The following is a 118,578-nucleotide window of genomic DNA, read 5'->3' as shown; positions in this document are numbered from 1 at the left end:
CAGGGTAGTAAATTGATCTAATTGAAAACACTTCTTGGGCTACTGATGTTGCTCTATGGCAAACCACTTACCTGACATTACTGAGGCCCTGGGTTCAATCCCTGGTAGGACAATCCCCCCCCCCAAAAAAAGAGGAAACCAATGCAATTTCACATGGAAAGATAAGAATCCATGTTTTATGTCTAAAGGTGTTTGGAGAGGCTGATCTGATCTGAGACTTCCTACATAGCTGAGAATGACTTTGAACTTGTGAGCACGCCTCTCTGCACCATCTCCACAGTGTTGAGATTGCAGACTTGAAAACAGATTTATGTGCTCCCAGGGATGGAACTCATGACCTCACCTTATGCACAGTAAGTACTTTCTATCAATTGCAGAGCCAAGGCGGCCTCAGGGCCCCGGAGGCTCAGCTTCTAGGATATACTTCTTGTGGCCAAGAAGATAGCAAAGGCTGATGGTCTGAAAGATGGTCTGTCTTTAACTATACAGCCCTTGCTAATTGCTTCCTCATCTGCTTAAGGTATCCACCTTCTTAAAATATATAGAGTAAAAATGAGCTTTAATGACTCAACTTTTTCCCCCTAATTATTTGAAGTGCTAGGGCGTATATGCCAGTCAAGTGCTCTAACGCTAAGCCAAATCAATTCAATGCCCCTACCCCCCCTTTTTGGTTTTTCAAGACAGGGTTTCTCTGTGTAGCTTTGGATCCTATCCTGGCACTCACTCTGTAGACCAGGATGGACTCAAACTCACAGAGATCTGCCAGCCTAAGCCTCCTGAGTGCTGGGATTAAAGGCGTGGGCCACCAACGCCCAGCCAAGTGTCCTTTTGTTTTTAGTAGATTTTTGTTTTGGAGACAGGGTTTCTCTATGTAGCTCTCTGGCTGTCATGGAACTCAAAGGATCCACCTGCTTCTGCTTCCCAAGTGCTGGGATGACCACAGGTGTGCACCATCACCTCCTGGCAACAAATAGTTCTAAGAGGAGCTGACAAATTACCAGTTCAGCTTGTAGCTATGGCACATACCGAGGTAAAACACTGTGCTCAAACATGTCCATCTTTCACATTGGATTCTTCCTCCTCTAGTTCTTTCATTCTCAGCATTCTTATCCCCAAATCTTTAATAATGCTAAAGCAACTGAGATGTCACATGTCCGTAATCCAGCTGCTCAGGAAGCTGAAGCTAGAAGACCCAACTGTGAGGTGAACACAGAACATAGATTCTGTCTCAGAGTGAAGAGCCAGTGAAATGCTTTAGTGGGTAAAGATGCCACACAACCTGAGCTCAATCCTGAAAACCTGCAAAATGGAAGGAAAACACCAACTCCCACAGGTTGTTCTTTGACCTCCAAGGGCATGTTATGGCATTTACACAACAGGAAAATAAATACCGTAAAAAGTTTTATAATTATATTAGAAGCATTTTAGGCTAGGAACAGTAGCTTATACTGTAATCCCAACACATGAGAGATGAGGGAAGACTGTTGCAAATTTAGGGCAAGCTTGGACTACACAGTAGTATGTTCTAGGCCAGTCTGGCCTGGGCTACAGAATAAGACCTAGTGCCCCCCACGAAAAAGAAAGAAAGAAAGAAAGAAAGAAAGAAAGAAAGAAAGAAAGAAAGAAAGAAAGAAAGAAAGAAAGAAAGGAAGAAAGAAAGAAAGAAGGAAGGAAATACATATTTAAAAGCCAGTAAGAGTCCAACAAAACACAGAAACATTCTAAGCCACAGCGTGAGAGTTGTTACATGGTGATGTATGCCTGTAATCTCAGTACTTGGGAAATAGACACAGTAAAGATCAGCAGTTAGAAGCCAGTCTCTGCTACAAAGAGTCTGAGCACAATCTAGGCTACACAAGTCTCTCAAAAGCAAACAGCAACAGCAAAATCTTAGTTTGTGAAGCCCAGAAAGAAACAGGGATGTACAAAAGATAGCCAGCTACACAAGATTGAGAAACTGGGTGTCAGCACTCCCTCCTAGTGATCAGTTTGGATCTAAATAATACAGACTACTCAGCCATTGGGGGTGTGTGGGTGGGGTGGGTAGAGAGAGAGAGAAAGAGAGGATAAGACAGAGCTGAGTGGTTAGAAGCACTTGCTAACCCAGTAGTTTTCAACCTTCCTGATGCTTCAACCCTTTAATAAAGTTCCTCATGTTGTGGTGATACCTAACCATAAAATCATTTTCATTGCTACTTCGTAACTAATTTTGCTAGCTATGAATCATGCAAATATCTTTGTTTTCCAATGGTCTTAGGTAACCTCTGTGAAAGGGTCATCCAATCCCCAAGAGTTGTAACTCACAGGCTGAGAACCCATGTGCTACCTGGAGTTTGGATCCCAGCACGTAATAGGTAGCTCACAACTCCAGTTCCAGGGAATCCAAGCCATCCTCTGGCTTCTTTGAGCACTTGTACACATGGGATATGCATACACATAAATAAAAATAAACTTTTGAAAAAGGGAAACAGAGAAGTCCTCACCCTCCCCCCCATTTTTAAAAGGCTGAAATTATAAATATATGGAGTCAACTCATTTCCAGAATGGGAAACAAGGATTTCAAAGACAGGCCATACTACACACCAAAGGTAAAACAAATACTTTTATTGCACATTTATAAAATCTGCATAGTTGTATTGTTCTTCCCTCCCATGATTTCTCCAATAATCCTTAAAATTTGGTTAAGACATGAGTTTCCAATTAGAAGTTCTTTAAAAATGGATTTCTCTCTACATATACATACAGATAAATGTTCTTTTCTTTATACAAATTCACATCCCTTATTTTCTAAAAGGGGGGAAAAAGAAGAAAATCAGAATGTTTTATTAGGCCAGGGCAGCCTTAGACACCTGCTTCTGATAATTTTCAAAATTTTACTTAAATGATTAGTAACTATTAAAATGTTCCTGTGCAGCTTCATAATATCACTGGGCCGAAAGCTGCTTTCTTTTCTTTCACTCAGTACTGAATGTGAGGTTTTCTGGTGTATCTAAAATATGAACAGACCAAAAGGTGAGGCAGCCTTCCCTGGCTTTTCAGTGCAGCCTCAGGTTCCACCCACATGTGGAAGGGAGGGCTCATCAGTACCCCCTTTTCATCATTCTCAAGAGCCACGCAAGACTTTATTACCAATCTCTGGTAGTTAAGGATTTTTAAATGTCATCTGAACTTGACAAAACAACTAATAACTAACTGCTCCTCCAGTTCAGTTCTGATGAGTCACCCTTCTGCTGTCAGAAATACTGGTGCCTGAAGGGCAATTTAAAAGTGGCATGAGGATTATACAAAACCAAGTATTATGGGAGATTAAAAAGGCAATTCAGGTCTTCTGGATAATTCAAAACTATAATGCACTGACCTTCTTCAGGGAGATAGCTCTCATGATTCTGTACCTAAAATGTGCAACTTTATCCTTAATCCTTTTAAACACACATCATGAGAGGGGTGAGGGTCTGAATCTTGCTCAGCCACCCAGTCCTCCTCTAGGGGAATCTGCAACAACAGACTGCTGTGTAGCAGGCAGGTGACCAGAGACCAGGCTGAGTCTGGACTGTGTGGGGCTTATTTCACTGTTACTGTTGAGACTCCTTGAATGGACTCCATGACAGCTGCAAATCGGCTGCAAAGGTCATAGGGAGAATTTGGTCGAATAGTTGGAGGCTCTTTCAAGACGATGATTTCCGCAGAAGGATCTAGAAGCCTGGGTAAGAATTCCCCTAAACACAGCTGCAGATTTTCTGTAGAGGGAAAATGGATGGTTACAAACACAGCTAAAAAGATCTTTGTGGAAACTAAGAAGCCTGCAGCCATACAGGAGGGCCTTCAAGCAGCCTACATACTAGCTCCAACAGAATGTATCCTGCTGCAGCTAACAGATGAGGATGCCTTTGGGATTCAGCCCACACAGGGCTGCATAACTGAGTTCATGTCCATGTCTGTTTATGTTGGGTAGGGGAGGTTGTCATGAAAAATCTGGCAGCAGTAAAAGGTATCTGAACACAAGAGTGAAAAATAAGCTCAAAAGCAAACATGCAATCATGACTTCACTGCAGCCTTAGTTCTAACACACTTATAGAAGCATTAATACTTTAACCACAGAAAAGACTTTTTAAACATTTTCCTACCATTATTTGACACACATGCAAGCATCAAATTAGGATTATCTGGATTGTATGGAATAAAGTATTTGATTTTTAAAAACTGCTTTGAGTTGCTGGCTTGCTTCATTACAAAAAAAGGCATTAAGTGAAATTTGTCTTGGGATTAGATCAGAATTTCCATCATTTTTAAAATGGCCCTCAATGTACCTCTGCCATTTTATACTACATAGTTATGTAAAGTGATATGTTCGGTATTGACATTCATAGAATTAAAATCAACTCTGAAAAATTGTTTTTCACGTGTTCTAAATCCTAAAGTATCAAATATTCAAGATTTAACCCTTTATGTAAAAATAAAGCAACGTTGCATGAGCATGCAATTTTTTTTTTTTTTTTTTTTTTGGTTTTTCGAGACAGGGTTTCTCTGTGTAGCTTTGGAGCCTATCCTGGCCTCGAACTCAGAGATCCGCCTGCCTCTGCCTCCCGAGTGCTGGGATTAAAGGCATGCGCCACCAACACCCGGCTTTATCTTTAATAAATGGTAAAGGTTTGATTTGTGCACCTATTTTGATATGCCTATATACATGGGCTGCATAAAAGCTTCCTGGGTGAGACCAGCGAGATGGCTAAAGAGAGTAAAGCACTTACTGCACAAGCCTAGACACTTAAATTTATTACCTAGAACCCAGGTAAAGATGGTAAGAGAAGACAAACTCCACAAAGTTGTCCTCTGAGTTACACACATGTGCTATGGTATATGTATCCCCCTATGCACCCAATAATAATAAGTAAAACAATATTTTTAAAGTAGCTTGGTGTGGTAGAGCATGCCTTTAATCTTTAATCCCAGGTTTCAGGAGGCAGAGGTATGCAGATCTCTTTTGAGGCCAGTCTGGTTTACGAGTGAGTTTCAGGCCAGCCAGAACAACACAGTGAGTAGGTAGCTCAAAATAAAACAAACAAAAACAGTTCCATGGGTAAAAAGAAGGTGTAAGTGGGAACAATGTTAAAAGCCCTGCTTTATGTCAGGCCAGTCAGGAGCAAAGACCTGCTGGCCAAGCAGCAATGTTATTTTGCCATCATGGCTGTGTTTTCTTAGTAACCATCCTCTTAAAACCTGAGAAATTGAATGTGATATTCTAAACCCCAGACACAGTGGTGCTATTGTTGTTCAAGTGCTGGTCTCTATAGAGCAATGACTGTTTTCAAACAGGGATTGCTGGGGCTGAGGTACAGCAAGGCAGCAGGTTGCTTGCTCATCATAGCCCTAGGTTTAGTTCCCACTACTACAAAAAACTAAAAAGTGTCAAAGTCACAACTCTCTAGAACTTTGCAGGCTGACCTTGGAGTGGCTTCAGCAGCTGGCTGAGACAAGGAGTTTGGAAAGGAGTAGAGACCAAACTCCCAGACCCCTTTCCATGGTGCATACCCAGGCATCTTACTCAAGGTGTGAGGGGATGCCAGTCCTCCTAAAAGGGTTCAACAACCAGTGACACGAGAGAGTGCGACCACTGTGAGTTCTCAGATACACAAAACCACAGACACTATCTGCAGTGTCAGTGACATACCTGCGATATCCTTCCCCAGGTAAGAGCACCAATGGTTCCTCATGACCTCAATGGCATCCAAGTCATCCTTGGAGATGTCATTATTAATGATCAGGTGGATACAGGGAATGATCAATTCATTCATCACATTAATGCCTTCTGTTACAGAGTGGTCATCATTCGTTTCAAACAGGGAAGCAGCCTTGGCATTCAGCTCCTACAGAAAAAGGGCAGAGAAGGGGAGAATATTTGGAAAAATAAATACCAACTTAGTAGGAATCTAAGCCAAAGGTCACACCAAAATCACCTAACTACAGGGAGGAGGGAAGTATTGGTTCCCACCCCAGATGAGCTGACATAATTAGGATTAGGATGTAGGTGACCTGGGCCCTGGGATTTCAAAGCAACTCCGGTAATAATTGGAATGCACCCAAACTTGTGACTCACTGGACTAAACTTACACGTCAAGGTCATATTTGACATCTGTTTGTACCCAAAGACCTATTTAGTGATTCTCAAATTTCACTGACCACTAGACCCACACACAGAGACACTGAAACCCAGGCTGCTCCCCAGACTGGTCAGCTGTCACCAATGTCTAAAGGACCCCCCTAGGATATACACTAAAGGATGAGAGCCAGTGATGGGAAGCCTAAAGCATCCTTAGTACGGCAGCATCAAGGAAGGGTTGAGAGCACTCAAGGTGATGATCTGTATCTGGTGACTTTAGAAGCCAACACACAAAGCCTTTTAGTTCTCCTCTTCTCATCAAAGTAGCCAGCCCAGCCACACTTGTAACTGACACAGCAATCCAAGAATTATCAGAAAATGAGGATGTCAAGGGAAGGACAAATCCACAGGACATCTGAGGAAATGAACATATATGGATGATCTGCAAGCAGGCCATCTCTTGACAGACACTTCCATGAAGAACTAGCATGGCACAGACTCCTGGGCAGGCTGACAGGATTACACCTGCTTTCCCTATGGCTGCCCAGTGCAAAGGAGGGAAGGCGACAAGGCAAGACTAACTCTTACACTCTGTAACCCTTTATAAGACCAAAGTATCTGTCGAAGATACCTGAAAACTGTTATCTGCTAGGCAACCCTGGGACACATCCCATTCTTTCTACATATTCACTGTGGCTCAGTATGTGGTAGGCTCAGAGGAAACAGCTGACCAGTGCTTAATAAACTTGTACCTAGTGGAGCAATATGCTAAAAGCTTTAATGCAGGCAAACGAGAAGGACAGATGGTCATGGCTGGCTTAACTTGTTAGGGGTTGGAAAGTGAGAGGGCAAGGCAGAGCAGGAGGGAAGCAGGGAGGGAGGAGAAAAGATTAAGGTTTCTCAGGCGGTACAAACCAGAAGGCATTTTCTGCGGTATAGTGCGATCACAGACTCCTTCACCCCCCTTCGGGGCCCCTTCATCAGTAGGGCAGCATTACTCTGGTAGGCATACACCAGATAAGAAAGTGCTTCCTGGTACCTAGGAAGTAGGAGACAATCCATAGCTGAGCTCTCTTTCACCAAAACCTAGGGCTTAGCTCTCACACTTCTCTGCAATGCGAACATATCCGGCTACAATATGGTGTAGTGGAAAAAGCTTGGGGGCCAAGACCACAAAGCGCCTCAGCTCTCTGCACACTGGCCAAGAAGGAAGGTAAACCAGGAAACATCTCCAGGCCTCAGGTTTTCTCCACCTCTAAGACAAAGAAGGGGACTAGCTATTCATTATGGCTTATACCAAGCAAAACTTCATTTTCTGGTCACTAAGGAGCCCAGCATAACATTAGCTAGCTCCTCAATAATAAACCCATTATTACATGAATGACTCCCCCGCAAAAATGTGATGGATATGCACATCAAGGCTGAGCATGGAGGTGGGGTGGGGTAGAGGCCACAGTGTATATGACAAAGGAGGGGACTTAGGGTGGTAGTATCCCTGGGTAGGTGTCAGTGTTCTTACTAGCAACATCAGCAAAAGAAAGGTCCACATACTTTCCTTTTTGAAAGAGTTCCAGGCCTGTCAGGAGGTACACAGACACCTTTCGGAACAAACTGTAATCTTCATGCCACCTCTGGAAAGGAAAGACCACTATTAATGACTGATCTCAGTAAACTGTGTTTCATTTTCACTCCCACACACTCAGTACAAGCATTTACTCAGCAAATCTGGCAAACTATAAAAACACACAAATTTTTGGGTTAAAAAAAAAAAGTTTAAAGCTGAGCATGGAGGCACATGCCTGTAAACCACCAAGAAAAGGTGGAGGCAGAAAAATCAAGAAGGCCAGAGTCATCCTCAGTTACATGACAATTCAGAGCCTCGCCTAGACTATAGAATATAAAGTTTACACCACTGACCTAACTTGCAGTGTTCTGATGGGGATCAATAAATAATCATTTTACTTCACTTAAGTGGTTTGTAAACTCTCCTAATCCTAACACAACACTCAGTCATTCAGCCCTGACTTATACAAATGACACTTTTGAGTGTAGACATGACACTCAGACATGGGGAAGGGGGGCACAAGACTACTCAAGCCATACAAAGCTAGCTCAGCCAGTGTGATAACACAATTGGCACAGCATGCTTTTGCACACAAAAGAGGTTTTTATGTTTGTTTGTTTGTTTTGTTTTTCGAGACAGGGTTTCTCTTTGTAGCCCTGGCTGTCCTGGAACTCATTTTGTAGACCAGGCTGGCCTCAAATTCAGAGATCTTCCTGCCTCTGCCTCCCGAGTGCTGAGATTAAAGGTGTGAGTCACCACCACCCGGCTGGTTTTGTTTTTTAATTTAATCTGTAGTTGCACATATTTTACAGCATACTAGAAAATGACACCCTTACATACCCATATCAGCACACAAACATGATGACTAGAATAGCACTGTCTAGGACAAGGCTCAATAGGGCCTTTAGGAGATGAGTGCAGACATAACCTAGCAGAAGACTGACAACAGACAGATCTGTGATTCTGAGGCTAAGACAAGATCTCCATTCATATTCTGTCTCTCAATCTGTAACCCTGGCTGTCCTAGAGCTCCCTATGTATAACAGGCCTCCCTATGCAGAACCACTGCCTCTGCCTCCTAAGTGCTAGAATTAAAGGTGTGCCCTACCACACCCAGCTTCTCCCTTGCCCCTTTTCAAGTTTTAGTTGTTATTAAGGAACTAGACAGTCTGGTAACATAAACTGTTCATTTTGTCTCCAGTACCACTTGCCTCCACAATTAATGTTTTGAGAAGAATTAAAAGGAACAAAACAAGCAAACTTACCTTATACTCTTCCATGTTCATATCATCTGGACCAATTTCCATCAGCTTGGCCTGGGCCACCTTCATGATACTGATAGATCTGAGTGGAAAAGAATTAAGAAAGCAATGGCAGGGAGCAGGGCAGCACCTCCGAACTGGAGGGACTTGCCTAATGAGACCCAACCCATGCAGGAACAGGCCTGGCATTCTCACCTCTCGTCATAGCTAAGGTTTCTATCTGCAAACTGTTCCAGAAGGGTCCGTTCTACTACCCTTTTGGGTGCTTCATTTTGGAAGAAGTAGACAAGGACATGCTGAAGGCGAGGGTCACTGTGAGAGGTGGGGGTCTCTTTGGCAAGCTGATAGAGCCTGGAGTACTCTTCATGAAATGCCTGTTAGAAACATAATTGAGGAGTGGAGAAGGGACCACTGTGGACTTGAGCACACACAGAAACTGACACCAAAATGCCAGAGGGCCTCTCATTAATCCACAATAGGCTAAGAAATTCTTGTTGATAAATTACAAAAGCAACTATGCATGTGCGAATTGTTGGCATATCACAACTCCCTCAAATCCTGGCACTAGAGAAATACTATACTCAAAAAAAAAAAATAAACTTTTTCCTTATCATGTTTTGGTTGATTTTGTGGAGACATCTCAATCTGTAGTCCAGGCTACCATAAACTTCATTATATAGACCAAGCTGGCCTTAAACTTGTAGCCAACCTCTTGGCTGTACCTCCCAAGTGCTAGGATTACAGGTATATGCCACCATGCCTGGCTCTCATCAAGTTCTTAAAAATACAAATATTTAGTTTAAATTGTTTAAAAATCCACCCAAATGTAATTTCATTCAAACACTTTAAGCTTAAAATACTTTAAATAGTATGACTTTTTTTTTTTTTAAATGAAGGTTCCCAAGTTAAAAGGTGCAGTCTCTCAGAGTTTGTGACATCATGAACATTTAACAACCTCATCATCCCTGTAGGCTGAATGTGATACACAGTGGCACTGCTAACTGCTAGGCTAGTGCCAGGTGAAGATGAGCCATCAGCCTTGTGGGACGGCCTGCTCACCAGCTGGACAGAAAAGACAGTATCTTGTTTCACTTTAACACAGGATACTGCATGTCTGTGTGCTAGCCTGCACGTGTGTAGACCAAAGGGCAATCTTGAGTATTGTTCTTCAGATTCTATCCAACAGACATTTTTGGGGGGTGGAGGTTGAAACAGGTCTCTCTGTGTAGCCCTGGCTGAGTAGTTGAAACAGCCTGGGCTGGATAGTAACTCACTATATAACCAGGTCAATCTTGAACTCAGAGAGATTCACCTGCCTTTGCCTCCAAATGCTGGTATTGAAGGCACATGCCACCATGCTTTTTTCTTTTGTTGGGGGGGGGGCATTTTGAGGCAGGGTTTCTCTATGACTTTGGAGGCTGTCCTGGAACTAGGTCTTGTAGACCAGGCTGGTCTCGAACTCACAGAGATCCGCCTGCCTCTGCCTCTCGAGTGCTGGGATTAAAGGTGTGCGCCACCACCACCCAGCTGCCACCATGCTTTTTTCGGAACAAAGTCTTACTGGCCTCAGACTGACCAAGTAGGCTGCTATGCTGGCTGGCCAGCAAGCCTCAGGGATCCCCCTGCCTCCACCTCTGCAGCACTGGGATTATAAACATGCACTGTACCATGCCTAGTTACATGGATATATGTATGGAGCAGGGAGCATATGTGTCTAGTTCCCATAGAAGCCAGAAGACTGTCAGATCCTCTTAAAGCTAGATCGATGAAGAAGCATAGGCTGCTCATTGTGGGATAATGGGAATCAAACTCAGGTTTTCTGCAAGAGCAGTATATGCTGGGACATTTCTCGAGCCCTGTAGAATTTTTTGTTAATGTAGGTTCTGGAGATCAAATGTAGATCCTCCCCACAGAGCAATCTCTTAACAGAGCACAGGCCATCTTAACACCATTTCCTACTGTCTTATGGAAATATCCCTGGGTCATGAGGGTTAAAATGTTAAAACAAGAGTACCTTAATAAGCCCTGCTTCAGACCCGTCTCGGTCAAAGGTCTGGCGTGCTTTAGCTATGGCCAGGATGACCCCTTGCATGGCAGGGCTCAGCATCACCTACCACAGAGGGCACAAACAGGGAGAAAAAGGAGAGCAGACAGGTTCAGAAGGAGACTGCATGAAGAGAGTTGAGCAAGGTACTGATGAGAGGCAGAGCACTGTCTCCTTGGCCAGCACAGGCTGCGGGCCAAGGTTCCCCAGCTATTTTAAATGCATGCGCAGCCTTGGCTGTCCTTGTGATGAAGCCTATGACAAGCTGTCCCTCTACATGCACATTCTAATTCTGCAAGACAAAAATGTCCAAAAATGTTTTTGCTGGGGCACTGCTGAAGAGTAAGTTCAACTATATGGTCAGCACTCCAATTAGCTCCCTAAATGAACGTGTAAGAGTATATATTAAATAGCTGCAAATTTCCAATTTAAAAACAAAACATATCCACAGCAAAAGACAGAAACCTGAGACAGGGTTAATGACTATTTGTGTGTAATGCTACAGAAAAGGAGACAGACCATGAGAAACAGCTGCTTGCTGAACTTCAGAACTTTAAAAACTAAAGTTTTTAAAGAACTAAAAAAACATTTGTTTTACTCACTGAGTAATTGGAAAAATTCTGCTTAGAAGACAAAATAATGGATTACCATCAAAACAAACTCTGTCTAGAAAGTAAACATATTTTTGTCCACAATACCAAATGGAGCTAATCCTGCCTTCTCCAGGCCATCTAGGCTTTGTAGCAGTCCCTCCTAAACACAAGCTTTCATGTACACACACACATGCACACACGCATGCCAACAGTGCACAGCAGGAATGGGTCTTGGGTGCCTTTTCAAAAATGGCAACAAAGGTCAAAAGCAGACAGGCCTCCATGTCCATTACTTGTGTTAGTGAGAAAACATTAGCGCATGATAGAGACCTTCTGAAAGACAATGCACAGCTAGCCTGCACTGGTCTCTGTACCTCCTCATCATATCCATCTGCATCAGATCTAACCAGAATCCTTCCCACACTGGGAATCTCGACTTCAGAGACCTCAGGGTTAGGCGGGGCAGCAGCCTCTGTGTCACTGGCCTCTGGGGTCTGCTCTGACTGCTCTGCCAGGATTGTTTCCTGGGATTTGGGCTTCTCAGGTTCAGCTTCCTTAAGCTGTGGCAGCAGAATGGAGAGAAAGTAAGAACAACGATAATGGGAGAGAAAAAAAAACAAAAACAGGAAGAAATAAAGAGGGATGGTTAAATTCAGCACAGACACGGAACAATAGAAACGACAGAAAGCTGGCAGGTGGTATTAAAAGCCAGATCCTCTTGCAGGAGGGCCACGCACTCTGTCTCACCTCACTCAAGGCTGCTTCCACCCCACTCTTCTCGTAGGCATGGGCCGTGTTTGCAATAGCTTGGGCAGTCTGCTCCTTTGCAATCACAGCATGTTCAGAGGACAAGCATCGGACACCATGAGAGGAGGCTGCTGGAGACTCTGACCAAACAAACAAACAAACAAACAAATCACACAGGTGTCACATTTGATGAGTAATGTTCTGAACACTCTGAAAATAGGCAAGCAGAAGGAACACACAGTTCAATATACAGTCCCAGAACACTTTTTTCAAAGCCCGTGTAAATGTCCCTAGCAACTTTGACAAGAAACAGCCACTCCACATCAAGGACCCTTGAAGGTCTGTTAAAATTACCATGCTCAAATTTCCTTATTTTTGCACATCACAGATGTTCCTTCCATCAACTATTTCTTAGGAAGATCTCCTATGCAGAAGAGTTTTCACAAACTCTAACTTTTAATCCTGCCATAATTTCTCCTATAACCTGGGGAATAAGCCTTTCTTGCATTATATCTGCTCATCAGAAAGCACCTTCTAAAGGCACAATGATTCTACCATAGTGTGTGGTAACAACTTTAAATGAAACCCACTGTTGGGCCAGAAATGGCAGTGGGTAAAGGTACTTGTTGTCAAGCCTGATGATCTGAATTTGAGCCCTGTGACCCAGATGGTAGAAAGAGAGAACTGGCTCCCACAAGTTGTCCCCTGATTTTAACTCATATGCTATGGCATGTGCTCTCCCTCCTACCCTCTCCATTAAAGAAAAATTAAAAATAAAAGAAACCCACTGTAAAACAAGGCATCGCCACATCCCTAAGTATATGGGGTTGGCTGGGGAGTGCAACAAGAACCTGACTAGACCTGGCAGAGCACCTTCCTTGGATACCTTGAGATGTGGAGAAATCCTGTGATGAGGAGTTTGGGGAGGACTCCATCTGTGGGATCTTACAGGACTGCTCTTCTTCCCATTCCTCCACCTCCTGCTCAAATCTCCAATTATCTTCCTGGATGTACTGCCTGAGCTCCACAGACAGCGCTTCCACTTCTCCCGCCATTTGATCAGATTCGTTAGCAGCTGCCTCTGAGGAAAGCAGTTAAAATGGAGTGCCACCCAGAAAAAGAGAAACCAAAAATAAACCAGACAGCCTTTCCCAAAAGGAAGGGCAGCACATCTCAGTGTTTCTCATATCCCTAAGTAGATAAGCATACAAACATGTGTACTCATACATGTATAATTCTGTCCAAAGCTCTGACAACAAGGCTAACAGGCACAACACAACAGGAACCCTGCCAGGAAGCACTAGCAGGCGGGTGTTCAGTATGTATCTGCTGGGCCTGGAGACATAGCTCAACAGCTAACAGTACTGGCTACTCCTGCACAGGACCCAGGTCTGGTTCTCAGGACCAACATGGTAGCTTATAACCATCTATAACTCCAGTTCTAGGAGATCTGACACCCTCTTCTGGCCTCTGCAGGCATCGGGCATGCATATGGTACACATACATACATGGAGCCAATTCTACATCAGCCTAAAATAAAAATAAACCCTTAAAAAATTCACTGTCTGTTGGCTGAGTGAATGAATTGAGATAGAATAAGGATTTAATCATGGCCAGTCACTGGATGAAGTCAGAATTTCTTTAAAATTTGAACATCAATAGATGTGATAGAATCTTAAGCTAGGGGGTTGGAGAGATGGTTCAGTGATTCAGAGTGTGTGCTACTCTTGTGGAAGAACCAAGTTCAGTTCTCAGCATCCACATAGGATGGTTCATAAGCACCCGTAACTCTAGCTCCAGGGTATCCTACATCTTTTGGCCTCTGGAGGTACCTTCATGCACAAGTGCACAAATACACATAAGCACAGGGACATACATAGAAATACTTTTTTTTTAATTTTAAAAAACAAAAAACAAAGAGAAAAGGAAATTTTAAAGTAACAGTTGTATCAATTTAACTACTGCATCTAAGACTGGTAACAATGTTCTAGCTGGGCATGGTGGCTCAGTATAGCACCAGAGAGGGAAGGCAGGAAGCTCAGGAAATCAGGGAGGCTGAATAGGCTAGATGAGATACTATCTCAGAAGGACAAAAGAATGTTCACCTATTTTAATACAGCTGAGTAAGAATTTCAAGGTACTGATCTGAGTGTACTTTGGAGGCAGAGGCAGGCAGAGTGTGTATGTGAGACTCTGTCTCAGTAGAAAAAAAAATGAAGAAAAGAAAAGAGCCAAGTACTTATACTTCCTCAAATTCTACACAATTATGTGCTATCAGAAACCAAGATGGAATATTTGGTAAATGGTTCATAATCAAGAATCATTAAGAGCATTAATAAAAAAACGGCAAAAATATCAAGGACACATTAAAGTATAATTCTAACCATGTCATCAAAGCCAACAAAGAGTCTACAACAGAAGAGCAAAATCTTTGTTAGCTGCCACTAATTAGCCTTTTCATGAAGCAAGTGAAAATCTACTTGTTCCTTCTGAGTCAGGGTGTTATACAGCCTCCCACCTCTGAGGGCTAGAATTACAAGCCTGCACAACCACACTTGGTTTACACAGTGCAGGGGATCAAACCCAGGGCTTCGTGCACACCAGGCAAGTACTCTACAAACAAATCTAAATCCCAGCCCTCCATGTACTCTATAAAAAAGAGAAATGTAGGCAGTAACAAGGATCTCACACATAACCAAGAGCTATTACAGTCCTCTATAATTCCCACAGCCACTATTCATGGCTTTACACCATAAATATATGGCGGTTGCTTTCTGACTTTTTGAGGCAGGTCCTACTTTAAAGCCCAGGCTGGCCCCATAACTCTTCTGCCTTACCTCTTGGATGCTGAGATTACAGGTCTGAGCCAGGATACCCACTCAAGGAAGTTCTTGTATTTATGAAAAAGTAGGTTTGCTAAATTCTCAATTAATAAAAAGTGGGTAGGAGTGAATAGAAAAATACCTCACTGTGAGTAAAATGGGGAAGGAAAATAGAGAATAAAATCTACATACACACAGATTATGTCTTGAGAATGACACAGAAATATCACAGTGTGGACTTGCTGAGGAGTAGGGCTGACTGTCAAAGACAGAAGTAGGAAAAAGTAAACCTATTTCCTTTTTATTCTCTTACAATTTTTATGTTTTAAAAACACTTTACAGAATAATAAATTGTAGTTTAAATGTTTTCAGCATAAATATGAGACTGTTTTTCTCCCAGGGACTACATTCCCCTGCAACTCTGGATACTATTCAGCCATTTTTACCTGCATTGAAATGGGGTAGTTTGTCATTGATATACATCAAGCAGTAGGCACTGACATTTCTCAGGCCCCCATAAGAATCTCTTTCAAGTTCCTCCCAGGAAGACTCAGTGACAGAGATATCATTGTATTTGAGCCAGATCTGCCGAGGTTGGTTATAGATGTAAGCCCAGTAGTGTCCAGCATTGGCTTGTCCTTCATGAACAAGAACTGCGTGTAAACGATAAGGCACCTGCAAAATAGAAAGGAAGGATCTCAGACCAAGCAAAGAGACCTGATGACGTTTGTGCTACTAGAATTCAAAACATTCTCAGTTAGCAGGCAGAAGGGAAATGGCTAACACACGCTAGATAATAGTGTTTACATTAAGCAGTTTATTACTTTAGGATAGACCAATGAAAATATAACTTTGGAAGCTATCAATCCCAGGGCTCCTAAATTGAAAGGGTTAAACCAGACCCTTCTAGAGGCTCTTTCATTTCTGCCCCAAGTTCTGCTCAGTACCTTACCATGCTTTCATTCAGGTGTAGATTTTTTCTGAAACAGCACAAGAGACCAGAGGGAAAGCCAAGAGTCACATAACCTGTTCTCATTCCACATTGCAACCATGCTTACTGCCCTGCTAGGAGCAGAACTGTATCCCGCAGGTCACTCTGCCATGAGCCGGTCACAGAGGTGCCTCTGCACTGCCATGTCCATGACAATGAGTGTAGACAGTTAAGCATTTCTGCCCTGATTCACTCCCTTTTGGAGTCTTCAGTTACTAGAGAAATATAGCATTAGGACACTGCTAAGGACCCTGGAACTTTTTAAAAAATATTTAACGGGAAACCTGTTTTTAAAATTTGTCTTTTTTTTTTTTAAAGTATGTGTGTTTGCATGCATGTGAGCATGTACATGTAAGTTCAGGTGCCCACCGAGGTCAGAGGTATTGGATCTCCATAAAACCGGAGTTACAGGTAAGTGGTCTTGGTCTTGGGAAATGAACTTGGGTCCTCTGCAAGAACAGCATGCACTTCTAAGCACCAAGCCATCTCTCCAGCCACTCACAGCAAATCATTCCATCATTCCATTATATGGAAAAACACCACATGGCAGAACCCAAAAAAGACTGTTTTAGGTTTCAATGCACATAGAAGACACTCTGAATCCTTCAACATGATATAAGAACACAATATACTTCTGTTTTAGGGAGATATCCATGTAGCTGTTTCCTTGCGATATTGCATTCTCTGCCATTAGCACCAGCCTATTTCCCATGACTTTTAACTCTACCTGATGAAGAAGAGGATCACAGTACATCTGCTCGATAGCCTGGGTGGTGCTCTCAATACAATTCTTTAAATCTGTTAAGACAGAAAAAAATCCATTAGCGCATCTGTGTGTCGGCCCACCAGCCGCAACCTTCCATGCACACACAAACGGCACTGCTTCTCTGCGCCTGTCCCATCCTAACAACCTCTACTTCCTGCCAGGAAGCACAAAGCAGACATGGTGCTGAAGTGGCAAGGCTTCAGGTTAGAAAGGCTTTTAATTCAATGTAATTACATTGAGGGCTGGCACTGACATTTCTTAAAGAAATTGTCTCAGTTTAACAAGAAGTTGCATGAACTGAAGCAAGAGTTCAGAAAAAGTACTACAGCAATCAGAGGAGAAACCTGGGCTCAGTGGCAGAGGACATGTTTATCTTATCTGAGAGCCCTGGAGGGAGGCAAGCAAGAGTAGAGCATGGGCAGTTATTGTTTGGGAAGCAATCATTTTGTCAAGATGCTCACAGCTGTGGGCACTGTCCCCACAATGGTGAAGCTGAGGCAGGAGGATCATGAGTTACAGACTAGCTGGGCAATAAAGAGCAATCTTATTTTAAAAATAACAAGAAAGATAATAAAACAAACTTTCATTTAACAAGGCCTGGTTATGAGGCAAACACTGTTACTATCCCTTTTACTATCAATTACAAACTTTACATTTAACAAAATAAGCCAGCATGGAAGCACATGTCGATTATTCCACCATTCCAGAGCTCAAAGGGGCAGGAAGGGAGGGAGGAACACACACTGATTGAGATCTGGAAATTGTAGCAACATCTACAATTGCCAGAAATCTGCAGAAGCAATCTGAGAGGGGTAATTCCACAGGACCAAGCCAACAAGGAAAGAGAAGTGCAAAAGTCACAGTCGCTAGGCCTGACCAAATAGTGAGTGGCAATGACAGCATGAATACCCAGGGTGCCTTGCTTCCAAACAGTCAAACGGACAGGAAAGACAGGGAGTAGCTGACAAGTTTTCAGAGCACTAACCTTGTATATCCTGTTCAATCTCACTCCGCCACCTCTGAAGACAGGTCTTAACAGAGTTCATCTCCTCATCTGTGACTGTCCGAGGAGCTGGGGGTGCAGACACTCCCAGGGAGGAGTGGGGAGAGGAACATGGCCCATTCATTACATCAGACTTGGGCAGAGCGTCTTCAGGAGAGGAAAAGGTGCCTTCAGCATCCTGAGAACAGCTTTCTGGACTTGAATCAGAAGAACACAAAAGACAACCCTCATTTTGTAATACCTAAAATGCAAGTTGGGCTGGGCATGGTGACAGAAACCTGTAATCTCATCCCTTGGGAGGCTAACACAGAACTGCTGTGACTGTGAGGCTACCCTGTATAGTTAAAGACCTTGCTCAAAAAAGAAAAAAGAAAATTCAGCTTGACCTAAACTAATGCACTTCAGAAAACCAGCCACTATATGAAAAGGGACAGTTATTATTTAGTGAAATCATACAAAGATGTGACTCCTAGCAACAGTGAGGCTGAGGCAGGAGGATCTCAACTGCAAGGCCAACCAACATAAGCTACACGGTGAGGCCCTGTCTAAAATTTATATATAGAAAAGGAAACTTTTTTTATATGAACCATCTTATTTAACATAGCTTGGTTATGAGGCTGACATTAGTGCTATCCCCATTTAACCAATTATAAAAGTAGCATTTAACAGAACTAAGCTGGAACAGTGATTCATGCTTATGACTCCAGCACCCAAGAAATGAAACCGGGGGCAGGAAAGCCTCTAACTCAGTAGTTCTTAATCTTCCTAATGCTGTGAACCCTAATGCCGTAAAATTATTTTCATTGCTACTTCATAAGTATAACTCTCCTAGTATTATAACTCGTAATATAAATATCTGTGTTTTCCAATGGTCTTAGGCAACCCCTGTTAAAGGGTCATTTGACCCCCAAGGGTCGCAACCCACAGGTTGAGTGAGAACCACTGTTCAAGCTCAAAGCCTGTAAGGGCTATGCAGTAAGATCCTGTTCTCAAAGAAACAACAACAAAAAACCCTAAGAGCACTATGATGTTCAGCTGGCATAGGCTTGCCTAGCATGCACAAGACATTGGATTTGATTCCCTACAACAAATAAACCAGGTCCAATAGCAAGAATAGAGAAATAAATGCAAATTTATCTACTAATATCACCAGAGTAAAGCTGCCTGATGTGGTGCTGGAAACTGCAAAAGCAGTATGCATTCTTCATGGCTGAGCATTCTCTAGCCTCAACAACTCACTTTTTTTTTCTTCTTTTTGCTGCTGTTTTTTGAGAAAGGGTTTCTCTGTGTGGCTCTGGCTGCCCTGGAACTCTATGTAAACCAGGCTGGCCTTGAACTCATAGATCCACCTGCCTCTGCCTCCTAAATGCTGGGATTAAAGGTGTGCACCATTACTCCCTGGCTAACAATGGGGTTTTTAATATAAGCTTTTCTCTGTGGGGAACCCTAGTATTTTTATTAGCTAAGATGTGCACTGTACCTGCTGGCACCTTCAGGCTATAAAGACTGCTAGCTATAGTCAGAGGGTCCTGGCTTGGCCTCCTTATGCCTCACAAGCCCAGCTCCTCTATGCTTGTCCTCAGAATCCTAGCCAGTCCCTCCTTGGGTAAGTCTGCTCATGAGTAGGTTTTTTTTCTTATTTATTTAAGCCATACCTCCTTCACCACAGATGAAGCACAGAACGAGACACCTGGAAGACCAGGTCCTGACAGGGCTCAGAGCAAAGCAGTCCTGAAGAGTCTGTTCCAGGCAGTGGACAGTGACAAGCCTCTGCACGCTTCCTGGAGACAAGTACTCAGGACATAGACAGTCGAGGTGGTGACAAAACCCTTCCCTGAAGACAAAACTCACTCCTGGGGTGAGCACTCAGCAGGTGGGAAAGATGGGAAATGGCTCAAATAAAAATGGAAAACAATACAAACCATTTAAGCAATCTGTTTCCATTACCTTTCCTTGGATGTGAGGTCAGAAACCGGGCAGTGCACTGAAGGAAGTGGTAATGTCATGTGCTCAGCACTTCGAGACAGACAGCTTTCAGAGGCAGGTTTTGTACTGGCAAATTCAATAACATATTTCAACATGTCGGGGAGTGGGAACCGAGCTGGGCCGGAGCCATACTTCACATACCTAAGAGACAAAGACACTGCAACAGTACTGCACAAGTCTGCTGGGCATGGTAAGAACTGCTAACAAAAACCTTATCGTGTAGAGTCAATGGGAAGACTCAGGTGTGCTAATATCCATCTATAATTCTAGCACTCAGGAGGCTGAGGCAGAAGGGTCACCAAGAGTTTGAGAACCACCTAGGTTACAGAGTGGAGCAACTTAGTGGAAGTGTATCTCAATATTACATCAAGAAAATCTACATTACTTCTAAGATATATAGTATTTAATTGGTTACTCCATCTATAAGGTTAAAAAAGGCTCTAACAATAAAAACTGCTAGAAGTCTGATATCTCACACCAAATGGGGCCATTTCAGACAGTCCCTGCTCTGTTCTGTTGTCAGCCTCAGCCAGGCTCTGCTCATTAACTTAGTTCTTTCTTAAAGAAAAATACATGTTCCATACCATGACTGGAAAAGCATCTGGTGGTTAGTACTCAAGGGTATTTTCTCTGGCCTTTTAGACCAACTGCTTCATAACTGAGAGTGAGAGAAATTCAGAAATCAAAATTAGATAATAAAGAAGTCCAGGGCCTAGGAAAACTGCTCAATCTTCCTTTAGCAGAGTCTCATATACTCTATTGTTCATGAATGTGATCGAAGGCATCAGCCAGGCATAAATTATTTGTGATTTCTCCAGGAAGAGTAAATAATATTCTCAAATATGGGATTGAAATAGCAAACCACTTTTTAAAGTTATTTTTATATTATTTTATGTGTGTGGGTATTCTGCTTGCATGTATGTCTGTACACATGAATGCCTGATGCCCTAGGTGGCCATGAAAAGGTATTGGACCCCTTAGACCTGGAGTTATAAACTGTTATGTAGATCTGGGGAACTGAACCTGTATCTTTTGCAAGAGTGGCAAGGGCTCTTAAATGGTGAGCCATATCTCCAGCTCCTGAAGATTTTCTTTTTAATTACATTTTCTTGTGTGTGTGTGTGTGTGTGTGTGTGTGAGTGTGTGTGTGTGTGTGTGTGTGTGTGTGTGTGTACATGCACATCTGTGCGTGCAGGTGCTCAGAGTCCAGAAGAGGGCAATGGATTCCCTGAATCTTGAGTTACAGGTGGTTGAGTCATAATGACAGGAGTGCCAGGAATTGAACCCTGGTCTTTTGCAAGCACAGAATACACTGTTGACTTCTGATCCATCTTTCTAGCCTCTAAACAAACTATTTTAATAATACCTCATATGCTGCCATTACTAGCACATTATTTTAAACTCACTATGGAGATTTAGTTCAATGGAGTCTACAGTTCATGAAAGTAAAATTTAAAGGTAGGATAATCAACCTAACTAGTTCACACAGGTAAGTTCATTATTCTGGATTTCCATCTTACAAAAGAAAACATCCACTTCACCATTTTTCTTCCCTAAATACAGTAGAAATTCATTTAAACATGAAATTAAGAAAACCATTTATTTCTGTAGCAAAAAAGGGTATCGATATCACAAAACAAAAATACTAGGGCTCTGTCTCTGGCTAGACTGCTTGCCTTGCATGCAGGAAACCCTAGTTTGCACCCCAGCACTACAAAAACCAGGCAAGGTAATGGTCAATTCTAGAACTCAGGAAGTGCAGGCAGGAGGACAGGAAATCAAGGTCCTCCTCAGCTATATACTGTTTGAGGACACCCTGGGATACAGAGATCCTATCTTAACAACAACAATAGTAATAGTATTGTTAGATGAGCAGGGTATGGTAGCACACACCTGTAATCCCAGCACTTGAGAGGCAGAGGCAAGCAAATCATTATGATTTTAAGACCAGCCCAGTCTACCTAGCAAGTTCCAGCTTATATAGTGATATGCTGCCTCAAAAACCCAAACTAACAACAACAACAAAAAGAGTACAGAAAATAAGAGTAGAAAATAAAAAGTACTGCAACTCAGCATCAAACAAATGACAGAGGTGGACAGCAAAGGCTGCTTTAGACAGGGCAGAGGCTTGCTTACTAACTACTGTGTCCTCTCAAGGTCACTAATGGAGACGGCATGTGCCTGCTGGGGTGGGAAAACCTTAGCTAGCTGTTCAATCACAGGCATGCACTTTGAGGTGCTCTTCCATTACAAGCTTATCACACACTCTACTCAACCCACATTTCACAGAGAGCAGAACTGATAACCTGGCACAGGAACACAAGGCACCGACTTACACCTAACTTGTCCCAGGTTGTTATATTTTAATAAAATAATACTTAATATAAAATCCCAGAGAAGGTTTTCCTCTAAGAAACTTGTGTTTATTTGTGGCAATCACTTCTGAACTCCAGCTCTTACAGCCAACTACGCCATACAAAGTAGTACCTGCTCTGACAAATAGGATCAGAGCAGTAGATGGGATGGGATGTAGTCCAGGAGCAGAGCATTTGCCTACTGTGCACAAGGCACTCAAGTCTCAGCATGGAGAAAAACAAAACAAAAACACAGCAAAGGTGGTTTTAAAAGTATTGACTGTCTATTGTATATAGAAGAAATCTTATTTGTCAAAATCCTATCATAGTTATTTTAGAGAAGAAATAATAAACATTTTGTTTGTTTTCTGAGACAAAGTCACTTACAATCCAAGTTGGCCTGGAACTCTCAATCCTGTCTCTACTTCCTAAATCCTGGGATCATATGTATGCACTACCATGCCCCACCTTTTTGTTTTTCTGAGGCAGAGTTTATGCTGTAGTCTATCCAGGCTGGCCAGATGAGCCTCAAAATCATTCAATTCTCTTGCCTCAGCCTCCCAAATACAGAGATGACGGGTCACCAGTGTTATGCTAAACCACAAGGGGAACCTTGGCAGATCCCATGGCAGGCAAGGGTGATGGAGGCAGAGGGACAAACACACCAGGCAGACAGAGCTTAAGTGAGAAGTTTTATTAGAAAGAGGAGGGAAGGGAGAAGGAAACAGAAAAAGAGACACAGAGACAGAGAGAGGACAGATGAGAAGAGGGAGACAGGAAAAGCCAGGGGAACAGCAGGAAAGAAAGAGCAGAATGAGAGCAGGGAAGAGAGAGGGAAAGAGAGAAGAGCAAGAAAGAAGAGAGGAGCAGGAAAGAGATCTTACATGTGTGTAGGGGGTTTTTCTTTTAAAGGGGTCCTTTGCACCTGGGCTGACCAGGGTACCGCCTGAGTGCATTCTGCCAGGTGACAGGGGCAAGTGAGCATAAAGCCTGAATCCTTACAATGAGGCCTTGAATTATTTTTAGACTAACACACTGAAAGTGATGGGTGTGTTAAGAAAATTCAAATACAAAATTGTATTAAAAAACCATGAAAGTTATCTACCCCCACCTCAGTTCTGTATCTCACAGTATATTTACAAGTTTTTGGATATTTTCCTTGGAAATATGTCACATACATACATACATATAACCATGTTTGTGTAGGTTAAAAAAATCTATTCATTTACTTTATGTGTATGAGTGTTTTGCCTGCATATTTGTATGTATCACGTATGTACAGGAACCTCCAGATGTCAGAGAGAGCATCAGATTCCTTGGAAGTGAAGCCATAGGTGGTTGTGAGCTGCCACATGGGTGCTAGGAACCAAAGCCAGGTCCTCTGAAAGAGCAGTAAATGCTCTTGACTGCTGAGCCATCTTTCCCTCCCTAGTCTTGAAATCATATCTAGAAAGTTAAATTTTGGCTAGTGAGATGGCTTAGTGGAAAAAGATGCTTGCTGCCAAGCCTGATGCTCTGAATTTTGTCCCCAGGACCCAAATGGCAGAAGGAGAATCAACTCCAGAAGTGTCCTCTGACTTCCACATGTGCTCACACATGTACACACAAAATAAGCCAATAAATGTAAAACCAAAAAAATTTTAAGTGATCCAAAACAGAACCATTTGAGTTTAAAGCCAGAATAGGGGGCTCAGTAGTTAAGACCATACTGTTACAGAGAACCCCAATTCCACTCCCAGCACTGTGGGTAGATCAGTCTGTAGGTCTAGCTCCAGATCTGAGGTTCTCTTCTGGCCTCCATAGGTATGAGCACTCATAGGTGCACATAATCACACACACACACACACACACACACACACACACACACACACACACACACACACCACATAAATAAAAATAAATCTTAAAAAATTAAAAGTAATATTATACTAAGTAAAGTACTCCCACAGTCTCACTGATTCTTGGTTTCTTTATGTTCTCTAAAGACAAACTGGGCCAGTGACATGGCTCAGCAGATGAAGGCACTTGTCACGCAAGCCTGGTGACCTGAATGTGATCCCCAGAATCCACATAATAGTGGAAGAAGAGAATTGATTTTGCAAGCTGTCATCTGACACATGTTCATTCTAACTTGTTCTCTCATCCTCTCACCCCCACATCCCACACAGAATAAATAATGTTAAATGCTAATCTTGGATCTGGTTGGAACTTGTGTCTCTTGGAGAAATTAATGGGTAAGATTGGATGGAGAGAGGAGGGAGACTGTTAATAGATGAAGCGGGGAGGGGAAGCCACCAATAGTGTATGGATTTCCTTTTAAATGTTAAACCAATGGATTTACCTAAACTATGAAAAAAATCAAGCTGAGATAAGTGAGATTGGGATACATGATGTGAAATCTACAAAGAATCAATAAGATTGCTTACCGAGAAAAAAGAAAAAAGAAATCAAGCTGACCTTGCTAAGGAGATTCTGTAAAACCAAGAAAGCAGAGTCTTACAGAAGAACTCAGCTCACATCAGAAGCTTTAGCACACATACTCAGTCAGCACCACACTATCAACACTTCCCAAGCCCACTTTTCACAGATGACCAGACATGGTGGCAGTGCAATCCCAACCCTGGGGAAGCAGAGGCAGGAAAAACAAAAGTTCAAAGTCATTCTCTTTGAGTTTAGACTGTCTCAAGAAAAAAAAAAAAAAGAGGACAAATGACTGGAATACTGACAGCACTGCCTCTCAAGTTTGTTTAGTCAAGAGAGCAGGAGGGACAGAGAAGATAAAAATGCTAGGGCTTCCCTTCATTCACTTGCCAGTGGTGATACACCTGAGTCCCTGAAGGCCTTGGGAGCACCTATATACACAGATCATATTAGCTGGCCTCGACTCCTTTACCCTTAAAATGAAGGTCTTGATGCAACACTAGTTATTAGCTATGAACTTTTAGATATAAACACAATCTCTGATCTTACTATTTTATTTGCTTTATGTTTCCTTCTAAGCATAAAAATGCCCACAGACTCACCTTTCCAATTTTTGCTGCAGAATCTGTATTTCCTCCTTCAACTTTCGAATGCTCTCTCTCTTACTTCGAATAAGCTCTTTGCTCTTATACATGTACCTAAGCAAATGATAACCCATGGACAGAAATATTAGCAAATATTAATGACAAAATCTCAGTGAAGAAGACTTCCTCAAAACAGGCAATTATAGAATAACCAATATTATATATTGTTTTTACTTTGGTTTTTGGCTTGAGACAGAATCTCTTGGCTCTGATTGGGCTCCAACTAACTGTCTCTGTAGCTGAGGATGACCTTGAATTTCTGGTCTTTCATGGTCTAGTACTAAGTTACAGGGATATGCCACCAAATCCAGTTTAGTGCATTGTTGTAGAACAAACCCAGGGCTACAGCCCCAGCCCCAAGTTCAGCAATGAGGCAAGAATGCCCACTCTCACCACTGTTACTGAAATAAGGTGAGACAAAGAAACAAAAGGTATAGAGACAGTACAGGAAGCAGAGCTGTTCTCCAGCTGTGGACCACAGCATCCTTAAAACCACAGCGAGTCAGTGAGCTTTAGCACAGCCAGACGGTACAGTGTTAATCTAGTAACTAATACAACCTATTTTATTTGTCTCTCAGAGAGAACAGAAAGTAAAATTTCAAAAACTCATAATATCAAAAGTACAATTTAAGTAATGATGAATTTAATTATACATACAGAAAGGCTATACACCATTAAGATATCACTGACTTACATGTGCAGCACAATCCAACCAAATGAGAATCCTTATCTGGCAGAAACTGGCAAGTCAGTAAAATTTCTATGGAAATGCAAGGAGCCAAAAAGCCAAAACAATTCTGAAGTTGAAGCCACTGACAATGTATGGATTCTCTTTCATGCTAAACCAATAAAAAAACACCTAAAGATTTTTTTAGATTGTGGGAATGAGATCTTAGATCAATCTGCTTCCTTGTTAATATTGGGGTCTCAGTCTCCCTCCCTCCCTCTCTCTCCCTTTCTATCTCTCTTTCTCAACATAGATGGGCCCTTATTAGAAAAAGCTTCAGAAAATCCATTTTCTACTTGGTGGCTGAGAACGATGGCTTTTTTTTATGTCAAAGCTTAAGGATGTTATGTTCCCCAATTTGGATGTGAAACAGAAACATAAGTATAATTAGAAACTTAGTTGAGCTGGGGCAGTGGTGGCAAAAGCATTTTATCTCTGTGAGTTCAAGGCTAGCCTGGTTTACAGATCAAGTTTCGGGACAGCCAGGGTTACACAAGAAACCCTGTGGGGGCGGGGGGGGGGGGGGGAAGGGGGGCGACAACACAAAAACAAACAAAACACTAAAACTTAGTAGACATTCCTGTGGGTTTGTCTATATACAGTTTTACCTTGATAATATAAACTAGCACCTGCTTTGCATTCTTTACTGGTTTACAGCATCCAAGGAAACAAGATACATGTTTTGAACCCAGAATTATGCCTAGCTACTCAATCACATTACTCTTAGAGATTCTCAGAAATACAAACTCAAACCCAGATTCATAGAATGTAAATGTGTAATTATCCAGATATCCAGGTGATCTCCATACACAAATATGTAGCAGCCTACAGTCATTTCAACTGTTGCATTTAACATCACAAAGTCAATTGAACCAAGACTCACCTATCCATATAAATAATCTGAGGAAATTCCAGCTTATTATGAATTTTCTCTGGCTGCCCAAGAGATTGATTAAACTCAAATCTGGAGAGTTCGAAGGTCAACACTGGAGGTAGTTTGGTAAACCAACGCTATGTCCACGGTAGAAGTATGGGGAAAAGAAAAATTAATTTCAGGAAATAACAGCCAAATTTAAAATATCCTTCACCAAACTTCTTTTGATATGGAATTTATTTTCAAGTCAAATTAATATACAGCATTTTATCTCACATACTAACCTTAAATACTTAGACCCACACATGGAGCATATGGATAAACATTTCTTGGCCTCCAAATTTACTACCTAGCCAACCGGTATTGCATTCAACCATCATCCTTAGAAATAACCACTGTGGAATAGAAGAACTGACCAAGTACCAACACAAATCATTCCATAAATGTCAGTGTTCACGACATTCAGATCTTACAGGAAACAGTCTAACCAAAGAACTAGAAACTACAATCGCAACCATACATAATTAGGAGATAACTGCATCCAATGATCATCTAAAAAGACAAGTACTGTAAATATATACCATTTATTTACAGCTAACCACAGCTTAAATCCTGTTTATGTACAAAAGGGAAATCTGAAATAGTCTCAAGATGTTGTAATTCCCCATGTTTCTGAGAGATTTCTGAGGAGAAAGCCAGTCAAGTGAACCTACAATAGGACCCAGAGTTTCAGAGTAGCAAACGACTGGCTTCCTACAATGAAAAGAGCCCATTTAACACACTGAGCACAGCCGAGAACCAGCTGCACCAGCAGAGGAAGCTCGCTCAGTTCACCCACGTGCCAGAGGTTCCTAGGGTGGCTCTAAACATCCTTCACCAAGGGTTCAGGGCTGCTCCCTTCAGGGACCCGTTGGCACCAGGTGAGTAGACTGACTACCTCACAGCTCAATCTTTTAACTTCCTTCTTTGCTTCTCAAGACAGAGTCTCCCTCTGTAGCTTGGGTGACCTGAAACTCGTTAAGCAGCCAAAGCTGGCCCTGAACTTGCAACAATCCTCCTGACCAGTCTCTTAAGTGATGGAATTACAAGCATGAACTACCTTGCCCAGCTCTTCTAGGTTAAATCTAATTAAACAAGCATAATGACTTCTACTATGGTTTTATTTTTTATAGAATTCCCATCCTTGGATACTGCCTAAGTAGTAAACATTCATTTGTAAGAGAAAGCATCAACTGGTATACATGGTATCGCTCCTGCTAGGAACTACCAGGAATCCATTCTTTCCTGGAGGAGCTGAGGAAGAAGCTTTCCACATCCCAGCACCTTCTAGAGCTAACACACCTCCACAGGCCCATGTCACGTACCCTACTTTAGTTCAAGTCAATTTCTCCTACCATAATTCTTGAACTGGACAGTTCCACAAGCCACATGAGGTGATGCTGACAATTATGCTACAATGCTGTTGACTATTTCCGGCCTAACTGAATTAATTACTATCGTAACTGGATACTAATTACCCATGTGTTAACCACACTTTCCAACCCATCGAAAAACAAGAATCCCACACAAATAAATGAAAATTATGTTTTAAAAATGTAAAAGCAAAGGCAGAATTTACAACTGAGAATAAATACTATAATAGGGAAAATATTCTAAATGGCATACCATAGGAGTTAATCACTTTTACCCTCCGAAAATATGGAGGCAGTGCGTTCTCCCTACTCAGGTACAGGTAGGCTTCAACAGAAAGAGAGAAACTTGATCATACTGAAAACATCAGAAGCAGCAAAAACCTTTACATGAGTAACTCAAATTCAGTTTCAGCAAAGAACTTTATTGAAACATGAAGACTCACTGATTCCCATCAACTGGTGAGAGACAGGAGATATATTCAAGTCTCTGTTCAGTGTGTGGTTACCTATATCATAATTCAAACCTGTTTGCCTAAAAGTTCAATCCTACTTAAGTGGCTTTGTCACTGGCAGAACAAGCAAAAATATACACCTTACCTCTTGTCCATACTTCACTGAATGATCGGAAGGAAGCAGCGCAATGTCACCTTCCACCATGGCCCCTTCCAAACATTCGTCTAAGTTGCGATAACCGTTTACCTGGAGAGGATACTGGCCGAAGGTCTCGTTGTTACAAAAGGGCTTTCCTAGGCAAAGAAGTGGGGTGTTAACATCACCACACCATTTAAAGTCTACTTCTCTGGCTCCACTGAGACAGCACCTTCTAGAATTCAGTAGAAATATGCTTAAGCCAGGGTCATGGTAACCTTCAATGACCCAGTAGACCCAATGAACAACAAGCAAACACTGATTCTGCAAAAAGTAAAGCCATCCAATGCACACACCTCCCAATCAAGAGTCTTGGCTGGACTGCAAGAAGACTAGAAGATTCAACCACTTTACAAGAGGGACAGAGAGGACTATATCAAATGTTAAGTATGTAAGCTAGGAATGTAAACAGTAAACTTCAGACCGGGTTAGCTAGGGGATATCACAAACAAATCAGTTTTTTTTTTTTGGTTTTTCGAGACAGGGTTTCTCTGTGGCTTTGGAAGCTGTCCTGGAACTAGCTCTTGTAGACCAGGCTGGTCTCAAACTCAACAGAGATCTGCCTGCCTCTGCCTCCAGAGTGATGGGATTAAAGGCGTGTGAAACAAATTAGTTGTTTTTTTTGTTTTGTTTTTTTTTTTTTTAAATGTATTCCTGCGGCGGCGGTGGTGGTACACGCCTTTAATCCCAGCACTCGGGAGGCAGAGGCAGGCAGATCTCTGTTGAGTTTAAGACCAGCCTGGTCTACAAGAGGTAGTTCCAGGACAGCTTCCAAAGCCACAGAGAAACCCTGTCTCCAAAAGTGCCCCACCCCCAAAAAAGTATTTCAATATGGACAAGGTGGTATACATCTGCAATCCTGGCATTTGAAAGACTTCAAGTACATCCTCAACTACATAGCAAATCTCTGCCTCAAAGACACAATAACACATTATTTCAAGTAAAAAAAGAAGGGGAGGGGGTGGATGGAGCTGGAGTGATGGTTCAGTGGTTAAGAACACTCACTGCTCTTCTGAAGGTCCTGAGTTCAATTCCCAGCACCCGCATGGTAGCTCACAACTGTCTGATGACATCTTCTGGTGTGCAGATGTACATACAAAGTACCCATATACATAAAATGCATAAATAAAAGAGGGTTGAAATGGAGGTGCCGATACTGAAGTAACACTTGCCAACCAGTCATACATGAATCACACCTGGGTACTTGAGTATGTAGTTGAGTGAACCCTACTGACTCAATATGGTCAGTCCTGGGTTGAATTTCCAAAGGAAGGGGATTTCAATACTGATTAAAACAAAATCAGAAGCTTAGATGGGAGCTTCAGATCAGCCCTTGCTCCTTTGAGTAGGGGGATGAGAGGTGGTGGTGGGAGGATTTACTAACCCATGCAGGCACATGTGGACTCAAGTTGATTTGGGGCATCTTCCTCAATTGGGGGCAGGCTCACAAATAAACAAACAAACAAATAAATAAATAAACAAATAAATAAAAATATGACTGTGCTAACTAGTTTTATGTCAACTTGATACAAGCTAGAGTTATCAGAAACCTCAATTGAGGCAAGGTCTCTGTAAGATCCAGATGCCCTCTTCTGATCTGCAGGTGTACACACAGATACAGCACCATATACATAAAAATAAATAAGCCCCCCCTTTTTTTTAAAGGTATTTTATTTTTACGTGCATTGGTGTTTTGCCATAGGTGTTGGGTCCTCTGAAACTGGAGTTATAGTCAGATATGAGCTGCCATGTGGGTTCTAGGAATTGAACCCAGGTCCCCTGAGGAGCAACTGGTGAGTGCTCTTAACTGCTGAGCCATCTCTCCAGCCCCCAAATAAATAAAACTAAAAAAAGGAAGCAAGCAAACAAGCAAGCAAGCAAGTAGGTAAGCAAGCAGACTGACCAACTGTGAGAAGTAAGCCAGTAAGCAGCATCCTTCCATGACCTCTGCATCAGTACCTGCCTCCAGGTTCCAGCCCTGCTTGAGTTCCTGTCCTGACTTCTTTCAATGATGCACTCCCAGTGTAGAAGTGTAAAGCCAAATAAACCCTTTCCTTTCCAATGTTTTGCTTTTGGTCATGGTGCTTTTTTTCCACAGCAATAGCAACCCTAACTAAGACAAGGACTTTATTTTATTTTATTTTTTTAAGATTTATTTATCTATATAGTGTTCTGCCTGCATGTATGCTTGCACGACAGAAGAAGGAACCAGATCTTATTATAAAAGGTTGTGAGCCAACATGTGGGTGCTGGGAATTGAACTCAGAACATTTACAAGAACAGCCTGTGCTCTTAAACTCTGAGCCATCTCTCCAGCCCAACAAGGTCATTTTAAAATTATGTATATAAATTGAGAATTTGAGTAATAACTGGATATTTAACATTTAAAATGCTCACTTTTGCAGAAGTACTATGTGGAGATTTAACAAGGAACACCCCTTACAGGCTCAGGAATTTGAACTCCCTGCCCAGTTTGTGCTCTACTTACAGTATGTAGCTTACTCAGGCCTTAATGGAGGAAGTATATCCCTGGAGGTAGCCTTACAGAGTTCATAGCCTCACCTTACTCCCAGTCTGGTTTCTCTGCTTTAAGCCTGCAGCTAAAAATATCTCTCAGCTTCTTGCTTCTGTCACCCTACCTGCTGATTGTTGTCATGCCTTCCCACCATGATGGAGACTTATCCTTCTGGAATAGCAGCCAAAATTAAACTCCATAATTTGCTTTTGGTCATGGTGTTTTATCACAACAGAGAAGTAACTAATACAGAACTTGGTACCAGAGAATTGCTGTCTCATTGGCTTGTAGCTATCAAGAACCTTATCATGCTGGTTTTGGAGGACTATGGAAGACTTTGGAACTCTGGACTAAAAAGTGTTGAATGTTATAGGCAGAGCTTAAAGGACTGTTCTAGTAGGAGCCTAGAAGACAACAGCACTGAGAGCAATGAGGCCTGGCTCCAGAGGTTTCAGAGGAAGTCCTGACTAACAGCACCCAGAGACCAGATCTGTAATATTCTGGCAAAGAATCTACGGTGCCTTTTGCCCTTGTCCTAGGAACTTGCCTGAGGCAAAATTTAAAAGTAATGGACTCATTTCTTCAGTAGAGGAAATTTCAAGACTGCATAATATTCAATTTATGGCATGCTTATTATTGTCAATGCTTACACAGGTCTACTGTGAAAAAGAACAAGCAGGGCAGAAAGAAATACAAAATGTATAGTTTGGAGAATTGTAGCCAAGGCACCTACTGGAAAGAAAGACTGTAACTTTTAGGAGATCAGTGCCTTTTAAGGAGAGGCCTGCTCAGTGCTGGAACAAAAAGGAAGGGCTACCTCAGGGCAAGCCTCTACCTTGTAACACAAAGCTCCTAGAAACAACAAGAATAAAAGCTTCTGCTAAGGGGATTCAAGGAGGCAAGGACGCATCCCAAGCTGGCAGCCCAACTTGACAATGTCTGTTGTCCATGTGGTGCTGACTCAAGAGACATTTAGCCCTTTAAAGCTGATGTTTCAGACATCAGACATTGAGCTATAGGATTTGGGATTTGTCCTGATGGTTTCTGGTCTTATTTTGGTCCAGTATTTCCTCACTATGCCCCCATCCCTCCCTTTTGGTATGAGAATGTTTATTTTGTGCCATTATATGTTGAAAGTACATAATATGTCCTTTGATTTTCACAAGGGGTTATAATTAAAAGAGTGTCTTAAGTCCCAAAAGAGAGTCTGGACTTTTAAATACACTTTTCACAGTGTTGAAGACTGTGAAAGACTTTTAAAGTTAGACTAAATATATTTTGCATTATGATACGGCCATGAGCCTCTGGGGGCCAGGGAGCAGAATGTAGTTTAAATCAGAGATGTCTTCCATTGGTTAAGGCATTTGAAGACTTGGTCTCCAGTTAGTAGTGCTGTTTGGGGAGGTAGCCTTGTTAGAGGAAGTACGTCACTGGAGGCTGACTTTAAGAGTTCATTCCCTTTTCCTTGCTTCCAGTTTGCTTTGGCTGCTTTATCCTTGCAATTAAAAATGTAATCTCTTAGCTTCCTGCTACTATGTTGTCCCCACTATTATGGATTCTAATCCTCTCAAACCATAAGCCCGAATGCTAACACATGTTGGTACTGGGCTACATTTCTAATATTATCAGGGGTCATGGATGTAGCAGTAAGAATGCAACATGAATTCTGGGTTCAAGTCCAGTACCAAAAACAAACACAAACAATGCAGTGGAAAAAAAAATAATCCCTAGTGGTGGTGTATGCCAGTAATCATATGGAAGGCTGATGTAAGTGGATCTGAAATCTCACCCTAGGCTGCAAGTAAATTTCAGGCTAGCCTACATTTTGTATGAGACCTTGTCTCAAGAAACAAAAACAGTAACAACAACAAAACCTCATAGACTCTTAACAAACCACCCAAAACACCAAACATTAAAGATGAATAAAAATGAGGGAGAAGAGCAGACAAAGACTCTGCAGGGACTAGGTGGCAGTAGTTTCACAAGCTGCTGAATTCACAAAGGTGTTGATACCATTTTATTTGTACATAGTTCTTGGACAAAGATTGTGTCCAATGCACAGATGATGAGACTCGGGATGCTGGAGCTCACAGACTCTGTGTCCATAGTCACTCAGGCAAAAGCCAGAGCCAGTGTTCAGTCCAGGGTTTTTTGGGCTTTCAAGTCTATCCTGTCTCCCTGAAAGGACACAGCAGTAAGGATCAGTCACACCTAAGAATCAACACACAAGACAGACTTTACCTTCTCGAATCCCTTCTGTCAGGAAAGTACCATAGAACAGCTGCACCATGGGATTTTCAGATTTATTCCTGGGATTGCTGCTATTTTAAAAGAGAGAGAGACAATTTTGTGTCAGTTGGATCAAATACATGCTCTCAAAACCCAAGTACAGTTAGAAACAACAGTAGTCCATTTTCATTAACTACATGCCATCTAAAGAAGCAAGGGCTTCCTTAGTTCAGCCCAGACACTAACAAGAAGATGCCTGGCACTGTGTGAACCCTGACCTTGGAAGTATTAGTCTTTAGGATGTTAGGGAGTCACACATGGTGACAAATGTATATATACAAGTGTGTATATACATTTGATATAGACACCTATGCCTGATGACATGTATGTACAAGGTAGAGAATAGCAGAGTAGTAAAGAATGGACTCCCCCAGAGTTTTATAAATAAATACTTAAAATTTTCTCAGTGGCACAACAGAATTTGGATGCAAAGTTTCTTTTCCTAAAGCCTGTCTTATATTGTACTTAAGTTCCCAGTTCCAAACTGTTTCATAGCACTTTTCTCAAATCTTAGACTTAATACTATTTAGAGAAGCAGGTTCTGAGCAGCCACATGAGGATGATACATGTTCTTGTGGCCCTGGCTGGGGTGACTGACTCCCATCCTCTGTGAATACTAAGCAGATGCCACATGTGAGTGACATTAAACATAAGGGCTCCATATCATACACCACATCCAAATCTAGGACTCATTTCCCTGCTTTTAATCACATTTTACAACCAAGCAGTTAGTTGGGGTTCTTTCACAAGACAGAAAAAAAAAGGCTGTAGATTAAGGGAACAACCTAGATCCCTAGAGGGAAAGCCAAAACAGGACTACACAATGAGGAACAGCTCAGTGGCCACCAAGAGGTTTGGCAAACACCAGCAATTTCTACTTGACAAGACTGACTTTCCCCCACCATAATTCTCAGTGGTCACTGTGAGTTGGAAGGATGTGCAGACAAACCCTCAACACTCACTTAACATTAACAGCTAGCTGGAACGCATCCTCCAGCCAATCCAGGAGCTTGTGTGTGAATTCACTCACATCTTGCTATAAGAGAGGCACAAATTGCAGTAAGTTAGATGCAATACTGTACTCAGGGAAATGAAGGTTTGCCCTTAAGCCCACAAATAAAGATTCTACTCCTATGACATAATCTTTTTAGAAGACAAACTTGCATGAGACACAGGAACAGGGGAGCCCAGTGACTAGAGACAACTGCAGAGCACTAGTGAGATCTGACACTAAGCTAGGCCAGGAAGGAAGTGGAACTCTGCAGGGCTGGCCACATTTGTGTGTGACAGAAAAACAAACACCATCTCCAATTAGGCATTTTTTAAAAGGCCCAAAGAACAGACTAGAGTCCACTAAAATACTATGAAAACCGATAGAGAAAGGCAGCTTTATAAACTGTTTTGAGAATGCTGGTTAGCTATGTGGCCATTTAATATAGATAGCAGGTTTAACACTGTATGCAGAAAGAAGCTGGCACAACAGCAACAGCTCTGAGTTTAGTGGCAGGTGGAGAAAGCAAAGATTCCATGACTAACAGAGAAAGATTGCTCAGAAAAACTGCTGAATTCAGCTTTAGGTAGTTTGAAAAAGAGGATTTCTATCCTGAAGTGATGTTGCAAGCCTGCAATCCCATATTTAGGAGGCCAAGGCAGGAGGATCAGGAGTTCAAAGTCTACCTGGGTTCAGTACTCAGATTTGTCTCAAAATCTAAACCAAATTAAGATTTCTACCGAGGCCATCAAAGGACTTGACTTTTCTCAACTGTCCTTTGCTATGGCTCTATGGCTCACTGAATTACTTTTGAAATTCCTTCCTGCTTCAACAGCCTCTGTTAATTCTTTTTTTTTTTTTTTTAAATCCCCCTGGTTATTGGAAACATCTTACTAAGTAGCCCTAGAAGGCTTGGAGCCAGTATGTAGATCAGGTTAGCTGCCTATGTGCAGTAATCTCCTGCCTCTGATGCCTGTGTACTGGGATTACGGCATGAGCCATCATGCCCAGAGAGGCTGCTACTCTTTCTACCACCATGTCTTCCTCCTTTGGTAGAGCCAACATCCTGTGTAATTCTCATTCATGCGCATGGACTGCCAGAACCCTGCGTTACCTCTCACTCAGGCACACGGACACACAATATACACTCTCTCACTCCACTTTCTGAGAGCAAAATAAAGGGCAAGTGACTCACAGCATCCTGTCTAGCTGTGTTGAGAGCTTGTCACACAATAACAACAAAAACAGCAGTATCACATTAACAAAGGGTGACTTCAGATACTCAAGCTTGAAATAAAACAAAAGAACAGAGCTCCCATGTACCTGCTGTTCCTCTGATGACCGGAAGGCTCCCTTCAGTAGATCCAGAGCTGCGGAAGGATCTACAAACTTTCGATTTGATCCCAACAACAGAGCAAACAAATACTGAAGCTCTTGCATAAACATGATATTTCTCTTTTCCTACAGAAAACAAAGCCATCTTGTAAGATCTTATTTGGAAAGTTTGAACAAATAAAAAGTTATCAGTAATCACTCTCTAATTGACATTTACCAAGTTCTAGATCAGTCAGATTAACAAAGAGGGACAGGATATGGACAGAAGGTGTTACTCTAGAGCAGAGAGTAAGAAGCCAGGGAGCACCCTGTGGAGAGGACAGAATGCTGTTGTGTAAGTTGTCCACCACCTTAAGAGAATACACTACAGCAAGGTGACAAGAGGAATGCAGTCAGAGAGCACACTGAAACTTCCTCTGCCTCAGGGATCTGCTCTGCATCCCTTGATTTCAGCAGCCAATGGCAGAAGAGAGAGGACACCACCTGGAGCACCTCCACCACCTGGAGCATTGTGATTCTCAGTGTCCCCACCCAGCACAGTACTAAGAGCAGAATAGTGCCTCACAGCACTTTTTTGGGACTGCTGTCCTAATCTTATTCCTATGTAACTGTACATCTTCATAAACCCTTGCTTCTTATCCAAAGGAAGGAGGAGAATGACTAACAATGAATCGAGTATCAACACAAGCCAAAGCCTATCACAGTTAGAACATTCAGTCTGGCAACATAGAAGCCTTGCCTCAGGGCCAACTTACAGTGTGACTTCGACAGTTTTCAAGTATGTTCTGTGGTAGACTATAGCTCAGAACAAGTCTTCGGAATTCAGGTAACTGAAAGAGAGACTGAAAGAAAGAAATTCATTCTCAGTTACTTTCAAAACAATTATAGTTATTTTTGGTTTGTTTTCTGTTTTTAAATTATCTAACAGGGTCTTAGCAGATAATATAGGCTGGCCTTACACACCCTACATAGCAAAGGCTGGCCTTTAACTCCTAATCCTCCCGCCTCAGCCTTCTAACAGCTAGGACTACAGCATGTATAATTATAGGTGTAGATTTCAAAGCCAAGCATGGTAGCTTGGCCCGTAACCCTAGTACTCAGAAAGCTGAGGCAAAAGGAGTACAGTGAGGTCAAGGCCATCCTGGGATACATAGTAAATTTCAGGCCAATCACCATACTGTGAAATCCTGTCTCTAAATAAGTAAACATTTTCTTTCATTTTTAAGAGTATGCATAACTGTCAACCTAGCAATTCTTCTAAGAGAATCATTATACACAAAAAATAATATAAAATTAATTCTTTTAGGTAAGAAACAAAACAAAGCCAAAAGAATAAACAATACTAGATTACTACATATGGATATAAACATTGAAATGGAAAATGATGTGTCATTAAAACGATACTGTAGGTGGGCAATGGTGGCACATGCCTTTAATCCTAGCTCTCAGGAGACACAGATAGGAGGAAATCTGTGAGTTCCACACCAGCCTGGTCTATACCATGAGTTCTAGGACAGCCAGGGCAGTTACACAGAGAAAGCCTGTCTCAAACAAAACAAAACAAAACAAACAAAAAACCAAAACAGATATTGTTAAAGCTAAAGAGGTTGTTAGGACTACTTGCTGCTGCTGCAGAGGACTGGAGTTTGGTTCCTGGCACCCACAAAGGATATCTCATCATCACCTGTAACTATGGCTATATGCGTATGCAGATATCTTTTAAATGATGTTGAAATGCTTCCATAATTTACCTACTAAGCAGTAGGAAAGAAAATAAATTGACAAGAATATGTGCATCAACATGAATAATATTAGAAATACACTTTTTGTATGTGATAGAAGCTGGGCATAGAAGCTCAGGCCTATCATCTTAGCACCCAGGAGACTAAATCAGAAGGACCGCCTCATGTTCAAAGCTAGCCTGGACTATACAGTGAGTTTTGGGGCCAGCCTGTGCTGCATAGCAAGACTCTGCCTCAACCAACCAATCAATCAATAAATGTTACGGAAAAGTATAATTCCATTTGTTAAGTTTAAGAACACAAAACTAATACCTTGTTTAAGGCTATACACATGTGGGGGCAGAAGGTAATGACAGACAGGACTGAACAGCACAAGGATTTCATAATATTCATTTTTAAAAGAGATGTGCACGTGTGTCCCAGTACATACTCAGAGGCCGTAACAAGTGCTAGGTGTTCTCCTCCACATTCTCTACATATTCTCCAAAATGGTTTCTAAGCTCAGTTGGAAGCCAGCTGCCCACAATCTCCTATCTCCACACACTTGAAGTTGGGGTTACAGGCATGTGCTGGATGTCTGGCCTGGTACAAGGGACCCAAATTTTGGTGCTCCTAATTGTTCAGTAAAGTGTATTTAGCTGCTGAGTCATTTCTCTAGTCCTTGTAATACTCACTTATCTGAATTGTAAGTACAGCAGTTTTATTCTGTGTGTGTGTGTGTGTGTGTGTGTGTGTGTGTGTGTTCATTTCAAAAAGGATCATTATGTAGTCCAGGCTGGTCTCAAACTCTTGAGCCTTCTGCTTTAGCTCCCTGAGTCCTGGAATTGCAGGTGTGTACCACCATGCATGGCTCTCAGTCACCCACCTTAAACCTTAAACAGCCCTCTATTCTTTCATTTTATACCCCAGTAATAGGGGTCAGGACCATATTGCAGCCTTTCCAACTTTAGAATGTTGACATAAAATTTGTCAGTTGAATGTCCTTAATTCCAAAGTCTGAAACAATCAATATGCTTTTTGGGGTTTTGTATACGGTATCCTATTGTCAATTGGTTTTCCCATAACCTCAACAACTATTCCAAAACTCCATCCATCATTTCACCAACTTCTCAAAAGAAAAAAAAAGGTTGAAAACAGTTCATAAAGAAAACATACGAAGTCGAGCAGTAGTGGCACACATTTTTAATCCCACTACTCAGGAAACAGAGGCAGGTGGATCTCTGTGAGTTCAAGGCCAGCCTGATCTACAGAGCTAGTTCCAGGACAAGCTCCAAAGCTACACAGGAAAATTCTGTCTCGAGAAACAAACAAAAAAAATTGGGGGAGGGAAGAAGAAGTTGGGGAGGGAGGGAGAGAAGGAGGGAGGGAGGGAGGGAGAGAGAGAGGGAGGGTGGGAGAGAAGGAAGGAAGGAAGGAAGGAAGGAAGGAAGGAAGGAAGGAAGGAAGGAACATAAGCTTTTTCAACATCTCTCACAGAGTAAAAGTTAAAGGCATTATGAATCCAGAGTGTTTGTCTCCACACATACATAAGACAGATGCAGGAAGTAACTGACTGATAGAACCCTAATTCTACCTTTCTACATTTTTTTTTTTTAATGACAGGGTCTCACAGGTCTTGGCTGATATGCAAGAATGCACTACAAAGCCCAGGCTGCCCTTAGACTTGCAGCAATACTCTTGCTCTGCAAGTGCTGATTACAGATCTGTGCCATCTCATATGCTTTGCTCCTGCTACATATGCTTTGCTTTTTAAGTATGTATTTACTGGGGGCTAGGGAAGGAACACACACACACATCAGGTAACGTGGGGGGAAGTTAGAGGATAACTTGCAGGAGTCAGTACTCCCCAACACCCACCCCCACTCTCCACTGTTAAGCAGCCACTTCTAGCAGGCTTGTTCTCTCACATGGGTTATTTATTTTCGACTTTTTATTCATAAATGTTCTGTGTGTAACTATAAATGACTCAAACCCTAGCCACCTTCACACCTCTGCTTAAAAGCCTCCTTATCGGTCAAGCCGTCTACCAATCCCCCGAAGCAGCAGCCCCTTCACTCCAGCTGAGCCACCCTTACCCTCCTTCCCAATGCCTTTGTGGCACTTATCACTACCTGATTCTGTTGACTGACCATCCCACTGTTTTGAGGTAAACTCCAGGACAGTATGGGTTTTGTTTTAGTCACTGTTGTTTCCCAGATCCTAATCAGAGTCAGGCACATAGTAAACTGAATGCATCTTGAAGTATTTTGGCATTTGAGCAGTGGGTTGGATGCCACAGAACCATTTAATGAACGAGCTTGCAGGCAGGGCGAGGTAACAACACTGTGGCCACATGAAAGCTCATGATGCCTGGGATATACTTTAAGTGTATTTTGCTTTATGTGCATTAATGTCCTGCTTGCATATAATATGTGTGTATGCGTAGTGCCCATGGAGTTCAGTTGTATTTCCTGCAACTGGAGTTAGGGATGGTTATGAGCCACCATGAGGGTACTGGGAACTGAACCCAAGGTCCTCTGAAAGACTAAGAAGTGCTCTTAACTGCGGAGCCATCTTTCCAGCTATGTTTACAAGGATGTAAAACATAGGCATCTTGAGCTCAGCACATCTACAGCCTTACTGACAATTTCCAGCACACACAAAGCACTCCTCTTGTGTCAAACAGCACTCAATCACTTGGTTACTCTTGCCAGACCTTGCAGTCTTTCTCATTCCTTTCTTGCAGGTATCATTCAAGTCCAATAGATTCCATTCCCCACAAGAGTTTTCACAGGGCTGAAGATGTGGCTCCATGATAGAGTGCTTGTGTAGCACACACAATACCCTGGAGCAGATGGATGGATGTGTATACACACCTGTATTTATACTGAATTCATGTATATAGCTGGCATAGTGGTACATTCCTATAATGGTAGTGCATACCTATAATCCCAGCACTTGGGAGGTACAGGCAAAAAAAATCACAAATTTGAGGCCAGCCTGGGCTATATAATGCAAAAGTGTATTTTTACTTCTCTCTTTCCAGGATACCTATCTGCCATGCTTCTACTCCAGGCTACCCTGAACAGAACTCATTAACTGCTGATCCTAAACACTTAATATATTTCAGTACTGCCCAGATAGACATCATAAATTCTCAATCCAAAACACACAAAAGTAACTAAAGCACAGTAAGGCTACAACAAAGACCAGCCAGTTTTATATAATTTAAAAATTCTGCCCTTTGCATCTTCTTTGCTCTCCCTCTGTCCCTCTTCTCTTCCCTCTGCCTCTTCTCTTACGTGCACGCTCTCTCTCTCTCTATGGCGACCGGCCATGGTGGTCAGCCATTAACCCTGTTCCTCTTCTCTCTCAGTCTCTCTACTCTGTCGGGCCTATAATAAACTGGTTAATGTAAAAAAAATAAAATAAAAATTCTATTACATTTTTATTTACTGCCAAGAAGTGATCAGACAACTTGCAGGAATCAGTTCTTTTTTCCCACCATGTGGGGTCTTGATCAAACTCATATCACCAGGCTTAACAGCGAGCACCTTTAACCACCAAACCATCTGGCCAGCCTTGTTTTAATTTTTTAAAGTCATAATTTTAGCAAATTATTAAATTATACCCAGAAGAAAGCAGCTATCTCTTAAGAACACCATACCTGGATAACAGCACTGAACCAACATGTGTTGCCAACATTTTTCAGCCCAACTGGCCAACCATCCACTCTCCTCCAGTTATTGGGATTGTGGTTTTCTCCCCAAACTTCACAGCGTTTTCGCTTTGACCGTTTAGTTTCTGCAGAGTTTGCCTCGTGCATTCTGTAGCATGCCAACACCACACATCAAAAGAAAAAAACAAAACAAAACACATTTTAAAGAATGATTTACTATGCAGAGGATGTTTGGTAATTTTGCACAGATGATTCAAATGCCAGAATAACCATCTGAAAGAGAAACTCAAGAGGTGTAAGGAAATAAGTCCAGAAATCAACAAAGACCACAGTTGGAAATGGATGTCTGTGGGGCACACGAGACAAGTACCATATTAGTGCCAATTCCAACACCATATCCTCTCCTCACCTGAGACAACAGTATAGCCCTTAGCCTGTCAGAGGCTATATTTAGCAGATACTTAGGCTAGGTTGTTGTTTCTCCATAGTAACTGGGAAAAACAAAATTTTGTAGGCTTCTATTCAAAGACTATGTTAAAATCCTCTGTGCTCGGCTTTTCAAAGTGAACTAAAAGCCAGAATGGTGGCATACACCTGGAATCCCAGCACTCTGGAGGATGAGTTCCAGGTCACTCTGAGACCCAAAATCAAAACAAACAAAACCAACACACACACACACACACACACACAAAAAAAAAAAAAAAAAAAAAAAAAAAAAAAAAAAAAAAAGGAAAGAAGGAGAAAGAAGGGGGAGGGGGGAGAGAAGAGGAAGGGAAGGGAGAGAAAAGGAGGGGACTGAATAATCTAAAATTGTTCCTTAAAAAAACTTCATTTTGCTGCAATAAGGAACAGAATGACCCCAAGTAGCTATCCCAGAACACAATACAACAAAGCAACCACAGGGAACAAAGACCATAAATTAAAGCAATAACCTATTAAGATCTCTGCCATCAGTTTGAATCTTAGGAGACTCCAGTAGACTCAAGGCAATGGCTGCCTGAAGGTCATCTTTGTTGTCATGCGTAAGGTCTATCACTTCTGTTAGGAAATAGAAATGTGGTTAGTTTGTGTGCAGGGAGTAAAAAAAAGTATAAACATTTTCTAAACCATATGCATACCCAATTCTCACCACAGTGGCTCTGTACACAATTCTGTAACTATCTCAAAGTCAAATGAACAACATATCGCTATACTGTAGTCTTATTCTCCCCAACAGTTCAGAAGTAAGCTGCTAAAATACAATGCATCAGTGGCTGGGGAGAAGGACCAGTGCATAGAGTGCTTGCTGCTTACGCATGAAGACCTGAGTTCAGACCCAGCATCCACATCAAAGGATAGGTATGCTAAATACATGCCTACAATTTCAGCCCTGCGAGGCAAAGAAAGAGAGATGCCACAAGGGCTTGATGCCCTGCTGTCTACCAATTGGTGAACCCAGGTTTAGTGAGCAGCCCTGTCTCAAAAAATAAGTAAGGTGGAGGGGCTGGAGCTCAGCAATTAAAAGCACCTATTGCTCTTGCACAGGACCAAACACCCATATGGTGGTTCACAAACATCCGTCATTTCAGTTCCAGGGATCCAACGCCCTCTTTTGGCCTCTGAGGAGCACTAGACATGCATGCGGTGCACTTACATACACATGTGCAAAACACTCATATACATAGAAATAAATTAAGGTGGAACAAAGACACCTGAAGTAAACCTCTGTCCTACATGCACAGACACACATATACACTCATACATACATACACTAAATAAAATTCATTAATATTCCACAAATTCAAAATACATTCCATTCCTGGTAGTTAGTAACTGTTTTCATTGTAACATATCAGCTACATAAAAAATTCCATAGCAAAGGATAGCCAACTTTTCTATAGTGAATGGAGGACACACTTTATGAAGTTGGCCTATGACCTAGTACAGACATACTAAAACAGAAGAAGAAGAAGAAGAAGAAAAAGAAGAAGAAGAAGAAGAAGAAGAAGAAGAAGAAGAAGAAGAAGAAGAAGAAGAAGAAGAAGAAGAAGAAGAAGACGATGACGACCACCACCACCACCTAAAGCTACCCTGGGCTATACAATGAAGTAACAAGAAAGAAACCATTTAAGCTTGATCTAAGGCCTGGCTCTCAGCAATGGCTCAGTGACTAGTCAAAGTGTCAATGTGATAAATGAGGAACCACAGTCACTGTCTTCTGCTAGTACAGACAAGAACTAAGATAGGCGAGACCTACTTGCTAATAGTTCTTTGTTGGCAGCACTCCCTTCATCTTCAGATGGTTCTGTAGCTGTTGTGTCATAACTGGGCTCCTTAACTCTTTGGTCAGTGAGAAGGCTGACAGCTTGAGTGATGTCACCATTACTGGCCTAAGAGGAAGAAAACAATAACAAATTCTAAAAGAAAGTATCCAAAATTGACAATAAGCAGTATTTTTGGTGTTACTCTTTTACTACCATGGTGACACAATGAGTAAAAGCCTAAGCAAAGCTCTGGGGCAGAAAGTAGAGTAAGAAACTCCAGTGAAGGCAGGAAGCCTGATGCACCTGGAGATTTATCAAGCCCTAAAGACAGGACAGGACTCAGGTGCTCAGATTTTCACATGAGAAGCAAACCACATCCTTGTTGGATGTGCAGTCACTGCTCCAGGAGCCTAACTCCATAGACCAGTTATGGCACAATGAGTCACAAAATGGGACTGGGAGCCAACACAGGTGCGAAGTCAGCCTGGACAGTAAAGTCATGAGCAGTCACCGTATTTTATACAAGTGACGTATTGTTTTGAACTTATCAAGAAAACAGTCTAAAAGGTACAAGAGAATGAAAAACCAAACCTCTTATACCCATTGCTTGCCTTCAACATCCATCCAGCCACAGCCAGTCATTCTTTATCTACACTGCTAACACATGCAGGCTATTTTGAAGCTAGTGTGTTACCATTTCCTTGGGTAACATTCATAATGTATCTTTTCAAGTTCTATCAACAATGATTAAGAATAACAACATCACACCTGAAAAATAGCCAACTTCTCTGCTGGAATATCTTTTGGTTTGTTGGTTGTACTCAGGATCCACATAAGGTCCATACAAAGCACATGGATGATGGGATTCCCACTGGCTTCCCCAACTGTAAATTACCAATCTTCTTAAGAGTTTCTCTGTTGAGGAAACTAACCATCTGACCTGTAGGGTTTCTGTTCCTGTATTTTGGCCTGGTATAAAAATAGCTTGAACTGACACCCTGTGAGGTGGAGAACTGCTTCAGAGACTGTTGGGTAAACCGGGACTGGAAACCAACCTTTAATGCTTCATGAAGGAAGGATGGATCCTGGATGCCTGTGATTTCTCGCAGCTGATTTAACAGCATCTGGCAGCTCTGTTTTGAGAAACAAATACAATCAGATACAATCAGCCCAAAAGCAGACCTAGGTACCTCTTGGACAGACAACCCCAAGATTTGCATTTTTTCACTTTAAAGTGCTGACAAGCTCCACGTAGCAAGTTACTGATGGTCAGTCACTTTATAAAATGCTGAATCTTATCATTCTGTCATAGAAAATACTTTAGGCAGTTAAAAGAGAAATATGACTCAACAGAAAACTCCAAATACCTACGACAGTTGTAATCGGTCAGCCTTAAGGAGCCTTGGGCTTTCCTCTCTGGGACAGTGCATCAGTAGGTCATATAAGGAGTCCAGGGAAATCTGCATGGATGTGAGGATGAGCTATTTTAAGCTTTACTGTGCATGCCATTTGTATGTGTGTCATTTTTCACTGACAATAAGCTTCTAACCACATAATTATCAAATAGCTGGCACCACTAACTTAAAAAGCTAGCACTTTCTGAATTATCAAATAAGACATATAGATCCAAAAGAATGAGCCATGGAATGAATGCTTCTATTAATCTGAACCACAGAGAAACCTAACTAACATCCAGCTACATAGATCATCTTAAAACCCTTTCTCGGCCTTAGCTGTTCACCCAACTATTCTGTTTGACAGTCAGAGCCAATATGAAACACCTATGGACAAAGACAGATCAACTGAAACAACTGGCTGGCCAACAGGAGACACCATGGTCTTTTAGTCAATCCTGAAACAAAACAGTTATAGATCATTCCAGTAAGCAGCAATCTAATTTATACCATACGAAGGCTGTGCCAGGGTTAAGTCCTGCCTTAACAATGCAGGCTTCACCGTTAAGTTCAGTCAGTAATGTCTCAGAGAGACAGCCTCCATTTACTGCACTGCCAGCTGTAACCGAAACAGTATCCTATGGTCTTCAACAGCTGAGAGCCTGCTGGCAAAGCATAAGTACCACAACTAGAAATAACTGACTGGGCAGTCATCACCAGGTCTGGAAAAGGAATCAGAGTTTTCTCTTGTCACAAACTCTCTGGTCAGGAGTTAAAAATGAATCTTCCCCCCTGAGACAGCAGTCTTCAATATTATGGGTCTTGACAATCCCAGTCACCAGAAATGGGCTGATTATCGGGCCAGAGGGGCTGAGATTTAGGCTTGGTAAAAACAGAAAATGTATGTTTTTTTGTTTTTTTTTTAATAAGGCATTGATTTCCTTCCAGGTGATTTCTAATTCCATTTGATCTCACAGTACAAAAAAGTATGTGATTCTATGAATCTAGAGTCTACAAAATATTCTGGAAAACCAAAATCAACACACCCCCAAAGTTGTGGAAGAATGGGAAGGGACATGGGGAACCTGATACTATCAAACTAGAACAAAGGTGGAAATGGCAGACAGACACCAATAACCAGGACTTTATCTGGAATTACTGTCACCAGCCATCACAATACATAGAGACAGTAACAGTCCCAGCAAGAAACATTTGCTAATATACACTACCTACCTATAGCCCCGTGCAAGCACTAAATGATGCTGATCTTACACGCTTAACCCTCATAACAAACCCATGACCATAGAAAAATAACTTACACAAAGTTATTTGCTGGGTGGGTGTGCTCACCCCCAGCACCTCCAAGGAGACAAAGACACTGAGCAAATACCCTTTAAAGCAAACTTTTCCCCTGAAGTTTAACCTTGACCTTTACATGGTAATAAACTTCTATTTTTAAAATTTTGCCAGCCTTTATGCTATCAGGAGCTGACTGCTTAGTACAATGTGTTCTAAAAAGCTATCATTGGGAAGCAGGAGGGCCAATACTTCGGGGTTTGACTGACTCAAAGGTGCCATCAGTTACTCCAATAAAAAACCTCCTATCACGGGAACTATGCCAGAGCCTAGTGACAGTCCCATTCGCTTACTTTAGCTTCTTGCAGCAACAAAACTAAGCATGGCCGAATACACTCCTGGCACCTTTCTATTTTCCTGAACATAAAGCATTTGCTTGTAGTGTTGCATGAGAATTTCACATGGCAGGTCGCTCCTCCAGTGATAAGCGCTTTGTCTTACAGGAAGTTGAACACGCACCCCCTGGGCCCGATTCCCACTCACTCCTTCACACACACGTTTTGTTTGTTTTTACCTTTTGCTTTTATGCTAAGTCAGTGCAATGTTTTAAAAGACATTTTAAACAGCTGGCAAATAATGTGGGGAATAACAGTGGGTGCAACTTGACTGTTATTCATAACATGACAGTAGGATTGAGTCCAGAGCTTCAAGAAAACTAGACAAGCATTCTACCAAGCAAGGTTCCTTTCCGGCCCCTATTAAAGTGTTAATTTCGTAAATATTTTACTTTACATGTACAGGTGTCTTGCCTACATTACATGTCTTTATGTACATGCCTGGCGCCTGGGGAGGTCAAAAGAAGGATTAGATCACTTGGAACTGGAGTTACAGTGTGAGCTGCTATTTGGGTTCTGGGGCTTGAACCTGGGTCCTCTGAAAGAGAAGTCAATATTCTTAACCACTGAACCATCTCTCCAGGCCCTTGAATGTTAATTTTACAAGGCCAGATGTGATGATGGCTCATAACTGAGTCCCAGCACTTGGGAGACAGAGGTAAAAGAGTTCTGCAACTTGGAGGTCAGCAAAGCCTGTCTCAAAAAACAAACAACAAAAATAATTACAAAAGTAAGTTTACTGATCTATTTGTTTTTCGAGACAGGGTTTCTCTGTGTAAAAGTCCTGGCTGTCCTGGAACTCACTTTGTAGATCACGCTGGCCTCCAGAGATCCAAAAGCCTCTGCCTCCTGAGTGCTGGAGGTGTGTTCCAGCACAAAAGTTTATTTTTACCATGGCAAACCAAAATCATCATGCTCCCACAGTATCCCCAACTCACTGTCTCTCTGGCACCTCACAGAAAGTGGATTTAAATATTAACTCACTAACTACAGCACTCCACAGATAGTACACACTCTAGCACAGACAAGACAAAGCCTGATGAAGTCAAATGACGGCAAGAACCAACAGGCCTGCATTTTCTTGGCTAAATTCACACTGTTTTCACAAAAACAAACCTCTTTTCCTGCCTAGAGGCAATAAAGAAAGACAGACCCACCTACCTCCAAGCAAGGCTAGATGCACACCTCCGCCACACAGTGACTTAAGAGCCAACCAGAGAGACAGTTCTCTTACCCTTTTTTTTTTTCTTGGTTTTTTGAGACAGGGTTTCTCGGTGGCTTTGGAGGCTGTCCTGGAACTAGCTCTTGTAGACCAGGTTGGTCTTGAACTCACAGAGATCCTCTACCTCTGCCTCTCAAGTGCTGGGATTAAAGGCGTGTGCCTGGCCTCTTACTCATTTTTAAAAATTTTTTCATACAATATACTTTGATCATATTCTTTGCCCTCCCAAGTCTCCCCAGTTCCTCCCCACTTCCCTACTCACTCACCCAACTTCATATTCCCTCTGTCTCAAAAAAGAAAACAAACAAACAAAACCACCAAACTACAACAAAAGCAAGCACACATGCAAAAACAAACAAACATAGAGTCCAGTTTGTGTTGGTCAACTACTCCTTAGCAAGGGGCCTACCCTGGAGTGTGGTTGATAGATCCAGTGTCACTACCTTGGAGAAAACTGATTTCCCTCTCCCAGAAGGTATCAATTACAAATAGCTTCCTGGATAGGGTGGGACTTTGTGTCCTCCTCCCCATCTCCAAGCTGGGATTTTGCTGTCTTTTTGCCTCCTCTCCGGCTTAGATCCCCTGACCCTTGGGGATACAGGGAAAACGGTGGATTTCTCTTAATGCAAAAAGTACTGACTTACATAACAAACAGGATTTCGGGGACTAAAAAAACAAAACAAAACCCTAAGTTATCAGTTCAGTAACAAACAGTAATCAGCTCAATCAGACTATAATTTAAAACCCCCCCTCACCAAAAAAGGCAATTCCCAACTCTTATGTGTTTGTGTGTCTAGCACACATATGCATGCCACAGGAGTGGTGCCAACCCTGTTTGAGACAGAGTCTCCTTCTGGTTACCTGCCTTGCAACCTTTCAGGAACACTGGAATAACACAAACACTGTGTGTGGATCCTAAGTGGACTCAAACTCAGATGCTCACACTTGAATAGAAAGTGCTCTACCCACTGAGAATCTCTCCAATCCCTATCACACCCACTGTTCAAACACCAATGCTCCTTTCCCTGCCAGATCTTGTCTGGTCTTCAGACCTCTAATTAACAACTAGGTAGCTTCCCCCCCCCTCTTCCCATGCTCTCAATTTGCTCAGGGGATCGTGACCCTTTCCCCTTCTCCAGGGGACAATGTTTGTCTCTTTTAGGGTCCTCCTTGTTTACTAGTTTCTCTGGCAGTGTGGATTGTAGGCTGGTAATCCTTTACTCTATGTCTAAAATCCACATATGAGTGAGTACATATCATGTTTGTCTTTTTGTGATTGGGTTACCTCGCTCAGAATGGTTTCTTCTAGTTCCATCCATTTTCCTGCAAATTTCAAGATTCCATTGTTTTTTTTCCGCTGAATGAAAAGGGAAGAGGAAGGATGCAGAGGTCATGAGGGAGCAGAAAGGTTGAGTCAGGTGAAGAATAGAAGAAAGGGTATGTGATAGTGAAGGGACCAGCTCCCCATTTCGGCAGCCATGACAGTAACATGTGCTCTATGACCTTGTCTTAGTCACATAGAAGGGACCTAATCTTAAAAAACAAGGGGGCTCAAGGCCTACCTCCCCCAAAACCTATGGAGAGATAACTGTTGCTAAGAGAGGAAGACATTTTCTTCAGTTGTGTAACCACTGGTAAGTTGTCCACACACCTGCAAATAATCCCTTGGTCATGCTCCTGTAACTGTAATTAAACCCACTGGGTCCCCAAAAAGACATTAAAGTAGGACTAGTTGCCAAGAAGAAGGGGATCAGGAGGAGTCAGAAGGAAACAAGGGGAAGGGGATAACGGGATTGAATATGATCAAACATGAATATGAAAAGTCACAATGAAACCCACTGTTGCATACAATTAATATACAGTAATGGAAATTTTGTAAGTTGGGGCAAGAGATATAGCTTAGCAGGTAAGAACACTGACTGCTCTTCCAAAGGATCTGAGAATCAATTCCCAGTAGCTACATAGCAGCTTTGGACTGTTAGTTTCAGGAAATCTAATGCCCTCTTCTGGACACCTCAGGGACTACACACATGTGGTATACAAACATGTATATAGACAAAACAGCCATAAACATAAAATTTTAAAATGGTGTGTAGAGAAACCTATGTGTAACAGCAATACTTAAAGCTGAGGGAAGAGGATTAGGCACTCAAGACTAGCTTTAGCTACAGTCAAAGCCAGCCTGGGCTATAAATCACTGTCTCAAAAAATAAAATGAAAATTTCAGCTGAGCAGTGGTAGCGGAGGCAGAGAAAGACACATCTCCGTGAGTTCAAGGCCAGCCTGGACTACAGCGTGAATTTCACGACAGCCAGGCCTACACAGAGAAACCCTGTCTTGAAAACAACAAACAGAAGAAATAAAGAAAAAAAAATTCAGCTAGGTCATACAGGGATAACAAAAAAACAAAAATGGGATGAAATATACCTGTTTCAGTAATTATCTGGTTTTTATATAAAAAAAAAAAAAGGAAGAAAGAAATAAGAAAGAAACTGGAAGATTTTACAGGGCCCAGGATGTCAACTGGTAAAAAGCATCTGCCTTGCAAATCTGGTAAGTTTGGGTTTGGTCCCAGAACATACGTAGCAACTGGAAGGAAGAACTTACCACACAAAACTATCCGCTGATCTCCACCACACATTTATCACCTCCCCACGTTAATAAATTAAAATTTAAAGCATTTATAATTAAGTTTTTAAAAATAATTTAGCTTACAGCCCAAAACAAAGAGAACTTAGTACTTTTTCACTTTTCTTTTCCATAACCCTAGAGTACAAAGTCCCAAAAGTACAAAAGGACCTAAAATGAAAAAGAGCTGCCTCTCCTTCTCCTCCTATCCACACCCCTGGGGGTTGCCACTATTCAGAGTTCCTGGTTTATCTCTATGGAACCTGTGAGCATGAGTATTTATCATACTACATACCTTGCTTCTTTCTTATTTTAGAAGACCCAAGAGAAATGCTCCATTTCTTTCAGTACATGCCCAACCAAATATGATAAAGAAAACCACAAAGTCACCACTCAGCTGTGTGGAACACACCTACAAAACCTAAGAAAACACCATCCAACAACATACTATGAGGGCTAAATAACAGAGGAAGATGAGATACAGGTTTATATGCCATTTTAGAAATCTAGGCACATCCTTGTAGATCTCTGCAAGTCTCCCTAGTGCCAGATCTCTCCTTGGACCTATAATGCCTCCCTCTGACACAAACTGACAATCTAGGCAATGGTGGAGAGGATACCCTAAATGCCCTTCCCCTATAATGAGACCGATGATTACTTTATATGCCATTCTAAAGCCCTCATCCAGTGGCTGATGGAAACAGAGGCAGACACCCACAGATATACACTGCACAGATATACACACTCAGTTGCAGAGAGGAAGGAATGAAGATCAAAGGGGTTGGTACCAGACTGGTGAAACCCACAGAAACAGCTGGCCTGAATAAGGGGGAGCACATCGACCCCAGACTGCTGTCTGGGAGGCCAGTACAGGACTGATCCAGACCCCTGAACATGGATGTCAATGAGGAGGCCTCCGCACTCTATGGGGCCTCTGGTAGTGGATCAATATTTTTCCTTGGTGTGAGAAGGGACTTTGAGAGCCCATCCCACGTGAAGGGATGCTATCTCAGCCTGGACACATGGGGAGGGCCTAGGCCTGGCCCAGGATGATGTGGTGGACTTTGGGGAGACCCTGTGGAGGGCCCTACCCTGCCTGGGGAGTGGAGAGGGGATGGAGTGGGGGGCAAGTGGAGGTTAGGGGGTAGGGTTGCAGGGGGAGGGAGAAGGGATTAACATGCGAAGCAAGCTTGTTCCTAATTTGAACAAAAAAAAAAAAAAAGAAAAAGAAAAGAAATCTAGGCACGGTAAAATGTTATTAGGAGTCTCTTGGTATAGCACTGGGCTATAAAGGTTTTTAAAGTCAGGATGAGTTCAGACTTGATATGATGAAAAAAGGGTAGGAGGCTCTACAGCAGGGAACAGATGGGGTAACGATATTGTGTGTGCAGAAGTGTGTGTGTGTGTGTGTGTGATATATTGCTTATGATCTAATAAAGCCACTGAAGACCAGAATGCAAAAGCCAGTCACACTAGACAGCCATAGAAGTGGTGGCACACACCTTTAATTCCAGGACTCAGGAAACAGAGGCAGATTGATTTCTCTTGAGTTCAAGGCCACCCAGGGTTACACCCCAGCACTAGAGAGGTATACAACGAACAAGCAAAGGGTCTCATGTGAGATTCAGTTTCCAGTCACAGGAGCTCCATTTCAGCCTTGGTAGAGGGAAGAGCTACTGGCTGGCTGGCTGAATTGCTTTTCTGATCTTTAGCTTGAAGCCCAATATCTGTCTCTGAGTTTTTATTATTCATGCTACAAATTGGCTTTATTAGATCATAAACAATGTATCACCACAATTCCCCCGTTTTATCCAATACAAAAGGAAGCTATAACTAAAATAAGAAAAGCCATGTACAATAAGTACAATAACTATATACAATATATACAGATAATAAGTACATCAACAATGTCTAGTCCATTTGATTTGACAAATTCAGAGAAAATACTCCATTATCTATCCTATCTTGGTGAGTTCAAAGTCTCGTACCTAATCTATTTTCTGTTCTAATTTGCATTGTCAAATTATCTTTTAATGTCTCTCAGCCTTTTACATTTTACACCTCTTTAGTGAGTTTCTTTACTGAGTCTGGTAAACAAGGAAAACTATAACTATGCTATCTAGTCTTCAACTCCCCCAGAGACACAAGAAGGAAATATTAATTGAGTAAGCAGGAAGTGCAAGCAAGTGACTTCCAAAAAATGTGAGAAATGACAAAAGCATCTGGCTGCCTGGACAGTCAACCAAAGTTTTTCTGCAATGCTGGGGCATCCATCTTCAGCCTACAGGCCTAGCATATCTAACAGACATTTCTGTGAAGCAGGATTTTTGAAGGACTGTTCCGCTTTGTCTTGGCAAAGTTGGACGTCACTCTCTTTTGTTGTTCTGTTTGTTCAATCTGGACAGCATAGTATCAGAAGGTGAGGCAAGGGCACTTTCTTGCCCAGTGGCTTACTTTTGCCACAAAGAAAGTAAACTCCATGTGGAGTTTCTTCAATGTCCCTCATCTTTTCTGAAGTAGATGGGTACTGCTAGGAGTAAACATGTCTTATCTCATATATATATATATATATATGTATATATATATATATATGATTATATATAGAGATATATGAGATATATATATGATATATGAGATATATATATATGATATATATAATCTTTTTTTTCTCCCCCAAGACAGGGTTTCTCTGTATTGCTTTGGAGGTTGTCCTGGAACTCACTCTGTAGACCAGGCTGGCCTCGAACTCACAGAGATCTGCCTGCCTCTGCCTCCCAAGTGCTGGGATTAAAAGCATGTACCACCAATTCCCAGCTTTATTAAAACATCTTAAGTGCCATATTCTGCAGATGTCTGAAATGTTTAAAGATGACCTATCTAAAATATATCTGTTTGACCTTGTAAACATATTTAATATAACTACAAATTCAATTGTAATAGATGACTAATTACTAACCTGCATTTTCTTACTATCCTATATAGTTGGTAATAACTATAATGTGTATTACATTGGACTAGAAATGTGTATTTCATTGTTAAATGAGCTGTATAGGTACCTGAATAAGGTTAGAAACATGTACAGTGCGTCTTAGCAAATTAATCACAAATTTGTATCAAATATACAAAATTTGTATAAAAAGTCCAATTCAATTCAATGTAAAATATTTAAAACTAGTAGCTGCTTTTTAAAAGTAGATTCAATAATCTACCTTTTAATCTCACCACATATGCACGAAGGCAGAAGCACAAACTGTGGGAGTTGGTTCTCTTCTTCTACTCTGTGGGTCGCAGGGATGAAACTCAGGTCAGGTTGTTCGGTGTGGCAGCAAGCACCTGTATTCACTGTGCTATCTCACTGCCTCAGGTAAGGTATTTAAATTTTTAAAAACATTTTGATATTTATTATTTTTATGTGTATTTGTGTTTTTCTGCATGTATGTCCATGCCTACAGAGCACTGAAGAAGACATAAGATCCTCTGGAACCGGAGTCAAAGATGGCTGTAAACTGTCTTGTGAGTGCTGGGAATTGAAAGTAGGTTCTTGGGAAGAGCACCATCTTTCCAGCCCTTGAGAAAGGTATTTAAATAGATGAATCTAGCACATGTCAACAACTGGTTCAAAGTGTATGAGACTAAGGAAAGAGGGCCTTACAGCTGAGTCACAGGGCTTCTGAGCAAACCAGAGGTAATGACAGGGACAGGATGCTGGTAGGACCAATGTGGAGGTAGAACACACCCTGAATATCTCAGAGAATAGGGACAAAGCTTGCAGACGGAATCCACAAAGCTGTCCTCTGACCTTCACAGGCGCACTGTGGTGCAGAATACCCCCCTACACACACAATAATACTAACAGGAAAAAATAAGAGTGTGACCAAGGAAACACCCACCCTGAGCTTCCACATGCACACACACACACAACAACTGTAAGCATACACACAAATGCATCACCCAACATACACAGTGCCATACACAAAATGTTAAATGCTGCTCGAGTCCACTGACATGAAACACCCAGAATAGACAAATTAGAGACAGAAAGCAGAGGTCATTGCCAAACATTAAAGGCAGGAGAAACGAAGTAATAGCATAATGGATATGCATTTTTCTTTTAGGGTAATCAAAATTTGGAGACTTTAAAAAAATGAAAATAAATAAGACAGAGTCCTGTTCTGGGGTACAGGGTGGTCTTGCCTGAATTCTGGGACAACCAGTGTGCCCCACCATTACTTGGCAGACTCAACTTTAAATTGCCTACTTTAGTAGTCAATGCAGCATGCTGTTGGTGCCACTCCTAAAGACCTTTAGGTTGGCTTGACTGATACCCTGACCTTCCTTTCCATGTAGAAAGCCAGGCCAGACTGCAATGGATTCACCTCTTACCAATCTCAAGCTTCCCAAGCATTGGAATTTTTCACCTGGAAAATGAGGTCCAGAGCATCCACTTTAATAGCACTGGCAGGATATCAATAAAGAAACACCTACAGTCATGGTCAGTAAAATGGACACCTGCCACATGACCTCTTTGTCCAATTAAAGTCTGCTTCTGTGTGTAGTAAAAACACCGATAATCACCCTAGAAAAAGGGCCCACTAAGCCTCAGCATTTTGACTTACTAGATGCATCACTCTGAAAACTATTTTCTAGACATACTAAACTTGACTTCAGAGGTATGAAGCAGATTCAGTGAGAATTTAAGTTCAAGTGTTTTACAGCCAAGTGGGCATCAAGAAGTTTGTTTTAGGGTTGGAGAGATGGCTCAGAGGCTAAGAGCATTGACTGCTCTTCCAGAGGTCCTGAGTTCAATTCCCAGCAACCACATGGTGGCTCACAACCATCCATTATGAGATCTGGTGCCCTCTTCTGGTGTGCAGATATACATGGAAACAGAATGTTGTATACATAATAAGTAAATAAAATCTTAAAAAAAAGAAAGAAAAAGAAGTTTGTTTTAGAGGTGCTTATGGTACAGAGGGAGAATACTTTGACATTAGAGCTCTGCAACTCAGAACTCAGGCCAGGCTATATTAGTCATGTGCAGTACATAGGGAAAGGAATCAGCTTAAAGTTTCACAGGATGTGTGGTGGTTTGAAAGAAAATGCCCCCCAAAGGGAGTGGCACTATTAGGAGGTGTGGACAGGTGTGGTCTTGTTGGAGGAAGTATGTCACTGTGGAGGCAGGTTTTGAGGTCTCATGTATGTTCAAGCCACGTCCAGTGAGACAGACCACTTCCTACTGCCTGTGAGTCAAGATGTAAAAACTCTCAGCTATTTCTCTAGCACCACATCTGCCTCCATGCTTCCTTGCTTCCTGCCCTAATAATTATGGACTAAACCTCTGAACTGCAAATAAGCCACTCCATTAAATATTTTCCTTTGTAAGAGTTGCCATGGTCATGGTATCTCTTAACAGCAATAGATACCCTAACTAACACAATCCTAAATTGATTAGCACAGAAACATGGGGCTATGGAGATAGTCTGGTGGTAGAGCTTGCTGTAAAGCCTGAAGACCAGTGTTGGTGGTTATGGCTGCAGTTACTCAGAAGGCAGAGATGGGATCTCTAGAACAAGTTGGCTAGTCAGTCTAGTCATTTCAGTCAATTTAGAGACCCTGCCTAATGAATAAGATGGAAAAAGTTTAAGGAAGATCTCCAACATTGCTCTGGCCTCCGTGTGCACCCATACACAGGTGAGAATGCATACACACAGGCACACTCACCTCACCACCACCTATAGAAACATGCTTACAGTAGTAAGTGGAAGGTGACATACACTAGTAAGCACTCCATGCCTACTGTAATAACCCTCACGAGAAGAGTACACAGTAAATGTTAGAGGTTGGTATTTCAGATCTGAAAATAGAGTAGAGCTAACTGCATCTAAGGACTAGAAACACACAGATTTAGACTCAGTTAATAAATAGTCCCTAGAAAAGTGTCAACCAAAAGAATAAAAGGCAGGGCCCAATGATCCAAGGGAGCAGGCAAAAAGTAAGCTTGCTAAGACCATGCACAAGCATAGGTAGAAGGCTCAGGCCTCTTTCTGTCCCATTGTGCAATAGAAACCAATCAACTCCCTGATTGAGGCACTGTATTTTTCAAGGGGAAAAGACTGAGAATGTAGTTCACTGGACCAGTGCTTGCCTAGCATGCAGGAGGCCTTGGGATCAACTCCCAGTAAGAAACAACCTTAGGTAGGCAGGCCTGGTAGGAGAACTCCTGCAATCCCAGCACTTGGCAGTGGAAACAGAAGGACTATTCCAAGTTTGAGGCCAGCCTGGACTAAAAAGATAGTTTAAAAAACAAAACAAAACAAAAAAACCTCCCAAGATAAGATAATGTGTTGAATACAAATTTTCTTTTTCAGATCTAATATTTTTTTTCAAAGTTCTGTCGATGAAGAGACTAGGGCGAGTAATTTAAATATATAGTGGGAGTTCTTGGGGGGGGTAAGATAACTCATGTAAACAAACTTGAACTCCAAAACAAGTTATTAGCTTAAAACATGGTAATGAGGGATAATAATGACAGACCAAGTGTGGTGGCACATGCATGCAATCCCAGCACTAGGAAGTTGAGGCAGAAGGACTGCTGTGAAGTCAAGGCTAACCTGGGATACAGAGAGCCCCTGCCTCAAAAGAAATAGCAAATAAAATTCTTCTTAAAAGCCTCACTTGGGCCAGCAAGAGGGCTTGGCAGGGAAAGGGCTTGCTGAGCAGCCTGATGCTGAGTTCAATCCCTGGAACCCACATAAAGGTGGAAGGAGAGAAACAACCCCACAAAGCTGCCTTCTGACCTCCACTCCCACCCACACCCACCAAGTGTGCACACAATAATAAAAATTTCTTTTTGAAAAGTCATTTTGGCAATCCTCAACATCAGGCACCAGCAGCTGCTGATTAGGTAAAACTACGAACTGCCTACAAACTGCTGCTCCTAGGTCAGGCTCTCTGCAAGCCACTAGCCAAACAGCTCTGGGCTTGCTGGAGCTCAGACCCACCCACATGGCTACCTCATGATCGGAGTTTACAGAAGCTGCTCTTGCCATCTCTATCCTTGTTTAGAATCTAGCCTGCCTGTTTCCCTCACCTGTATTTCCCAACATTTTCACATTCTTAATCATACTGCCATGGGGGGGGGGGGGGAGGCTTGGTTTTTTGAAACAGGGTCTCATTTTGTCAATCAAATTCACAGCAATCCTCCTGCATCAGCAAAACTTTCAGAAGAGTTTTCAGTGTTGGTATTACTTATTTCTAAAACTCCCCCAACTTTCTCTAAGAATGTGGCAAGAGCCACAGTACTTCTCTGTGTGACCCAGGAAAGTGGCATGATGACAGGAAGTGGGCAGACTAAGCCTAGAAAGAATAAGGGTGTAAGAAGACTGTGCAGAGGCACGAGTGTTCCGAGTCTGTGTCGGCAGAGTTAAGGCAGACAGAGACCTGGCTAGGAAGAGAATGGGGAGAGGAGGAATGGCCACATGATCTAGTTCTATGCTGGTTGTGTTCTAAGGCTGATAAAAGAACACAATAAAATCATGAAGTTCTATTGATTTGAAAATAAAAAACAACAACAACAGGTGCATCTGGAAACAGATGACGAAGACTATACCTGCATGAGGGCAGCAGACAAGGCTGCTGACATGCTGTCTGGAGGGTTTGTTGTGGCTGCTGTTCTCAGAGTTAAGGGTTCCTATGCACAGCAGAATGGGACTTCTTAAACTTCTAAAAGTTTAATGTATAAATGAGTCCCCTAGGGATGGAATCAAAAGGCAAAATTTGGGCTAAGTACGTAGCTCAGAAGGTAGAGTGGTGGTCTTGCATGAAGCCTTGGATTTGATCTCTAGCACTATATAAACCAGATTCGGTAGCCCATCACTTGGGAGAGGAAGCAGGAGGATTACTGTGAGTTTGAGGGCAGCCTGGGATAAGAATGAACCCCTTTCTAAATAAAACAAAACACAGCTTTGATTTAGCAGGTCTAAGATGGAGGTCCAGGTGCCAGTTCTGACCTGCAACACACCTGATTCCACTGTATCAATAATACTCCATCCTGGTGTTCTGACCTATCAACAAAGGCCACTGGACAAAGCTGGGCAGAAATGAACAGACAACACCTGGAAAGCAGGACTAGCCAGTTCACACACCCAACTTCTACATGTTTAAATTCCTAGTGAGCAGAAGCTACTGATCCTGGGGTAAGGGGAAGACAGGAAAGGTTTGTGGGGGGTCATCCAGGGCAAATGGCTAAGGTGCCTATTTAACATATCAAAGCTGGATCTGGCCACCAGGTTCTCCCAGCATCTAAGTCTTTACCTGTCACAGGCTTGCATAACCCCCCCACCCTCTCTCTAACCTGAACTCTCCAGTCCAGGGGCTGGGCTCCCCTTCCCCCAGAAGCTCTTCTCTGTATAATCCAGACATTTTGGTTACCCTTCCCTTTTGGACCTTTGTCCTGGCTGCAGCGCCTGGTTCCCTTCTCTCCCCTCTCCCCCACGGCCCTTCTCAGTCTGATCATGTCCACTCTGGACTCTTCTAGATATCCCTGCCTCTATGCTTTCCCAAATATATTTATAATAAACGTTCTCCTTCACCATATCTAAGAGCAGTCATGCCCTTTTCTTTCCTTTTTATTTTTTTCATTCAGAGGTTGAGCTAAAAAGGTAGACATTGCTTAGACTAGGGTTTCTATGCTATTCACATATAACAGGCCACTCTTTTGGGGCCTAAACTGTACCAGGTAAGATACTGTACCCAGTACACTCCAGCAGCACCCTTCCCTACAGTCACAGTCAAAAAACATCTCCAGGGGCTGGAGAGATGGCTCAGAAGAGGTTAAGAGCACTGGCTACTCTTGCAGAGCAACAAGTTTGGTTCCCAGCACCCACAATGCAGCTTACAACTGTCTACAACTCCAGTTCCAGAGGATCTGATGCCCTCTTCCAGCTTCTGTGGACATTCCATGCACATGGAACACAGACATCAATATAGGCAAACACCCATGTACATAAAATAAAAATAAACTCATTAAAAAGAAAACCCTCAGACGGGCATTGGTGGTGAATGCCTTTAATCCCAGCACTCGGGAGGCAGAGGCAGGCGGATCTCTGTGAGTTCCAGGCCAGCCTGGTCTCCAGAGCGAGTGCCAGGATAGGCTCCAAAGCTACACAGAGAAACCCTGTCTCAAAAAGCCAAAACATAAAAAAAAAAAAGAAAACCCTGGAGTGCACACTATCCTTGGTGAGACCCACTAGTGAAGGTTTACCTCTAACAAACAAGGGGGATGAAAGAAAGTATAATCTTCCATGGAAATAAGAGATGCTGAGGAATGGAATGAACAAAACATCAGACAGCTCTTAGACATCAGCAAGCTCTGAGGATTAGAAAAAACTAAATACTGAAACCTGGGATTGGTGAAATCACCAACAACACCTGCTGCAAAGCCTGCCCACCCTAGCCCATTCCCTAGCACCCACACTGGAAGGAGAGAACCAACTCCTCCAAGTTGTCTTCTGACCTCCATGTGTGTACCCATGCCCCTCTCTGACCTCCCCCCATAAAATAATGTAAAAAATATTAATCTTTAAAAAGTTTAAACCACTAGAAGAGTTTTAGAAAAGACTTTAAGAGAATAAGGGGATCCAAGTGTGGTGCACACCTATAATCCAAGTACTTAGGAGGTAGAGGCAAGAGGATCAGGAGTTCAAAGTCATCCTCAACTTCATGGTAAGATCAAAGGCAGGCCTATGAGAGCCTATCTCAATAAAGAAAAGCAACAACAAACAAACAAACAAACCAAAAAACCAAAACCAAACAAACAGCAAGTAGAAAGAAAGAAAGAAAGAAAGAAAGAAAGAAAGAAAGAAAGGAAGGAAGGAAGGAAGGAAGGAAGGAAGAGGGGGAGGGGAGAGAGAGGGAAGGAAAACAAAGCCATGGGGCAGATCTGAGTGTGGTGAGGCACACCCACAGTACTAGTGTATCTGGGAGGCAGCGGTAGGCAGATTACCAAGGTTCAAACTATATACCAAGAAACTCTCTCAAAATAAACCAAAACAACAAAAGCCAAGAGAGGGAGGGAAAAAAAAAAAAAAACAGAATGAGAATAGAGACAGAGCTCGGGTAAAAGGCTTGCCTAGCTGGAGGCCCCAGGTGTGATCCCCAGCATCACAAACACACAAATAAAAAAAGATATTAAAGATATTCACTGTGAGTCAAGCATAGTGGCACATTCCTGTAATACCAGCATTTGGGAGACAGATACAAGCAGATCTCTGTAAGTTCAAGGCCACTCTGGCTTACATAGTAAGTCACAGGCCAACCACGGCTACTATGATACTACCTCAAACAAAACAAACAAAAGCCCCAGTTTGGAGTAAAGCTGCCCTGACAGAAAATGTTCTATTGCTGGAAAGTAAAGACAGAAGATAATTCTAATTGTTCCAAGTTCAAAACTGCCCTGGGCTATATGGAAAGACCAAACAACAACAAAAGCCATCAAGAATAAGAATATAAAAAGAGGCTAGATGTGATGGCATATGCCTTTAATCTCAGCTTGAGAAGGCAGGTGAAGACAGACCAGCCTGGTCTATAACAAATTCAAGGCCAGCCAGGGATATACAGTTAGACCCTATGCCCTCTCTCAAAAAAGAAAAGGGTTAGAAGAAGGAACATGATGGTACAACTGAGATACCAGTAATTCAGAAGAGGAGGCAGGAAAATAATTCAGTTCCATCCAGCTTGGGCTAAAAACGGAGGTGAGAGCCAGAGAGCTGGCTTTGAAATTAAGAGCACTTACTGCTCTTATAGTGTCTGTATTCAGTTCCCAGCCTTTACAACCACCTCTAACTCCAGACCCAGGAGATCTGGTGCCCTCTTCTGGCCTCTGCACACACATGCTACACATAAACACATGCAGGAACACACACATACACATAAATAAAAGTAAACAAGTAAAAATTTTTAAAAGGGTATGTGAGATGGCTCAGTGGTAAAAACCTGAGGGCCTGAGTTTGATTACCAAGAACCCATATAAAAGCTATATACACAACAGGAATACCTGTCATCCCAGCATTCCTACCTACAGAAGGATGGGAGATAAAGAATCCTTCCAAGTGCAGGGCCAGCTAGCCTGCCATATGCAGGGGAAACAGAAGACAGATCCTGTCTCAAACCAGGTGGAAAGTGAGGATTAACAAGCCAAGGCAAGGGCTGGAGGAGGCTGGAACTTTGAGCTGGGTATGATGGCACAAGTTTATAATCCCAGAACTAAGGAGGACAAGAGGATAGTTTGAGTTATATGGCAGCTGGGGCTATGGGGGGGGGGGGGAGGGAGGAAAGGGGGTGCAGAGAGAGAGAGAGAGATAGAATGTGTGTGTGCGTGTGTGTGTGTGTGTGTGTGTGTGTGTGTGTGTGTGTGTTAGCTATCACTTGTGTTAGCATCATTGTAAACTTTGATTACAAGACACTGTGGCACAAGCCTATAATCCTAGCAGTTAGAAAACAAGACACAGCAGCATCAAGAGTTCAAGGTCATCCTCCCTTACAAAACTGGAGGTCAATCAGGGCTACAAGAAAACCAATCTCAAAAACACATTTTAAAAAAAGTCATTTTGATGAAACAGAACACACAGCGCCCACCTGATAAAAGCTTATCTGTTAATGTGCTCAAGATACTGCACTTTCTGTGTGAGCAATAATAACTGTGGCTGAAAGAGCAGGAGACTAGTGGAGCCAGGTTACCCCTTTCTAACACTCCAAAAAGCACAACATAAGTGAAGCTGAGTTCAGTGGCTCATCTCTCTAACCCCAGCACCTGGGAGTCAGTTCCGGGACAGCCTTGGTCTCAACAACAAAAAAAAAAAAAAAAAAAAAAAAAAAAAACACAAAGACACCACCAAGTAAAGGAAAATAAGAAGTCAGTAAATCAAGAGACAGCTATCGAAACAAGGCATACAGCTCAGTGGTGAAGTGATGGCCTAGAATGCACAAGGCCCTGGGTTCCAAGTGAGAGAGAAGGGGAGGGGAATGTGTAGTGTGAATCCTTAGTGCTGCTGCCAAGGGCGACAGGTTCCTAAGAAGCAAACTGACATCAAGCTGCTTATCCTACCCTAACAGTAAACTTTCCTGCTGGTTTTTATCTAAGTTAAGAACTGATTAAAACACAGGAAGCTGTCCTTAACTCACCAGTCTTGGGGATTTAGAGATACCACAAAGTGTCCACTCAGATTCCAGAGCATGTTTGCAGAGAGCTGTATTTTTCACTCACTAAAATCGTGGAGAGCTAGCCTATACATAGTTCTGTCTGTCCTTTGTACAGATGACCAACTGGGGAAGGGAGGGAAAGCATGCTAAGTTTTAAATAGCTCCAGAGTGTCGGGGGAGGATAGCTCCTCTCAACTACATTAAACATCTTCAAGGGAAGGCAGAATGCCTCTGTGAATTCAAAAGAAAATAATCCATCCTACATAGAACTTACCAAGAGGAAGAAGTTATTAATACTCTCCTGAAATGTGAAAGTTATTCTCCACATATTAAGTTCCCTCAACCCAGCCTGTGCCTTCAAGCATTTTATCCTAGCCTGACCAAAAAGGGCAACAATTATCAAACATTCAAAACTTATCATCTGTCAGTCTGGGGCAAAATCTCTGGGAATACCAGTAAATGTCATCACTCTGAAGGTGGCCAGGAATCAGGCTACTGCAGCCAGTCAGAGTCTGGGAGTGCCAAGCCTTCCCAAAATAGCTATGACTATCCACAATGCTCATCAAACACCTCACATACAAACCCTCAAATAGGGAGTGCTGAAATAGGGGTCACTAGTCAGACTGTGGCAGAGGTAAATGAAGATGTCACTGATTAAAAGCCACGTGGTCTTAAATGACAGAGCCCAGAACAAATTTAAATATGACTTGCTCTCCCTTAAAATAGTATCAATATGACTGTCTCAAAACCAAATCTCACCACCTGTTTTTAAGTCACTGTCCCCAAAACAAGTAGATTTAATCTCTGAAAAAGACAAAAAACAGAAAAATATGGACCCCAGTAGCCAAAGACATTTATGTCTAACAATGCAATTTTATTACAATCACAGAGAAGCCATCCACCTACTTTAGTTTCCTAGCCCAAGTCCTAGAGATATCTTTTTTTCTGCATGAATTTTAAAGAGCCTGCTGTTTTAAACTCCTAGTCTAGGAATGTAGTACTTGCCCAGGAATGATAGGCCCCAGGCTTGATCCCCATCCCGTCAAATTAATCATATTAAAATTAAGAAGACATATTTATTAAGCAGTAACAGACTTTCGTATTCTAAATATTTTGTGAATTTTCTAGCTTGAAAGCACGGTATTTGAACACTTGGTACAGATTTTCCATTCTGTCTTTTAAAAAGTGCAGTTCCTGAGGGGTGAGGATGTAGTGTTACTTTGTAACACAAGATGACAGTCTCAAATTGCCCACCTCCCTTGTTTCTGCAAGAGACATGATTAGCCTTTTAATGTTCTCCAAACCAGTTTTTTGAACCTCACCATCTTAGTCCAAAGACCCTTGTAATGTTTTTCAGCCTTCTTAAATATTAGGAACCCAATCGGTGTGCCTTTTTATTCATTGTGCTGTTTGTTCTTCTCCCCTCCTTCAAGATCTACAGTGATCAATGAAATAATTGGGGAAGCTGATGTTTTTTACGAAAGAAAGGGGAGAAACGAATGAAAAGCGGGGCGAGAAGAGGGAGGAGTGGGGCTCCAGGTCTTTTTTGCACTTTGTTGATAAACGCCGTCTTTTAGTGAGATAACTTGAGTCTGCTTAAGCCTCTGGGAAGCCACTGCCATGAAACTGATTTGAGAGTCAGAACAAGGCATCGCGGCCGAGCTTTCCCGAAGTTTGTAGATGCTAGGTCGGGCCGGGTGCACACTTCGGGGTGACCCCGATGCCCACGATCTCACGTGCAACCCCTCCCGGTAAGGTTCCCAGCACCGAGTCCCACACCGGGCCCCGCTCAGAACCTGGGCTGGCCCATATACCCAGGCAGCCTCACACCGGCGCGCGACCCCAGCCTCGTAAGCCCCCGGCGGCCCGGGCGTGCTCCTGCCCTCAGCCCGCAGGCCCCGGCCTCCGCCGGCCCGCGCCCGCTTGGCCCGCCGCGCCCCTCTCGGCCGAAGCTCGGGCCCCTCTACCCTCACCCGCCGCTCACCGAGCCATGGCCATCCGTCGCCCCTGCCGCGTCGTCCTGCTGTAGCTCCGCAGTCATGGCCGTGGCGCCCCTCTGCGCGTAGCCCCACTCTCGTTGTCGTCGTCGTCGTCGTCGTCGCCGCCGCGGCCGCCACCGCCGCCCCCGAAGCCCGGGGAGCACCGGGAGGCGCCGCCCACACGTCCCGCCCCGCCCGCGGCGCGCGCTGGAGGCCCCGCCCACGCCAGTCGGCGCCCAACACTCCCCAACCCGCAGCACGCGGGCAGAGGCTCCGCCCACGGCGCGCTCAGAAGGCTCCACCCACCCCCGCCCTCTGGCTCCCACCCCTCCTGCAGCTTGCTGCGGTGGCCCCACCCACACGCTCTACCCTCACACCCGAGGTCCCACTGAGGCCCCGCCCACACACTCTGGTCACGCCCGCAGCGTGCGCCAAAGGCCTCACCCACATACCCGCCCCCTCCTCCCCCCGGCTTGCGTGAGCCCAGGGCGGAGCTTCTCCGAGTGTTTCGGCCCACGTGACCGCAGCCGGGCATTGACTAGCGGGTCAGCGTCGCGTCGCCGGCGGTTGCCATTTCCGCATTTGGTGCCCAGGAAGTGGGCGGCGAGGCTTCTGGGTCTCCAAGACTCCTTTCTCCATATTGCGTTGTCTGAGCTTTGCGTCTGCGCTAGGCCCAGCCCCAGGTCCCCATAGGCCCAGTGAGGCTGCTTGGGTTCCATGTGCTGACAAATTTTTCAACCAGGCCTTCTTAGTCATTTCCAGGTCCGGGGCCGTGAAGAGAGACCTAGGCTGTCTGCAGTGATTTCTGTAAAGACAGCCGAGCGAGCCAGAACGCTCACAGAGCTCAGCATGGTGTCCTTTAATCCTAAACAGTTGCCAAATTTACCATTTTCAGGCCATGTATGTGTAAGCAATGTTGAGCACTAAGCCACATCCCACTCTCTTAAGGTTTGTGAGGAGCATTTTATTGCTGGTGGTTTAGGTTTGGAATTTTGAGACAGGGTCTCACGTAGCTAATACTATCCTCGGTAGTAGCCAAGGGTTGGCCTTGAACTCTTGATCCTTTGTCTTTACCCGGTCGTGTATGATGGTAGGTCTTTACTGTCATGCTCAACAATGTTTTACTTTGAGACAGTCTCATCAAACGCTGGCTTTGAACGTTCTATGCTTCTGCCTTAGCCTCCTGTGTGGCTGAGAATTGGGACCTGTGTTTACCAGGTCCATCTTTGTCAGGATTCTCTGAGGAACAGAACCATTAGACTTTATAACATTATAAAGAGATTGGCTGGGTGGACTTACACAATCAAAGATGGGATGCTTCCAGTGTCTGCACACATTGGAGAACCAAATCACAAAGCAGTAGGTGTCAGTACAAGACGCTGACCTGGCACTTGTAAACCATCTACTATGGGTGCTGGGACTCAAACCAAGGGCCTCTGCAAGAGCAGTATATGCTTTTAAGCACTGAGCCACCTCTCCAGCCCCCAGAAGAGCCATTTTCTTTGGTGGTATAGCCACAGTTATCTTGTTTGTGGGCCTTAAAGTAACCTCTTACTCTGGTCAGTGCAAGCAGCCCTGACAAAGCTCAGCAGGTCACTGTTGTGCAGCAATTTCCTCCAAAATAAAAGCTACTTGTGTGTGTGTGTGGGGGGGTGTTAGCTCCTTAAGTTGATGAAGTAAACAACTCCAAGGCTTCAGATAGCTTCAAAAGCTACCTGAAACTGGCCAGATTTGATAGCTTCCTCCTTCCCCAAGCTTATATAAACAATAAGAATGGCTAAGAGATGCTCTCAGATAAGCTGAGCTGCCTAAAAGAGGCTCAGACCAGCCAAGCTGCCTGGAAGGAGAGCACTCCAACTGTCAAGCTGCGGGCAAGGTGTGCAAGGTGTGCCATGCACTTCAGGTTTTCTGCTTTGTGGGACGGGACGCTGTCACCCATGCTGCCTGCCGTGGGCTTTATGAGTTATTTCTGCTCCTGTTAGTGCCCCTTACCCACACTCCTGTAAGTAAGCCCAATAAAACTCATTGGTTTGCCCAGCTGGACTTTGGTGTTCATGTCACTAGTTCTCTATCTGGCATGAGGAGGTGTTTGTTCACATCTCCCTAGGAATAGTGTCACACAATTATCGCTGAAAGGATGATAAGACGCAAAGTGAAATTTAAAAGAACAAATTATAAAAAAAAAAACAAATACAACAACAAAAAGTATAAGACATGAAATTAGGAGGAGGCTCGTTGTAAAGAAGGGGCTTAGTGGGAGTGGGATAAGACAGGGTAACTGTGTGGTCAAAACACACAGTGTGCATGTACCATTGTCTTAGAACTGGGGGAGACTGAACATAATGGCCCATGCTTTTAATCCCAGCACTCAGGAGACAAACGCAAGTAAGTGGATCTCTATGAGTTCAAGGCCAGCCTGGTCTACATAGTGAGTTCCAGAACAGCCAGAGCTATCTCAAAATCCAGAGTTGTGAGGTTGAAACTGAAAGAGGGCTGATTATGGTGGTGCATACCTGTAATCCTAGCACTTGGGAGACTGAGGCAAGAGAATTGAGAGGAGACAGATACTAACTATATAGTGAGTCCAAGGCGAGCCTGGGATATATAAACAGAAGCCTATCTCAGCAAAGAATGAACAAAGGGCAACAAAGATTTGCACTGGAGTTCAAAGCAGGGCCTCTATGAACAGAGTTTTTATTAAGATAATATGTCATTTTGTTTCTTAGACTGGCCTTCAACTCTTGATCCTACTGTTGCAGCCTCCCAGTGCTGAGATTACAGGCCTGTGCTATCAGGCCTGGCAGAAACAGGCTTTTATTGGAGAAAAATATGTTCAAAAATGATGGCAGAGGACAGGGGTGAGGGTGGGGGTAGGGGTGGAGGGATGGCTCAGTTATGTAGAGACTCTTGCTGCCAAGCCTGAGGACATGAGTTAGAGTCTGGAGACTCTCACAATGGAAGGAGAGAACTTACCCCTGCAAGCTGTCCTCTGAGTGCCACTCACTTCCCATTGCACACAGCACATAATCCCACAAACATCCACAAAAATGAAGAAATGTAATAATAATTAAAATTCTCTGTGTGTCTCCCTTTCTCACACACACAAATGCAAGAGTCCGAGTGTTCGCGCGTGCGCGCGCGCACACACATACACACACACACACACACCACACGCAGACAGGAAAGCCTCTGGGTGAGAGTTTACAATTATAATGAGCAAAGTTTATCCTAGGACTCATAAAAAGGAGTAAATCCAAATGAACCAGCTATTTCTAGTTGGCTCCTTGTTTCTCAGGAGGCCGTTATCTGAAATAACAATGAACAATTTTGAAGGCTCCATAATCAGTCCTTTATAGGACCTTCCCTCTCCCCAGACCCTACCTCTGAAGCATGGGTGTTTACATCTAAAAGTATCTGCCTAGAGGCTAAAAAGGCTCCAGAGATCAATCAACCACAGTGTTGAAAAGGAAATCAAAACAGAAGCTAAAGTTCTACAAAGGGTGTGTGCCCATTTTGTAGCTTTACTCAAATCAGCAGGCCACAGTCACAGTATGACTGGTGGCTGGAGCTCTAACAGAAAAGCATCCAGGCCTCTGGCTTTAGGAACCATGACCAGATACACAAAAGTGAGGAATGGAATGTAAGCCAATACGAAAGACAGAAAACCAAAAACCAGACGCTAGTAGACTATTGAAGGGACCAGCTTCCCTTTCGGCAGCCATAACAGCCGAACACGTGTTTGCCATAACCTTGCCTTGGTCACTTAGAGGTCAGATGCCTGCCCATGGCAAGGAACCAATCAGAAGTTAGCTGGTGGCGCTATGCTTTACGACCCTGGGTGTGCTTTACGGACAAGTGCACAACAATGACGCACAAAGCGTAGCAACTACACTGGGAGGGCCTATGGGTCATAACAACCAATTGACCAATCAACACAGGGCAAGCCCTCCAAGCCTGGAGGCACACCAATCGTGAGCCTGTGCGTACGCTGTCCTATAAGATCTCTCAGGAGGCCCTAGGAGCTGTCTTTTGCTAGCCATCCGCCATGGTGGGTGGGTGAAAGACCCGAGCTAACATGGGGTTACCTCGTTAAATTACAATAAAACCTCGTGCAGTTTGCATCAAGCTCTCGAATCCGCCTGGTGATTGGGGTGACTGCAGTCATGGCCTGGAACCCCGGATACTTAAGTTTTCTGGGGGTCTAACACTATGAGAAGAATGGCTGGCCATGGTGCCATCATCCTGAATCCTAGCACTTCAGGAAGAAGAGGCATGAGGATGTCTGCAAGTTTGAAGCTGGTATGGGGTGGGCTACATAAAGTACTGGGTCATCCTGAACTGTACTAAGACCCTGTTTCAAAAAAAGAAAGGAAAAGGAAAAGAGTACATATATGAGTCCCAATAACTACTAAATTAAAAAAGTAAAGCCTACAATTAAAAAGCTAGTAGGTAATGAAGATAGAAAAATAAATCAGAGGCAGGAGTTTAGGGATATAGCTCCCTTAGAGGGCTGGTCTAGCAGGTAAGAGGTCCTAGGCTTGATTCTTAGCATGATGTAAACAGTGCAGAGATACAATGTACCTCAGTTGGCTGGAATGCTTGCTTGGTATATAGGATGCCCTGGGTTCAAATTCTAGCACCTCCTAAAACTGGGCATGATGGTGTGCTGTGCCTGTATCCAGCACTGAGGAGGTGGAGGGAGGAAGATCAGAAGTTCAAGGTTATCCTAAGCTATGTACTGAGTTTGATATCAGCCCATCTAAAAGTAAAATCAAAGCAAAAAAGGAAGAAGAAACAAAAGCAATAAGAAGCAAGCGGGAGGCAGGCAGTGGTGGTGTGCACCTTTAATTCCAGCACTCGAGAAGCAGAGGCAATCAGACCTCTGTGAGTTTGAGGCCAGTCTTGTTAGCTGGTCTACAGAGCGAGATCAGGATAGACAGGGCGACACACAGAAACCCTGTCTCAAAAAAAAAAAAAAAAAAAAAGCAAACCCAAAAGCAGATAATAAGATGAGAGATCTAAATCTGCTAATGTCAATAATTACTTTAAATATTAATGACTCAAACATTCTGATTAAAAGAAAGAGCTTGACAAATTGGCATTTAAAAAGCAAGTACTTACAACAGCTTTTTGCTGTATGTATATGTATTGTGTGTATGTGTGCATATGTATGTATGTGCATTCCTGATGGTGGCAGCAGGAAGACTCCAGGGACTCACTGGCTGGCCAGCCTATAGAAGTTAGTGAGCCTCAGATTCAGTGAGAGAGCCTGACTAAAAACAAGAAAAAAGAAGAAAAGAAAAGAAAAAGTCAAGAGTGAATGACCTGATGTTGATCTCTGGCTTCCACACATGTGAATATGAATATTTGCACACATACAAACAAACACACACTTGCACCTGCATGCCTGAACACATGCACATACACAGACATGAAATGACCAGGGTTTACCTTGACTGCCTCTGAAGTCATGGACTAGTATGTGTTTGAAAACTCCATGGTGACTGTTATATGTGGCCACATCTACAAAAACAAGAAGCTCAAACAAAAGCAAACAGACTCACTCGTATATGGCCAGGACTAATTTGCATCCAATGATTAACTTCTCTTTTAATGCATATGAAAATCTTATTTGGGAATGTCTGCTTCTGTTTTATGTTCTCACTGTACCTTCCCAGCCTTAGTGAACTGGAACTCTGAAACAGTGGCCTACAATAAAAAGGATGTCATCAGGTCAGGCACCACGTGCCTCTGGTAAAATTTACAGAAAAATCATCAAAGCTGTTAGGGAGGAGAAGAACATCCTCTAGTAGGGGTAGTATTGATTTGCAAATAGTTAAATGCATTTCTGTAAGATCGAGCTCTGAAAAAGCTAATCCTTAGGGAAGGGTGCTTCCCTAGCAAGGATGAAGCCCTGGTTCCATCCCCAGCACCACATAAACCAGGCATTGTGTCTCTCCTGTAATCCCAACACTCCAGAGCAAGAGAAAAGATCACAAAAGTTCATCTTTGACACATAATGTTTGTCTCTTGAAGACTCAGAAACTGCACCTCCACGTCCTGTTGTTCTCTACAATGGAGCACCTTTTCATGGTAGCTGCAGATCTTTTTTGCACCCTGGTACAGTTTCTATGCTTCCCCTGGGCTTCTGTGTGCTCTAACTGCCAAGGCCTACAGCTCAGACTTTTGCTGGAAACCTCTTTTGTACCAATAAATCTGCCTGCCCAGGAAAAGCATGGAAAACCTCTGAAAGTCCCTCCTTACTGTGTCCCTAGCCCACAAAGATCCCTTACATCAGTGGGGTGAGTGACAGTGTGCAAGCCAGGCCCCCTTGTGCAGCTTTTATGGCCAGGTTCCCCTATAGGCTCAGGATTAAATCACTGCCTTTCATTTCCTGATTTCTATTGTGTAAATGATATAAATCAGTTGTAACCAGGTCCTGATAGCAGGGAACTTGTAAGACCTAATAGACGGGCTGGAGAGATGGCTCAGCAGTTCAGAGCACTGACTGTTCTTCCAGAGGTCCTGAGTTCAATTCCCAGCAACCACATGGTGGCTCACAACCATCTTGAATGAAATCTGGTGCCCCTGCTGGCACGCAGGCAGAAGACTGTATACATAATAAATAAATAAAATCTTAAAAAAAAGACCTAATAGAAGACCTAATAGACTATGATCTCTCATAATATAATATGCTAAAATTTAACATGGTTTTTAATAATATTGTAACTTTTATGTTTGTTTTGAGACAGTCTTGCTGTGTAACTTATGCTGTCCTCAAGCTCTTGGCTATCCTTCTGCCCCAGCTTCCAGGATGCTGGGAATTACAGGTTTGTATTCTCAGCTCTGTTTCAGAACTTTTCCGGGGCGGGGGGACACAGGACTTTATTTATTCCTATTCCTAGGAATTTTACCCTCACAAAAAATGGTCCCCTGGAGAAGGGGAAAGGGACAAGATTTCCTGAGCAAATTGGGAGCACAGGAGGAGGAGGGAGGGAGCTAGGAGAATGAGAAGGGGAGAAGAGGAGGGGTGAGGAGGACATGAAGGAGCAGAAAAGTTGAGTCAGGGGAAGAATAGAAGATAACAAGAAAGGAGATACCATAATAGAGGGAGACATTTTAGGTTTACAGAGAAATCAGGCACTAGGGAAATGTCTGGAGATCTACAAAGATGACACCAGCTAACAATCTAAGCAACAGAGGAGTGGCTACCTTAAATGCCCTCCCCTGATAACGAGATTGATAACTGACTTATATTCCATCCTATAGCCTTCATCCAACGGCTGGTAGAAGTAGAAGCCGACACCCACAACTAATCACTGAACTGAACTGGAATCCAGTTGCAGAGAAGGCCGAGTGATGAGCAAAGGGGTCCTGACCAGGCTGGTGAAACCCACAGAAACAGCTGACCTGAACAACAGGAGCTCTTGGTCCCCAGACTTGCTGGTATCTTGGGATACCAGCATGGGACTGATCCGGACCCCAGGAACGTGGGTTTCAGTGAGGAGACCTGGGAAATCTACAGGACCTCCTGTAGTAGTTCAGTACTTATCCCTAGCATAGGTGTGGACTTTGGGAGCCCATTCCACATAGAGGGATACTCCCTGAGCCAAGACACATGGGGGTGGGCCTAGGCCCTATCCCAAAGGATATGATAGACTCTGATGACTCCCTATGGAAGGTCTCACCCTCCCTGGGGAGCAGAAAGGATATGTGATAGGTAAGGGTTTTAGTTGGGGGGGGGGTTGGGAGGAGGGGAGGGAGAGGGAACTGGGATTGACATGTAAAACAATCTTGCTTCTAATTCAAATAAAAAAAAATGTGAAAAAAAAGAAGTCACTTAAGGAAATGGGAAGGCTCTTTTGAGTGAATATTTGAAGGAGCAAGAGTGAAGGTTAGTATGGGGTAGATATCTAGTTGACAGTTGTAAATTGATAGGGAACAAAACTGATAGGGAACGGACTGGACTGGTGGGTGTGGGATGGTGTTGGGAAACTCCCAGAGGGAAATTAAGGGCAAAGAAAGAGTGATGACATAAACTGAAGAGTGACATGACTTTCAAATAATCTATAAACACAGTGGATAATAAAGTTTAGGGTCCAATGATGATAATGTACCAGAAACCAGAGGCCTTAAACCAGACCAATGACTCACTGCAATGAACATTTGCAAGGAAAGCTGATTGGACAAAAGGGTATACTGTGTGACACACCAAGACTCCCAATGCCACCAAGATGAATGAAGAGCTGTGGGAAAGATGGGAAAGATGGAGGAGCCAAGAGGGCTTGTATTGTTTTGTTTTTCTTGTTGTTTGGTTGGTTTGGTTTTAATTTTTCTTTGTTAATTTTCCTTTGCCAGGGGTGGGGGAGGGGCACTGCAAGGGTGAAGGGTGGATACGGGAGGACTGAGCAATGAGTGGAATTGGGGTGCATGATGTGAAGTTCCCAAAGAATCAATAAAGAAGTTATGTTTAAAAAATAAAGAATAACATTGAGGGTTGGCAGGATGCCACATCATTTAGAGGCACCTGCCAAGAAGCCTGATAACCTGGGCTCGATCTCCTGAACCCACGGCCGAAGGTTGTCCTCTGACCTTCACATAAACTTTACGGTACTTGCTCAAGCAAACACATACACAACAACTAAACAGGTAAATGTGACAGATTAGGTAGTTTAATGCTGAGTGTGGGGATTGCCTCTAATCCCAGTCTGGGAAGGTACACACACACGAGGATTAGGAGCTCAAGGTCACCCTCCTCTATTGAGACCACCTTGGGCAACAAGAGACCTCATTTCAATAAGCAAAGAAAAAGAATGTTGTGTTATTGCACTTGGAAGGTGGAGGCAGGAGAGTCCACAAGTTCCAGGCCACACAGGGCTGCACAGTGAGACTTTTTTTTTTTTTTTTTTTTTTTTTTTTTTTTTTTTTTTTTTTTTTTTTTTTTCCAAAAAGCCAAGATAAGCAAATGATTTGAAGTAGGTTGGTTGTAGTTCTCTGGCTGCACAGAATTTGTTACAGCAAGCAGAAGGGCTGCCACACGGTGGCGCTCTGACTACATCCATCCCTGGAGATTGGCTTCCTGGGAGCTTTGTTCTTCACTCCTTGCTCGTCTTTAAGGGCTCTAACTAGAGGTCTGTCACACTCCAGCCATAGTTAGCCCCCCTATCATTAGTGCCAAGCCTTCCTCCTGGAGCAATGACAGTGTCAATTTCAGCAATGGCAACGAGGGGACAAATACAGCTGTTGTGCCTTTTAGAATAATTGCTACAGGCCATTTGGAGACAGCATTATAATCACAGAGCTTATACAGACTTATACAATATTTCAGTTTCCTATTTTAAGCCCCGCTAGAATTCTGTGTCATGAACTTGTGAATCTATTCAACTCATGTGAGTCTGGAATTATCTGCCCTCAATTTTCCAATGTGCATGTGCACCCCCCCTGCGTACCCCCTCTGTGCACCCCCCTCCCCGTCCCCCCCACCCTATACACCAAGCTCTCATCATACTGCTCTGCTGTCACTATGTTACCTGTACTCAGGACAAAGGCCACAAAGGCCACTCTCTCAAGACAAAAGAAAACAACAAAACAAACAAACAAGTAGATTAAAAACAAAACCAAAAAAAATTTAAAACCCCAAGGTCTCAAATAGCCTGCACTGGCCTCCAATTCTCTATGTAGCTGGAAGTGGCCTTGTGTTCTCCATCTGTCTTCCTCTACCACCCCAGTGCTGGGATTACAGGCACAAGCTACCGTTCTTAGTTTCTGTAGTGTCATGGATGCACCCATGGCTTATATATGCTAGGGAATCCCTCTACCAATTAAGCTGTATCCCCAGCTTCCTGACCACTGTGCTACCCAAGATAGGGTCTTGCATTATGTTCTCCATGTACCGGGATGCCCTTGAACTTGCTTTATAGACTAAACTAGCCTCAAACTTTCAGTGATCCTTCTGCATTTGTCTCCCAAAGGCTGAGATTAGAGGTGTATGTTACCAGGCCTGGCTACAAGGGCCACATTCCTCTGCCCTGTCTGCCTTCTTCTCATCTACTTTCTCCATCTTTTGGCCTTTTGGGGAGGGTGAGGGAGTGGTTGGTTCAAGACAGGGTCTCTCTGTGTTAACAGCCTTGGCTGTTCTGGAACTTGCTCTGTAGACCAGGCTGACCTTGTTCTCAGAGATCCGCCTGCCTCTGCCTCTGGAGTGCTGGGATTAAAGATGTGTTCTGCCACCACCTGGCTAGGGAAGAACGAAGGAGAGTGGCAGCCTCTGCTCTGGTGGCTGAGGAAGAGCCCTGAAAGTTTCTTATCTTCAATCTCCATCCCAAATCCCTGGTGCTTTCTTATCTTTCCATTTCTGATGTCCAGCACAATTCCTCACATAGTAAGAGAAAGAATGGACAAGTAAATAAAACAGCCTCTAAATTGGGTGTCACAGTTCATGCCTGTAATCCTAGCACTTGGGCAGCTAAGGCAGGAGGATTGCCATGAGTTTGAAGACAGCTTTGATGACTATCTTAGTTAGGATTACTATTGCTGTGATGAAACACCATCACCAAAAGCAACTTGGAAAGGAAAGGGTTTGTTTATTTGGCTTACTTCCATATCACAGTTCATCATCGAAGGAAGTCAGGACAAAAACCCAAACAGGGAAGGAACCTGTATCCAGGAGCTGATGCAGAAGCCATGAAGGGATGCTGCTTGCTGGCTTGCCCCACATGGCTTGCTCAGCTGCTCGCTCGCTCTCTCTCTCTCAAAATTTCTTTTTATGTATTCCTTGTGTCTTTTGCATCATGCATCTCAATCCCATTCATTTCCTGTCACTTTATATCCACCCTCTGCCCTTGCAATCTCCCCCCCCCCCATGAAATAAAATAAAAGGAAAGGAAAAATATCATCATGGAAGCTGTAATGTGACATAGCAAGTTACAAAGTAAATCCTTTTATTCATATATCTTTATGTGCAAGTGTTCATTGTCATTGGTCTGCTTTGAGGCCTCTGGTTTCTGCTACACTATCGATGCTGGGTCCCCACTGGAACTCCTCTTGGTTATCCTGTTGTTGCCCTGTGTCATGGGGATCCTGCAGCTTTGGCTCTGCAGGACCGGCCCCTCATGTGCTCCAACAGATCATAGGTGGGGTGGATAGTGGGGTGGGTCAACTCATAACCCTGGTCTGGGCCTGGGTAGTTGCAGGGTTGGTCAGCCCACCAGTTCTCCCTTGTCTTCTATCACAGTGAGCTCCCTAGCATTGCCCCAAATAGTTCACCCCTTCAAGTGATGACCAAGGGGTGGGGTCAGTTCCCCAGCTGTCACATCCTCACGGTCTGCTCTTCTACACCTACACCTTCAGGACCAGCCCTACTGTGTTGCCCATTCGAGGTGTAGGGGCCACTCTCCCAAGTGCTGCAGCTGATGAGGGGCAGGGACAGCTCTCCCACTCTTATGACCTCAGGGCCAGCTCAACCACCTGCTATAGGCAGCAAGGGGCTTGGGAGGTGGATCTCTCCCTCACCGGCACCGCACCACATATCAAAGATAAGGGGCAGGGCCATATCTCCGTGCTCATGTTCTTGGAGCAGTTCACTCTCATCTCCATCAATAGGAGCAGCTCGACAGTGCTGCCCAGATGAGGTGCCTCGTCCACTTTCTGAGTACTGCAGCTGGTAAGGCGGAGGGTCAGCTCCTTGTCTGTCCTAGGCAGTGAGGGGTGTCGAGAGGCCAGAGGCAGGGAGTAAGGAGGGCATCTCTCCCCCACACACACTACCATATGACAGACGAGTAGAAAGGACAGCTCTCCCACGCTCACAGCTTTGGGGCTAGCTCACCTACACCTCTGGGTTGACTCTATTGTACTGCCAAGGCAAGGTGCAGGACCTTCTCTCCCAAGTGCTCAGGTTGCTTTCCTCTAGAACCCAGGACCACCAGCCCAGGGTTGGCACCGCCCACAGTGGGCTGGGCCCTCCCCCATCCATCACTAATTAAAATTAAGAAAATGCCCTACACAGGCTTGCATACAGCCTGATCTTATGGAGGCATTTTCCCAATTGATGCTCCCTCTGAAGGGACCAGACCCTCACCAGACCCTCACCCAGGCCCCTCCTTTAGCAGTTGCAGAAAACGCTGCAGAAAAGACTCAGCAACATGCGCTTGCCTGACCTTGCCCCTCCTCCCAGTCACTAGGAGGTCAAGAACCAATCAGAAGTTAGCTAGCCTGCTTTGGGCATGCTTTACAGTGCTTTAGGTGCTTTACAGTAAAAGTGGCTGTAACAGTGACACACAGCATAGCAACCACCCTGGGAGGGCCTATAGCCCATAGCAACCAGTTGACCAATCAACATAGGACAGGTTGCCCAAGCCAGGAAGTGCACCAATCCTGAGACTGTTGTATACCCCTAGACACTCCCCTTACACACCCCAATAAATTCCCAGCCTCTAGGTTCCCTCGGTCCTTCTCACGCCAGCTGCTGTGTCGGATGGACAAGTGAAGCGAGTTAATGGAGTTAACTCGTTAAATAATAAAAGACTCTTTGCTTTTGCATCAGAATGGGTCTCTTGGTGATTTGGGGGTTCAGAATTTGGACATAACACCTTCTTCCCCCTTCCCCAAAATAACCCAGCTCCAGGTTCAGTGAGAGATCCTATTTCATAAGGGCATAAGGCTAAGAGTGACAACGCAGAACATCTGACATCTTCCTCTTGCCTCTACACATCCACACATATTTAACACACACAGTCCAGTCTCTCTCTCTCTCTCTCTCTCTCTCTCTCTCTCTCTCTCTCTCGAAGTTAACATGGGAAAAATCCTGTATGGCTCTCTTTGTGTTTTGAGACTCCTGGAGTTCACTGACTTGGTTAGTCTGGCTAGTCAGTAAGTCTCAGAGATCCTCTGCCTTCTCAGAGCTGGGATTGTGGGAGTGCACTCCAGCCTGGCTTTTTACATGGGTTCTGATGATTGAACTCACACTTTTATGCTTGCCTGGTATCCTTGTCACTGTTCTGTTACTGAGACAAGGCATCATGACCACAGCAACTCTTATAAGAGAAAGCATTTAACAGGGGACTTGCTTACAATTTCAGAGATTTAGTCTATTATTGTGGTGGGGAACATGGGAGCATGCAGGCACTGCAGCAGTAATGGAGAGCTACATCCTACTCCATAAGGAGAGAGAGAGAGAGAGAGAGAGAGAGAAGAGAGAGAGAGAGAGAGAGAGAGAGAGAGACTAGGCTAGGCCTGGAATGGGTTGTTGAAACCTCAAAGCCCACCCCAGTGACTTTCTCCAGCAAGGCCACACCCTTTAATTCTTTTCAAATAGTGCTACTTCCTGATGACTAAGCATTCAAATAAATGAGCCTATTGGGGCCATTCTTATTCAAGCCACCAAACCTGGCAAGCACTTTACTGAGCACTCCTCCACCCCCACCCCCTTTTAAGACAGATTCTTTCTGGGTAGCTCTGGTTACTTCATTACATATCCCAGTCTGGCCTCAAATTCATGACAACCCTCCTGCCTCACCTTCCCAAGCAGCAGGGATTAATGATGTGAGTTACCACACTTGGCTCAGTTCCTTCAGTGGCATAGTCTATCTTTCTCCCAACAATTTACAAGATCTTGGTCTGTGGGCAATCTCAGAGACCCCAAGAGAAGCAGGATCCACCTGCGCCTGTACCTCTTTATTGCCCTCTGTGCTGCTTGCTTACCGAGCCCAGTAAACAGCATCATCCTGGCTCAAATACGAGCCATCCTCACTGTGCTTTATTAGATGGTGGCAGAAAGATAGCGTCTTAGCCGGGTGTTGGTGGCACATGCCTTTAATCCCAGCACTCTGGAGGCAGAGACAGGCGGATCTCTGTGAGTTCGAGGCCAGCCTGGTCTACAGAGTGAGTTCCAGGATAGGCTCCAAAGCTACACAGAGAAACCCTGTCTCAGAAAACAAACAAACAAAAAAAGATGGCGTCTTGGGTGTGAGCCTGAGAAAGCTGGACCCCTCTAAGTATGCTCTTTCTTGTGTAAGCCAAAAAATCCTTTCTGCTCATTTGTTCACTTTTCCTTCCTTCCATCCTTCCATCCTTCCATCCATCCATTTGCTGAGCATTCGTTAGCTCTGTGCTGGAGTTACAGAGACAAACAAGACCACCTTCACAGTATCCACAGTGCAATGGTTAGCTTTAATTGTCAACTCAACACAACCTAGAATCACAAGGAAGACAGATTCAGCTCAGTAAGGTGTTGTCTGTATTGGTTTGACCTGTGGGTATGTCTTAGTAGGCACTGTAGCCTAGGTTGGTATTGAATGCACTCTAATCTCTTGCGTTAGTATCCCAAGGACTGTGACTATTGGCACAGGCCATTATGACTACCTGTGTTAATTAATTGATTAATTAATGACCAGAAAATAGGTATTATTAAATGCAAGTTCCAATTGAGAGGGAAATCAAACATAGAGTGAGAGCTTGGATTTGAAGTACTGTCTCAGTAGTTGGGTTGATATTTATTTCACGGGGTAATGAAAATTACATATGGGCTGGGGCTGGGATGTAACTCAGTTGGTAGAGTGCTTGCCTGGCACACACAAATCTCAGAATTCAATCACCAGCACCATCAAAATCCAGATGTAGTGAAGCACTGTAATCTCAGCATTCAGGAAATAGGGTCATAAGTACCAGAAGTTCAATGCCATCCCCCAGGCCAGCTTGAGCTCCACAAGGTCCTGTCAAAAATAAAATAAACAATGACCCTCAAGTGGAAAGATAGCACATGGCTATAATCTCAGAGACACTGAAGCAGGAGGAGCAGCAGAGGTCAGTGTCTTCAGGGTGAGACACTGTCTCAGAAAGCAAAGGAAAAGCAACAGCACAGAAAATAAATTGCAGGAGGGGTGTACTCAGTGGACACCGAGCTTGGCTAGAGCATTGATCTGCTCTCCTCCTCCATCCAGCCTGGCCAGATGTGTTCGGGAACCTTGGTTCTCCTTGAATATGTACATCTGTCAAAATTCCTGTCAATTTTAGCACAACTGCCAAGGGACTGAACAAAGAGAGTTAGCGATTAACTTCAAAGAACTTTGTTGGAGAGGAATAAAGATATTTAAGGCCTATTTTGTGAACTAATTGCATTTGCATATTTATGGGATTTACTGATATAGCAGTAATTAAAAACTATTTAGTAGTCTTAAAGGACACATAACTCAGTTGCCGTTTGCATAATAAACACTTCCTTATTATGTTTGCATAATAAGCCCTCTACCCCTGCTTCTTCCAGAAGATGTTGGTCCATCTATGAGGTGCTACATCTTACTCAGAAATGGAGAAGCATGGTACAGGGATTTCCGGGGTGAAGGAGAGGGACTCCTGAAAGAATATTCTTTCAGTAACTCTCTTAAGGTGGGCCTGGCCTGAGTTGCTGTTAGAGAATGGTAGACACAAACCTCACTTGACATTTTGGTTTACCCAGATATTATTCCCCAGAAATGAAGATCCTGAAAAAAACACACAGGCCTGTAGCATCAGTAGAGGCTGAGGTAGGAGGTACACACACACACACACATACACACACACACACACACACACACACACACAACACACACACAACATATACACACCACAATACAACACACCATGCACATACACAATGCACACAAATACACCCATATAACATACACACAACATACATGAAGCATGAATGTCTAGCCACTAGTGAATCTAGCTTTACATAATAAATATGCTGATTTGGGGGATAGAGAGATGGCTCAGTAGTTAAGAGCACTTGTTGCTCTTGCAGGGGACCCAGATTCAGTTCCCAGTGCCCACAAGGTGGTTTACACCAATCAAGTTCCAGGGAATGTAACACCTTTTCTGGCCTCTGTGGCACTAGACATGTCTGTGGTACACATACATACATGCATATAGGCAAGACATTCATATACAGAAAATAAAAATAACATTTTTTAATATACCAATTTGCTTGAAAGGCTTCAATGCAATTCAAGCCCACACTTATCCTTCCTATGAAGTGTTCTAAGAGAACCCATAGAAGCCCTTGGTAGTAAAAAGCTATGTGGCTGCGAAGGGAGGGGTCCAAGGAAATTGAGAAGAGACTATTTTTATTAAAAAAATATTAAAGGTTGAGCTGGGTGTGGTTGTGCACACCTTTTATCTCAGCGTTCATAAAGCAGAGGCAGACAAAAACAGATCTCTGTGAGCTGGAGGCCAGCTTGGTCTACATAATGACTTTCTAGTCAGCCAGAAATATGTAGTAAAAACTGATCTCAAAAAATTTAAAAAAAATGTTAAAGGCTTGGGGACAGATGATACCAATCTAAAACTACTGAATAAATAAACTAAACCCTGGCAGGAGAATAACATGAAGAAGAAAGCTGAGCTAATATGTGACCACAAACTCCCCTAAAGACACAGCACATACACAAACTCCTGGAAGGATGCAGCAGCCCAGAGCTTTACCAGGTAGCAGTACCAGACTGCTGTTAGATCAGCTAATGAAGGTCATAATGTACCTACATTACACATCATTAGCAATGGCCTTGCAGTAACAGATGGGCTCTCGAGAAAGTGCAAAGAAAAGGGAGGGAAGAAAGTCCCAGAAGGGTCTGACAGTCATGGCTCACAAGAACATGTGGCAAGATACCATGTGGCTCACCATCTCAATACAAATCTCTGCACAAAGGAAGGCTTCTGAATCCTTCCACAGAAAGGCACTACCAACACAGACGTACTCCATCTTGTTCAGATTCCCCTCAGAGGCAGAAGCAGACTCTCAGAACAGGCTCAAGGGGCCAGGAAGGGGCGGGATCAATCCTTGGTGATCTAATCTCTTGAATCCCAGTGTACCAATGTCCGTACCAGCCAGGTACTTCTCAACACAATACCAAGAAAAACACACCTCATGGACTTAACCTCCAGAAGATTAAATTTTAATTTCCTTTTCTTCTGAAATATTTTCACATGTACAGCAAAATCAGAAGGATGGCAGAGATAGCTCTCTTCTCCCACCTCCACCAGTACAACTCCTTCTCAACCAGTTAGTGTGTAGTTATTACAGATCCATCATCTGTTTGTTAGTGGGGCCGGGGTGTTTGCTTCCTTTGTTTCATTTCTAATTTTTTGGGACAAGGTCTCATATAGCTCAGACTGGCCAGGAACTTGATGTGTAGCCAAGGCTGGACTTGAACTCCTGGTCCTGCCTCCTCCTCTCAAATGTTGGAGTTATAATTGTGAGCTGCTACACTAGGCCCAACAAGAATGTTAATTTATTTATTTCTTTGAGTATGTGGAAATGGTGTCTGCACACTTGTGTGCATAGGATGTAGACATCAGAGGACTCTTGCTCTATCACTCCATGACTTACTCCCTTGAGATAGGGTCTCTCACTAAAGCTGCAGCTAGAGAGGAGGAGACGATGTTATGAAAAGTGAACAAGCATTCAATCAATCAAACAGCAGCAACAAGAAATCTTTTATTGGGGAGCCAGCAAGATGGCTCATTGGGTAGAGGTGCTTCCCTCCAAGCCTGGCAATCCGAGTTTGATCCCCGAGAGCCACACAGTGGAAGGAGAGAACCAACTCCCAAAAGCTGTCCTCTGACCTCTACATGTACCTTGCAGCAATGCCCAGCCCACCCCCACCAACAAAAGAAATAAATAAAATATTTTTTTAAAGTGACATAAAAAGTCTTTTATTGAATGATGTTAAACATTAATAGTTCCCATCTTCAAGAAGCCTAGAAGCATCTTAGTGACTTTGTGGACCGTGCCTGGTGAAAATTTAAAAAGCATTCCTATTTATCAAAAATCAATGTTTCTCTTAATTAAAGGGGCCTAGCAGAAACAAAAAGCACTCTCTCCGCTGCATTGTTTGTAGTTGATGTTCATTAGACAATACCAGGTTTCCATTAGCTGCTTGTAACTCAAGAGCCCAGTGACTGTTCCCAAAGACTGAAGACGTTACCGCCTAAGTCTGATTTAAGACAGCTATCTGGATCTCAATTATTAATGCAATTAGGGTCCTGAATGCCAGCAAGAACATTGCCTTAGGTAAAGGCTGTAAAGGAAATCATATTAGTGTGGAATTTCCTCTCCTCAGGGGCTCCTCTTATATTGCATTATTCACTTAGCCGTCTCCTGTAAGGGAGATGGACTGTTGGCCATCATCCTAGGGCAGAGCCAAATGGAGAAGCTAGTAGGGTTCATGAAAGCATCAATCTCCAAACCTCCATGTGGCAGTGGGATGTTTACAAAATAGCACCACGTTTACCACAAGTGAGCAAGCAGAAGAACAGGATGGAGAGGTGCTGAGTGATGCAAAACTGAACAGTAACACACCCAATAGTCACTGCTCTTCTCTGGTACCTGCCCCAGAACAACTGGCAAGTGCAATGAGTCTTCTGTGGTCCTGCCTCCTGGTGGCTGCTGTAGGTAAGTCTTGTCAATGATTAGGCGGGGCACTGTATCTTAGCGCTCACAGTGTGGTGTTCACACTGTGTTGGGAACACCTCGGATCCATTCCTTTTTATTCATAATCTGTTAAATGCTAGTCCTGTGAAGCTTTGCAGAGACCATTGTATGTCTCTGACATCCCCCCACACACAAAATCATATACAGCTATACAGCATTGTGTACTGGGGCTTTTTACACAGGTGAAAATTCATTCCAAAACATTACGATTGGTGGGAAAATCCCAGATAACCTTGGCTTTATTATAAGCCTTTAGCAGAGCAGAGGAAGAGTCCCATGGATTTGTCTCAGCTGCAGATCCCTGTATATCATTTTGCTATCAAAATGTTTAAATCTAGCTTTACAGAAACTGTAGACGTGGCTAGTATATTGCTAAAGGTAGGTGCAAAAACATGCAAGTTTTGAGTATATGATTTCTCTTAAAATACTTCAGAGATCATATATGTATTAATGTATGGAATGATATTTCCATGGTAATATTAACTATATTGAATTGAACTGTTTTAGTTAGCATGCAATTGATTTTTTAAAAAGTATACAAATCAAGAATTTATGCGTGGCCCATACCCACACCTGGATATGTATCATTCCTTTGTCTTAAATCCCATTCTCTAATCCAGTGGTTCTCAAAACATGGGTCATGACCCCTTTTGGGGGGGTCAAATGACCCTTTTACAGGGGTCACCTAAGACCATCCTGCATATCGAATATTTACATTACGATACATAACAGTGGCAAAGTTACAGTTATAAAGTAGGGATAAAAATAATTTTATGGTTGGGGGTCACCACAACATGAGAAACTGTATTAAAGGGTCGTAACATTAGGAAGGAATCACTGGGACTAATCTGTTAAAGTGTCTTTTCCTACACTACCATTGTGCTTATAGAGAGAGAGGAAAAAACATCTGTTTCTGTTGGTGATTCATAACACACTACTTTCTTTTATCTTCTCCCTTATGCCCTAGCTCTTTGAGGGTTCTCCTAGAACCTGGGTCTGAATTCTCAAAGTTTAAAATACAACTGGAAATAGGATGAGTCAGTTTGGAGAGGAAAGCTGGAAAGCTGGGAATTTACAGAGAAAGGAAGAAAGAAAACACTGGAAATGATTTTTCTATTTAGTAGAGAAGAAAAATAGCCACAGATATCCTGGACATTTAACTTCAAGGATAAAAGCCTATCTTAATTATAAGAGTAAAATAGAGGAAATTTCATTAATGCTAAATGGATTTCTTTGCAGAAAATAACTATCAACATGAAACTAAGATAAAATAGAAAACTGACATCCAGAAGACTGGGGAAAGTCTTCTGACTGGCTTTCCCTGTGATGTTTAGTACTCATGTTTGATTTGGGTTCTCAGTGGGGCAGGAGCAATGTTTTAAGAGGATCTAATGACCTAGGCCTCCTCATAAATCACACTGAGCCCATTTGTGGCATAGAAATCTGACATTTTACTAAGGTAATACAGAGTGGACTTGTAAATAACAGAACTGATTTTTTTCCTTTGTGCTGATAGTTTGCAAGGGATGAGGCTAGTCCACCTCCAGCCTCACTGTTCACTAGCCACAAGACCCAAGTAAGTCAATTCATTTTTTAGGCAGTTTTTCAGGACCTTATTTAGGCCAGGCTAGCCTCGAACTTACTGTGTGGCTGAACACTGAACTCTAATGTTCCTGCTTCCACCTCTCAAATTCTAGATTACAGCTGTGCACCACTTCTCCCATTTATGTGGTGCTGAGGGAGGGACCCAGGCCTTCATGCATTCACTGATCCTCACCCTCATACCCTTAAGTTGATTTTTATTTGGAATATTCATGAAGATCAGATTGTGGAAATGCAATGTGCAACACAAATTTAAGATATTATCAACCTGGAAGTATAGGCTCCGAAAAGACCACTGGCTGCTTCTGTTCAGTAATAGACACTGTGTGGGGTGTATCGGTTTTCCTTTCCATGGCTTACTCAGTGCTGGTCCTAATATTTTTAGACAGCCAGGTCACTATAGTGTCATGCCTATGAGGATGCTCTCTGATGCAGACCAGCTGTACTTCAGCCCCAGCCCCAGTCCCAGCCCCTTAATTTGTACAGCCGTGGGCATCTGTACCTTCACTGAATCTGGCACAATTATGTGCCACCTACACACACACACACACACACACACACACACACACACCATACCCCAAAAGAAAACCAAACAAAAAAAATAAAGTGAAAACAGAAAGAATGCTCTTTTGTTGTTGTCATTTTTGCTTAGTTCAGGTTGGCCTAAATTTGTGATTCCCCATCTCAATATCTGAGGGCTGGCGTTCCAGACATGTGCCACCATGCCTGCCTTTGTATTCTTATTGTCTTTTTAAATTTCTTCACCTCCAAATGCTTCATAGCTCACTCCTTAAGACATTCTACTCTCCAGAAACAATACAAGTGACTTAAAATGGAAGCTGGTTATCTGGATCTGAGGAGGCAGGGTTGACCAGGAATCTCTCCTGAGCCCGACAAAGATAGCTTCCATCAGTGTCTATGGAAACAGCCCTGAACTTTGAGTCATTTAGTGCTATGTGAATGTCACATTAGCTTTCAAGGGGGCATCATTTGCTGCTAATTAATGGTCACTTAAATCCTTAATCTCTCTCCTGTAATTGATCTTTCTCCTTGGGCAAATTTACATTCATAGTAGAAATGCAATTTATTATTTCCTCCCAGCTTATGCCAGAACTCTGTTCTCTCTTTGCATCCATGTAAGCTTACTTCCATTTGTTTTCTAGTTTTCTCTTTGTTCCTAGTCCTAGACTCCAAAACTTTCTTTTTGCCTAGGCTTTAGACACCTTCTAGAAAGCATGGGTCTATTCTCAGGAGACCTATGGACAGTATCCATAGATAAGATAGCGGGGGGGGGGGGAAGTCCTTATGAGTGAAGGGTACAGGGAACACACCTTTACCTCTCAGCATTAAAATTTAATTCCACCTTAATTTCCTGGGTTGACTCATGACCATTTCAGGATTTCTCCAACTGAGACTTGAATTGGGATTTCCCAAGAGAGGCTAAAAAAAGCTGCTGCCCAAGGCAAACTTTGTAGGGAGATCATGGGACCAGCCTGGTTTGATATTTCTGACTTCCCCTCCCTGGGGTACAACAGTGAGAAATGTTCTTAGATAGTCACACCGTGTGTTTTGACAATAACAATTCACAAAAACCTTAAAAAAAAAAAGATGTCCCATGCAAGCCACCCACCCGCTTTCTTCCGGAATGCTCAAATAGATGATCCCAACCTAAGCTTCTCCATGGGTGAACAAGTCAGGGAGTTTAAATGCTCATTAAGTTTGCAGTTTTGATGGTAGTGAAAGCAAATGTTCCACTGCCTGCTACCAGCCTGGGATGACAAGTCTGGCATCATCATTAGCCATTTTGTTCCCCACCCCCCTGACATTGATAAATCATAGAAACTGCTGCTTGTGGTGGCAGGTAACACGACCTCATTCATAAAGAAATGGGCTCAAACAGGATTGTTGCACAGGGAGAATCGATCTCATTCAGTTTCCTACTAGATCCCCCAGACCCTCCGGAGCTCATCAAAATAGGGACAGTCCACAGGCAGGACACCACAGACAGCTCTCATCCTGCACCATGTCAGGAGGTGTGCAATTTGCTTCAGTCCAATGACTTATCGAAGCTTCAAATCCCCCAAGGGTTGATGAAGCTTGTGAACAAAATATCTTTCTGCAATTCAGAGAGAGCCCTTGAAAATCTGTCACTTCCAATCCCTGGTGTTTGTTTCTCTTGCTTGCTTTCTCCTGCCTCGACAACAATCATGACTCCTCTAACAAATCAAGATTCCTGGATCAGAGGAAATGATTGTTTCCTGAAACCAGGGAGAATTCTCCCAAAGCAAAGATCTCATTTTCTGACAAGTACATTTTATTCAAAGACAGAGGTGCTGTGAGAAAATAGATTTTTCAATGGAAACAAAAGAGCATGAATTGAACTCTCATTAATTTCATTATGTGGGAATCCATGCAGATCTTTGGGATCCATGGATTGGCCATTACACATGGGAAATCAAAAGAAAGAAAGGAAAAAATAAAATACAGGCCTGGTGAGGTAGCTCAGTGAGTAAGAGTGTTTTGTTTCAAAAGCAAGAGGACCTGAGTTTGAATCCCCAGCATCCATGAAAAAAGCTTGGCACGGGTGTGTATGTACCTATAACTTCAGCACTGTAGAGGACAAAGACATGAGCATCACAGGGGCTTGCTGGTTGCTAGCCAAGCTCCAGGCTCCATGAGAGATCTTATCTCAGGGTAGTAAGTCAAAGAGTGATAGATTGACATACCAATGTCCTCTGAGTGGATACATGCACCTGCCCACACTCACATACACAAACCAACATGGGGGTTAAGTTTGGGCTAAGGGTGTGGGCGAGTTTTTTTCATCACACCAGCAGAGCACATTACAGGAGCAGAGACAGAATTCCGTTTCCGAATGGCCACTATGAAATGGAACTCTGGGTACAGTTTGCATTCCTGAAGATGAAGTTGCTTTATGTATCTTTACAGTTCAACCTCTTTTGATGGCTTGTCCTAGTTTGTTTTCCTGTTGTTATGATAAACACCATGACCAAAAGCAGCTTATTCATTTTACAGGTTACAATCCACTACCAAGAACAGTCAAGGAACTTATGTCAGGAACTGAAGCAGATGCCATGGAGAGACACTGCTTACTGGTTTGCTCCCAGGCTCTGAATCAGTTACCTTTCTTATATGGTCTAGGCCCCACTGCCCACAGGTGGTACTGCCCACAATGGGCTGCACCCTCCTGCATCAATTAATAGTCAAGACAACCTCCCACAGACATGCTTACAAGCCTATCTGGTGGAAGCAATTCCCCAGACAAAGTTCAAACCAACAACCAAGATTAGCCATCACAGGGTACTTGTGCTATCAGCTTTAAGTAAGTGTCTGCCAGAGAGCCCACCAGCTGGCTGTGAATTTACACAGATTGGAGTCAGCTGACTAACTCACAGAGAGCCACCATGTCCCAGACAGTCTACAGCTCCTTAATGATGTTCATTACCTTCATCTTCATAGCAACAACTTTCTTTTCTAGGTATCATAGGCATGGCAACACCTCATCCTAGGACTTCCTCTCTGCATCGTCTTACCAGGCAGCTCTTACATCAGTATCACAAGGATGTCAGACCAGTTTACAACTGGGCTGAGGCTACCACTGTCTATCTGGACCTTTGTGTCCATGCTGTACTGGATGTGGTAAGGACAATCCTGCACTTTCTTGCTCTGTTTTTCTGATCGATGGACATTGACTGATTGAATAATTGATCGATTGAGACAGGTCTCATGTAGCCCATGTTGGCCCCAAACTTGATATGTGGCTAAGGATGTCATTGGACTTCTGATCCTTCTGCCTTTGCTTCCTGAGCACTGGAACCGCAGGTGTAAACCTCCACAGCCAACTTCTTGTCCTCTGCAGAAGCCTGGAATGAGTCTGATTTTTGGAGATGGGGTTGATTTACTTTTCTTTTCCATTGTTAGTGATAATGGCATATTAAAGTAGACATCCAGGCCTGGGGTTGCAGATGAGTGGTTGAGCACTTGCCTGGTGAGAGAGGGCTTCCTTGCTAGATCCACTACTTATTGTCTGAAAATTGAAAAAGGTAAAAACTAAAAATCTCTGACCAGATTATCATAAATGTATAAAGGGCTTTTTTAGCTGAGGATGGGAAAAAGGATTCATTTGAGACCCTGTATCAAAACAACAACTGTTATGCCCAAAGTCTGGAACCCGAATCACCACCACTAGACCAACTCCAATGCAAAACCAAAGAGTCTTTATTTTTGTCTGGCCTAAGTGGTGCCAACAGCAGCTACAGGAGCAGAGCAGGACAGACTCAGAACAGAGAGCAGAAGGGGTTTTATAAAATCTGGCTTGTGATTGGCTGCCCCCATGGGGTAAGGGGAATTCCCAGCCCCAGGGGAATTCCAAGACTGCAGGCTTGGGATTGGTCAGTTTTCTAGTTCAGGGATTGGATGGTTTTGTGTCAGGGGCAGAGATGGCTGCTATTCCAGGGCCAAACTGTGTTTCTTTCTACAGTTCTTTTTGGCTTTTAGGTTCCAATTTTAGGGCCTAGGTGAATTTCTTTTATAGGTTCTGATTCTAGGGGCAAAGTGTGTTCTTTTGGTGCTAGTTTTGGAGTTAGGGTGTTTTCCCCTGGCTCTAGATTTAGGGATAAAGTGTCTCTTTCCCTGGCTTGGGTCCCATATCCAGGGCATGGGTTGGGACTCAGGGCCAAGCCATTCAGTGTCTGTGTAGTGTAAGGGAAAAGGGCCCGCCAAAGAAACATACCCTGAGCAGAGCCAAAAGAAACACACTTTGTCCCTAGAATCAGAGCCAGTGAAAGAAATACACCCTGGCCCTAAAATTAGAGCCAAAAGGCTAAAAAGGACCAGTGAAAGAAGCACACTTTGGTCCTGAAACTAGAGCCAAATCTTATCCTGAACCTCATCAGAAAACCAACCAATCCCTGAGCTAGCCAATATGAGCTCAGGGATTGAAATCTGACCTATCCCTACCCTAGAAATCTCCCTGGAAAAACTCTGCCCCTAAGAAACCCTATATAAACCCCATGTCTGTTCAACTTGTGGCCATCTGCCTGTACTCTTCACCCTGGCAGAGGCAGCCACTCTCCTGGATTCTTCCTTCCCAATAAATCTCTTGAATGAGGTTTGGGTGAGACCTTCCTTCCCCGGGATGTGGCTCAGCACAACATAGTAGGGGTAGGGTGGGTCTAGGGTGGGTCTAGGGCAGGGCAGGGCAGGGCAGGGCAGGAAAGGGCGCTTGGGAAGCCTTTCCCTAATGAAGCAGAGTTGTTACACTGGGGAAGCCTTTCCCTGTAGCAGAGCTATAAGCTGCTAAACCTTCTGTGACCTGTGGTATTTCTTGGCTCCCAATTGCCAGAATACCTTTCCATCTGAGCTGTAACACTCAGTATTCTGTGGGTCCCAAGTGCCAGAATACCTTTACATCCAGTCCGAAATGCTTACATGTATGGACTTTAGATCAGGGATTTTCTGGGGCCTAGGTCTCTCACAACAACAACAAAAACCAAACAAACAAAAATGGGGCTGAGACTCAGCACATACCACAGGAACACACCACAGAGCAAAGGCACTCACCTTATGTGGAGAAGAGCAGGAGGGGTCCAGGTCCCCTTGAATGGCATATCCCATGAGGAAGAGACCTCTTACTAGGCCCCACCTTTTAAGGGTTTCATGACCTTTCCAATAGCACCAGACGGCAGACCCAGCCATCAACACACTATCTTAAGTTGGGGTTTCTATTTCTTGTGACAAAAACACTATGACCAAAAGCAACTTGGAGAGGAAAGGGCTTATTTTGTCTTACAGCTGATTGGTCACACTCCAACACTGAAGGAAGTCAGGGCAGGAATCAAGCAGGGCAGGAACCTGGAGGTAGGAACTGATGCAGAAGCCATGAAGGAATGCTGCTTACTGGCTTGCTCCCCATGACTCCACTCCCTCAGTCTGCTTTCTTATACATCCAGAACTACCTGTCTAGGAAAAAAATACCCTACAAATTTGCCTAAAGGCTAATACTATGGAGGTATAGTCTCAATTAAGATTCTTTCTTCCCAGATGACTTTAGCTTGTGCCACGTTGCCATAAACTAGTCAACACACACACACACACACACACACACACACACACACACACACACACACACACACTGTCCTTTGGAGGACACATGGGGTCTAAACCATGACAGTCCTCTTTGTGTAGCCCCCACCATAAGAAAGCTGCACCAGAGCACTGTCATCCCAAGGCTCTCTGGTATTGTTTTTGGTATCCCTATCTCTTTTCCAAGTAAATTCTACCTATGCCACCTACTGAGCTGTCTATAAACGTGTGTGTGTGTGTGTGTGTGTGTGTGTGTGTGTGTGTGTGTGTGTGTGTGTGTGAATACATGCATGCCACAGCACATGTATAGCCATCAGAGGACCACCTTGGGTATTGGTCCTTGTCTTCCACCATGTTTGAGACAGGGTCTCTCTTGTTCATTTCTGCATATGCCAAACTGGTCCTTGGGCTTCTTTCTGGGGATTTTCCTCTCCATGGCTCCATTAAACCATATAGGAAAACTGGGATTACAATTCTTGCTAATGTGTCTGGCTTTATATAAGTTCTAGGATCCTAAGTGGGATCCTCACTCTTCTGTAACTCAGCTGTGTCCCCAACCCTACTCTCAATCTTCATACCTCAAGTAAATCATAAACATGGAACCACATATACATGACTTTGGATACTTTTTGTTTGCTTGTTTGATTTGGTTTCTTGTAAGTTTGTCTGGGTTTCAATTCTTAGCAAATCCTCCTGCCTCAGCCTCCCAAGTATTGAGTTTAAAGGCATAAGCCACCACATCTAACCAGACTTGGCTCATTTCACTTCTCTCTCCTCTCTCTCTCTCTCTCTCTCTCTCTCTCTCTCTCTCTCACACACACACACACACACACACACACACACACACACACACACACACACGTTTATTTAGTCCACTACAAAGGGTCAGTGGGTGTGGCAGCCACAGATGAACTGCCCTTCATGTCATTTCTCTAAGGCTCACTTGCTGTGTGTAATGACAGCTCTGTAGTATTCTAGGCCATTGCTCTTGCCTTTTCTATCTGGTTTGAAAACCTATTTTAACTGAGGTTATCTTGTGCATCTGCCATCACTATGCCGATATTTGTTTCTAGAATTCTAGTTTTGCTCTTCTGTTCCTTATATCCTTCCCTATCTCAGGTAAAATACATTTTTAATAAATGCTAAAGAATATTCTAACCATTTTTTAATATTTTGTTTTAGTTATTTGAGGTAGGGTTTCATGTAGCTCAGGCTGGTTTTGAACTCACTATGTAGCTGAGGATGTCCTTTAACTCATGATTCTTCTGCCTCTATCTCCCAAGTGCTGGGATTACAGGCATGCACCACCATACTTGGATTTATTCAGTACTGGGACTCTGACATATCCCTGCCCATTTTTTCTGTTGCCCTGTCTATTTTTCTGTTGAGAGCTTAGTGATGATATGCATTAAATCACAGAATCTCCTATTTTTGTGTGTGTTTGTTTTTGAGACCAATATCTTGCTATGGAGCCCAGGACTGTATGGAGTTCATTATATACCCCAGACTAACCTGGAACTGGTGGCAATCCTCCTGCATCAGCTTCCCGAGTGCTAGGATTATAGGTATAGTGGTGCATGCTGTAACCCTAACACTCTGGAGCCAGAAACAAGAGCATCAGAAGTTCAGGGCCAGTCTTGGCTACATGGCAAGCTTAGTGCCAGCCTAAGATACTCAAGATTCTATTAACCAATCAATCAATCAATCAATAGTACTCCCAAAATAATTCCTTTCAACAACAATTTCACCTTCCCATTTCTTTTTAGATTTATTTATTTTTATTTTATGTGTATGGATGATTTTTTTTTTTTTGTGTATGTCTCTGCACCACCTGCATGTCTGGTGCCTGTGAAGGCCAGGACAGGGTATCTGGTCTGCTGGAACCAGAGTTGGAGACACTTACAGGACATCGTGTGGGTGCAGGAAATAGAACCCAAGTGCCCTGGAAGAGCAGAACCTGCTCTAACCCGTGAGCCATCCCTCTAGTCCTTAAGTCTCACCTTCCTCAGTTTGACTTTCCCATAAACTAGTAAATGTACCAGCCTTATGATCTTTGTTCAATTTAATGCCAGGAGTTATCCCCACACAAAAGGCCTGGTGTCACACGCTTCTAATAGATAGCACCTTTAAGTTCCCTTTTTTAAAGTCTCTTTTTAATTGGATATTGAACTAGAATTTTGGAGACTTAATTCCTTGTGACTGATGCTTCCCCTGGCTAGAAGAGATACAGTTTCTCACCCTGTAGTTATCGATGGGTTATTATGGCCATCCTCCTTCCTGGAGTCCAGTGTTGAGCATGATCCGAATAAAGATACACAATATGAGTGCCAGGGTAGTATACGTCTGTGATCTCAGCACTATGGAGGCTGAGTGTGAAGCCAACCTGAGAGATGGCAAGAAATTCCATCTCAGCAAATACAAACAAACAAATGGCATACAGTAAGAGTTGTAATGTGAAACTCCAGGCAGGGGGTTAATGATCCCTGAGGAGGGGTTAGGATGGCTCTCAGATGTTTCCTTAACCTTCTTCTTTTGATTTGATATTTATTGATTAAGTAAAGTAGAACCACTCAGCTTTGCCTTCAGAGGCTTATTTGGAAAAAAATATAGAAAAGAAATAAAGTCTTAGCTGGGTGGTGCATACTTTTAATCCCAGCACTCAGGAGGCAGAGGCACTCAGATATCTGTGACTTGAGGCCAGCCTGGTCTACAGAGTGAGTGCCTAGATAGGCTCCAAAACTACACAGAGAAATCCTGTCTCAAAAAAAAAAACTAAAAAAGTCTTTATATTAATATTTTCCCTTGTAACAAGCATGTCAAGTTGAACTTTTAAAATATAACTTTTTCTGCCTTGATAAAGAAAACAAAATCTTATTATTATTGTAGGTAAGGAAAACACTAAAGATATGGCTCCCCACCCCATGTTGTAATGTATACTTATTTGTCACTAGACTAGGTTACACATATCTCATAATTAGGTAAATTTTCTTTTGCATGTGTATGTGTGTGTTCAGGCATGTTCATACATACATGCCAGTGTGGGTGCTGTAGATGCATGTGGACGCCAGAGAGCAACCTCTTTTTTAAAATTATATTTTATCTATTCATTCTCTCTCTCTCTCTCTCTCTCTCTCTCTCTCTCTCTCTCTCTCTGTGTGTGTGTGTGTGTGTGTGTGTGTGTGTGTGTGTGTGTGTGTGAGCCACAATGTGCAAGTGTGAGTCAATTTTCTCCTTCTATTATGTGGGTCCCAGCTTTGGAGCAGTCATCCTAAGTTGCTGAGCCATTTCACAGGCCCTCAGCTATCATTCCTCAGATGCCATTCACTTTATCTGTTTTCTTTTTAAAATAGACTCTTCTCGATGATCTGGAACTCATCAAGTAGGCTAGGCTGGCTCAGGAATCTACCTATCTGCCTCCATAGCTCTTGAATTATGAGTGTGAGCCACTGCTTCCAGCATTTTTTATTTTTTAACATAGGTTCTGGGGGATTGAACTCAGGTCCTTATGTTCACAAGTGTCCTAGTTTGCTTTTTGTTGCTGTGATAAAACATTGTCTAAAGACAATTTAGGGAGGAAAGGGTTTGTTTGCCTTACAGGTTTGAGCCCAACAAGAAGGGAAGCCAAGGCAGGAACCTGGAGGCAGGAATTGAAGCTTACTGGATTGTTCCCCTGGCTTGCTCAGTTTTCCTTCCTTCCTTCCTTCCTTCCTTCCTTCCTTCCTTCCTTCCTTCCTTCCTTCCTTCCCTCCTTCCTCCCTTCCTCCCTTCCTCCCTCCCTTCCTTCCTTCCTTCCTTCCTTCCTTCCTTCCTTCCTTCCTCCTTCCCCCTCTTTTGTTTCTTTCTTTCTTTCTTTCTTTCTTTCTTTCTTTCTTTCTTTCTTTCTTTCTTTCAACAGGCTCTCTCTTCACAGCCCTAGTTGTGTTGGAACTCACTATGTAGAGCAGGTTCTGTCTCCCAGTGATGAGATTAAAGGCATGACCCACAATGCCTAGCTCTGTTACCTTCTTTTCAGCCCAGGCCCGCCTGTCCAGGGATGGTACCACCCAAAGTGAACCCTCCTACGTCAATTAGCAATTAAGAAACCATGCCCCTACACCAATCTAATGGACGAATTTCCTCAGTTGATATTCCCCCTTCTCATGTCCAGGTTTGTGTCAAGTTGACAAAAACTATATGGCAACCAGGCAAGCACTTTCCTGAACTGAGCTGTTCCACCACCCATCCCTTTGTGTTCTGGGTTATAGCATGGGTCACTACATCTACACATTCCCTACTTTGTAATATGTTTCTTGATAGGAAGTCTTTGTTGCTTGTATTCTTATTTCCCACCACATGCTGCATTGTAATATATTTTACTTCCAAGATGCTAGATCAATACTGTAAAATAGCTAGTGAATTAAAAAAACACTAATTCTAAGCTTATCTCAATGGATGACTAGGTTACTCCAGAGACACTTTATAAATGTTGCTATTATATTTAGATGAGCCAGACAAAGTTAGTTGCAGCCATAGGAACAATTCTGAAGGTTCTGATAAAATTCCTCACAGATTGTCCAGACGAGGATGCTCCCAGTGCCAACGACAAACTTGCCGGATGCCTCTGCTAGCAGCTGTGCTGCTACCGACTTGTGTTTGAATGAAGAACTCGCAGCCTGGCTCCCATCACGGCACCTCGCCTCCCTTCTCATGTTTTGCCTCCTGTTTTGTTTATGGAAAAGCCTACTGTCTTGTCTTCGAATTTCTGAGTATTATGAGTACCTTAGGGAAATCTGATTATAGAGATAATCTACTCAACAGTGAAGAGTTTCAATTTGTTTCTATTGAGTTTTGTCAATTCCGAATCCCGGATACCTTTGTATTCCAGTCCATTGACTGGAGCCTCCCAGCCAGACGTTCAGGCATCTGTTTCCATGGTCTCCGGAACTAGGAAAGATAAATAAGAATGTGAGGGAATTATCTGTATATTTGCTAACCACCAATTTAGATCTAAATAGACTCCCTCTGTTAGGAAGACTAATGAATTCCAATTCTCGGAAATATCCTTTGCTTTTAACAAGCAAGATGGAAGGTATCGAAAGAAAAAGAGAGGCACGCAGAGGGAAGAGCTGTGAATAATGCCACCAGAGAACCAATTACACTCACCAGCTGGCATTGGGAAACTTGTTTCTTTGAAAGAAAAAAAAAGATTGTTAGTTTTAGCCTCAAACTACTTTTTGACACTGCATTCTATAGGACTGAATGATGAATCTTCCTAGTCACCACTATAATATTCTAGGCAAAAAAAAAAAAAAAAAAAAAAGTGTGAGCATCATTCCTAGGTGTAAAACAACAAAGCAATAGGCAGGAAGGAAAAAATGAGTGAAAGTATCAATATGGCTGGCAATCAGAGTCAGCTGAATCAAAGGATAACAAAAAGCAGCATGGAAACAGAGGAAGACCCTCTTCCCAGCTATCCTGATCAATGAGAGATGTTTATAGGGTGCTATGACAGTGATAGAGAAATCAGTAAGAACAATGGAGGCGCTCAAAGGAAGACAATGTTGCCATGAGATCCTCAGCAGGTAGAGGAGCTTGCCTCCAAGCCTGAGGAACTGAGTTCCATCCTCAGAACCTACATAGAAGAAGAAGGAAACCCAGTCTCAAGGTTGTCCTCTGACCGCCACACTCACGTTTTGGCACGTGACATAAGTGTAATTTTAATATTAAAAAAAGTATTCCTGTGAGCATAGTTAATAGCTATGCTTCCCTTAATATAAGCTGCATTTTGGACATTTTAAAAATATGTGTTTGTAGGGAATCCTCATGGATTGTAACTAAGCCTAGCATTACTTGGGCGAGTAAGGCATGATCTATTCCATAATCACGTGGCTCATACATTTCCCAAAGAAGAGAGTGAGCGGTATCCCCTAATCTTGGGCTCTCAGTAGAGGACTTAAAAAAAAAAAACCTTCCAGAACCCCTGCTGAGCCAATCTTGGCTGGGGGTCCCCACTGGTCCTTCTACAAGCTGTTCCTTGGGGAAATATTTGTGAATTCAATCTTTTCACTTTGCATACCACTTTAAAACCTGCCTCTCTCAAGTATCTATTTAAAGTCCATAAAAATCTGTAGAACCAGTGAGTTCAAAGCAGCTTTTGTTGAGCCTGGAAGTAGGGCTCCTTGCCTGCTCACTTTCTTCTTTCCCACTGTACCTAGAAATGCATATTCAGTAGCCAACCCACTTTCTCGACTGTAAAAAGGGGAAACTTTAATCCAAAGAGCTTATTGTGTTTCCTTTGGGCTTGGGAGGTAGCTCATCTGGGGAGTGCTTGCTTGGCGTGCATAAACTGGACATAGTGGTGTGTGCCTGTAATCCCAGCACTTGGGAGATGGAACAGAACTCAAGTCTTCTGCAAGAGCACTTTCAATCACTAAGCTATCTCTCCAGCTCCTTGATTAGGTTCTAAAGCCTGGGTCTCACATACTTTAGGCAAGCCTGAAGCTAACTTAACATAGCAGAGGATGGCTTTGAATACTGGGTCCTCCTGCCTCTACCTCCCAAGTGATGGGATTACAAGGAGTGGTGAGTTTGTGGTTCAACTTTGATATATTGCTTAGCAATTCACCCATCTACCCTAGGTTTCCTGGCCCTTTGGCATGCAGGTGTTCTCAGAGTCTTTTATGAATGTTTGTGTTTTTTTGGTATATGGTATAATGTCTTGGGGCTGGTGAGATGACTCAGTAGGTCAAAGCATTTGTTCCACCCCAGAACGCACAGTAGAAGGCAGGAACTGATTATTGGAAGTTGTTCTCTGACTTTAACATGTGTGCCATGGCATATACATGCCTACACAACACACACAAAGATGATGATAATATTTTAACATTATATTGCCTCATTTTGTCAACTTTACCTTTACACATTTTTTTTAAAAATTTAACTTTATTTAAAGTGTATGAGTGTTTGCCTGCACATATATCCATGCACCACTCGCACACAGTGCCCCGGGAATCCAGAAGAGTGTAGATCCTGGAACTGGGTTGTCTGGAAGAGCAAAAAGCTCTCTTAACTGTTGAGCCATCTTTCCAGTTCTAGAATATTTATATTTATTCTTATATATGGTTTATATAAGTGTTTATATTGCAGCTGTTTATGCAGGCCAGAAGAGGCCATCAGAGCTTTAGAAACTGTAGTCACATGTGGTTGTGAGCTGCCAGATGTGGGTCTGAGAACTAAACTCATACCCTTTGTAAGGACAGCAAGTGATCTTAACTGCTCAGCCATGTCTTTATCCCACATGAAAGTTTTTAATTTTGATAAAAAATCTCACTTTTTTCACTTGTTGCTTCTGCTTTCATATCTAAGAAAAGATCATGTAATTCAAAGTCTCAAGAGTCTGAGTTTTCTAGTCTTAGCTCAAACATTCAGGCTTGTGATCCATTTTCATAGTTAATGGTTGTTAGATACTACATGTGTGAAATAACTTTTCTTTTTTAATCCCCAAGAACATCTTATTTTTAGAATGTCCTTTACTAGGTTAGATATGAAAAATGCTGGCAAAGAGGATTCATCATTGTTGTTACTGCTGCTGCTGCTGTTTGGGGGTAGATCTTTAACAAAAAAATCATCAAGATGCTGGAGAGGTGGCTCAAGGGTTAAGAGCACTGGTTGCTCTTCCAGGGGATCTGGGTTCGATTTCTATCACCCACATGGTAGCTCACAATCATTTGTAGCTCCAGTTTCATGGAATCCAATGTCCTTTTCTGGCTTTTTATGGGCACCAGGCATGAACATATATATATATATATATATATATATTATATATATATATGAAGGTATAAATCTCATACACATAAAACACTTTTCTTTAATTAAAAAAAGATCACTGAGTTATTGCAGAGATGGAAAATCACATCTGTTGTCAAGAAGGTATACCTCACCTATATTGAGCTCATCAGTCTGTTTCACAAGCAGACAAATTTAAACACAAAGTAACTTAGCAGAAATGGCTTCATGTGTCAGTGAAGATAGCTTTCATTGAAAGATTATGAATAATACCTTGATTAGAAGCAGGAGCTTGGTCTCATCTTTTGAGCTCAATATTGGCTAAGACTTACATATCATACTTTTTTTTTAGTTTGATTAATGGCAGAGTAACTAATTAGAGCGGGAAAAGAGATTAGAAAATCACTCAAAATGTTAAGTGCAGTCAGAGTGCTATTTTGTCCTGAATAATAGAGCCACATTCAAAGCCACAGGTGTGCATGATAAGCAGGAAGTGGGGAAACTCTGGTATCGAGGAGGCTAGGTAATGTTTTTAAAATCAGCCTTGGTTGGTTGCGTTTGATTTCCCTCCCTCTTAAACTATCAGATGACTGCACTTGCCTCTGATAATTGATGTGCTGGGATTTTATGGGGATGCTCCCAAACTTGCCTTTACTCGCCCATGTGCTTAGATTCTCTGGATGTTCTTTTCTTGCTCCACAGGATGTACAGAATCAAAAATTAAAGACAAGCGTGTGGTACCAAGAGGTAACTGATTCTCCTTCCCTCTCTGCATGCTGGGTTCCTGATCGGGATCTACCTAAAAATGCAGTTGTCCTAAGGAAGGGGTCCTACCTGTAGGCATAGTCCCTTAGCCCAGAGCAGGCCTAGTTTATTAGAATCTATGCAAGGATGTAGCCATAGCCTGGATTTCCTTCCCCCCAACAGAGTACATCACGGGGCTGATGAACTGGATCAGTACTCAGTTATGTCAGTGCACTGAAGCTTGCTCATGTTGTTGTGTCCTGCTTGGCTACTCCTAACAGGTTTGGAATGATGAGTTTTTGTCCTGGAACTCAAGCCTGTTTGATGAGATTCAAGAAATCTCTCTTCCTCTCAGTGCCATCTGGGCTCCTGATATCATCATTAATGAGTTGTAAGTGTTCTGGGGTTGTATTTCTGTGACCGTTGGTTTAATTCATCTGTTTAGGTCAAATGCCATTTATTTTCAGTCATTGTTATACTTTTGTTTTCTCCAGTCACTGGGGTCATACTATTGGGGATATTCAGGATGGAATTAGCATGAGTTGACATCATTTAGGATACTGATTTGGAGATTGGAGAGATGGCTTAGTAGTTAAGAATCTGTATTGCTTTTTCAGAGGACTAGGGGTTCAGTTCCCAGCACCTACATTGGGTAGTTCATAACCTCCTGTAACTCATTTCCTGGGGATCTGATGCTCTCTTCTGGTCTCTGTGGGCACCTGTACTCACCTGGGCACACCATCCCTATGTACATATAATTTAAAATTAAATATATTTTTTAAAAATACATATTTGATTAGTGGTGCTTGGAGTTATTATTTATGCAGGTGAGTTAATGATGAGACTTGTCATTTCTGAGAGTATCTGTCAGGGCGAATCATCTCATGGGAAATATCATTCCATCCTTTTTCTTATTCTTCTAAATCTAGCTTTGGGTCCCATGGTCACTACCACCTCATAGTCAGTTCTGTGTGTGTTTGGAAATGACTAAGGTCCTCTCCATAACAGGTTCTCTTGTGTTTCATATAGTGTGGACCTTGAAAGATCTCCAGACCTCCCCTATGTATATGTGAATTCTTCTGGAACCATTAGTAACCACAAGCCCATCCAAGTGGTCTCTGCATGCAGTTTGCAGACATACGCTTTTCCCTTTGACATCCAGAACTGCAGTCTCACCTTCAATAGCATTCTGCACACAGGTAAACGAACCACAGAGGCACAGTCTTCTGGGAATACCTATGCTGTGTGGGCATTCATAGGTGAAATGACATTAACTTCAGATCTATTCTATTCTTACACATGGTTGATTGCTCAAAAATCTAAATGTCAACTGGATGTAGTAGCATGTAACTGAAATCCCAGCACTTTGGAGGTGGAGGCAGGAAGATCAGAAATTCAAGATCCTTGGCTGTAGAGAGAGCTTGAGTTTACCTGGGACACATGAGACTCTGCTTAAAAAAATGTATTATTAATGCTCAACATCCTTAGCCATCAGAGAAATGCAAATAAAAACAATGCTGAGCTACCATCTCACTCCTTTCAGAATGGCCAAGATTAAAAACAAACAAACAAACAAACAAACAAAACACTGATGACAGCTTATGCTGGAGAGGATGTGGAGAAAGGGGAACACTCCTCCACTGCAGGTGGGAGTGAAAACTTGTACAGCTGCTTTGGAAATCAGTATGGCAAGCTTCTCAGAAAATTAGGAATAAATCTAACTCAAGACCTAGAAATACCACTTTTGGGCATATACCCAAAGAATACCCACTCACACCACAAGAACATTTGTTCAAATATGTTCATAGCAGTATTATTCATAATGGTCAGAACCTGGAAACAACCTAGATGTTCCTCAACCAAAAAATGGATAAAGAAAATGTTGTGCATTTACACAGGGAATACTACTCAGTGGTTAAAAAAATCTTGAAATTTGCAGGCAAATGGAGGGAACTAGAAAAACAATCCTGAGTAAGGTAACCCAGACCCAGAAAGATAAATATAATATGTACTCACTCATAAGTGGATATTAGACATAAAGCAAAGGATAATCAGCCTACTGTCCACAATCCCAGAGAAGCTAGGAAACAAGGAGGACTCTAAGAGAGACATGCATGGATCCACCTAGGAATGGGAAAAAAAGACAAGATCTTCTGAGTAAATTGAGAGCATGGGGGGCAGGGAGGAGGGTGGAAGGGGAGGAGGGTGGAAGGGGAGGAGGGAAGGGGATCGAGGAAAAATGTATAGCTCAATAAAAAACAAGAAAAAAATAAAAAAGAACAAAAAGAACAATTTAAAAGATGTATTATTGCAGTGGGTTTTCCTAGAATCCAGACAAGGTACAATGTTAAAACCCACCAGTGCTGTTTATTTGTTATTATGACATCCGATTCTATTACCATTGAGAATGTTCTAAAAGTCACAGGACACACTGTAGAGAGCAGGATCCAACTCTAAATACATAGTTTAAGAAAAGATTAGAAATATTGTCTCCTGCCTCTGCTCTGTAACTCAAATACCAGTAATACTGTGTGTGTGGATAGGATAAAAAGGAAGGGCTAAAGCTGGGGTTTGGGAAAGTGGGACATGCTGGCTCCTCTCTCTCTCTCCCAGGAAGTCCATTGTTTCTGTTATTGTTTTAGTGGAAGACATAGACCTGGGCTTCTTGAGGAATAGAGAAGACATCGAGAATGACAAAAGGGCATTTCTGAATGACACTGAGTGGCAACTTCTTTCAGTGTCCTCCACATACCACATCCTGCGGAGCAGCACTGGAAACTTCGCCCAGATTCAGTTTAATGTAGGTACTCCTTTGTACCCGATACCTACGTCTCTGTAGTCCTTGGCCTTCTCTATTTTGCTGTGCAATCTGCTCTGTTGCATATCCTCATTATCACCGGGAGCAGTGTGTTGAGCTGGCCCATTCCCCTGTGCTGCAGTGTTTGAAAGCAGAGATCCTAGGCTACCGAGCTACTACCATAATCTACAAGGGAATCAGAGAGAATGGTGTGCAGACTCCAGAGTCTGACCCACCTCACAGAAGAAGTCTTCAAACCTTGTGGCTTACACAAACATTATCACTTCTAATTCACTGGGAATAAAGCCCAAAGCAATGTACACACCATCAGCATCATAATGAATTAGGGGAAAAACAACAACAACAACGAAGAAACTGTCTCATCAACATAATTGTCCCATTTTCAATTGAGAAAATTATCAATTAATTTCAGATGCAGATGCATAAAATGATCATATTACTAACTCAAATATCTAAGGGGATGAGCTGATAGTCATCTGCATGACCCATAGAAACAACGAGTGGGGTTGGAGATGTAGCTGAGTTGGTAACTTACATGGATCCCCTGGGGTTGATCACTGGCACACATAAATCAAGCATGGTGACACACACCTGGGATATGAGCACTAGGAAGGTGGAGGCCAGAGGAATAGGATTGACTTTGAGGCCAGCATGGGCTACATAAGACCCTATTTTATAAAAAGAAAGAAAAGGAAAAGAGAGGGAAAGAGGGAGGGAGGAAAGGGAGGGAAGGAAGGAAGGAAGGTAAGAAGGAAGGAAGGAAGGAAGGAAGGAAGGAAGGAAGGAAGGAAGGAAGGAAAAAACAGGCAGACAGACACAGATAGAGAAAGCAAGCTACTAGTGCTTCAGGGTCAGAAGGAACAACTGCTGACCAGGTCATGGTGGAAGCTATGGTGCTCTGATGTATCCCTGGGAGTATTCTTGGTCAAACTGTACCCAGGGAAATTTGTCTTAAGGAGCTCTGGGAGAAGGATAGTGGTGCTCACCACTTTTCCTGCCGAGCTTCTGCTCCTTTGGCTTTCCCGGCAAACCACCCTGCTGTAGTCACAGGCATGTTCACATCACAGGTAGACTCTCTGAGCTAGAATTTGGCAGAGAGCCCTGCTTTACTGCACAAAGTAAAGGTGGTATTTTCGACAGGGTAGGAGGATGATATTCATGACAAAGAATAAATCCAGTTGAAAAATAGATATTGCAAAAAGGTTAGGAGTGCCCATGACATGGATTCCTCCAGAATTAGGCCTTGGGGATGAGGTGCCTGCAGACCAGATTGAGAGCTGATGCAAAGAGTGAGATCAGCTGTTCCTGAGGGCATGAGTGGCCTCCATTGGTTGAAAGGTATGTGTTTATCTAGAAAAACTCCTGTTATGCCAGAGCCTTAAAGCACCACGGTTTGAGCCTCCCTCAAGGCTATACGTTGGCTAATAACCCATTGCAAAACATGCCTGTGGAGCAGGGGATTTTAGACTGAAATTCTTTCTAACTTACAATTCAACCAAGTGTCTATTGTGGCCTACCTGACCACTCTTTCTTCTTTGTTTTTTTTTTAATCCTAGGGCTCAAACAAGGAAGGGCCTTGCTCACTCTAGGCAAGCACCCTACCACTGAGTCACATACCCAGTTCTTGTCCACTTGGTTTTAGTAAGAGAAAAAGAGTAGGGGGAAGAAAGCTTTTTTTTATTTCAATGAGTTTCTTGGCTAAGAGTAAACACCTCATTAATTTTAAAGATATCAGCCTGCAAACATTATTAATGCAGCCCAAATAATGGAGAGCATTAAAGGGAAATGTGAGGGAATGGCAAGTACAAGGTGGAACCAGTCACCTGCCAAGCACTCCACGGAGTGCTGCACACATCATTACCTACACTGCACGGAGACAGACAAAGGCAAGAGACAGCAGGTAAATGGGAGTGTGAGTGTGGGTATACCCTTGTGTGCTCTCTTGTTCTCTCTCTGTCTCTGCCATTACATGCCACCCTTTCCCCTAAATATTAGCTTGTCTTCTTGAGAGCATCTGGGTCCATTCACAATAGGAAAGAAGGTAAGCACTGCTTCAAGGGAGGCATCCCTCCATGTAGGAACCATGGTCCAGTTCCTTTGCTCTCTTCATCACCACATTCCTCTCTGTTATGGTGTTTCTATGGAGACATGCTGGAGGTAGGGATACACATGTGTTTGATTTCATGTCCTGGAAGTTTTCTCCAAGGTGTCTTTGCCCTGGAGACCAAGGTGGGTTACATGGAAAAGCAAGCTTTCACCTGATTCTCTTGAACCAAATACCACAAAAAAAAATCCTGAGTAAAGTTACAGATCATTTTAGCCAGACTCAGAAGTGATCCTGCAACTTTGGAAAGAGTCGCATGTTCCAGAACCCTCACTGGTTTCATCTCCCAACTTCCACACCTTCCCATGGCTGCTGCCACGTGCCCCATGCCTGGCTTCATTGTTTTCATTCCATATAAGACATTCTACATTTAGCATCCAAGGCATCTTGGTGTCATTCAAAAGCCCTTGGCCAGTGTTGTAGTATGGGAAATTCAATTCTGTGCCAACAGGGCACTTGGTGGTGTCCTGATGGTAAAGGACCATCTTCCTCCTAATATAATCACCTGTTTGCCCCAGACCAAGCTAGGGACAGTTGGAACAGGCAAGAGAGACAATATTCTCTTCTAAACACAGCCTCATCCCATGCTAACGCACATGGCTACCACTACCATTTATCTGGCACCAAATGCTCAGGATGCCATTAGCTTCAGCTAACACAATCACAGCCACTAGTGCTGGGACATGTGCTGTTTATCACAGGGTACCACTGATGTTTCAGAATCCAACTACATTCCACAGGGGGCCCAGACAAAGCTCTTCTCCATGTAAGGATGTTTGTGTATAGCCTGGGACCCAATCCAACAGCCATGGGAAGGGAGATTACTTCCAATACATTATTGGAGCTGCTGGTTCCCAGAAAACAGCAGGATGGACATTCAGTTTCTGTATGACCTTGTAGGGGTGGGCAGAGGTAGGAAGAAAATCTAGAAGTCATTTTGGATGGAAAGAGATGGTCAAAATGCTTTGACACTGAGTGAGGGCAATGGAAACTCACAGAGTACTGGGGAAATGAAAAGGGGATTTGGGAAAGAGAGATGCCATGCTCTCTCTTTTTCTATCATGATTCTCATGTCTTTTATAGATTAGGTTGATTTTATTGAGATTTCCGTTGAATGTTACGAATTTAGGATTCAAGGCATTCTGGTGTCCTTCAAAAACTCTTCATCAATAATGTGAATGCAGCTCATACTTGACAGGTTAGCCTTCCAAGGAGGAGGAAGGAGGGAGAGAGAGAGAGGGAAGGAGGGATGGAGGGAAGGAGGGAGGGGGAATCTTAAGTTGTAGAATCATCCTAGGTTTGCTCAAGGAAAACCAGAATCACAAACTTTCTGTTAATCCAGCCCAACCCACAGTCTACATCCCCAAAGCCCTCACTCTGGTACAAGGCTCTCATTTCAATGGCAACAACTTTCCCATTCCTTCTGAACCAGGGGTATGAGGAGGGACGTGGGAGGGGAGGAAAACAGGCTTCTGTATGGTGCGTGAGTCTGGGCGTCAAAATTCCAAGTATGTCATAAAGACGGTCATGCAAAATTGAGTACTGGTAGGGTCTACCATCAAGGAGGCAATTAGAGGCTAACCTTGGGGCCTATTCCATCTCCAAGGAGCTCTCCACATACACATTCTGAATTAGATTGATCTCTTTCATTAACATCAATAGGCTCCAAATACCTTTGTGTACTTATTATTACCTGGCTTTAATGGATAATGAAATTGTGGCATAATATTGCTAACACCTGAAGGGTGTCTAATGGCGAACACAGGCTGAAACTAAAGTGCCTTTTCTTCCTTTTCTGTGGAATTTAAAGAACCAGCTCCTCTAGTCCATTAGGAATGATGGGCTCTGGGTAGGGTAGACTTACAGAGAACAGTGTCACACTGAGCAGGTGATGCATTCCTCTGAGCAGAAGCAGGAGTCATGGGTTCTCATGGGATCTACGGGAGGATGTCCATATGAAGACTGACCCTAATGGGATGACCACCATTTGGGCTAATCTCACATCTCCAGTCTATTGAAACTAAAGGTAACATTGTTAAAAGACCCTGATGTAGTTCAGTGAACATCTTTTCAGCATCAATGATTGTTGGAGCTTGATCTCTGTTGCTGGGCAAAGTAATGTGACCAGAAGCTTCTTGGGGAGGAAAGGGTTCATTTGGGTCATACTTCCAGGTTACAACCTATCATTGAAAGAAGTCAGGTTAGGAACTCAGGGCAGCAAACTAAGGTAGAAACCATAGAGGAATTCTGCTTGCTGGTTTTCTCTCTGGTTTGTTCATTCCCAGGCTCATGCTTAGCTAGTTTTCTTATACAGATCAGGGCCACCTGCCTAGGAATGGAGCCACCCACAATGGGCAGGGTCCTCCTGCATCAAGTAATAATCAAGATGATCTCTGACAGACATGCCTACAGACCAATCTGATCTAGACAATTCCTTGGTCAAGGCTTTCCTCTCGGATGGCTCTAGGCTGTGTCAAATTGACTATTTAAGCTAACAAGGACAATGACAGGCATATAGGGTACAGAGGTGAATTATAAAGACTCTTTGTATCTATCACAGACATCAAAATCTACCCAAGGAGCTATAGCTCACTCTGTAGGGTATTTGTCTAGCATGCAGGAAGTCCTAGGTTCAATCTCTGCATAAAATAGTGCTAAGCTTAGGAAATCTTTAGTGTCATCATGCAAATGAGATAGGGACTCTGGTTTTGGTTCATTCTGGAGCAAGTTTTCTTTCTCCCCCATATACTTACCAAACGTCAGTCACCAGAGTCTGGTTCCCAAACTCATAAGACCAGTCAAGGACAGGGACTTGCCCTACTCTTGGCACAATATCTCTAGTATTTATAGTAGTATGTTAACCTCTTCATGCTCAGTGTTTGTTGAACAAAGGAAAAGAAAGCCAAGGATCGTCTGAGATAATAAAAATTCCAGAAAGCAAAAATAAAGTTAGAGGTTTGTTTTGATTTTGTGTCATTTTTTTGGCTGTACCAGGCTTGTAGAGAACATTAATTTAATTTTTAGAAGGCATTAACTCTAAAGCATAGAAAAAGGTGGGTCCTTTATTCTAGAAGAAACCCCAGACTATGGTACTACAAGAGAATATACATGAGGTAGTTTCAGAAGGCATAGTCAGCTTCCAGTTTTGTAAGATAGATGGAAATATGGAAGTTTATTTGTTTTATGTTACAGCAGAAGCTAATTCCCTAATAGGCTACCTGTGTCTTTTCCTTCTGCTTCCTGTGTCTACTGAGACCCTGTGAAGGTCCTTCCTAGTTCAGGACCATGTATAGATGCACAAGTCAAAAGCCTACGAACCTCATAATTCTTCTCAGACCTCTCTTAACCCTCCAATCCTTGGGAACCTTTAGCCTGATAAATCTACACTTCCTTGGAGTGTGTGGTCTTTGAGGAACCACACAACTCACCTTTGGTTTCAGCCTAGATTTGTGTTTTATGTCTGCATCTAGGTGGAGAGGAATCATCTCTACCTGTGCTAATTACACCTGGACCTTATTTCAAAGCACAATAGCTCAATTGTACCTGGGCTATTTGGCAAGACAAAAGCACCCTGCTTCTCAAAAAAAAAAAAAAAAAAAAAAAAAAAAGAGGGAGAGGAGCTCAGAAGATAGCTCAGTTGATAGAGAGTGCTTGACTTGCAAATGGAAGGACCTGAGCTCAATCCCCAAGGCAGGAAAAGCTGGTGTGTGGTCATGTGCTTGTAACCCCAGCACTGGGGAGGTAGAGATAGGCAGATCCCTGGGACTCCCTAGCTAGTCAGCTTAGTGTACTTAGTAAGTTTCAAGCTGATAACAGACACCATCTAAAATTAGAATGGTTCCTCTGGAATGACACCTAAAGCTAGTCTCTGATCTCCACATACACACATTCATATGTATACAACACACCCCTTGTACACATACATATGTACATACATACATACACATATACAAAAAAAGGAAGAAGGAATTGAGGGGTTGGCTGCCCCATTCAGGATCACATAGATTTACAACATAGGCTCTATTCTTTGACTACAGATCTAGGCCCCTCCCCCTTAACCAACATGCCTTGTGCTTTTCTTTCCGGTGATACTCATAGACTCCCCCCCTCCCCCCCGTCCCCCATCTCATGCAGTCTCTGCCATGAAGTCTCCAGGGGTAATCCCATTTCTTCCTCCCACCTGATCAGGTATGATCCCTTCACCTCCCACTCTAAGAGACCAGATCACCAGCATCCCAAGCTGGATCACAACATAAACTCCCAGGGTGGTGGGAGGAAGGCCACTCTTCCTCCCACCACTACCCTCCCAAGACTATCTCCGTCAGAGCCCAACAGAGCTGCAGGTTGATGGTAGTTCACTGTGTTGTTTTTTTCTTGTTGACTGCACTTTGGTAGAAATGTGTTTTAACCAAATTATTGCAAAGCAATGTGTGTTGCACTGGTGTAGATATTTGCAGCCAATTATGTTTAATGTGGAAGACAACAGCCAGACTACAATCCACCAAACAGCTCTGGCCTGCCAAGCTCCACTGAGTTGGGACATGTTCCCAGATCTGATGACTAGGGAGCCTCAGCTCTCATCAGCAAGGTGTGTGAACTTCCCCAGCCAAGCTGCCCCGCCACACTCCATCACTGGTCTCTATACCTCTTCTTTGTGTTCATTTCTTTGTACTTTTCTCCCAGAGCAGGAGATGGAGATGAGAGAGAGAGAGAGAGAGAGAGAGAGAGAGAGAGAGAGAGAGAGACAGAGAGAAACAGAGAGAGACAGAGAGAGACAGAGAATGTCTCCTGTCTTCTCTCCCACATCTGGGCAGATCCAGATTTGTAGCTAGGCTGTAGCTGAAAAGCACCATGGATCAGAAGATGTAGGGTAACATCACAGCTCGGCCACTGACTCAACTTACTTACAGGTGAAGTGTTTTGAAAATCTATGAGATGGAGGATGTTATCTATCCAACAAGTTGATGATGAGAATAAAATAAAAATATGATGAATGTAGAAACGTCTAGCACATGATCTAACACATAGAAAGTAGTCAAGTGTTGCATTGTCTGGCAAATCCAAGAAATGGGAGCTATTATGCAGTGTGCTGGGGCAAATCCAACAGCAAAGGGACCAGGATGCTGGTTTGCCTCATTAGGCTTTACTAATGTCCACCACAAGAGAGATGGCCTTGATCTTGCCTCTACCTCCCCAATGCTGGGATTACAGGTGTGTACCCACATACCCAGTTTATGCGGTTTTGGGGATAGAATCCATGGCTTTGTACATGTTAGTAGGCACTCTATCAATGGAGCTACACCCCCAGGTTATAAGTCCATCATTGGTACAGAAACAGACAGATCCAGAGAACTCATGAGCAAGCCAGCCTAGCCAAAGTCCTGAGCTTCTGGTTTAGTGAGATACCCTGTTTCAGGCAATGAGGCAAAGAATGACAAAGGAAGACACATGGCATCTTACTGTGGTTTCTGCATTTATATAAACACACACACACACACACACACACACACACACACACACACACACACACACACACACACGAGGCTATTTTGTGTTTCAAAAAGATGGAAAGTTTTCACAGAGACCTGATAATGGTGTGTATGTGTGTTGTTTGAGACAGGGTCTTGTTATATAGTCCAGACTGGCTTCCAACTCATAGCAATCCTCCTGCTTCAGCTCACCACATTCTGAGATTATAAGCATTTACCAGCACACTCAGCTGCCTCAAATACATTCCTACCATAAACTACATATCTATTTTTGATTACACACAAGGTCTGGGACTTAAGGACTATGGACTCGGTCAAGTGTCAGACAGTTTGCTTGGACTGAACAGCTCCCTTGTCTTCTGCCAGGTGGTGATTCGTAGATGCCCACTGGCCTATGTTGTGAGCCTCTTGATTCCTAGCATCTTCCTGATGCTTGTGGACCTGGGGAGCTTCTACCTGCCCCCCAACTGCCGTGCAAGAATTGTATTCAAGACCAATGTGCTGGTGGGCTACACAGTCTTCAGGGTCAACATGTCTGACGAGGTGCCAAGGAGTGCAGGGTGCATGTCTCTGATTGGTAAGTAGCCCTGGTGTCATTGGATGCCCTCCTAGACCACTCCTGGCCAAGAACTGGTGTTGCACCATCAGATAGACTATTATAGCTAATAGTCTAGATAGACTAGATAGCTAAATACCCTTTCTCTGCTCTGGTCCTTCCTCAGGGGTCTTCTTTACTGTCTGCATGGCCCTCTTGGTTCTCAGCTTATCCAAGTCCATCTTGTTGATCAAATTCCTCCACGAGGAGTGGCACAGTGGGCAAGACAGGCCTCTTCTTTGCCTTGGAGGAGACTCTGATGCTGATGAGTCTAGATTGTACCCCAGGGCTCCCAGTGCTGAAACAACAGGTAAGAAGCCTTGTGATCCCCACCTTGTTTGCTTTGTCATGCTGAGCACCTGGGTCCACTGGGGAAGCATCAGGCCAACCCTGGACTGTATGAATAATGGGAAACACCTGCCAGAGGTCATTTTAGCTTGAAAGTGAAGTCTTTAGTCACCTCTAGTTCACTTCATTTCTACTGTAGTGACTGAGCTACAAACTCAAAAACTGTAGAATTCTAGCACACACCCACACCCACACACATACACCCCATACATCTCACTATACACATATCACACCACATATACACACGTGCACACACATACCACATGTCACACTCTATGTACACACATATCACAGCTCACACACAATACATCACACTATACATATACGTATCACACTACACACACATATACACACATACCACATTATTCTATACACACACATCACCACACATACACACACACACACACACACACACACACATATCACATCACATCATACTATACACAACACACATATCACACTACATACACATACTACACACAAAGGTGGGAAGGAATATGAATAGTTCGATTCTGATTGCTTTGTATAACAAAGTTTGAGAACCATCCTACCTCAGGAAATCTTCTAGATAGATCTATCCTACACACACTCACCCTTGACATGTACAGATCTGTCTTGTTCTCTGGGCCTTCCCTCAGCATAGCTGTGCCTCTCCTGAGCAGATAGGGTGAGACTCCCCAACCCCAGCAACAATCTTTCCTTGAAGAATAAGAACAAGTGCTCCCAGTTCATCTAGAGTGTTTTTCTCCATCACACAGGGTCCCCAGTCTGCCAGGCGCACCAGATTCAGCCAGATACCCTGAAGGAAGCCTGGCTCCAGCTCCAATCCATCAACAACTCTCTCCGAACTCGGGATCAGGTTTACCAGAAGGAGATGGAGTGGCTGGCCATCCTGTACCACTTTGATCAGCTGCTTTTCCGAATCTACCTTGCTGTGCTGGTGCTCTATACTGTCACCTTGTGTACTCTCTGGGCACTATGGAGCAGAGTATGACCATGGAGACTGCTGGTCTTACTTGATATAGGGTCACAACACTTAGGGAAAGCTGAATAGTGTTTGGAGAGGGATTGAAGGGGAAAGAATGGGTAGGTTTAAAAAATGTCTCCCAGACTCCATTGTCACTTTTCAGTGACGACACAGACAGGCATCTTATTGGTTATTGACTGAATCAGTAAACATATATGTTCACAATAAAGATATTTAAATAGAATAGAGTATACAGTAATGAGCAAGCTTTCACTTTCCCTGAGCCATCATCAGCAACCATATATACTTAGGCTTAAGCAAAAAAGTTTGGTTTTAGATTTTTGAAGTAGGGTCTCTTGTAGTCTAGGCTAAGCTTGAATACTAGGCAACCAAGGATGACCTTGAACCCTTGATACTCCTGACTCTACCTTCCAAGTGCTGAGGTTGTATGTACTGTGCCACCATGCCCAGTTCCATTTGATTTAACAATCTATATGTCAACTTGTCCTTGAGCCCTGCTCAAAACAACTTAATTCCTCCAGGATCATCAATCCAGAGCTCTGTCTCCTCAATTTTGTCTTTGGTCTCATATTACCTTACATCCTTCTCCCTTTAAATGGTAGCCTCTTTAATGCATGTTTATATGTGGAGAGGAAGAGGGATAGACAGACAGAGATTACCCAATAGACCACATGCTTCCAGACCTGACGCTGAGCCTGGTTCTATTATTATTTACCCAGGAGACCTTAAACTTCACTTCTCAGACTTCAGTCTGCCTTATTTAAAGTAGGGACTGTTAATATTTACTCTCTCCATATCTTAGAATTATGAGAGCAAAATAGCAGCATTTTGAAAAGCAAATAATAGATGACAAAAATAAATCAGAGACATGACTACTATCAACATAGACGAACTCTGGCCTGAGTCTTTGGTGTGTGTGCAGACTTCTGGCTTTCTGTTTGCTCCTTCTGCTTTCCACATACCTATCCCTCCCAGGTCCATAGAGTTCATCATGTAGGGATTCTGCAGTAACAAATGCAAAGCATTTCATTCTAGCTCACTGCTTGATGGACTCATATCTGATGTGCTTTCCCAAGTCAGAGGGACAAAATCTACCCAAGGTCAGATATACAGTCCCCAGGCATCCACATCTCTACCCCTCCCTGAGGGTAGTCTTCAGGAGGGTGGTGGGCAGAGCAAGGCTTAGAGACGGCCATCCATCCAGATGCTGCCAGCACAGGCCATGAAAGTCCAAAGCTATTTTCTAGGAACCTATTCCAGGATTAAAATTGCCTTTAAAAAAATCTGCCCTCCCATCCCCACCCTGAAGAAAAAGAATTTCAATTCCAACAGCCTTTACCTACACCCTCCCTCTTTCATTACCTCCCAGTTAGTGCTCAACGCCAATTGCCCATGAAATTCCACTGCTGCCGTTAATGAAATGGGAAACGCAAAAAGTTTGTGAACAGGAAGTGTCCATGCAAACTCCACCTGTTTCCTTCTTCACTTCCTACTTTCTACCCCTGTCTTCCTCTGCCTCAATGGTGCTCTGTGTGAGCATCTACATTGATTCTGGCCTTCTCTACTTCCTCCCCCTGTCAACAGAGGGGAAGGTAAGAATGTTTGTGGAGCCTCCTTCTCCCTAACTGTGTGCTGGAGAAAGTGCCAGAGTCAGAGCCAGGAGGTCTGATTCCCGTCCTGGTTCCATCATTGCTTACCCAGGGGAGCCTGAACTTCATTTCTCAGACTACAATTTGACTTACTTGAAATTAATGCTATAAATATTTACTATCTCCATGTCACAGAGTTCTGAGAGCAAAATGAAGCAACTTAATGACATTTTAAAAAGTCAATAACAGATGACAAAATAAACAGGGGCCTGCCTATATCAACAGAGAGAAGTTCCGGTCTAGAGCCTTTGGTGTGGGATCTGATTTCCAGCAATTTCTATCAGGATTTAAGTATGGACTCTGCCTCTCCCAAGGAGTGCCCTTATTATAGGATCTAACATTCAAGGGCTGATGCCATCAATTGTCCCCTTTAATAGAGAAGGGCCCTGAAAGAGACATCCTGCCTAGCTCACTTTAACTGTGATCCCAGTTACCCAGGCACTTTATAACATTCTTTAAGAAGCAGTCCTTCCTCGGTGGAACCCTAGCACTAACTAGACTCCCCCTCTGTCTAGAGTCCCATAGCCCTTGATATCAGCTGGCAGTCCCAGGGCCAGATCTGCAGCCCAAAGCATTAGTGTTATGAGCACATGGCTCTACCTATCTCATGGGAGGGTGTGATTTGCCCTGGAAGGAACATGGTGGCCAGCAGCCCTGATTTACAGAACGGTTTTAGCTTAACCCTTCCATGTGCTCATCCTTTTCATGAGTTTTGTTTCAGAGAGGAAGGAAACTGAGGAACAGAAAAAGAAATGGATTCTCCCAGCTGCGACTGCTCTTGCCATCTTTTGTTCCCCATAACCTAGGAAATCACAGTTCCAGGGTGATGTCTAAAATATGGAGAAAAGCACAGGTCCCAGGGTAGCCAAGAAGCCTCTTTTTCATCCAAATATCTCAAGATAACTTTCATAGGGATGCTGTGGTGACCTTCCTGAGCTCTGTAGCCTTGTTTGTTTGTTCATTTGATTGTTTTTGTTTTATTTTGCTTTGTTGTCTTGAATTTTTTAAAGATGGAGACTCATGCAGCCCAGGCTCAACTCTAACTCGATATTCATCTGAAGATGACATTGACCTTCTGATCCTCCTGCCTTTACCTCCTCAATACTAGGATTATAGGCATGCATTACCATACCTGGTTTTATATAGTACTGTGGAATAAACCCAGGGCCCTGGGCATTCTAGACAAACACTCCACCAACTGAACTACACACCCAGCCTTTTTGTGTTGAAAATAGTGGGGTGACAGAGAGTGTTCTTTGCATCCTAGGATACCCTTGTCACCTTTTACAGATATTCTAGCATTGAAATCTCCATACATAGCAAGTCTCCTGTGGCTTCACTCCCAAAGTAAGAGGGTGAATACCAGGGACACAGAGTAGCCACAAAAGGAGTGTGGCTTCAAGAAAGAGTCCTTAGATGGTGGACAGACTCAAGTTCTTATATATGTTTACTCTGGGAAGGACAGGCCTCTTTCTACCCCCTGAATTCCCACCCTCTGTCGAGGAGCCCCACCTCATTCTCCTTGTCACCTTGTCTATGCCTATGTCTGTTCCTGTCTTGTCTCTGTCCTGTTCAGTCCCCAAGTTCTGACTCCTTGGATGTTGCCACTGCTCAGTTCTGAGTTATTTACCTGCAGAGACAGTGAAAACTTCATAATTAGCTGAGCCCCAGCATGAGGCTTTTATGAGCAGCCACATCCCCCACTGCTCTCTGCTGTCCGTAATTGAAATGACCCACACCAGTGATTAGATTAGGGGGCTGAAGGAGCCCAGCATGACACCCCCATCCTCTCCCCTGTCCTGTTGGGGAAGTGATGTAGTTAAATTTGTGCTTCATTTGGCAGAGGCCATAAAGTGGGAATCGCAGAGCAGCTTTCTGCAGGGGCAGGAAGACACTGCTGGGTGGTGAGCAATGGGCTCAGCATTGAGGGTGGAGGGAGCCACTTTCCCCCCTTTACTTGCTTTCTTACCTCTCCTGCAGTCTAGCATGGAGTTTCAAAGACCTAGGGCTCACCTGAGCCACATGGGGTTATTGGCTATCCTGAGTGTCACTGGGGACCGGGCTGTGTGTGGACAGCCAGCCTTGGATCCACTCTGTTCCTGGTCCCCCCAGTCACCTGTTCATCCTCTTCCCAGAGCTCTAGGCTGAGAGCCAGGAAAAGCAGGTGCTGCTGGTGGGTTTTCTTTCCCTGTTCACTTGGCCAGTCTTGGCTTCTCAGCTCCAGGGCCAGTAGAAGCCTTCTTCTTCGGAGGTGTGTCTTACCGCAGCCCCAGCCCCTCACTCAGCCTTTTGAGCTGCAAGATAGAATTTGGTAGACCGTACACTAGCTGAAGTTTGTCTAAGTTTCCTCTTTGCTCCTTCCTCCTCCCTGTTGTAATTTAAGAAAAGCAGCACTCAAGAGAAAGACGCCATGCGACAGGGTTCAAGCAGAGGTCTTTTTGGTTGTTGTTGTTTGCTTGTTTTTTTCATTTGGGGAAGGGATCATAAAAGGGGGAAAGGGAAGTGGGGAGACTGGCCTCCAGAGATAGGAGCAACAGGAGAGAGGAGAAAGGAAAGAGGAGGAGAGAGAGGGGGAACAGACAGAGAGAGGGAGAGAAAGAAACGGAGAGATGAGGATAGGAGGAGGACAGGGTCCTTTTAAAAGGGAGCATAGTGCATATTCATAGTGGTGCTCTTAGTGGCTGCCGCTGAGGGCGTATCCTGTCAGAAGCCCAGGACAGGCCAGCACAGATGCCTGAACACTAACACTCCCCACCAGTGTCACCACACCATCCACAGGACCCTCCCTGTTGAGTTCTTCCTTCCCAAAGTTACTTTCCTGGATGTTGTACACCCAAACACATCTGGGCCTTTCTACCTGGATAAATTCCCTCATGCTCCTTTAAAGTTAACCCATCATGGAGCACAACTGCCACAGAGCAAGCTCACACCAAACTTTCAGTCTAGAGAGGCTGCATCCCACGAGGGGCTGGGCAGTGTGCCAGGTACACACAATGCCAGGGCCAGTGTGGTTCTTTTCAACATTCATTTTCCTCAACGGTGTACTGAAAAAAACATAGACTTCATGAAATGGGAGGGGACGTCTTGGGTTTAAACATATTTTATTTGTGTGTGTATGTACTTGTCACAAGAGTTAAACTCGGGTTGCCAGACGTGGCAACAGGCTCCTTTAGCCCTTGTGCTACCTAGCCAGCCCAGTATCTCCGCTTCAAAATATAGTATATTACATTGGACATGGTAATGCACATATGTAATCCCAGCACTCAGGAGAAGGCAGAAACAGGACATTCTATCTTAAAAATAAGTGCCACAGAGGGTTAGAGAGAGAGAGAGAGAGAGTTCAATTGTTAAGAGTATTTACTGCTCTTGCAGAGGACAGCCATGCAGGTAAACATGGCACTCATAGCGACTTATAACTCCAGTGCTAGGAGATCTGACACCCTCTTCAGGCCTCTGCAGTCTCCCATATGCATGTGATGTGCATACATCTATCCAGGCACACACGCATACATATAAAATAGATAAGTAAGTATTTGTTAAATCAATACTACAGTCAAAAATCTAAGCTACAATGTGATATACAGATCAGGAACTGACAACCAGGAAAGATACTTTATTGTGCATGGTCTCTGTGGGTGGGAGCCATACCCCATCATAGTGGAGAGAGAGTAGTGTGTATACCAGAAAATGTGCAGTTTCATCCCAGGGACCAGAGGCAAAGGAAGGAGCAAGATCTCTAACCATGTTTTCTGTATAAAGGAATAAAGGAGTTGGAGGACATAGGTGGCACTGGCTTGGAATGGTTTCCATGGCTCTGTGGCAGGACTGCTATGATTAGTGGACAGATGCTCGACTTTGGGGTGAGTAGAGCTGGTGTCAGCAGTCTGAAGCATAAGAACTCATAAGAAGGTTGCAGGGGCAGGGTGTGGGCTTTGGATCAGTTGGTTTGACTTGGACAATATGTTTGCAGGCTTAGCCACTCACCACATCTAGAGAGTGGCTTATGACGAGGGGCAGTCTTTCCAGCATCAGAGGGATCCTACATATCAAAGTACCAGCATACAGAACATAAAACAATGGTCTGTACAGCCTCCTCTGAGAAGCCCAGAAGCAGAAGTATGAAATCTCTTTTGTCTGCTTTTTTTTGTTCTTACAGTTTTCCTAATTAATTTATTCATTTTACATCCCAACCACATCCTCTCCTCCAACTCCCTTCCTCCTTCACTCCCCCAATCTACCCCTCCTCCACAATCTCTCAGAAAGGGGCAGGCCTCCCATGGGCATCAGCAAAACATGGCATATCAATCTGCCATAAGTCCAAGCACCTCCCCCTATATTCAGGCTGGGTAATGCAATCCAGCATGAGGAATAAGTTCACAAGAGCCAGCCAAAGCACCAGGGACAGCCCCTGCTCCCATTGTTGGGATTCCTACATATAGACCATGGTACACAACTGTCACATGTGTGCAGAGGGTGTAGGTCAGTCCCATGCAGGCTCCCTGGTTGTTGGTTCAGACTCGGTGAGTTGCCATGAACCAGCCTGGTGGCTTCTGTGGGTTTTCCTGCAATGTCCCTGACCCCTGTGTTCCCACAATCCCTCTCCCTCTCCTCAGCAGGATCCCTGAGTATGGCACACTGTTTGGCTGTGGGTCTCTGAATCTGCCTCCATCAGTCCCTGGATGAAGGCTCTCTGATGACAACCAGGGTAGTGACCAATCCTATCACAGGGGATGACCAGTTCAGGCTTTGCATCCACTGCTGCCAGGAGTCTTAGCTGGGGCCATCCTTGTGGACTCATGGAAGTTTCCCTTGTATCAGGCTTCTATCTGACTTTGTAATGCCCCCTTTCCAGTCAATCTCGTCACTGTCCTCCTCTGCCCACCCTCAACCCCACCCCTCAAGTTCCCATGCCTACCCACCCCTAGTCCAACTAGGAGATCTCCTGTATTTCCTCTTCCTTGGGAAATCCAAGCATCCCCCTGGGGCTCTCCTTGTTACTTAGCTTCTCTGGGTCTGTGGATGGGACCTCATGAAATTTAAAGGTTTTTTTCTTCTGCGTTTCTGGG

At 43.3% G+C, this 118,578-nt stretch overlaps 2 protein-coding genes across 9 annotated transcripts; one reads left to right on the top strand and one right to left on the bottom strand.

The window, feature by feature from the left end:
• Positions 1 to 2,584: 2,584 nt before the first annotated feature.
• Usp28 (ubiquitin specific peptidase 28) lies at positions 2,585 to 65,016 on the bottom strand. Of its 8 annotated transcripts, XM_027412097.2 has the most exons (27): positions 64,846 to 64,991; positions 45,096 to 45,188; positions 44,784 to 44,861; positions 43,722 to 43,854; positions 42,418 to 42,523; positions 41,474 to 41,633; positions 36,841 to 36,927; positions 36,074 to 36,211; positions 34,722 to 34,795; positions 33,712 to 33,791; positions 28,905 to 29,053; positions 26,905 to 27,032; positions 25,253 to 25,348; positions 19,837 to 20,016; positions 17,872 to 18,086; positions 16,848 to 16,918; positions 15,576 to 15,804; positions 13,194 to 13,388; positions 12,308 to 12,447; positions 11,935 to 12,120; positions 10,938 to 11,033; positions 9,119 to 9,297; positions 8,927 to 9,005; positions 7,649 to 7,728; positions 7,013 to 7,136; positions 5,669 to 5,864; positions 2,585 to 3,737 (listed from the first exon to the last, which is right to left on the bottom strand). In XM_027412097.2, the coding sequence occupies exons 3-27, from the start codon at positions 44,850 to 44,852 to the stop codon at positions 3,562 to 3,564; spliced, it is 3,366 nt and encodes a 1,121-aa protein (XP_027267898.1). In that variant the 5' UTR covers positions 44,853 to 44,861; positions 45,096 to 45,188; positions 64,846 to 64,991; the 3' UTR covers positions 2,585 to 3,561. The 8 variants fall into 8 exon arrangements, with proteins under 8 accessions (XP_027267898.1, XP_027267895.1, XP_027267896.1 ...); XM_027412094.2 differs by lacking the exon at positions 45,096 to 45,188 and having other exon boundaries at positions 64,846 to 65,016; XM_027412095.2 differs by lacking the exon at positions 45,096 to 45,188 and having other exon boundaries at positions 33,712 to 33,788; positions 64,846 to 65,016.
• An 18,205-nt stretch (positions 65,017 to 83,221) lies between these two features.
• Positions 83,222 to 111,869, top strand: Htr3b (5-hydroxytryptamine receptor 3B). Its single transcript, XM_027412314.1, has 9 exons — positions 83,222 to 83,267; positions 88,408 to 88,568; positions 99,480 to 99,524; positions 99,803 to 99,912; positions 100,551 to 100,720; positions 102,164 to 102,321; positions 110,299 to 110,509; positions 110,655 to 110,837; positions 111,634 to 111,869. The coding sequence occupies exons 1-9, from the start codon at positions 83,228 to 83,230 to the stop codon at positions 111,867 to 111,869; spliced, it is 1,314 nt and encodes a 437-aa protein (XP_027268115.1). The 5' UTR covers positions 83,222 to 83,227.
• Positions 111,870 to 118,578: the final 6,709 nt, after the last annotated feature.

The sequence above is a fragment of the Cricetulus griseus genome, chromosome 4 (genome assembly GCF_003668045.3).
Source record: "Cricetulus griseus strain 17A/GY chromosome 4, alternate assembly CriGri-PICRH-1.0, whole genome shotgun sequence".
Lineage (NCBI taxonomy): Eukaryota > Metazoa > Chordata > Mammalia > Rodentia > Cricetidae > Cricetulus > Cricetulus griseus.
Note: the sequence above shows the minus strand (reverse complement) of the source record. Positions and strands in the feature narration are given on the sequence as shown.

Coding starts and splice junctions, on each gene's coding strand:
- Usp28 (XM_027412094.2), bottom strand. CDS start 64,902: ATGACTGCGGAGCTACAGCAGGACGACGCGGCAGGGGCGACGGATGGC. Junction 18,087..19,836: donor GACCTCACATCCAAGGAAAG/GTAATGGAAACA, acceptor TTCTGATTCAAG/TCCAGAAAGCTGTTCTCAGG. Junction 9,298..10,937: donor CTGAAGCAGGGCTTATTAAG/GTACTCTTGTTT, acceptor TGTTTCTAACAG/GCATTTCATGAAGAGTACTC.
- Htr3b (XM_027412314.1), top strand. CDS start 83,228: ATGAGTCTTCTGTGGTCCTGCCTCCTGGTGGCTGCTGTAG. Junction 99,525..99,802: donor CAAGCGTGTGGTACCAAGAG/GTAACTGATTCT, acceptor TACTCCTAACAG/GTTTGGAATGATGAGTTTTT. Junction 99,913..100,550: donor GATATCATCATTAATGAGTT/GTAAGTGTTCTG, acceptor TGTTTCATATAG/TGTGGACCTTGAAAGATCTC.